We start from the raw sequence: 144,179 nt of genomic DNA, 5'->3' as shown, positions 1-144,179 counted from the left end.
ACTTTGGTTCTCAAGTCTCAATTCACCTAGCTATTCACAACTTCCAAAGTTTTAAGAGGCTAGTAACGTGGACTCTTTTGGGTTCTTGCACCATAGAGAGTGAAAAGGTGGACTTACAAGACACATGCCCCAAAGCTCTCAATACCTTTTAGAGGCTGAAAGGTGGAGTTGCAACAGTATTCTCCCTAGCCCTTTTTGAGTCTTACACGAAAACGGTGAAGATGAATAGCTAAGAGAAGTTGCAGGTGATCTTCTCACAGATTTCCCTAGCCCTTTTAGAGTCTTACATGAAAACGGTGAAGATGAATAGCTAAGAGGATTTACAGATTTTTTTTTCATTTTTTAGGAAAGAAATTTGCAGGTGATCTTCTCATAGATTTCGGTTCAACGACAGAGAGAGATGTGTAATCGAGTGAGAGAGCAAGCAGTCCTTAAACTGATGTTGGTTGAATGAGAGAGAGAGAGAGAGAGAGAGAGAGAGAGAGAGAGAGAGAGAGAGAGAGAGAAAGAGATATGAAATTCCATGGAGAGCAGGGAGTAATTGCGCGGGAACATTAACAGTGGAGATGGCTTTTCCCGCCCTTTAAACCATTGTTGTTGCCTATAAATAGCATTGCAAGCCTCCTTCTCCTGTGCCGTAGTTGAAACTTCTTAGTGAGTAGTTGTTTTTAATGGAGTTCATCTGTCGATTTCCTTAGTTATCTCATCTTTTTTTTTTTTAAAACCAAATCAAGGTGTCGATTTCCTTAGTTATGCAGCTGCCTAGTTATCTCTTTAATGGCCTCTGCTTAAAGCCATCTCCTGAGTAGTTGTCTTTAATGGAGTTCAACTGTCGATTTCTTTAATTATGGATGTGGGTCTTTAATGGAGTTCATCTGTCGATTTCCTAAGTTATTTCATCTTTTTTTTTTTATTTCTTTTTTTAAAAAAAAAAAAAACTATGGAATGTTATATACAGAAACAGAGACTGATTTGTTGGCATGAAATGTTACATATGCCATCTCCTCATCTGTTTTTTTTTTTTTGTTTTAACCATGGAATGTTACATATGGAAACAGAGACTGATTTTGTTGGCATGGAATGTTACATATGCCATCTCCTCATCTCTTGTTTTTTTTTTTTTAACCATGGAATGTTATTTCAAAATGGAGTTGTGTTTCATTGTAGTTCTGGGCTTAAAATAGAGACTGATTTGATCTTCTAATTAGTGGTTCTCAATTTCAAATTTATTTGTGATTTTTCTCCTTCTTTTTTTTTTTACCACATTAGTTATTTCTTAAATACGTTCTTCTAATTATTGGTTCTCTAATTTACAAATTAATTTGTTTCTCATATCAATGTCAAGAATTAGAAGTCTATTGGGTGTTCGTCGTCAAGCACGAATGGAGCGGGAGTTTGGTAGGTGGAGGGGGAGGGGGAGGGGGAGGAGACCCCCATCTCTCCTATTGATAACTACATACCAAAGGTGGCGCAATTACATGCAAAATCATCTTGCTGAGCAGATTCCAGCCCCACTGGCTGAAGGCATCATCAGGGTTGGAGATACCCGTGAGAATCCCATCTTCATCTTAGCTGATGATGATATTCCTGTTATTGTTCTCTCATCTGATGATGAATCCAATAGTTAGTTCTGGTTCTAGTTCTATTGGTTTTTCAGTGGTCTTTTGTGGAGGTTCCTAGTTCTGGTTCTATTGGTTTGAAGTGATCTTTTTTTGGGTTCTACAATTGACATCAACATAATTTTTTAGGGGTTCAACATGGTTTGAGTCAATGTCTTTTTTTTTTTTTGGGTGACTTGAGTCCATGTATCAATGACAGTTGAAAATTTTGATGATGTTTAATGAATATTTACCTTTTGTTATGGTTGCTTAGCCATGTTCATGATCGGATCACTTTGTTGGGTATGCATTGAGAGTTTTTTAATATGCTCAAAAAGTCATGTTAATCTTTAATATGGTAACAGTTTAATTTTGCTTCTTGTTAATGAATGAGATAGTGGTATGGAGCTAGTCTTTGTTAAAGGAAGGGCTGGGGTCGGGTAGGGGTTGGAATATCATTTTGGTTGGTAGAAGTTTTATGGAGTTATTTAGTGATTATCCACATAAAGAGAGATTAAAGGGCTATGGTACCAAGTACATTTGGATGTAATATTACATTTGCAATTGGAGTTATGTGTGCATGATTTCAGACACCATAAATTTGTCATCATTAATTAAAAATTTATAAATGTACCTACACTGATAGTGAATCTTATGTGGATATTCTAGTCATATCTACGATCAGTAGGAAATCCCATCTACAATGATTTAGTTGGGGCTATCTGATTTGGCTCATATAGTTGGTGACCCACAATTCATTACCTAAAAAACTGGTAGGCTGAACTCCCCATGCTGAGCAGGCTACGCAAAGGTTTCCTTTGCATATGTGATGCAACAGTACAGCTCTCCAGGGTATTTCTCACCAATGTCTTACTCTATCTTTTGCTTTGGATGGATTAAATAAGCTAGGGACACCGACAATATTTACCATATTCGTTAATCTCTCATTCTTCATATACTACTCAGTTATTTGTCTTGTTTTTCGCTATACAGAGTCTTATGAAAAGAGCTAGTTTCTTCATGTCAGCTAGTAATCCACTGCTCCAAGCAGGGTTCAGGTTATTAGTTTATGAAGAGAGCTAGTTTCTTTATATACTACATTACTTTTTTCATGTATACAACCCAACGGAAACTAAAATCAAAATAATGGACAAAGCTACAGTGATAAACTCTGTCCAAATCATTTTTTTTAGGGGGGGAGGGGGAGGAGGTTTGATTCATATTCATGTGGGGGGGGGGGGTGCTAGCTCTGTACAATTCCTGATGGTGCCAACTCCAGTAATTCTCTTTGTTGAAGAATCTAATTGACTCTAGTTCTAGTTCAAGCATCGAGGATGTGGCATCTCCATACTTATCCCTATTCCTTCCGTGCTAGTTTATTGAATACCTGAATCAGGTGAAACTGCTCTCTTGACATTTACTTCAAGTTTTAGTTTACATTCTTAAATTTCCTTCTCTAATTAGTACCTTAGTAAATAGAAAATAGAAAAACCCTAAGCTTTAAACCGAAAGACCTGAAATCATAATTGGAAAAATTACCAGGAGTTGCCTGGTCTCAAAGTTTTCTTCCCCCCACTTGCGCCGAAGTTGAAAAATTACCCCAAGTTTTCTGAGCTTAAATTGATTAACTTAATTTTTATAATAGAAGATGCAGATAATTCAAAGAAGTGAGCTTATTTTAGTAGAAATAAACCTCGAGTTGGGTTCTATACATGTTGGGCCTTTGGTCCAAAGTGTCAAGTCTTGATACGATATGATCGATATGTGTTGACATTGGCTATGTTGATACAATACAGAACTGATACACAAAAATATTTATGTACATAACTATATCGAACCGATACACTCAATACACAGGCTATGAAAACCCAAAAATCTCAGTTTATGAAAGAAAACTTCTTCGTACTCTAAATGTTTTGCGCAACCCTTAGTGGATACAATTCATTATAAAAATATATACAAATAAAATGCAAATGAATCCAGATGAATGCTAACTTGTATCTTTTAAGTATTAGTAGGGATTCAAAAGTAAACCTGGCAACTGTATTGTGACTATGACAAATAAAATGTAATTGACAAATTACATTTTTTTCTTTTGGTTACTAATCTGTGGTTCTTTTTTTTTTTTTTTTTTTTTTTTTTTTTGAAGAAGGGCATGTGTAAGTATGAATCAGAAAACATAAAACTAGATGTTCTGGCATGAAGCAAGTATCAACCTTGCTTCCTTAATCGTCAGTTAATCACTCTTTTGTCAACACTTGGTGTGAGAGATCATATTTTTCAAGAGAACCAAAAATAGGCTGTAGACGAATTGGATGCTATTCTAACTGATTCATTGAGGGCACAGGAAACACTTGAGCTGATGTCTCTAGGTGAAAACAGTAATATTCTCAAGGAAATGTTGATGTGTGGTTATGAGCCTCATGCTGAACCAATCCTTTCGGTGATGTGTCAAGCCAAACCCTGTTCCATGCTTTCTGAATCAAGATTGACCTTCTGTCTACCAGCCATTAAGTCCTTTTCCCGATTCTAAGGCTTCCATGGGTGCTTTCCCACCCAGTCTTCTTTCTCTGGTTGTTAAATGCATAGTCATACCTGGCTGAGTAAAGAAAATGAAAATCATATAGTATTTCAATGCCCAAGAAATAGATCAAAACAAATAGAATGTCTGTTCAAGGATGTTAACAATGATGGAAGAAATTACCTTCCTTTGAGGTGACACTGTTGTCATCCACTCATCACTTTTCTGAGGTGGTTTGGTTACTTCTAGAAGTTCATCATCACCATGCATAGATATACCTGCCAAAATTACAAAGTTTTATTTAATATTATGACAGCACCCATTTTCATATCTTGAGAAGCATGACCCTGTTTCACATTCTAAAGCCTGAAGATAAATAAAAAGTCTAAGTCAATGACACCAAAGAATGAGGAATACACAGTTATACAATTACTTCTCTAATGAATAAAAAGGCACCTAAGTCAATGACATTAAAGAATGAGGATAAATTATTTTTCTATAATATGGCTTAACCCTCCAATAGGATGTCTCTGTTCTTCATCAAAGAAAGGTGGAAAAAAAAAAAAAAAAAAAAAAAAGGTTTCTTGCTTTTGGTGTATTGATTTACTCTCTTCTACATTTCTTCTTCGTCTTCTTCTTCTTCTTCTTCTGAAAGCATAAACAATCCTCCAGTTCAATGTTTGGCTGATACAAAGAGAGCAAAGAAAAAATGAGTACTTTTATTCAAGGGGAGCTCCACCTCTATCAAAATCTAGAAAAGATGATTAACAATGTACTACCATTCAACCAAGTAGTGGATCATAGTACTCTCATTCAATACTTGGAAGTTCTGCAACACAAACAATTGATTGTTATGCTACTAAGATAAATATATATATATATAAACAAAACATATTATCCAAAAAAAATATATTACCATTTAAATCTAATTGCATCGGCAAACACAATTATTGCCTATTGGTATCTCCAGTAGGCGCGCATTCACCTATAAAAGATATTATATAAATAAGATACACTCTATACTTAATAAACAACAACATTCAATTATAAAATCAATTTCAATCAAAACACACCATTACCATAGGACATCTCATGACATTGTGCCTTGTACTATTGTAAAACGAATAATGGTAAACCCTTCTCTCGAGTTCTGGCCTAAAATAAGATGTCCTCTGTCTCCCTCGGTTAATAGAAGGTTGTAATCGACCAGATACACGTTGACCCCCTTGTGGAACAAAATTGTCAGTCAAATTGCTTGCAATCTCAACACCTCTTGTAGACCATCATTCAACACTCTATGAGCAACATTATACCTCTCTTGAGATAGAGATCCTTCACTTGCTAACCGGTGGGCAATGTCATGAAGAATCCACACAGGTTGTTGGGGTTGTCGTTTAGATGAGCCTTCGTCAAGTCCAGACTCAATATAACGGGCACCTTTGATCCATCTAAGCATAATATAATGATGAGGAATTTGGGATCTGTCCGTTATCACATAAATCTTAAGGATATGCTTGCAAAGTATCCCTTTCTGCTCAAACATCTTACAGTCACAAATAGTGATTTCATCCTCTTGGTTATCCAACACATAGTTCACATGTATCTCTCGATCCCCATCTCTTGAACAAACCTTGTACCTCATAACAGTGATTTTATCATCGCATTGACTTGCCTCAAGACCAAAACATGCAAACCACTCTACTGAGAAAACCTTGAACACCTTTTTCGTATAAACATTACTTGCTTGATGCTCGATTTTATGACCTGTCGAACAAGATGGGGTTGAGGTAATGCAAGTGATATCTGCCTTGGCTTCTTCATCTCATCGTTTTTTAATAGTCTCTTCATATTATGTTACAAATTCATTGATGGGGGCTGATGGTGTAAAAAAGCCCTTGAAGTAGTTATTGATTGACTCTCCTCTTTGTGCCATACTCATACCAGCAAAAAAGATGTCAATATAATAACAAGGCACCCAATGTTGGCATATTCTAAAGTGCTTCTTAAGCCACTTATGATCCTCCAAATTATATCTTTGTATCATATTATCCCATATCTCCTCAAAGTCAAAGGGTGTCTTAGAATCATTAATACAACTTCTATACACTGCCTTCAAGTCCGGATATCTCTTGTACAGTGGCCTCATGTGATTGATCCTATGCTTCTCCAATTGCCATCCACAAAGTCGATGGCCAGTCAATGGAAAAACTTGCTTAATTGCTTTCATTATTCCCGGGTCTTCATCTGTCAAGATCGCCTTCGGGTGGATATTAAGCATAGCTTGAAGCCATGTTTTAAATAACCATATAAAAGATTCTTTCGTCTCATCGGCTATTAGACCACAACCAAACAATGTAGATTGCATGTGGTGATTAACACCAGTGAAAGGAGCAAATGGGAACTTATACTTATTTTTTTTGTAAGTTGTGTCAAACACAATTACGTCACCAAAATTCTTATACTGTTTTCGAGCACGACTATCCACCCAAAAAATCCCTGTTAACTGTTGGCCCTCGTTAACACGGACTGCATAAAAGAATCCTGCATCTGAGGTCCTCTTGTTGTCTAAGTAGTTGATTGCTTGTTGACAATCAACCCCTACACAATTCCTTCTCTCGGACCTCAACAGATTCCTACATAAATCATCACTTACACCAGCATGTTGCGTTCCACCAACATATTCTTTTAGAGCTGTCACTATTTGGGATTATCTTAACCCGTACTTACGGAGCCGTTGTATAAGTTCAGTTGTACTTCTATCATTTTTCTTGTGTGATCTAAGTCTAAATGACTCATTCTTATCCACTAATGGGTGATTGTGCTCCTTTTCATACATATCCACTGTCCACACCCCATTATTGAACTTGATCCTCATTAAAGCCTTACAATTAGTTTTCTTTATTGCACGAGGCTTGTAATCCATTCGCCCCCTTTTGTCATTTAAAGATTTTTCACCTTGATTTGAATATACATAGTATCTTGATATGGCATGATTATCAACTCTTGAGTGCAACGTCCTATATTTTCAGATTGAAAAACCCATCTCCTTTGCATATTTGTTATAATGGTTATATGCTTCATCATCAACCTGAAATTGCATACCAACAAAAGGCTCCAAATCATTAATGATACTTCTCACTTGTGAACTGTTTCATCCAAACCCAAATCCTCCAAGCATTCTTCCTCATTAAACTCATCAACTAAATCATTCTCAGAAGATGTGGTGTAAGAGTCACTCTCATTACTTTGGAAAGAATTGTTTTCTTCATCTTCCATACTAATATTACCATTATGACTATCATTTTCTTCTTGACTTGAGGTGCTATCACTATCCATCTCATCATTAAATACATCACTAGAACCAGTTTCATTTTGATCCATTATATTGTTTTCACCCTCAATAAATGCATTATATAAACCTTCTAACTGATCAGTGTCCATTTCAACACTACAAAGTACTTATCCTGCAATGTGCATGTTACCATTTGTAAAAACATGAAGAGAAGAACATATTTTCAGAAAAAAAAATATAACGTTGAACTACTAAGTTTTACAATAGAAACTCCTTATTTTCCAACACAGTTTAAACTAATATACCCTAATTAACAGCAGAATAAGAACTGTAAGGTCAACTACAAATAAAAAACTACAACAACTAAGCTATAAATATTCAAATAAAACAATCTCAGGAAATGAACTACATTTCTAACCTGAATTTCATCATGGAAAAAAGAAAAAAAGAAAAAAAACTGTGACCTCATTGACATGAAAAATAAGAATTTAAATCATGGAAACGAGTGCTTCTGTTTCTCTATTGTTTCCTTCTGTTGGGTTTTGTCAGGTTTGCTTAGATGCAGCAAGAGTTGCAGTCTTAGATGGGCTACTTACCTAATACCATCATCCAAAATGTCCATATAAACCAACAAAGATTGTCCCAATGCAACCATCCACAGAACATAGTGGGTTTTTATCAAAGGATTTAGGAAGATTAAGGCAAGCCCATATCAAATGGTGCATAAAGAAGATGAAAAATTCTCTACAATGGCATGCTTTGGATGGTGAAAAAAAGAGACTTATTTAAATGTTTAAACATGTTTTTTAAGAGGATGTCTTCTTTGTATCTCTGAGGATCAGATTTTCTTAATCTTATCTGAAAGAATTGGTCAACTTACTATATGCTACATCTCATTGTCTAGACAATGAAATGCTAGGGTATTGAAAATTTACATAACCCAAACGAAGAGGGGATTGAAACTCCAGCAAGAAAGATGAAGAATGGAAAAGAGATCCTTTATGCAAAGATGGTAATATGGAGCCATAGAATAGTTAATAGGAATGACTATGAAGCCACAAAACAGGGTTTATGAGCAGACTCCAAGAACAACTGAATAAATTATAGAAAAAGAATAAGAAAACTAATACAATCAGAAGATCTCTAACAAGAATAAATCAGTCAATCGCTAACAAGAATGTCGAAAGAGATAATGAAATGCAAGGTATGAATAGGAAAAATAGTCAAAATGGGTAAAGAAAAAAAAAAAAAAACTCACTGAGTTCACGAATCTCACTGCAGGGCAAGAGAGGTTCGCAGCATGGTCTCACTGGCAGACTGAGAGAGATTCGCAGAAAATGGTTCTGGTTCTCGGAATAGACCGGCAAGGCGAGAGAGGTTCACAGCAGGATCTCTCCGATGGGAACTCCGGCAGAGGAGTGGCTCGTCGCACTGCAGATCCTTGCGCTCACAACGGCAATGTCTCCTCCAAATCTAATGCCATTAGGGTTTTCAGATTGGTGAAGCAGAGAAAGGGTAAGGGATTTGGGGGATCGTGTGTGGAAAAGAAGATGAATACTTGGTGAAGCAGAGGAAGGGAAAGGGATTTGGGGGATCGTGTGTGGAAAAGAAGCTGAATCAGATTTGGGGAATCGTGTTTGAAAGAGATGAAAAGTTCACCGGCTATGTGGGTAAAGAATAGGTAATGTGCTTTTATAAAATGAACGTTCCAGATTAGATGATGGTAGTTCAACTGCTTAGATTGATGGAGCACTGCTAACATTACTTTATAATGGCAGTGCTCAAGCGCTGCTACCACTCGCCCTTTTTTTTTTAAGAATGCTACCTGGCACAGGGCAGCAGACCCCAAAAAATGTAAAACCCACAATAAAATTAACTGCTCCATTTCCCCAAGTGCCTCTAACAGAGGTGGGGTGGACCTCACCCGGGTAGTGTGGTGGGTACTGGGTAGGGTGGTCATTTTTGTTCCCCCCTATTTGAGGAACTTGGGGAAATGGAGCAGCCTAAGAAATGGAGCCAATAATGATCCCACTTCGTCTTCCTTCGACTCTCTTTGGCATAGTTTGTATTTATATTCTGACCTATTTATGAATAATCAATAATGATAATAAGTTATGGGCTATAAACAATAATGGTTTGGTTACTACTAGACATATAGATTACGTAATGAAAAATAGCTTTGGTATACTTAATTGAAGAATATATTATGTATATAATATAATATATGTTAGGGGTGTTAATCGGTCGGTTTCAGTGTGAGAATGAGTAAGTCCAAAACATGATCCAACAAGGGTGCACTGATTTCGGTTTGATTTTGGATTCGTATGGGTTTGTTTTTGGGTTGCCTTGTATATTTAAAAGTGTGAAGAAAAAGTGTATTTTTAATGAATTTCAAGCTGATATTGGTTTCTTACTGGGTAACATTGGTTTCAATCCAATTTTTTAAGTTCGGTTCGATGTCTTATTGGCTTCAAACACCCGGTTTGGTTTCGATTTCAGAAAACCCCAATCCGAAACATGATCCAAAACTCATATTGGTTAGGTAGGTTCACCTTGGTTTTGGTCGGTTCGGCTGGATTTTGTCGTTTCGAGCTAGGTTTTGACACCCCTAATATGTTGAAACTTGAAAGAGGGTGGGGGGAGTGGTGGGGGTAGGAGAGAAAAAAACATGTTGTTCTAATTTTCGTTAATTTTGCTGATTTACCCCTACTTAAGTAATAATTCTGCACATGTTCATGAATGGTGCCTGCTAAATAAATATTAATAGTTTATGGTGATAAATCATAAACAGCTCAACAGCTCAAGAGCTGTTTATGAATTTATGTTTATATTGATTTATAAATCATACCAAACACATCTATTTATATTTATGTGTCAAATAAACATAAATTTAAACTATACCAAAGATAGCCTTCATCAACTTCTATCCCATTTTCGACTCATCATTTCCAAGTCCTTACCCCTTTTCCTGCAACCCCAACCTCACTCATGCTCCTTATCCCTTACTTTTCGATTGCAGGCAACATTCAAACTCAGCTTCTGTTTCAAATCTCTGTCCATCTTTGAGTTCATGTGTTAGTGTAGTCATGGGATCATCTCTTGGGTTCACAAGAATTGGAAAGATCAAAGTTGAAATCTTTGATCACCTCCATGGTTACCCATGGGAAACCAATTATAAACCAATTAGGGTTTGGTATAAAAATTTTACCAAACCATCTCTTTTCTTGTCCCATGAAATTTATGGGAAATAAAGAAAAGAAACACATCTCTTTTCCATCCCATAGAAAGAGAGAAACGAATGCGTAGCGGAAAGAGATCGATTCGGGTTTCTTTCCCATCCCATGGTTAGTAAATAATTAATTAAAACTTAATGCATAAAATAAACATCAAGATCTCCTAATATGTAGAGCCTCAAGTGTTGCTCCTCCAGACAATGGTTCTTCCCCTAACGAGCACTTCAAGAAAGCCCTAACTTGAATCTTTTTCATGTAATAGAAGATCCTCAAGCCAAACCAGAATTTCTTCTCCAAGAACAGGATCCAATCAAGTAGAACCTAGGGTTTCCAAAACCCTAACAAACTTCACCACTCAAGAGAGCAAGGGAGCAAGGGAGAAGAGAGAGAGGGGCGAATTTTCCAGTAGGGGGGCAGAAAATTCGTCCAAAGCAACTATTATGTTCGTCCCCCTTTATGGTGTATTTAAATAGATCACACTCCCAGTGAGAGTCTGGCATTCTCTCTCCTATTTGACTTAAAACCCTGGTGGGCTTCTAATTAGTGAATAAACAGAATCTAAAAGAGAAATAAAATAATTAAAGTTTTAATCTATAATGGGCCTTTAATTAAAATAGCGTTAAACTCATTTAAGATTAAACAAATTAATTATCAATTAACAAATCCTAGAAATACCCCTGCATAACAATTATGCACCAACCCTCCACTAAACAACACCATCATCATTCCATGGTACATGTCCATATCAGAGCATCTGTGTGATCGGAATCCGCAAAACACGATTAAATCATTTAATCAAAACATAAATATAATATACCATTTTATGTAAAAATATATTTTGTAAAACCATTTACAAAATGTTACAGGATCTCAATTCTTATTCGACCATCCACAGACTTACTCCCTTTGATGTTCCTCAATCGAGCAGTGGAGACCATGTTGAGTGACTCTTTCACTCACATGATATTTACGCATTCCTAGAACACCAATTTTAGTTCTCTTGAACCTCAGTCATTGGTGAACCAAAGAATACGTTCACATCATGCAGTGATAAGGCCCTCTTAGGTACTGGATCTCAGTGACACATGTCTATCCCAAACCTAGGTGAGTGGGTTTGGGTGTGAATTATTTAGGGAATGTTTTTGTGCTATATTATGATGTGTATGTCATTTTCCATGCATAACTTCATACTTGCATTGTACAACTACATTTGTGATTATGCGAATGTTGATTTATGTTTATGCGTTGCGAATGTGGCTTATTAATGCCTTCATCATGTTTTATAATTGGTCTGTCATGTGCCTTGTCGTGCTAGTACCCGAGTGATATATGGTATGGGACGTTGATGCACCTAGAATACCTCTTGATATAATAATATCATATAGTATCATATGGTTAGTGCTATCATGTATTATAATTGGCATGTCATGCGACGTGTCGTGCTGGTACCCGGGTACTAGATGGTATGGGACGTTGATGCACCCAGAATACCTCTCGACACGATAGTTTCATATAGTATTGCGGTTAGGGTTATGTTCCCCTTACTACGACTTTACCAATAGGGGTTCAGGTATTGGATAACCAAGGCCCCCTGTGTGCCTGAGGAGCTGTATGAGGCCAGGTCAGGGATGACCATTGGTTATCAGGGTCTGCTACCACTGGATGGTCTGTGTGCGTGTGCCATGATCGATGCGGGTTCCAAAGCAATGACTGGGGTTACATTGAGGTGATAAGATAAGTCATCCGTGATGCTGCCCGAGTTGTTGTAATACCATTTACCCAGTGACTTAGATTGTTTGCTAGGTGGCTAATATTGCAAATTAATTCGTGTATCATGGACTACGTGTTTTTGGTTGTGTGCTCACCATCCACTGCAGCGAGATCTTGGGGGTAGTTTAGGATGTTGGTAAGCATCCTAGTCATATCAAAACTCTAGGGTGGGGTTGGGATGTGACAGCCACAACCACCAACTCCATCACTTCCTCCACCACTACCTCCAACACCTCCACCGCCACCTCCACCACCTCCATCGCCACCACCACTACATCCACCTCCATCAGCACCACCACCACCGCCTCTACCACTGTAACTACCACCTCCACCTCCACCACCACCACCACCACCAGCCCCTCCGCTATCATCACTACTATTATACCCGTACCTGAGATCCTAATTATTTATTTTTATCATTGTGATGTATAGATGGTGCTGCCATGTATGCCGGCGAGCTGTTCGTGATGGTTGTCAAGCCCAGTCACAAGATCATTGACATGACACAGGTTTACCCGTCGAGGAAAGATTCCTCAACAGGGAGTGGGGGAAATTCGTCGATGATGATTTCACCGATTATCCTCCTAGTACAAGTCCCAAGAGCAAAGAGTACCTAAAGGCATACCCTATGTCATGCCATATCGACACTTCATCTCACGACAAGGTTAGCATTGAAATGAGGAAGCTCTTTGACACACCGTGACGGTCGAGTTACTAACCTTAGGTATACTTGTGCATCCTCCCCTCTATGACCTTGAAGTGCGGACGAAGGTCAGGTGACATTTCTGTGGTTGTTCAACCTTTTTAACTGGAACGGTTCCACGAATGGACCCACTACTGATGAGTCCGTCCAAGAATCCATTCGAGCTATTTGATGTGTATGCTGAGTTATCACTGTGGGCCCCACATGCCAGTGTCTTGGACACCATGGAAAGGTCCCTGGACATGGTGGACCCTACCCTTAACCTTCCTTACATTGTTGGACCTTGTATGTGGGCCCATAAGGCCCAACCCTATCTTTAATTAGAAACTTGTTTAGAAGGAACCACCCAAACAGGCCCTAAGTGGGCCACTTGCTATAAATAAGACTTGGGGGCCATTTATTGGCCATTACTACCCCAACCAACCCAAGAACCGTGGAGGCAAGGAGGAGAAGAGAAGAAAAGAAGGAAGAAGAGAGAAAGAAGGGGGAGGAGGCCTTGCCACTTGGAGGGGCCATCATTGGCTCACCTTTGCCTAGGTAAGAACTCTCAATCTCTCTCTCCCTCCTCTCTACTTAAAGGGATCAATGGCATTTATTGGGTTTGGTTAGACCAAGGGTTTCCTTTGGAAACCCAAAGTATACCTTGAGCTCTTAATGACTCTAGTGTGAGCTAACCCTCATCACTTCAAACTCTATTGACCCTTCCTCATGTAGGGTTAAAGATTGAGCTCTTGAACCTTAGGACCAAATCTTGGGGTTAAAGTCCTTGAGCCTCTTATGGTTCTTGCTTAGCAAATACACTAACTAGGCCTTAGTGTATCTTTGGCATTAGTTTTCACATCCTTAAGGCCCTAAGTTTAACCTAGACCTAGAATGGTAAAATGATTCTATTTAAATTCCGAGGCAAATGAGTTGGACATGGATGCATGACCTAAGGGACCTTAGGACAGCCTTCCCCTAGCCTTTAAGGTCTTAGAACCCAAAGAAATGAATCAGGGAAGCTCAGACCTTCAAAAATTGGGTTTTACCCTGAATGGATTCACCAACCGACCCAGGCATCGGGCCTTCGTTTGAGAGTCCATTCAGCCTATTAAGGTTTAAAAATCTGAAAATTGCCTGAACAGATTCACCAATGGACCCAAGGTCCTTCCTTCGTTCGAGACTCTGTTCAGCCCATTTTACCCTTTCCTTTTGGTTTTATTTTTCTTGTGAACGGATTCAACAACGGATCCCTTGGGAGTGCCTCCGTTCGAGTTCTTTTATGCTGTTCTGAATGACAGGTCTTGGAGACTCTTTGTGGGACCCACCTACAATTTATAACGTTATGTTCATGTAACCCTAGGCTACCTAAACACTATAGGGAATGTGTACTAAGGCGATCCTTATCAAACCCTATGAACGATATGCAAATCATTGTTGAGTGGGTTTGGGTTTTTTTTTTTGGATAAGTAAATTATATTAAAAAAAAGAAAAAGGAAAAAATAAATATACAAAAAAATAGGAAGCCACCTAGAACCTCTTTAAAATATGCTTAAAGAGGGAAATGGGAGACCCCTAACTAAAACGGGATAGGCCTCGTATCAACCAAAGTGCCAAAAATAAGGAAGTTTCAACCGATAGTAGATATAGAAATCAGCATCCCCCTTAACCAATTTACAAAGTTCCTCCGGGAAGTCAACCGGTTGGAGAATAGTCTCCACATCACCTATAGGTAAGGAGGCAATATAATCTGCTGGTTGATTCTCCTCCCTCCACACATACTTATATTCCACCGAAGAAAGAGAGGCACTCAAATTGTGGATTTTGCTCTTCAACCACTATAATGCCCAAGGACCTTTAATCTTTCCATTTAGCAAGTCCACAGCCAATTTGGAATCTGACCGAATGGATACGTCATAGAAACGTTTTTTAATACATAAAGTCATACCCCGGAAGATAGTGTACAACTCCATAGAAAGGATTGATCTATCTACACCCGCACCTGCAAAAGCAATAATGGGAGACCCATAGCATCACAAATTAGCCCTCCATAAGTTGCCTTTTCTTGGGATAGAGAACTATCACAATGCAAAGCAAACATAGACTGAAGAGGTCGAAACCATGAACATGCCTTCGAAACAGTAGGAATCCAATGCACATTAGTTCCCCAATTATCAACAAGAAATTGATTTCTAGGGGTGTAAGTCCCAGTAAGAGAAATGGAGGTACACCTAGAAAGCACATCTTCTTTAATTGCAGCAACAACTTGGGCTTGCTTATTTTTATTTATACATGTATCATGTTACTTACATCATTACAAGCATGACAACATAATTGTATTTTATTCTTACATGATTGATGAGATAATGATGTGGATTATATTGGGTTACGGTGTCTAGAAATACCGGCATCGGAACCCCAGGATTATGTGAATTTCTATTGTATGCCATTCTTACCTGTATACACCGTGTTGTGTTGGTACCCGAGTGTTATATGGAATGGGAAGTTGATACATCTGAAATACCTCTCGACACGATAGGATTCATGTAGTATATCTGTGGTTAGGTTTTGTTCGCTATACTACGACCCTTACCAGCAGGGGTTTAGGTGTTGGGTAACCAGGGCCCCTGGCGATTGTGGAGAGTGTGAGAGGCCAAACTAGGGGTAGTCATTGGTTATCGGGGTCTGCCTTTGGGTGGTATGAGGCTATAGTTGGCACGGGCCCCAAGGTAATAACTGACATTTTTCTGTGGCAAGAATGGAAGGACCCATAGTGTCTCCCGAGTTATTGCAATAGCATACATCTTTGACTTAGAGTTGTGTGATAGGTGGCAATATATTAATAATATTATGCACCATGGACTATTTGTGATATTTGTGTGTATGTGCATCCCCATCCCCTCACTGGCTCATTGGAGCTAACCCCCTTTGTGTACACTCTTTTAGATGTTGTTGCAGGTGATGTCTATCTTGCTGGACTCAAGGTTCAGACTTCGAAGTATGATGATATTGGTGCTAAGGACCTAGAGGCTGTGATTGAGGAGCACGGCGATGGATGTCCTTGTGACGATTGCGCCTACGGGCGGGTATTGATGTTGGGACTTGTTCCCTCTTTTTAATTTTTTTGGGGCTTTGCGCCTTTGTATAAATATTGTCTGTTATAATATATATTTTTGAGTAGTTATATGATGGTTAGTCGGATAATTGTTAACTTATGATGTATCACCTAGACGATTGAACATATTGTAACTGCTATTACTAATGCTTCCGCTTATATTCTGATCAATGTGAAATGTTATATTTCCTTTCTTTGCACTCTGATATTATTATGTTTTAATATTAGTTTATTGACTGTGCATATGGACACTGTATCTGTGATCCTGGTGGCTTTCTGGGATGATGTGTGTCGTCGTAGTCACACCCTTTATTGTAATATATTCCTTATCGGAATAGGGGTGTGACAGCATGGTATCAGAGCATGATTCTCTGCACCAACCACAGTCTAACGGAGACTTCCGATTTACTCTACACAATTAGGGTCTGATTTAAAAGCTTTTTAAAGAATAATTGGATTATGTGCAAATTTAGGAAGAAGACTAGCTAGGGTGAAACCCGATAACAATAGCAAATAATAGGGACAATAGTGAAAGGAAAAGACTTTATATGATATATATATATATATATATATATATATATGCTTCATATAATTTCAGCTGTTCGTAAATAACCCGCCACTGGAGGTAAATACATCATGCTTGGGAAATCAAAAGAAAAATTACAAAATTACATCTGAACATATATATTAAGTTCTTACATCGGCTGAGATTTGAAAAGCTGAAATAACAACAATACTAATATAATAAAAAGATAACTCTGGATGCTATGGAGCCTAGTCCTCCATCACATCGTTGTTGTCCTCCTCCTCATCATTGCCTTCATAATACAAGTAGGCATTGATGTTGTGGATATCCTTCTCCATCCTCTCAAAGCGTCTGTCATACCAGGCAAACTGCCCCTGGATACTGGCAAACCCTTGCACCATGTCTGTTTTGAGCTAGGCCATGTTAGTGGTCAGCTGGGACACAATAGTACCCAACTTTCCTATGGCAGCCAGGACATCACTCATATCCATGCTACTAGAAGGGTCAACTGAGGTAGAAGCACCTCCCCTATGCAGTCCGGGCTGGAATCCCTCATCCAGATCCTCCTCCTCCTCCTTATGGGCCTCCTCAGGAATCACTGGCTCACCATCACTGTATACATCTGAGTCAAATCCCATCCTCGAGGTGGTATCGAAGTTGAAGGCCTCCTCAGTAGTAGTTACCTGCTCCTCGCCAGTGAAGTCAACTCTGAAGTGGGTGAAGATCTGGGTCAAAAGCCTTCAGTATGGCAAGGATACCCTACGTTGGGGAGAAGTCATGACTTAAGCCATGGTCATGATAATGGCATATGGAAGACACAACTCCTCACCACTGTAGAGGGTGTGTGCCAAGTAAGCCACAAAAATAGATGGCACTGTGCTATGCCCCGCCTTGGGCAGTAGGTTGGTCTGCATCAAGCAACTCAGAACTCTCTAGGACGGGCTGAACTCAGTCTTCATTCATCCTAATGCGATGGTGATTGTTGGTGAGTGTCTCATAAAGCTCTCTGTAACCCAAGGGGGATATCAGACTGTTAGGATCCTTTGCCAGTGCCATGTAGATCCTATCCCCTCCTGAGGGAACCAATGATGTTCCCCAACTCCACCTCGTGAAATGTGATAAGTGCCCCTTTCACCAAGGTTGTGAGTCGGCGACGTACTGAGCCCTCATGTGTGATGACCATGTTGGCGTAGAAATGCCTCACCAACTTAGGATAACAATATATAGAGGTGGCCAACATAGAAGTCCACCCGAATGCTTCAAATCTCTCTTCCACCCTGAAGGCCCTAAGGTCATGCAATACTACACCCCTGCCCAACAAGACCGGTCTGTCATGGAAGTAACCATGATACAGGTCATCCACCTCTGCTGATATAAACCAGTGGGCATCATAGTCAACTGGTGGAGGTGGAGGGGCTGGAGCATTCCTTTGTCCTCTAACCACTTTAGTTGTCTATCTGCACACAAGAAACAAGGAAATGTTTGAGATTAAATTGAGCAAAACATGAAACATCAATAATTAAATTGGAATAACAAGTTATAATGAATGAATCAAAAGTCCAAAGACCTATCACACTACTTGTTTCTAAAACACAGCAAATAGGAAGGTTAATTCCCCAACATAGTGCTAATGAAAGGAGATTTTCACTCCCTTAATAAGGCTAAGCAATGTACTTGAGTAAAATGGAATGTAAACAAAGCGAAAGACCATTCAAAAAATTATTATATAAACTTTCCCACCTAACCAAGGAGAATTTGAAAGGAACCTAACCTAAGAGTAGGGTGTAATTGCAAACATTAATCTAAAAAAAGCATACTTAGATGTAAAATAACTAACAAATACATTTATTGGTTAATGGGAAAATCTTAAAAGAAGAACCACTAATACACATGTTCCATTGTTTTCCCCAAAACAGGGTAGAAACTTCAACCCAAAAGTGGGGTTACTCCCAAACCTTGATCTAGAAATCATATACATAATCCAAATCATGCATAAATGTACTTAACACATAAAACATAAGAAGTAGTTAGGGAAAATGGAAACATTCATGCCACAAAGCAGTTTTCCCAAAAAACAACTACATTTTTTGGGGGATTAGGGTTTGGTTCATCCAAACCCTTACACAAACAGTGATTCGTGGTTTTAGTTAGAGAGATGCATACTTGATTAACACTAATGGAGCTAAACAATCATACCCTTAACACCCTTTCATACCCCTTAAGCACAGCAAGAGAAAAGAAGAGAATGAACAAAAACCTAGAACTAAGAACAATGAAAACAGAGTAAGGAAGAGAAGAATCATACCTAGAAGGGTTTAAAAGTGTGGAATGGTTGAGTTGAAACCTCCCCAGGGCTAAGATTTAGAGTGGAAGCACGAACGAATGCACTCCTCTCTTTTGGCTCTGAGCTCCATTCAAAACAAGAGGGAAAAGTGATTTTGAAAACTTGCGGACTGTGTATTTTATATAATTCTGCAAATAGATTAATGAATGGACCCAGGCATTGGGCCTCCGTTCAGTATAATGGTTGAGCTTTTTTGGTTTGAACGGATTCACCTATGGACCCAGGGTCCTGCCTCCGTTCGAGAATTTGTTCGGCCCATTTTATTCCTTCCTTTCGGCTTTATCCTCTCTGTAATTGGATCCACCAACGGATCCATATAATGCGAACCCATTCGAGGTTCCGTTCCAAACTGAAAGGTTGAACTGTGATCGGATTCACGAATAGACTCACTGCATGTGCTTCCGTTCAAAAATCCGTTCGCATTGAAAATGGATTTTTAACTGTTTTTCTTCAATCAGAGTATCTTCAATGATTATTATTCCTCCTTCCATGCTTTCCCTCCTTGGTTTTATGTAATATTGTGCATGTACAATTCCTCATGAAGGATTTCTCTTGACGTTCTTTTAAGCCTTGATTGTACTAACCATATATGATAATGTTAACCTCAAACATGTACCCACCATGGGTAACACTTAGTCAAATAGGAACCATTCCCCTCCTTAGGAAGATGCCAAAGATTCCTCGAACACGGCTTTACTAGTACCTCCACCGATTAGCAATAATGCGAACATTGCCGCGTTGTGGGGAAATATGATCCGGTCCATGCAACAGGGGCATAGAGATGCGCAACAAGAACAAGGCTTGTTTATGCAAAACATGATTGCCCAACTTCGAGATATTTCTAGGGAAAGGTAACAAGTGCCCCCTCCAGTGCAAGTGGCTCCTCCACCACCAGCACATGTAGCTGCCGCTGCACCTGGTACTCCACCTCCGGCTCCTGTTGTTACCGGAACTCCTTTGGTACAAGTGGTGCCAATACCTCCTCCCCCTACTCCAGAAGCTCCTCAAGTCCAGGTTGTAGCACCGGCTTGGGCCGATGCCTCCAAATTGTCCGAGAAATTCCAGAAGCATCGCCCTCCAACCTTCTACAAGTTAGCTTATGACTCCTTGTTCTCGGCAACTTGGATCAGGGATCTAGAAAGGATCTTCGAGGTCCTTCAATGCAGCGACTTGGACAAGATAAGATGTGTGGTGTTCCAACTACGAGGCGACGCCGACACTTAGTGGAGCGCCTCCAAAGAGAACTTTAGGGCCAAGTACCCTAATTCTACTTGGGCACAGTTCACTGAGGCCTTTCTTGAGAATTACTTCCCTCAGAACCTTTGTGACAAGAAGGAAGCTAAGTTCTCGACCCTGAGTCAAGGGTTTAAATTGATCCTTGAGTACCAACAGGCATTCGAGGATCTTTTCAATTTTTTCCCAGTGCATATGAAGCTCGAGAATGTCAAAGCGAGAAGATTTGAGAAGGGACTGAGGCCCAGTATTAGTATGTCTACTGTGCTGCATGAGTACCCTACTTATGCCCAGGTGGTTCAAGCCACCAAAGTTATAGAAGATCAGCATAGGGAGAACAGCAGGGCCATACAAGCTGGCAAGAGGCCCATGGGTTCTTCTAGCTTCAAGGGGCCCAACAAAGTACAACAGACCTGATGCGGCCCAGGCACCCAAGATAGCTTCAGTACCTCATTATGGCACTTAGACCCTTACGTGCTATAATTGCAATGACCTGGCACATGATTAGGGATTTCCCACGTCCCTGTTAGGGAGGTTCTATGCTACTCTTCCTCCCAAGGCTCCCCAAACACAGGCAGCTGGTCGTGCTCTCTCTACCCCAACTGTCAACCAGGCCCAAGGGCATGTCTACTCTATCACCAATGAGGAAGCCCATGCTGATCCGAGTGTCATCACAGGTATCGCACTCAATCCTTAAAGTGGTGCATGTATGTAGGTTTTATTGTTGTAATTGGTTATTTTGGTGTCTGTCAGGCATGATTTTTGTTTGTTCATAACCAGCTTATATGTTGTTTGATTCGGGGGCGTCACACTCTTTTGTATCCCCATATTTTGCCAAGAAAATGCCAATCAAATTGAAGCAAATGGTTCAGAACCTTATTGTTAGCACGCCAATGGGTAGCAAGGTCGAACTCAGTTTAATATATGATACTTGCCCTATATGTGTATGTGATCGTGGGCTAGCAGCAAGTTTGATAGTACTGGATATGAGGGATTTTGACGTGATCTTGGGTATGGATTGGCTATCTGCTTATGGTGCCAATCTAATCTGTGTAGAGAGGAAGATCCTATTCAAACTGGAAGGTGTAGAATTTGCATTCAAGGGTATTAAACAGGAGAAGCCCAAGAAAGCCATCATCTCTGCCCTTCAAGTCCAGAAGCTATTGGATGAAGGATGTCAGTGTAACATGGCCTCTGTGGTAGACATTGAAGCGAAGGTTAGACCACTGGGAGAAATAAATGTGGTGAGGGATTTTTTGAATGTCTTTTCGAAAGATCTAACATGGTTGCCATCGGATCGTGAGACGGAGTTCATGATAGACTTGATACCGGGTGCAGCCCCAGTGTCTAAGGCTCTCGACAGGATGGCACTAATTGAGTTGAAGGAGCTACAAGAACAACTTCGAGACCTATTGAAGAAGGGCTTGATTAGACTTAGTGTATCTCCATGGGGTGCACCTGTCTTGTTTGTGAAGAAGAAGGACGGTAGTATGAGGATGTGCATTAACTACCATGAGCTCAACAAGTTGACAATCAAGAATCGATATCCTTTGCCCAGGATCAATGACTTGTTCGACCAACTACAAGGTGCCAAGGTATTCTCCAAGATTGATCTCCGGTCGAGGTACCGTCAACTAAAGATCAGGGATAGTGATATTAGCAAGACAACCTTCATATCTCACGTTGGTCACTTTGAATTCTTGGTCATGTCCTTCGGGTTGACCAATGCCCCGGCAGCCTTCATGGAGTTCATGAACCAGGTGTTCCATGATGTCCAAGATAAGTATGTCATCGTCTTCATTGATGACATCCTAATCTACTCCAAGAGTGAAGAAGAGCATGCAGACCATCTCCGCCTAGTATTGCAGCGTTTGAGTGAGAAATAATTGTATGCCAAGTTCAGTAAATGTGAATTTTGGCTGCAACAAGTGGCATTCCTAGGACACCTTGTCTCTGCCAAGGGTATTGAAGTTGACCCTGGCAAGGTGAATTCAGTAGTTGATTGGGAGACACCCAAGAATGTAGCAGACAATCACAGTTTCTTGGGCCTAGCTGGTTACTACAAAAGGTCAATCGAGAACTTCTCAAGGATTTCAGCTCCTATGGATCGACTAACCTGAAAGGGAGTGAAGTTTGAATGGTCTGATGATTGTGAGAAGAGCTTCCAAGAGTTGAAGCAGAGGTTAATTTATGCTCCAGTACTCACCATTCCTAATGGTACTGGAGGGATGGTAGTCTACAATGACGCATCCAAGATGGGTTTCGGGTGTGTTCTGATGCAAGATGGGAAGGTAGTGGCCTATGCTTCTCAGCAGTTAAACGATTAAGAGAAAAATTACCCAACCCATGACCTAGAGCTTGTAGCTGTGGTTTTTGCTCTGAAAATTTGGAGACACTATTTGTATTGTGAGAAGAGCGAGATCTACAGTGATGACAAGAGTCTCAAGTACTTCTTCACACAGAAGGAGCTCAACATGAGACAAAGGTGATGGTTGGAGCTGATGAAGGATTATGACTGCACCATCCATTACCATCCGAGTAAGTCAAATGTAGTAGCGGATGCATTGAGCTGGAAATCCCAGACCTTGTCTTTAGAATCATTGGCTGTCAGCGAAGAACTTGTTGAGGAAGCAAGGATGATGGACTTGGAATTACTGGTAGAGGGCGTTACCCTATCTTTGGCAGCCTTATTAGTACAGTCAACACTTGTGGAAAGGATCCAGTTAGCCCAAGCTTCCGACGAAGAATCACAAGGATCATCAAAGCTATTTGGGAAGACACACAACGAGATCTAGACTTCACATTGACTGAGGATGGTGTCCTCATGTTTAGAGATCGGCTATGTGATACTAATGATGCACAATTGAAGAAGGGGATTCTAACAGAAGCCCATAACTCTCCTTGTTCAATCCATCCAGGCAGTGTAAAGATGTACAGAGATCTGAAAGGGCACTACTGATGGAGTGGAATGAAGAGAGATGTGGCTGAGTTTGTGGCAAGGTGTCTCACTTGTCAGCAGGTGAAGGCGGATAGGCAGCAACCCCATTGTCTTTTATAGTTATTGTCCATCTCGGAGTGGAAGTGGGAGCATGTTACTATGGACTTCATCACCGGGTTACCCCGTACACCTAGAGGTGTCGATCTATATGGGTTATTGATGATAGATTGACGAAGACAGCTCACTTCATCCTAATGAAGATCACCTACTCGATGGATAAGCTGGCTCGTTTATACATTGATAATATAGTCTGCTTGCACGAAGTTCTAGTTAGTATCATCTCTGTCCATGATCCCATATTTACATCCAAGTTCTGGGGTGGTTTCCAGAAGGCCATGGATACATTGCTGAGCTTTAACACAGCCTTCCACCCTCAGACAGAAGGACAGTGGGAGAGGACCATACAGACCCTAGAAGACATGCTTTGAGCCTGTGCCATTAACATGCAAGGCCGTTGGGATGAGCACATCTCGCTTATCGAGTTTTCTTATAATAATAGTTACCAAGCTACCATTGGTATGGCACCGTTTAAAGCTCAATATGGGAAGAAGTGTTGAACACCTTTGTACTGGGATGAGGTAGGTGAACGGCGTATCCTTGGTCCGGAATTGATCCAAGCAACCTATGAGAAAGTGGATCTGATTTGTGAGCGAATCAAGGCAGCCTAGTCCAGACAGAAGGGTTATGCAGACCTGAGGAGGAAGGATTTAGAGTTCACTGTCGAGGACAAAGTATTTCTCAAGGTGTCACCCACCAAAGGGGTGATGCGATTCAGCAAGAAGGGCAAGCTGAGTCTGAGGTTTTTTGGACCTTATAAGATTCTTGCATGGATCGGGCCGGTGGCTTATCAGTTAGCACTTCCTCCATCCTTAGAGGGTGTGGAGGGTGTGCATGACATATTCCATGTTTCCATGTTGCGGAAGCACGTTCATGACCCGAGCCATGTTTTATCACAAGAACCACTAGAGCTCGCAACTAATATGACCTACAAAGGAGCAGCCTGAGAAGATTCTGGACAACAAGATTGTTCACGGTACGTCAAATTTTGAGGACGAAATTTCTTGTAAGGTGGGGAGAATGTTATGCCCATACCCAAGATCCTAATTATTTATATTATCCTTGTGACGTGTAGACGGTGCTGCCATGTATGCCGGTGTGCTATTCGCGATGGTTGTCAAGCCCAGTCACAAGATCATTGACTATGACACGGGTTTGCCCGTCGAAGAAATATTCCTCAACCAAGAGTGGGGAAAATTCGTCAATGATGACTTCACTGACTATCCTCCTAGTACAAGTCCCAAGAGCGAGGAGTTCTGGAAGGCACACCCTATGTCGTGCCATACCGACACTTCGTTTCACGACGAGGTTAGCATTGAAGTGAAGAAGCTCTTCGGGATCATGGAGGACACACCGTGATGGTCACAGGGTAAGTTACTAACCTTGGGTATACTTGTGCATCCTCCCCTCTATGACCTTGAAGTGCGGGCCAAGGCCCGGTGACATTTTTGTGGCTATTCAACCTTTTTAACTAGAACGGATTCACGAACAGACCCACTACTGATGAGTCCGTTCAAGCTGTTTGATGTATATGCTGAGTTATCATTGTGGGCCCCACATGCCCGTGTCTTAGACACCATGGCAAGGTCCTCGGACATGGTGGACCCCACCCTTAACCTTCCTTACATTGTTGGACCTTGTATGTGGGCCCACAAGGCCCAAACCTGTCTTTAATTAAAAACTTGTTTAGAAGGAACCAGCCAAATTAGCCCTAAGTGGGCCAGTTGCTATAAATATGACTTGGGGCCATTTATTGGCCATTACTACCCCAACCAACCCAAGAACCGTGGAAGCAAGGAGTACAAGAGAAGAAAAGAAGGAAGAAGAGGGAAAGAGAAGAAGGGAGAAAGAAAGGGGAGAAGGCCTTGCCACTTGGAGGGGCCATCATTGGCTCACCTTTGCCTAGGTAAGAACTCTTAATCTCTCTCTCCCTCCTCTCTATTTAAAGGGATTAATAGCATTTATTGGGTTTGGTTAGACCTAGGGTTTCCTTTGGAAACCCACAAAGTATACCTTGAGCTCTTAATGACTCTAGTGTGAGCTAACCCTCATCACTTCAAACACTATTGACCCTTCCTCATGTAGGGTTAAAGATTGACCTCTTGAACCCTAGGACCGAATCTTGGGGTTAAAGTCCTTGAGCTACTTATGGTTCTTGCTTATCAAAGATGATAACTAGGCCTTAGTGTATCTTTGGCATTAGTTTTCACATCCTTAAGGCCCTAAGTTTAACCTAGACCTAGAATGGTAAAATGACTCTATTTTAAATTCCAAGGCAATGAGTTGGACATGGATGCATGACCTAAGGGACCTTAGGACAGCCTTCCCCTAGCCTTTAAGGCCTTAGAACCCAAAGAAATGAATCGGGGAAGCTCAGACCTTCAAAATCTGGGTTTTACCCTGAACGGATTCACTAACGGACCCAAGCATCGGGCCTCTGTTCGAGAATCCATTTAGCCTATTAAGATTTAAAATTTTGAAAATTGCCATGAACGGATTCACCAACGGGCCCAGGGTCCTGCCTCCATTCGAGAATCTGTTAAGCCCATTTTACCCTTTCCTTTCGATTTTATTTTTCCTATGAACGGATTCACTAACGGATCCACTGGGAGTGCCTCCGTTCGAGAATCCGTTCGAGTTCTTTTGTGTTGTTCTGAATGACAGGTCTTAGAGACTCTTTGTGGGACCCATCTATACTTAATAACACTATGTTCACACAACCCTAGGCTACCTAAACACTACAGGGAACGTGTACTAAGGCGATTCTTATCAAATCCTACGAACGATACGCGAATCATTGGTGAGTGGGTTTGGGTGACTGTTTGGGTTTGCTTATTGTTATCTATACATGTATCATGTTACTTGCTTCGTTACAAGCATGACTGAATAATTGCGTTTTATTCTTACTTGATTGATGAGATAATGATGTGGACTGTATTGGGTTATGGTGCCGGGAAGTACCGACATCGAAACCCCAGGATTATGTGAATTTCTTTTGCATGCCATTCTTACCTGTAAGCGCCGTGTTGTGCTAGTACTCGGGTGTTAGATGGAATGGGAAGTTGATACACCTGGAATACCTCTCAACACGATAGGATTCATGTATTATATCTGTGGTTAGGTTCTGTTCCCTATGCTACGACCCTTACCAACAGGGGTTTAGGTGTTGGGTAACCAGGGCACCTGCCGCCTGTGGAGAGTGTGAGAGGCCAGGCCAGGGGTAGTCATTAGGTATTGGGGTCTGCCTCTGGGTGGTATGAGGCTACAACCGATGCGGGTCCTAAGGTAATAACTGAGGTTTCCCTGTGGCGAGAATGGAAGGACCCACAGTGTCTCTTGAGTTATTGTAGTAGCATACACCTTTAACTTAGAATTGTGTGATAGGTGGCAATAGGTTAATAATATCATGCACCATGGATTATTTGTGATATTTGTGTGTATGTGCATCCCCATCCCCTCATTGGCTCAGTGGAGCTAACCCCTTTTGTGTACATTCTTTTAGATGCTGTTGCAAGCGATGTCTATCTTGCTGGACTCAAGGTTCAGACCTCAGAGTATGATGATATTGGTGCCGAGGACCTAGAGGCTCTGATTGAGGAGCACGACAATGGATGTCCTTGTGATGATTGTGCTTACGGGGTCCGTATTGATGTTGGTACTTGTTCCCTCCTTTTGATTCTTTCGGGGCTTCGCGTCCTTGTATAAACATTGTCTGTTATACAGTATATTTTTGAGTAGTTATATGATGGTTAGTCGGATATCTGTTAACTTATGATGTATCACCTAGACGATTGAACACATTGTAACTGCTATTACTAACGTTTCCGCTTATATTCTGATCAATGTGAAATGTTATGTTTCCTTTCTCCACACTATGATATTATTATGTTTTTATATTGGTTTATTGGCAATGCGTCGGAACACTATATCTGTGATCCTGGTGGCTTACTGGGATGACATGTGTCGTCATAGTCATACCCTTTATTATAATATATTTTTTATCAGAATAGGGGCATGACAGCCACCAACTCCACCACCGCCGCCACCACCACCACCACCTCCACCACTGCCGCTGCCACCCCCTCCACCACACTACCACCGCCACCACTACCTCCACCTTCACTGCCACCACCACCACCACAAAATAGAAGAAATTATTCTCTTAATATGCAATCCATACATGTTTCTTTTGTTTTTTATATCTAGTGGCAGAAACAAATTTTTTTTTCCAGTTTTACCATACAACATTTGTTGGTACATAATTTCTTCAAAATCACATAAATACAAAAACTTGTTTTGACTCAGAAATAATATTTTGGAACAGAAACATTGCCATACAAAAGTAACTTTTCCATTGAAACCTCAGTGATGAAGAAGGTGATTCCGTTGTTGCGGGAACAGACGAAAAAATCGGGAACCATTTGTGAACAGGATAAAAGAGTGAATCTTTCCTTGCACCAAATTAGGAAAATAAAAGAATTTTAAGTTCCCCAACTTACTATCGTGAAGGGTAAAATTTTCAAGAGAAGGGCTAAATCTATGTGAAGGCTTCATGACATCGAAGTTACCAGCATAGTTCGAGATCTCCTTTTTTTGGGAGGTTGAGTCAAGTTGTCATACGAGTTAAAAAAGTGCAAAATCTCGACCCAAAGCCCTTTATATGAGTGCCAGATCTTGAGATCTAGGGGAGACCTCGGTGGGAAATCTTGGTATACAGACACCTATCTCTTGGTATACGTACACTTTTTCATGCCAGAAGTCAGGACTGACACTTATTTATGCCTAATATCATTTAAGTAAATGAACATTTACTTACGATATTATTCATAAATAAGCAAATACCCTCCTATTTAAATCCAATAAAAATAGTTAAAAAATCAAATTCCAAAAGAAAAAAAAGTCAACCCCCCCAGTTCAAGAACAAAAACTGGATTTTCGACGATAGATGCAATTTTCAACTTTCTAATGCTGGGGTTTTTTTCAAATCTAAAAATTCCATAAATCTAAATATGGTAAAACATTGCTAAAAATCAAAAGTACGGTAAAATATTCATTTGTTTTGATGTCCAAAAAAATATTTTCATTCAGAGCAATTTTGACAACATTCAAGCACACCAAATTAAGTTTGACCGGTACATAACTCCTTCAATATAAATCAGATTTAAGCAATCTTGGACTTGTTGAAAATCTGATTTGTATTGAAGGAGTTATGTACCGGTCAAACTTAAATAGGTGTGCATGAATGCTGTCAAAATCGCTTTGAATGAAAATATTTTTTTGGACATCAAAACAAATGAATATTTTATCATACTTTTTTATTTTTACTAATGTTTTACCATATTTAGATTTATGAAATTTTTAGATTTGAGAAAAACCCCAACATTAGAAAATTAAAAATTGCATCTACCGTCGAAAATCTAATTTTTGTTCTTGAACTGGGGGTAGACTTTTTTTCCTTTTGAAATTTAATTTTTTAACAATTTTTATGGATTCAAATAGTTGGGGGGGGGGTATTTGCTTATTTATGAATAATATCTTAAGAAATGAAATACAAATACAAAAACATTTACTTAAATGATATTAGGCATAAATAAGTGTCTGTCCTGGTTTCTAGCATAAATGCCTGTCCTGATTTCACACTAACTGAAACTCCTATTTGGACTTTGTTTTTGCAAAATCTGATAGTGTCATTGTGTTTAAATGACCTAAAATAGACTGAGTACCAAGTTTCAGACCTAAACTATATCTAAAACCCACCGAAACCAGGTTTCGAGTTCAAAAAAACCAAAAATGCACCAACTCAACCAAAATCTTGGTTTTTCACAGGGTCAAATCGGGGTCGAGTTCTGAGTTTTAGTACCTTGGTTACAGGTAAACCTCCTTCTCCCCTCTGTTAATAATTGAATGGTCATCTTTACCGGTGGGTAGATCCCACCACACGGCTAACACTGTAACCGTGCTCCCAGCTGTGATACTTTCTTTGATTTGAAAACTACTAGTAAGGAAACCGACTGTCTTCAACTTGAGGTAGACGAAACATTGGTAATCTTTAGAGAATTTAATCCTCAAGTATCAACTTTATCACACCAGAACACATTAATTCTACATAATGATCTCAAGTTCAATCCCATGAGGCCAATCTCTCTCTCTCTCTCTCCCTCGTTCCCTCTTCGTGCGTGCATGCGTGTGTAAACCATTTGAATTATGGTTATAGGTATGACCTGAACATAATGAGCCAAGTCAACAATGCTTCATTGGGATACTATTCCCTAAAAAAGGAGGGAAGTTCTCGCAAGTGGAAACACTCCCAACCTTACCCAACCTACTTCAGTTGTTGGGATGTTTAGATTTAAAGGTGGAACTTCACAAATTCAACAATAACAGGTAACTGTAGAGTTACCCCATTAACAACCCCCCCCCCCCCTCCACAAAAAAAAAAGAAAAAAAAAGAAAGAAATAGAGCTAAAGGATTAACAATAATGTAAACCAACAAACTGAATGCATTCAGGTTCATTTACCAGTAGAATGTAGTATAGAAAAAAATTAATTCAAAAAAAGAGAGAATGAAAGAAATCTGAGATAAAATCCTTGATAATAAACAAAGGCAAAACTTGAAATGCTGTTAACACTGCAAACTATACATTGAATAAGTTAATTCACTACTTGCATCACACCCACAACCACACCGCCGCTCTTGGAAGGCCAAAAAGTACTACACATTATATGATAAGGAAAAGGAGGAGAATGACCACCACTAATACGAAAATCACCAGTACCCACCAACACTGTTTACAAAAATAGAGACAAGCAAAGAAGGATGAGAAACAAAGATTAGTACAGAAATTACTAAAAGAATACAAATCAAAATAGAATCCAGAACTTCAGGAAGAAATCTTAACATGCATTATGCTAAAAGAACTCATACATACCAATTTTGTGCATTTGTCATGTAGATTTGAGGTTTTGAATTGACAAAGCAAATTAGTTTCTTAATGTGTCCTCAATCATTTCCTTTCTTTTTCGTCTAGTTTCTAATAAGTATGCACTATGCCTTTCACTTTTCTTCCCTTCTTTTCTATTTAAATAAGGAGAAATTTATAAAAGAACCAAAGCTACTGAAAAAGCTTCTTGAAAGGATGCACATGTTGGTTAATATTTTTCTGTAATTTGCCTATACTTCTGATTGTTGCATTTTGCTTTGTATGTTTGTGTATATATATAGGTGAACTGGATTGATAGATTTCATTTTCCCATTCCCCCCCCCCCCCAACCCACCCACCATTAATCCTTCTTTGTAAGTTAAAAATTCATTAAATATTAGAGAGAAAAAAGTCTCCTATACAACAGTAGCAGTTTCACCAAAGGAGATGATCAATAGACTAAGCTGTAGAGTACCCAAAATATTAAAAAACAATAAGGACTAGACCAAGTTCTAAAGAAAGATTGTCTAGGAACTTTCTTTTACTATTTTCCTTACATCTTACACATTATGTATCTGTTTCCACAAAGTGTTCATTTATTACAAGGGTCCATTAACATATGCATGTGCAAGGTGTATACATGGTGTAACCAGGCATTGCTAATGCTGACTTTCTATTCCACACTCTTTTCACCTATTCTTACTTATCACAACTATCTTGTAGTTATCAGCAAGAACATAACAGCATCTTATAGTGCAGAGAGCGAACTTGCTCAGAAATAAGGCGATCCAGTACAAGATACTATATTACATTTAACACTTACCCATGATGATCTAGATTTGACATTCTTGTGAGCCTTCGAAAGTTGCACTTTAGCTTGCGTTGTTGCAGCAGATGAAGCTTCAATGTTTGATTGAATGTCATCTGTTCCAAGGATATACAGCATCACAAAGAACAAATAGGATAAGAATAGGCTTTTTGTTTTGCGAGCGGGGGGGGGGGGGGTGGGCACTAGGCAGTGGGGTAGGGTTTGTAAGAAGTTCACAAAAAAAATTACTTCAAGGAACTTTCTGTGCCTTACCTATCACCACTCCTTGCTCATGAACTAGAACAGCAAGGTCCCGAAATATCTCATTTGCTTGTCCAATTTCTTGTTGTATATCTTTAATTCCCTGCTCCCTCTCCTCTATTATAGCCTCATTGAATGCAACCTCATTACCCAGCAGTAGTACCTCTTGTCTGCACTAATCAGAATCTCAGCTCGAAGAGCAATTGATCATAAGAAGGATTTCATTCCAAACCGTCCAAAGCTAGAAGAGCATGCAGGTACAAAATGGTGTTCAATAGACTCCAAATTGGTATGCAGATCCAGGGACGATGAAGATAACACTAAAGGAAGTCCTGATGTAAATATGATAGAAAATATCTAATTTATATTATGTTTGGATGCAGAAAAGATAAAATTGTGCCCTACAAAAGAAGCCATTATGTTGCTCATAAGGCTCCCAATATTTGTCCATGGAGCACGTAAATAGAATGAAGAAGGTATATATAAGAAAATTTCCTATTTGTGTTGCATTTCCAAGACTTCCATTCCAGTTCAGAACCATTGACTCATTGAGAATAATTGTAAGAATTATTACCAAGTCTTTATTCCAATGTTCTGAAACCAGGCCCATCGCTTGACCTGTTTTGAGTTCTGGGTGGGTGGCTACTGTGATGACACGTGGGTCAGCCACACTATCAAATAGTTCTTAGTTTTAAGGAATTACATTAAGATTTGTGTGTAGACACCCTTTTGTATGAACTGCTAATATAATGCTTCCGCTGTGTTTACATGTGAGACTAGATTTAATTTGCTTGATTTATATGAATGAACGTGACCTTATGGGTCGGCGCTCGTGAGGGCAGTGCCTAATACCCTACCCGAGTTTGGGACTTTACAGAACAAGTGGTGGTTTGTATTGATGATACTAAACAAAAAGCACTTGCTGATTTATTGAAGAAAAGTGACCTATTGAATTCATCCTACTGCATCAGAGTCTTGATGAGAAAGGACCACACGTTGTTGATTTTATATTTGCGCAACATATATCCTCTCTGTTGGGTTGAACAAGAAGGTTGGTGTTGATCATGTTATGAGGATACTTCAACACTTTAAAAATTGAGGACGGGTTTTTTCCAACACCGGGGGAAATGATGCAATTGCATTGGAGTGGTTGGATCAATGTCATCCCATATGGAGGCCTGTGGAAGCTTAGGAGGCCCATAAAGTGCTGGTGGCAGTCCTATGAACTGAAAGTGCTTTGGGTAATTATATTATACATTGAGCCTTTTATTTTCTTGGGTTCAAATGTGAAGGGCCTAATTCATAAGCACATAAGGTGGGGGTAAAGTTAGTATACGGAATTAGTAGTTAAGTGTAGAGTTTGAGTTAGATTAGGATGCTTAATAGCTTTTAAGAGTTCTGTTTTGAGTCTATTTACTTTAAGAAGGTATAAGAGAGTGATTACGAGTCTTTTTATGAGTCAATTTAAGAATTTTAGAAGGTCTTTGTATATGTAATACACATATCAATTGAGAATGTTTTGAGTAAAGATTATGAGTTTTTATAAGAGTTTTGGAGCTGTTGAGCTTGGCATATGGGATGGGTATCTCAGGCCTGATTTCTTCTCTTTTACTCTTCTTCTTCTCCATTGATTACAAGTTAGTTTCTACAATTCTCTTCTCTCTTCATATAAATTTCTAGTTCTGATTCTATTCTTAGCATAAAATCATATATTTTATAGTTTCTTGAATTCCTACTCAAACTAGGAATTTTCTGAAATTTCAATTCTAACCATTGGATTTCAATTCTGCTTCCATGCTTGGCAATTGGTTTCTATTATGAACCATCTTACGGTTTCAAAATTAAAACTTGAAACTGGTTTCCTATTTTCCTAATACGAGTTCGATTTTGATTTAAACGATTTTTAAGTTCTGTTTTCCAAGTTTGAAATCAGATTTTTGACTATCATTAGGCTTGATATTTGACACTGACGATTCTCAGATTTGGGGTTTCCTTCTTCAAGTAGGAATTTTCAAATCCCAAGGATCTGAACATTGGATCTAGCTTGATTTCTCTAATATTATATTCATCCATCCAATTAGAGCCTTCAACCAGAATTTTGGCTGAATCTGAACCCTTGATTCTCTGTTACTAGAATTCTTTGGAAATCTACCAGAATTTTGGCTGAATCTGAACCCTTGATTCTCTGTTACTAGAATTCTTTGGAAATCTGGTTCCATTCCTTACTTGTGATACTGTCACAAGCTGATCCCCACTAGATCTCACTGGTTCGGGACTGCATTAAAAGGATTTTCATTTTTGGAGCCGAGCTAACTAACCAGCAAATATTCTTTCTCCATATCGTACCAACTCCCTAAATGAGACTTTGTTGTCTTCCCTTACTTCCCTGATCCAATTTCTTGAGCTCGAAATGGAATGTGCAGAATAATGCCTAAAGATCCATATCAGAACCGGACTTCCTGGTAGTACTGGTCCTGATCAGAATGGATAGGCCAATCCTTAAAACCATGAAGTAAACACTAGAATATAATTTGCTTGTTTACCCACCAAAAACTAAATAAATGTGGGCGAGAGAGAAAAAGAGGGGAAAAGGACAATCCTATCTCTTTGCTTCCTTTTTCTAGTAACAGGAGATCCAATCTCATGTATCCACTCTATTTGTCCAAGTCTTAAGAATAAATACCACAACAAATTCATCTAAGTGAACATTCTATAAGCCCTAAATTAAATTGTCAAATAAGTGATCTAAGTTGACTCAATTCAATCAAATCCCTGGTAAACTCAATTAGGATATTGGTACAAACAACAAGACATATTCTCAAAATATCTTAACCATGGGGAATCAACACAGTTATTGAATAAGTGGAGACAGTAATTCCTAGAGCTGGAGGCAAGTGTTCGGTTTCCCTCTCTAAATCTTAGAACATATACATGTATATAGTGAATAGCTTTGTTATACTAAATCTGTTTGCAACTCAAAATTATAGATAAAAGTGTAATAAGGTCATAATCAGATATATAGGATGAAAATATAAACTGTGGCATAAAGAACTTGCCTCCTCTGTTCACTTAGAAAAGGTTGACTTTCATGATCCCTATCAGAAGCTTCATTTTCAGCAGAAGAGGAACTGTTTGCAAAAGCATGATAAGAACTGCGTAAGTAACAGAAAATATACAGATTCATATCAAAAGTACACTGATAAGTAAACCTAAAATTGTTGGGAATTAAACATTAATGGATGTATGCCTTGTCAGTGAAGAAGTTGGTTGGATAGAAGGCGCATAAGCTGACTCACGCTCTGCGGCAAGCTGTTGGGCTTTCTGGAAATCTTGCAAGGTAGCTTGAAAATCTCTTGCAAGCTTAGCATCTTCTACTTTCTTCCTTGGCTGAGAGATTTCACCAAAAAACATTTTAGCCAAAACAGTTAACTGGGAAGACATTTTTCACTCCAAAGTACAAATCAGGAGGTCACTAAAATAAGATGCCATTTATGTAAATTAAAAAATGTACCAATGTTCAGCTGGATAAAGGTTTGAATACAATCCATAGATCACAGAATAGATTTTCAAGTTGATTAGCAGGTACCAAGTTTCAAACATTTGCAAGCAAAGTGAAATAAACTACTTGATAGTCTCAAAAATTGTGTGAACAGATACCATCTAAAAATAACTCTACGATGTAGTGAATCATTTTCCTAAAAATAAGAACCAGCAAATTTGTCATAAATTAAATTATGAAGTTCAAAAGTTTTCTTTCAGATGGTTTGACTCGAATGGTAATAATGCAGAAGAAAGGCCCCTAATTGACACTAAATAAAACATTTACCAAACAACTCTTTCTAAAAAGTTACATGGTGCACTGAATTAGAATATATGCACCAGAGTTATCCAAGGGAAAAAGCCTTCCCTCATAACATGGAAATATGAAATATAAAGGCTGTTGGTATGCATTCCAAGTCAATTTTGCATTTTTGGATGATAAAAATAGTTGTTTTTATTGTACGGGAATGCAAAATCGACCTAGAATGCATACCAAACACAGTCAAAATGTACAGAAAGCATCATCTCCTAATAGTGGCCCACTTTCCTCTTCTTTCAGATCGTCAAGTGCGGAAACTAATGCAATCCTGGGTTCCGACATCATTAAATTTGGATCACTAGGGGCTTAGAAGTGACAAATAACTCAAATTCAATGAGTAGTGGCAGTTCCATAAATAGTCAGAACAGTTTAGGACCATACTGGAAGGAACAAAGGACCTTGGGACAGAGGAGTAAATAAAGTTAAGGGAAAATGACTTTTCTAGAATTTCAAATTAGAATAGGGTAAAGTAGAATCAGTCTGTAAAATGAGGGGCTTTTGAGCGATTGACAACTCTGTCCTTGTAATTTCCCAAACTAGTCATCTTCTTCTTCTTCCTGATAGAACTCAAGTCAATAACCCAAACTTAGTTCGATGGAGAGAATTATCTCCTATAAGATAAATCGAACTAAAATTCTGGGATTAGTTACCTAACTCAACGCCCTATGAATCCGACCAACAAGCACATGTTTCAGCAATCTGAAAATTAAATAATTTTCCACAAAAAAAAAAAAAAAAACCAGGAGGAAGTTCTTTAGGCAGTCATGGTTGCAGGTGTTGATCTAATAATAGAGGAAGATTCTGGGGATGAGGACCTAGGTTTTGAGTCACGCAAGGAAGGTTAACCTGTGGCCAAGATCTCGAGCTAAACCGATTAAGGATGGCGAGACAGCAGATCAGTGTTGTGCATTATTTCTAACAGCAAAAAAAGGGTGAAAACAGTAACATAAAAAAGAAAGCAATGAAGAAGTTGTTTAAGAAGAGGAAACGAACATATAACCATAGTTGTCAAGGCGTCGCTTAGGCGTCCAGGTGCCTTAGTCACCTTGTGTCTGGCCCCTCTCCAACGCCTCGGGTTGCCTAGACACCGTGACAATTATGCATATAACAGAAACTCAATAAAGAGTGTGTATATGAGAACGATAAAACAAGGATAGGAAAGTAGTACTCAAGACCAGTAACCAGCAGGTAAACCCAATCATCAAATTTGATTCATTCCAATCCCATCGTGGGTCCATCTCATATAATAAAGAAGCAAAAACTCCTAAACAAACTCTAAAACTGAAATAGAGTTCAAAGTTAATTTGGACTCACTCCTACGTAGCTAAGATAGCAACTAACAGATTTAAAAGATAGAAAATAGAAACTGAAATTAAAATTAGAAATAAGGGGCAGTATAAGAAAGTAATTGAAATATCAAGTCCAGATTTGGTACCTATAGGGAAATAGCAAGTCAAACTCAAAATAGAACATAAAATAGATTTACTAAGGACGACACAAATAGCAAGTGAATCAGAATTAGAAACTAGTAGAAAAAATAGAAAGTAATGGTAGAAGTGGTGTAGTAACAGCATCAAGAGACAAGCAATGTACCACCAATACAACTTGTGATCGATGAGAGAAGAAGATGGTAATATCAACACTAGAACCTGATCTAGAAAATTGATTGAATGAAGGATATGAACTAGGCTTCCCACCTAGAACTTGACCAGCATCTCACCAGTCCAATTTGGCATCCACCAAGGTTGTCATTGCATCTCACAGCAAAGAGCCATAGTTTTGGTCAAAATTGTTGGTACTGGGTATGATCTCCTTACCCTTTATTTATAACTTCAAGGAAATAAGAAAAATAGGAAACTTTATGTATGGTAGGGAGAATTTCTTACAACTTGGCTTCTTCAAAATAGGAATTATTCTAGAACTATAACAAAATAGAAACTTAATCATGTGTAAGACTTAAATTCCTAATATTGGGCTTATAGAATTGGCCCATTACAATAGTAAACCCAAAAATATTAAGCCGATGGACTATATAACCCATTGGATATTCAAAATTAAACATATTAGTCCATCCTTGGTCCAGTTTGATGGTCTAGTTTGCTACTGGCCTTCTTGTTCTTTTGAACTGCATCAACTCTCCCCACCTTGAAAAAAACTCATCCACAAGTTTTGTAGTGATGCTGAATCAAATCCACACGATCATCCTTAAATCAGAGGTAGAATTCAGCAACCCTCAATATTGTCCCGTACTCCCGTCAACATAGTGGCTCTGGTGTCCCTCCATAGCTCTGATAACAAATAATGGGGTATTCTAATCACCTAAGGTATTAGGGCTAGAAAACCTCAAGTAATCCAAGATCGTAAGGATTAGAGACTCAAAATTGAAAACACAAATTTGCAACTTTCCAAATAGCACCCTTGATTTACGAACGCATAAAATAGCAAGTTGCTAAAATTAGTAACTATCAAGATAGCAACTAACAGATTTAAAAGGTAAAAATAGATCTGAAATTAAAATTAGAAACAAGGGGCAGAATTAGAAAGTAACTGAAATAGAAAATCCAGATTTAGTAACTACTAGGAAATATCAAGTAGGAAACAAGAAATAGCAAGTCAAACTCAAAATATATATAGAATAGATTTACTGACTAAGGAGGACAGAAATAGCAAGTGAATCAGAATTAGAAACTAGTTGAAAATTGAAAGTAATGGCAGAAAAGGGCATACCCAGTGCACGAGGCAACTGCCATTGCGGGGCCTGGGGAGGGTCATAACGTATGCAGCCTTACCCCCGCTTCGCAGAGAGGCTGTTTCTAGACTTGAACCCGCGACCAGTTGGTCCCAATGGAGCAACCTTACCGATGCGCCAAGGTTTTCCCTCACAATATCAACACTAGAACCAGGTCTAGAAACTAGATTGAATGAATAAGGGAAATGATAGGAGGATACAAACTAGGCTTCCCACCTAGAACTTGACCAGTATCTCACCAGTCCAACTTGGCATCCCACCAAGGTTGCCATAGCATCTCACGGCAAATCACAACAAAGAGCTAGCATTTTATCAAAATCGTTGATAGGGGGTATGTCCCCCTACTCTTTATCTATAACTTCATGGAAATAAGCAAAATAGGAAGTCGTATGTATGGTAGGGAGAATCCCTTACAACTTAAGTGTTCTTCAAAATAGAAACCAACTAAATCCCGTATAGGACTTAAATCCCTAATAATTGGGGCTTATAGAATTGGCTCAATACAATAGTAAACCCAAAAAATATTAAGCCAATGACCCAAATAACCCATTGGACACTCAAAATTAATCATATTAGTCTATTCTTGGTCCAATTTGATGGCTAGTTTGCTGTTGGCCTTCGTGTTCTTTTGAACTGCATCATAAAGTTAAGGGAAAAGGAGTTTTCTGGAATTTCAAATTAGAATGGGATAAAGTCGAATCACTTTCTAAAATGAGGGGCTTTTAGGCCTGATTTGGAATGATTTCTATTTCAATTTCATGGGATGATTTCTATTTTGAAACATTGTTTGGTTTGTTTTTTGTACCTTATTTCAGTGAAATAGAAATCAGATGGAATAGAAATTCTGAAATAGTTTTGAAGCTGTTTCAATTTTGAAATTGAAATTGAATTCACTTTTGCTCTTAATGAGCACATGGTTAATTTGATGAGCAAAGCAGTAATTTCTTATTAAAAATAAAACACTACCCATCTTATTCTCCCAATGGTCTCCCACCACTCTACCACCACCACCTCCCCCACCCCCTTCCCAACCCTGACACCGGCCCACCACCACTACCCTCTTCCAAAGAAATATAGAGAATCTATTCTCAGAAATAGAACTACCAAATAGATTTCTTATTCTTGAAATATTTCAGAATTGATGCAACCAAAATTATTTCAATTTCTTGACCAAAAATCTATTTGTTGACTATTTCATGAAATCAAGCTGAAATTGAAATAGAAACCATACCAAATCTGGCCTTGAAATAATTAAGGACAATTTTGTCCTTGTAATTGCCACACTAGTCATTCTGCTTCTTCTTCCCGATAGAACTCAAGGTGATAACCCAAACAGTTGAAAAGAGAGGGTTGAGAAGAATAGATTGGCTTGTCAAAATGACAGAGGCCACTACTTTAGTTATAACTTGAGAATATTACAAAAAAGGAATGATTTACTAAATCTCAATCTAGCACATTTAACATGTGTGTAATGAGCCTAGACACTAAAATGAATCTGGTTACATTACACACAACAACAAAAGAAACAAACCAACAACTGAACTAGTTAGGGAACCGGTCTACACTTCAACAATCCCCCTCAAGTTGGTGCATAGATATCTCGCATGCCCAACTTGGAAACAATAGGATGGAAGGATTTGACTGATAAGCCTTTAATGAACACATCGGCCAGTTGGTTGGTTCTCAGTAGTAACAAACAGAGTGCAAATCAGACTATCTTCTCTTTGAAGAAGTGTCGATCAATCTCAACATGTTTTGTTCTATCATGCTGAACAGGGTTATGAGCTATACTGATTATACCTTCATTTCATAGTAAAGTCTCATAGGCTCTTCTGGTGCTATTCTTAGATCCTGGAGAAGTTTCTTCAACCAAATGAGTTCGCAAACCCCCTGTGCCATTACCCTGTATTCTGCCATAGCACTGGATTTGGAAACCATGGATTGTTTCTTGCTCCTCCAAGTAACCAAATTCCCTCCAAGAAGTGTACAGTAGCCTGAAGTGGATCTTCGGTCATCAATAGAACCAGCCTAGTTAGCATTAGTAAAGGATTCCAATTTTAAACTTCCATTGTTTGAGAAAAGGATTCCTTCCCTTAGAGCTAACTTTAAATACCGAAGAGTTTTGTCTACTGCTTCAAGGTGAGCTATCTTCGGATCATGAAAAAACCGACTAACAATTCCCACAGCATAGGCAATGTCTAGTCTCTTGTGGGAGAGATAGAAAAGCCTTCCTACAAGACACTGATATCTCCCTTTGTGTACAGAGCCACCACCTGAGCTGCTTAGTTGGTGAATAACTTCAATGGGTGAATCAGCAGGTTTATATCTAAACATCCATGTTTCTTGAAGAAGGTCTAAGACATACTTTCTTTGAGATAATGAAGAACCCTTTATTTGATCGGGCTACTTCAATCCCCAAGAAGCATTTGAGATGTCCCAAATCCTTACTTTCGAATTCAGCTGCCAACCGGGTCTTTAAGGATGAAATTCCTACCTCGCCATCACCGGTGATCACTATGTCATCCCACATACACAATGAAGCTTGACTTTTTCGTCCTTGTGTTTGACAAACAAGGTGTGACCAGTATTACTTTGCTTGTAGCCAAACTTGACCATTGCTTTTTGAAACTTGCCAACCCAAACACGAGGAGACTGTTTCAGGCCATAGAGAGACTTTCTAAGTCGAAAGACCTTGCCAACTGTAGTAGATGAGTCAAAGCCAAGAGTGTCACACCCCATCCGGACTAACCCGGATTATGTGACTGAATGTCCACAAATACTCCCAAAACTACCAGGATCTCAGTTCTGTGGCCTACCTCACAGTTACAAGTCATAATGATCAATAAAGAAATTTGAGAATGCAACGGAAGATCAAAATACTATTATAAATGTCAGTAACAGAGTACTAAATGATAACATAAGTATTTACTTAATCATACTGTTGATCTAAGCTTTACAATCATTCTTATATATATACATAATATCCAAAAAGATTAACTTACATAAAAAGGAAACTTCATAAGTCGGTCAAAATATAAACCAGCACCTAGCAACTTCAAGTAGTAGCCACTAAGGTATAACTATCATCATCACATGTATCTCCTTGCCCATCCTGCTCAACATCACTAATGTTTGCTCCTTACTTGACAACGAATTGAGATGAAGGATCCACATCCACCATCATCACGCCAGCTACCATATCTAAAATAAAGGTATACCGAGGGATGAGCTCCAATGAGCCCAGTAAGGGGAAACATGCAAACAGATGCATATAGTCTATGATGCATGTCTGAAGTCGAATCATGCAACTAACAACAGCTCTAGGTCTTATGAGGTTATATGCTACAGTAACAGGTATGATATTCTCAGTTCCAGAATCACACATCGAACCCCAAGAATACCACTCTGCTACGGTAGAGACCTGCCAGTACCGGAATCATACATCGGTCCCCAGCAAACCCCCAATGTTAACCCTACTGAACATCCCATTCCGGAAGCACACATCGGACCTAGGAGACAACAAATGGCATTCCGGAATCATCCCTTCGGACCTGCCACAGGTTATCCAACACCTCACCCCTGTTGACAAGGGTCGTAACATAGGGTTTATGATATCCTAGCCAGATGAACTTTCTAACATGTATGTTATGCAGTTCCATAGTAAATAAAATATCAAACCAGCTCCAACATCATCTCTCAATCTCATACATCATACTATCTCATTCTATCATTCATAATATTATGCATATCAGCATATACATTATGGAATGCAACCTATTATCATACATACATCTAATGCATAAAAGATAAGCTAAAAACTACATGATCATAACTCTGATATAGTGAATGTGCAGATGCAACAAGCATAATATAGGAAAAACAAATAAGAAACACACTTAAATTAAAGTCAATTCCCACTCACTTTGAGTTAGATGATTATCCAACTAAAAGAAGATCCAACTCAAAAATAAACCTCACCAAAAGAAGATTATAACCTAATTTTATAGCACATAACATGAATTAGGTTATGGAATAAACCCAAGGTAAAGCCCAAACCATTTAGGGCCAAAATATAGCCAGCAGAGGGGGACCGGATGCACTCTAGCCCAGGGACCGGTTGATCGGTTGGATGGCTAATAGTCCATCCGGTGGCTGTAACAGTGTACGGATTTGAGGATTATTTTCATGGATCTTGCCATGTATAGACTCCAAATCCCAAATTGGCTTAGGGGAGTGAAAGATTACACCATTTGGGTTGAATCAACCCAAATGCATGTAAGGTTTAGAGCTTTTAGAATCATTTCCCCAAATTTCTAGGTTTTGGGTTTGATTGGGTTACAAACCCAGCTGAAACCAAAAGAAGAGAATGATAGGGTAGATCAGAATGGCTTGCAACCAACCTGAATGGGATTCAACAGGAGGAGGTAGTAACAGCCCAACCGATCAACTGTTCTCCAGACCTCTCTCCAAAGCCAAGTTCTCCAAGTTTTCTCCCTTTCCCCTTCTTCTTCTCCAGAGCAAAATCAGATTTGGTTTGAGATAGAAATGAGGTTCTAAAGCTAAGTCTTCCTTATATAAGTCATACTAGGGTCCATTTGGTTTAGGCCTTATAAGAATTAGTTTGGTGAAATAGTTTCTTCAAACTATTTAAAAGGTAATTAACACAAGAAAGACTTATAGTTAAGTCTTGGGAATGATATCCCGCTACATAAATGAGAGCCCGGCCGTGATGGTATGTGGCAACTCAACCCAGATCAAGCATGTGGGTCCCACAGGGGAAAAATTACATTTCAGCCAATATTACACAAACAAGACATTAGTTTTATATAGCATTACTAACGGGGTCTTAACTATGATCTGGCCTAAGAGATTGATAGGTTTTGCATATGCTCCACTCAGCACTTATCGCATGCAAAACTTATATGCGAGGTCCTGTCCAGTTCCTCAAGTCCCAAGATAGTTGTATCAGTTGATTCTTCGGGATCCACCATTGGTGAACAGGGGGATTGGTCTAAATCCTCAACCGATAAGGCCCACAACATTGAGGCATACATAGTTGCTGAACCAGAACCTGAAATCATACAATTTTACTTAGACCTGGTTTAGGGGTGGGTTTTACAAGGAAGGATGTCCATGTAAACTTCCTCTTCAAGGTCGCCATTAAGGAAGGCATTCTTCACATCTAGTTGTTGGAGATTCCATCCTAGGTTTGCGGCACAAGACAACAGGGCTCGAACAACGATCATTTTTGTAACTGGGGCAAAAGTCTGTCGATAGTCAATGCCATAAGTTTGAGTGAATCCTTTGGCAACTAATCTCGCCTTGTACCAGGCCATAGTTCCATCTGTATTTTGTTTCACAGTGAACACCCACTTCTGCCCAACTGGTTTCTTTCCCTTAGGACAGGGAACAAGCTCCCAAGTATCATTTTTCTTCAAGGCCTGCATTTTGTCTACTATATCAGTCTTCCATTTTGGGTCCGACATAGATTCTTTCCAGCCCTGTGGGATAGAAACAGAGGATAATGAAGAAACAAAAGCCTGATAGGTGGGAGACAAAGACTCATAGGAAACAAAATTAGAAATGGGGCATTGAGTGCACGATCTAACTCCTTTTCTGACAACAATAGGGCGATCATCAATAGATGAAGAAGGAGAAAGGTTACCTGATGTGTGTTCAAGAGCCGGCTCAGGAGGTGCAGGAGGATGGTAAGGTGGGAGCAGGAGCAACTTCCTCTTGGCGACGAGAACGAAAATAAACATAGGTAATAAGTTCTTTTCCACCAGTTACCTAAGCACTCTCCCTCGGAAGAGGAATGGCATTAATGACAAAAGGAGGCATCTCTTCCTGAAGATTCCTCTCCCCCTGAAAAGATGGTGGATAGAATGCCTCATCTTCATGAAAGATGACATCCATGGTAACAAACGGCTTCCTGGAAGGAGGGTGATAGCAGTAGTACCCTTTTGCAATGTAGAGCAGCCAAGGAAAATGCATCGGAAAGCTCAAGGGTCCAACTTGGAACAAGTAGGAGAGGAGTTGTGAGCAAAGCAAACACAACTAAAGACTCTGGGAGGAAGATGGGAAGCAAGAGCAAGGTCAGGAAACTAACTGGAGTTTTGAAGTCCAAAGCAACAGAGGGGACCCTGTTAATGAGAAAGGCAGCAGTCAAAACGGCATCCCCTCAATAAAACTGTGGGACATTGATAGTAAACATAAGAGATCGAGCAACCTCAAGGAGATGTCGGTTCTTTCTATCAGGGATACTGTTTTGTTCTGATGTCTGAACACAGGAAGTTTGTGAAAGAATCCCATGATCATCAAGATACTTAAGAAAGGGACCATCTATATACTTTGTCCCATTATCACTGCGCAGCACGAACCTGGGCATTAAACTGGGTCCGAACCATATTATGGAAAGATTGAAAACAAGAAAAGGCTTCAGATTTTATCCGCAAGAGATATACCCAGGTTAAACGATTGCAATTATCAGTAAAGGTAATAAACGAGTGCAATTATCAATAAAGGTAATATACCTTGGTTAAACGAGTGACATTATCAATAAAGGTAATAAACCAACAATATCCACCCCAAGCAACAGTACGGAAGGTTAAACGAGTGCAATTATCAATAAAGGTAATATAGAGGTAATATACCCAGGTTAAACGAGTGCAATTAATAAAGGTAATAAACCAACGATATCCACCCCGAGCAACATTACGGGAAGGTCCCCACAAGTCAGAATGTATAAGAGAAAAAGGATTAAAGGAATACTACTTTTATTGTCAGTTTGTCACTAGGTGGATAAGGGATGGATTTTTATCGCCTCCAATTTTGACGCCCTCCAAATCCTCTAATTTTCCCTCCCGATGGTCTACACGTTTCGTTTTTAAATCCAACGGATGATTTTGAATTTCAAACCCTTATCCCAAAAAACAATTCATTCCCTTCTCTCTCGTCTCTCTACTCCTCCCGAAATCCGTTTTCTCTCACAGCGGCGAAGTGGTTGATGGTCTGCAACCTCTGGCGAAGATTTTCTCTGTGCCGCTACCACTCCTCCTAGTCTTAGACGTGAAGACTAAGGTTCTCTCACACGCGAACCAGGTTTCTCTCACACCAGCGGAGGATCTTTGCAAAAACACACTGTTGGAGCTCTTCGCCGGAGGACCTATCTGTCAGAACTTGAGGTGATAAAAATCCCTAGGGGTACGACTTTGTAAGATCGCTAGAGAATTCTACTTTGTTCGTTCAAGTGATTGAAAGCTAAAGATGGTATTCAGAATTCTTTCTGTGGTTTTTTTTTTTGCTTTCTCTGGTTCCAATTTCGTGATTGTTTTTCTGTGTTTCTTCGCAGTTGTTCTTCTCATACTTCAAGGATTTAGTGTGAAAAGAAGTTACAGTGGAACTGAAGAATTATCTCGCTATAAGAGGAACTCTTCATTCCGTCGATCAGTACCTCAATATAAAGCTCGAGAACACAAGGGTTGTCGATCAAGACAAGTATCCTCATATGGTATCTTTTCTTCTGGTTTCTCCTTGGTTCTGTTTTTATTTTTTCTGGTCACTAGGTTCTGATTGAACATAGCTGGGTTATTTTTTCAAAAAATGTGGGAAAGAGCACAAAAAGAGTAGTTGAATGAAACCCTATTCTGGAAATTTGGGGTTTGAGTCTCTGGGTTTCGTAAGATTGGGATTAAGGCTTCAGGGTTCAATGGATTTGAATTATGAGGCACTCAAGACCTTAGTCCTTAAATTTACTCCAGAATCTTATGAGAGAAGAAAGCACGTCAAGGAACTGGTTGGCTGCTGAGGATGATATTGCTTGAATTGTAATGAAGTTCTAGTCTAGGGATAAATAAATGTTACATAATGGGTTCACTTGATTAAGATTTTCATGGTGCACCACCTCCTCATCACTCGTAATATGGAAAACCATGCAAATTCCTTGGATGGTAAGTTTCTTAACAACAACACTATTTACTAAACAATACAAGCTCTACCCTTATCTGATTCAAATTTTACCCTTTAACATGAAATTTAGGATGTGTGACTGAGTACTTCAAGGAGATAAACAGCGATGATAATGTTGACAATGATGATAAAGCCAATAAAACTTTATTAGGATACATGCGTCTCAAATTCAAAAGGAGCAGAAGACTCTTTTGTAAGTAATTTTCTCTTCCTTTCTCTTCTTTCCTAAAATTTAATTTTCTTAATTCCTATCACTTATGAGTTATTATTCCTTTTTTATAGGCCAATTTTGCTAGATGGGAACCTGCTCATGGTAACTTCAACTTTTCTCATCCATGGAAACAATACCTCAAAACAGGAGCATCAATGCGCAACTGTGCCTGCTGCATAGAAGCTCTTAATGGTTGCATTAATTCAGAAGTTCAGGTATATATATACTAATAGCTCTTAAGAACCCAAATCTCAATTTATGGTGTGGCCTCACTACAACTCTTTAATTAGTCTTTAAAACACTAATAAATAATTGTTTTGGATCAGCCCATATTTGAATCAGATAAGGGTAGAGCTTGTATATTGCTTGAATTCATCCTGCCACTTTGTTTTATTGTTTTCCTTCCCTCACACCTAATATGGATTTGCTGGAACCCTTTTTTACTTTCTTTTCACTGGTAAGTTAGATGGGTTGGGTATGTTCATCATGGCCTTGTGAAACTAATTTCAGCCCATTTCAATTCCAGAATACAATCAGAAAAAATTTACTCTACAAGTAATGTTTGAAGGATCCAGACAAAGAAGATAGATCACAGAGCAGATGGGTAACAGAGCAAAGGACAACAAGAAAATATAAGAGCAATGATCTGCTGCTGCAACTACTGTATACATAAGAACAAGGAGATAACTCTCTAAACAATAAATAATCAATGGTAAAACAGACTATTAAGAAAAAGGGCAAAAAAAAGTGGACTCATGATAGAGAAAATTCCAAAACAGTGTTCCACCATTACGTTTTAAGAACAGAATGACCACTTCTTGCCTGTACCTCAATGAGAGATTAATCTCTTAATACACTCGATAAACACGCTTCTTGGATTAAGTTCAAGAAAGCTGCTAAACCCTTGAAGAAAAAACAACATAAGAATCAGACCAACAAACAAGTAACGGTGAAAATGCAGTTTTGGGTTATTGGTTAATGGCAAAAGGATGTGATTTAGAATGACCATCGTGAAGCAACAGACAGAGAGAGAGAGAGGGTCAAACCTGACTTCCGCTGGGTCCTCCACTCCTCCGGCAAAGTGAAAAGTGAGACAGCGAGATAGCAGAGGTCCTACCGGCAAGGCGAGATTCTCGAACCTGGAGAGGCCTAGCGAGGTTGCAGATCCAGAGAGGAGAGAGAGCAGTCCAGTTTTGAACTCCGATGCAGAGGTTTTCGCCGAGAAATACGATCCGAGAAGAACTTCTCCGAGAGGAAACCGCACACAGGTTGCAGATCTAGAGAGGAGAGAGAAATGGTCCTATTTTGAACTCCGGCAGGCTCTCGTCCCTCTCGCACACAGGTTGCAGAGGTAGAGAGGAGAGAGAGAATAGCGGAAAGAGAAGACAATGTCAATGAAAAGTGATTTTTGGGAAAAGCAAAAAGGTTATTTTGAAATGGACCATAGGATCAACTATGGCCACGTAGCGACCATCGGGAGAGGAATTGGAGGAATTGGAGGATGTCAGAATTGAAGGAGATAAAAATCCAGGGATACGAGCGTGATTAGCTAGTTCACATACATCACAAAGAAAACTTCCTTGTAAACAATGTTTTATTAAAGAAGGAAACAAACGGTTCAAAATAGGAAAAGAAGGGCATCCCAAACGATGGTGCCACTTATGTAACTGCTGAAGATGACTGTCAGCCTGAAGAATGTGTGCAGAGACTGGAGGAGGTGTTGTAGGATGAACAGGATCCAAGTAATAAAGGACATCTCTCACCTCACCATATCCTATCGTTGCCCCTGTCACTAGATCCTGAAAGACACAATGAGTAGAGAAAAAATGAACACAGCAGTTTAAACCAACAGTAAGACGGTAAATGGAAAGTAAATTCGCACACAGGTTAGGAACGTGGAGAACAGACCGAAGGGATATGGCAGGAGAACAGGGAACAGTTCCTTTACCAGAAATGGCAGAGGGGGATCCATCAGCAACTCGGACCTTGTCTTTATCTGAACAATGGGTATATGTACTAAACATATCCAAAGAGCTGGTCATGTGGTCCAAGTCTCCGGAATCCAGTAGCCAGAAGGGACTAGGCTGGGACGAAGCAAAGAATATACCTGACTGGGCAAGTGTGAAGCTGAGGTGGAAGATGTCGTAGAAGGAGCAGCAGTATCCATCTGAGCCATCATACGTTGGAGAGCCACTAACTGTTCTAAGGGTGAGGAAGTAGGGGCTACTGATGAAGATCTGTCACTAGCATCAGCCACTTGAGCTTGAGAGTGTGTGGTTCCCTGTTCCCACCACGTCCCCCTCCCTTGGGACGTCCATGAAGTTTCCAACAGGTTTCCTTGGTGAGACGTAGACGGCCATAATAGTCACACTTAACCAGCTCTTTACCAGAACCAGACGGTTTGATCCCATCAGGCTGAGGAGTAGAGGCAAGAGTAGAGCAGACAGGATTGTTAGTCGCCATCATAAGGGACTGATGATGTTCTTCATGCTGAACCAAATTGTATGCCTAAAGTAGTGTAGGAAACTTGTCCCGGCTAAGAACCTGGACACGGATCTGATCGTACTCCAAGTTCAGTCCAGTAAAGAAGTCATACATGCGTTCCATGTCGCGCTCAGTCTAGAATGTGAGGGCATCTGTGGGGTCAATCATGGAAACTGGATGGTAGAAGTCCAGCTGCTGCCACAAGTTATTAAGGGCAGAGTAATAGGCAGGGAGTGAGAACTCCTTCTGCGTAGTTTCCCGAACCTGTCGACGCAACTCATAGATCTGTGCACAGTTGTTCGATTGTGCATAGGTGTTGCGGACAGCATCCCATAATTCCTTTGCCGAGTTTAAGAGAACAAAACTGGGACTTATGGTAGGTTCCAAGGAATTTATTAAAAATGACATGACAAGTGCATCACGAGCCATCCATGTAGTAGCAGCCCCAGTGTCCGATGGTTTGGGAGTATCACCAGTCAAGTATCCCAATAGGTCATTGCCCCGAATAGTAAGCATACAAGCTCGGGACCAAATGAAGTAAGTGGAACCATTCAACTTAGTTGGTCCAATTGGGAGAGTACGGCTGTGGCCAGGGGTGCCCAGACAACCCACCACACCACCTTCTACTCCTCTCGTAGAGGTTGCTGAACTTTCCATAATAAAAGAGAGAGAGAAACTCACTGGATGAGAAGATAATGATCCATGTAGCAATATAGAGGACCAATAGTCCCCAAAGCAGCAAATTAAGGAGTCAGCAACAAGAAAATATTGATAGGAAGCAGCAAATAGCATCCAGTAGCGGTCAAATATAGGGCAGATGTCCAGAGAGGACCGGCAAAGGCCTAGGAGCGACTGGGAGAAGCTGTCGGGAGCAGGCAGGGCCTGGCAAAGGCCAGCGAGAGGCAGATAGGGCCTGGCAGGCCTGTTGAAGGCCTGTTGGAGGCCGGCAGAGGCAGACGAAGGCTTGTGGGGCTTGGCAGGGCCTGGTGCAGGCCGGCGGTGGCAGGCGAAGGCTTGGCAGGCCTGGAGTAGGCCGGCGGAGGGAGGCGAAGGCCTGGAGGGCCTGGTGGTGGTGTGTGAAGGTGGACAGGGGCATTGGGTCCTGTGTGACGATGAAAAGGGGGACCTGGAGTCCTTGTGCGACACTGGAGTGGGGCTTGGAAGCCCTGCCTGGCAGCAACAAAGGGACTGGAACCCTACATGATGGAGAAGAAGGGGCTAAGAAACCCTGCGAGACGTTGGAGAGGGGCTTGGAAGCCCTGCGTGGAAGCAGCAAAGGCCCTGGAGCCCTGCGCGATGGAGAAGAAGGGGCTGAGAAGCCCTGCAAGATGTGGTGGCGGCACTGGGATCCCTGGCAGAGGTCCAGCGGTAATCAAAGGTGGGCTTGGAGCCCTAATAAAGGAAGGAAGAGGCCGGAGACCCTGGTAGTGAGTGGCAGTGGTTGTTGACGACATTGCCGGTCAGTAGGTCAGCAAGTCAGTGGTGGCAGCACGATTAGTTGACCATGCTCAGCCTTGGGAGGCCGAAGCCTCAGATTCGTGGGGCCAAACTCTTCTTAGCAAGAAAGAATAAAAAAATATCCAAAAAGTATTGGTCTCTGATACAAAGTTGAAAAGAGAGGGTTTGAGAAGAATAGATTGGCTTGTCAAGATGACAGAGGTCACCACTTTATTTATAACTTGAAAATATTACTAAAAAGGAATGATATATTCAATCCCAATCTAGCACATTTAACATGTGTGTAATGAACCTAGACACTACAATGAATCTGGTTACATTACACACATTAACAAAAGAACCAAACCAACAATCGAACAAGTTAGGGAACCGATCTACAATTCAACACAAACCTAGGTAGATGGAGAGAACTCTCTCCTATGAAGATCAATTGAACTGAAAATCTGGGATTAGGTGCCTAACCAAGGTTCAAAACTCGTTTCATTTTGCCGTTTTGGTCAGACCGAGATGAGCACCAAAATTTTGGCGAAATTTCGCCGAAACAGTGTATTTCTCCCATGAGTTCCGCTTGGCAATTTCGAGGGGCAAACGGCCCAAATGACAGAAATTTCGACCAAACAAAGCATTTTTCAGACAGAAATGAGCGCAATGAGCAAAATTTCAAATTTCGAACTATGTGTCTAACTCAAAGTCCCATTGAACCCGATCAACAAGCACATGATTCAGCAATCTGAAAATTAAATATTTTTTTAGAAATAGAACCAGGTGGAAGTACTTTAGGCAGCCATGGTTGCAGGTATCAATCTAACAACAGAGGAGGAATCTGGGGATGAGGACCTAGGTTTTGGGTCACCCAAGGAAGGGTAACCCTTGAGCCATACCGAATAAGGATGGCGAGTCAGCAGATTGGTCGATTCTGTTGTGTGCTATCGCTAACAGCAAAAAGGGTGGAAACAGTGGCAGCAAACATATAACAGAAACTTATGGAGTAATTCATATCTGAGAAGATAGTACCTAAAAGGAGAGAAGCTTGGACTGAACAAGGATGGAAAAGAGAGAAACAAGTACTCACGACCAATAAACAGCAGGTAAACCCAATCATCAAATTCAATTCATTCCAACCCCATCGTGGGTTACAATCTTATATAATATAGAAGCAAAAAACTCCTAAACAAACTCTAAAGTTTATATAAAGTTCAAAGTTACTTTCGTCTCTCAATCCTACGTAACTAACAAAGAGATCATGTTAATAAAAAGAAATGCAAACGAACAAAAAATAACCCCCACCTAACCCTACATGTAACTGCATCAGAAACACTCAACACGTCAAATAGCCCAAGCATCCCCAGCTGAGATGTGGCCACATATTGTTGCCTCTTAGTATCAGAGATGGATACCGTAGCACATAGGAGATTCTTCCATCTCTATCCGCATATGCTGCTCTGATTCTCATTTTCTGGGACTCCTCTCGAGTCAACACCACCACCCCCAAAAGTAAAGATTCCAACTATGATGAAGAGGGAGCTCTCTTCTTTTCATACTTGTTATCTTTCTCTCTCTTCTTCTCCCTCCAAGGAGGGAGAGCAGAACAAGGCAAGTAGAGTCTGTGTCTGCATGACATGAATAAGTAGAGATGGTGATGAAGATGAAAAAGATAAAATTGGAGATGGTGACTACTGAATCTGACAGGGATCATGGAGAGGGCTGATGAGTCATTGTTGGCTGGTGTGTACAAGGAGGTTGGGAAGCCCTACACACCATGGTATAAAATCTCGCGATATTTCGTAAATCTCGACATGTCCGACATACGAAACACTTCCGAAACCAAAAAATACAATATCTCGTCAATATATCGTGAGATATCGACGATATATCGTGGATCTCACTATATATCGCGAGATATTGAAAAAGTGACAAATAGTGTCACACTAAAGGCCCCTTTTATACCATATTTCGCAGCTCTTGGTCGATATTTCGACCGAGAGCTGCTGAAAATCTATTTTTCTCTCTTCTTCCTCATTTTTTGCTTTTCTTCCTCCCTTCCAAGCCTCATCCAAGCATTGTTGAAGCTCCTTGTCGCCGAAAAGACGTCGGAGGGTCATCTAAGCTCATCATCCAAGCCTATTTTCATTATTTAAGGTAAATTCTATTTCTCTAAAACTATTTTTTTTAAAAATACTTTGTACAAATGTTGTTGGATGTTGATGATATTAATATATGTTAGACACCGGAGGCCGATCTACCTCACAAAGGTCAAATTTTTTTCCCATATGTATTTTTTTTTTCTAGTTTTAAAAATTCATTTTCCTACAACTAAAATAGGAAATAATTAGGGGTAATATGACTTAGATGGTAATGAATTAAATATATGTTAGACACCAATGGCCGATCTACGGCTTCACAGTGTCGGATTTATTTTTCTGCTCTTAAATAATTCTTTTAATTTTCAGAAATTAAGAAAAATATATAAAAAATAAAAATAAAAAGAAATAAATAAGGAAAAATATGAGTTTTAAGTTTAAAAAATAATGAAAAAATATGAAAGTTATTTCTATATGTTTTGAGATGCATTACATGTATATTATGTTTACTAATTTTTGGTTTTGTTGTGTTAGGTCAATACTTATATTAACATTACATATAAAAAATTGGTTTTAATTATGTGAAAAATATAAGGGTTAGGGGGAAAATATTAAATAACTATACAAGTGTATTAGTAATCTAAAAATGTCAATTGAAGTGCATCTACATTAAGTTTTTTAATTATTTGTGTTACTTACATTGCAGTAAACAAGTATCATTATGGCGGATCGTGATAGACAACGTGCGAAGGGCAAGCAAAAGGTGGGGGAAAGTAGTCAACAAAGGGGGCGGAGGGAACAAAGAGAACAGAGGGAACAAGAGAGACCAGCCAACCAGCACAGGGGTGACATTGCATGGTTATATGGTACTCCCATTGATGGGGATAAGAGAAAATCTATATGTAACTATTGTCACATGCAATTTATGGGAGGTGGGTCCAGTAGACTTAAACAACATCTGACTGGAGGATCTAAAGATGTTGTAGGTTGTCATATGGTCCCTACTGAAGTAGCCAGGGAGATTGGTGATAGTTTGAGGGGAAGAAATAAGAGGAAGGCTGACAAGCAAAGGATAAGAGAACAACTTGAGGATACAGTGAGGAGTTCGATGAGAGGAGGAAGACGATACAATGATGATGATGATGATGATGATGACATTACAGTACTTGATGACATAAAACAGCAGAGGAGGCTAGGGATTTTAGGCGGACTGTTTGAAGGAGTAGAGTAAGTTTTCAAGATGATCAGCAGAGACAAAGAGTAGGGGGTAGTGGAGGAGCTGGCAGTTCTGGAGGTCCTAGAACTTTGAATCCTTTTAAAAGATCACAAAGTGTGAGGGCAGCCCCAACACCTCTACCAGTACCAGTACCAGTACCACCATCAACATCTGATCCTAAATTGTATAAGAAGAAAGGAAGCAGTCAACCCAGAATCAAAGGAGTATGGAAGGGCTTGGGTTGGAAACTCAACTTATTGATGCTGTGAAACAAGTAGTGAAGAAGTTGGAGCCAGATGGTGCACTACAAGCAATTTGCAACAATGAGGTGAGTTCATTTGGAAACTCAACTTATTGATGCTTTCAAATAAGTAGTGAAGAAATACTTACTAATTTTCCACATGGGTGTAGATCAAGGTATTTAGGGATGCATTGGGAAGTTTTGGAACTGAGGCTGCGATAAAAGGCAGAGCACGTGGTGATGCTGGTAATTCTTTTAAGTTTTAAATTACATATGTATTGAAATTTGAAAGTTGAAAGTTGAAACAACATTTGACACATGTCTTTTTTGTTGTAAACTTGTAATGCAGCTGAATGGTGGGTGTTGTATGGGGAATCGGCGAAAACTTAAGAAGAATAGCAATTAAAGTCCTCGCCCAAACATGTTCGCATCCGTGAGAGGAACCTGAGTACCTTTGCACTCATCCACTCCAAGAGGCGCAACAGATTGGGGTCTCAACGCTTATCCGACATGGTGTATGTGCACTACAACTTGAGGCTGAAACTGCAACACATACGCATGGGACATGAGGGACAGAGGGACACCATTGATCTAGCTGACATCTTTCAAGTTGACTCAGACGATGAGGACCCTATTGTGGATTGGGTGAGGGATAGAGGTGAGCCAGTGTTGGATGAGGAGGGAGGTAGGCCCGACCCCATGATAGCTTCTGAGATTGGTGCCGATGTGGGCGAGTATATGGGTCGACGAGGGTCGATACATGCAAGGGAAGCCTCACCCATACCATTCCAGCCCACTGGTGGCAATGTTGCTGATGATGAAGACTGGTCTAAGTCCTTAAATGATGATGATGGTGATGATGGTGATGCTGGTGGTGGTGATGGTGATGTTGGTGGTGGTAATGCTGGTGGTGGTGATGTTGGTGGTGGTGATGCTGGTGAAGAATTTGACGGCATGCGAGAGCGTTATGTGGTAGGCCAGGAGGCCCAGGATACGACACCTGTAGAGCCACTCCGATTCACTGGAGAGACACAGTTTGATCATGCCACACAAGATACGGACCACGGAGCACGTGCCCCCGCACCCCCACCCTCGAGAGGCCCCCTACATACATACAACAAGAAGCATAGGGTCGACAAACACAGTTGCAACCTGATCACATGGACATTGATAACCTATCTAGCTCTGTTGGTGGTTTGAGTATGGGTGATAGGGAGGGAGGACCGACTGGACATTGGCGTGCCCCATCTTTTGACGCACATACCACTCCATTGGCATCGGATTATGGTGCATCACAACCTTACGGTGGATATGGATATGGATCATCATCATATGGGCAGTTTAGTGGGGTAGGGGACTATGACTACCAGTCCCAGTCCCAGTCCCAGGGACATACTGGATCATCTTTTATAAATAACATCTTTGCATACCCTAGCGGACCTAGCTACCAACCTCACCAACCATACATGCAGCCAATGACATCGCCTCTTGCGCCGGCGCCAACATCATATCACAGTGGATCATCTTCTTCACGGACTGGATCGATTGGTAACCCTAGTTTATATCCTAGGATAGGTTACCTACAGTATGTTGATGATTCCATTTACGTGACACTTGTGGATGACTACACTAGTTTCTTCTCCGATTCTATACCGTGGTCCACATATGTCCTTCAAACAAAGAGCAATGGACGTCGACTCCAGCGAGGCATGAGTGGGATTGATCCAGAGAGGCACAGCAACTACTATTAGCAGTTTAGCACTTGTAATTTGTAACTTAAGTTGTGATTTCATTAATCTATGTGTATTTAACTATTTATACATTAGGGTCGGCGACCGTATGTCAATCAAGGGTGCAAGCCCAAAACACCAATTTGAATTCACATTTTTACAATTTTATGGTTTAAATGTGTTTATTAAGCTTAAATAAGGCTGTCCATGAAGTTTCAGGCCTAGATATGGCCAAATACCCCCCGAGATGGACCCCCGAAATATTGCAGAAAAAATGCAATATTTCGGTCATATTTCGCGATATCTCGGATATTTCGGATATCTTGGTAGGCCCGAGATACCGATATATCGCGAGATATAGTACTATGCTCCACACCGATCTAATGGGGTTGGGCTCCCTCACCCTTTTCCGATCCATTGTGCAGTCGCCGTGCTATCCGCTGGCCGCCTACCTTGCTATTAACCATAACAGAGCCCACGTCATCACCCTGGTGCCTTCCCCTGGGGCCCCACCATCTTCCTCATTGCCTTCTCCTCTGCCTTCTTTGAGGTGCTGCTTCCCCATACACATTCTTTCAAAGATGTGAGCTGCTATTGTTTCATTACTTTACTGATTTTACGGATCGTCAATTGAACCATGTCTCCCACACTGACATGATTGTAATTTTGGCATTAGATTTCCATGAATTGATTCTCCTTGTTTCTGATCCCCAATTCATTTTATTTCTTACAATTTCTATTCCTCTTAATCCAAAACAGCCGCAAATCTCTGCACTTCATAATCCATTACATGGATCAACAATTGTACCCATGTCTCCAAACTTCATGACTGTAACCGTGACTTACTTCAATGAGTGAATTGCTAAGGGCGAGGGTGGGGGAGATGATAGTGATGAGAGAGATGGGAAGGATGGGTTCTTGCTTTTTTTTTAAGGGGGGTCTTTCAAATGTGTTCCCGGAACAGAGAAATAGTTTCACTTTTGTTTCTCTGTTTCTCAAATTTTGTGTCACAAATGCCTAGTTCATTCTGCAAAAACAGAAAAACAAACTGGCATTACCAAACGTGTTTCTGTTCTATTATTGTTCCCGAGGAACAAAAGAACAGCAGAAACAATATGCGTAAACATGACCAAATGCAACCTTAAGATCTGTTTGGTAATGTTTCTATTATTAAGAAATATTTCTAAGTCAGAATAGTGTTTTTTTTTTCTTCTATTACTTTGGACTACTTTTGTAGGAACGAAACATGTTTGGTACCATTTAGAAAAAAATAAATATATATTTGAATCATTGAATCAGAAAAGTGTTTGGTAACATGGAAATACTTCTCTCTTTCCTCCTCTTCTCTCTTCCATCTAGATAAAGCCCCAATTTTTTGATTCCTTGCAAAGGCAAGTCCTATACTGCATTGGATGGAGCTAGCACTCAAAAACCCTCATCATATTCACACATATCCTGTCTTCTACAACACCCTTGAGAAAATCAGGGCACGTATACAGCTGCAGTGATACTTCCGGTGAGTGGTCTCACCAGGGTGAACAAAGGGTAATCGGTCCAGTCATGGGAGTAGGCACGGGAATGGGGGAACTGCCAAGTTGAGGGGTGGAGCGGGGACGAGGGAGTTGCAAAATTTGGGAAGTGAAAAATTTTCCCATCTTTTACTTCAAGATAAATAGATGCATCATTTAAGGGTTTTAGACATAACATAAGAGGAGAAAACAAAATCCAATCTTAGGTCCTACTATGACACCTCTATAGAGACTTTACCAGCAAAACATAAAGGCATGCTCACATCACCTTCAAAATAATATATCCAATATAATCAACTGATTATGGAAAAAAAAAAACAGAAAATTTTGTCTAGTAGCCAAGCTTGGTTGCATTTAGGCTATAACAAATCAGAAATTGGGGGAGTGAACAGAGGAGGCGTGGGGTGGGGGCGGGAGTGGGGGAGTTACAGGAGTTGGGGATGGAGTAGGGCAAGCTGACAGAGGTGGGGGAGAGGGGATTATGAGAGAAGAGAGAGATTGGGAGAGGGGGAGGGGGAGGTTGTGGGGGAGAGTTGGGACGGTGGAGTAGTTGTGGGAGCTCGAAGGTGGGGTGGGGCAGGCCCACAAGGATGGTGGAGAGGAAGGAGATGAGAGAAAAGGGAGAAGGGAGGAAGAGGGTGAAATGAAAGAGATGACAGAGATAGGAGAGGGGATGAGAGAAAAAAGGGAGAAGGGGGGAAGAGGGGAGAGATGGGAAGTTTTTTTTTTTTTTTTTTCTCCAATTTTGTTGAAACATAAAAGCAAAATTTTCTGCCTCTGCATTTCTCAACATTTGTGTTTCAACGGTCTGGTTCATTACAAAAGAACAGCAAAACGAATTGGCATTACCAAACATATTTCTGTTATAATATTGTTCTTAAGAAACAAGAACACACAGAAATATTTCAAAATAACGTCATCAAACAGACTCTTAGTGCCCACAGAGATTTTACAATTCCATACTTTCCATGATGGTGCAACTTCTGAACAAATTAGTATGTTGCACCCTCTCTTCTACACCGTAAAGACTTCAAACTTTATAGAACATATTCAATTATAATTACTTGCAATTACTGAGAGAAACCCACAATGTTCTTATAAGCATGGAAAGCCCATCTCTATTTTCACAAATCCTATTCTACATAAATCTATTAAATAGTCAAAATCAATAACCCCACCTTTGGTTCCACCTAAAATTTGCCCTTTAACCTGTTCTAACTTATTCCACTCAAAACCCACTTGAAATAACAACGCAATATCAATATTTAGCTACATCTGTATCATTTCTACCGACCAAACATAAAAGCTTTACTTCTTATTTAATTTCTTCAGTATATTCATAGTTAGCAAAAAAGACCCAACGTTACAGATATAAATCACTGGTAATCCTAGCTCTTTGCAGATTAAGTCCCTTAGACCATTGCAAATATTCAGACACAACTGAAAAACCCACTGGACTAGGTCATTGAACGAACTCATATGCTTCAAGAAGTGTCCAAAAATAAGCCCCCAAGTTCCCAATTATTCTACTCAATGTACGTGAACAAGACCTAATTCTGCCAAAGTAGTATTAATTGGAAAAAAAAAAAAACACTAAGCTATATAACATACATTAACATTACTAGCATGATCTGAATCGCTAAGTGATTTGAGCTTAGCAGAAGTCTCCTTCACTAACTGCCCGATCCGTTGCCTTGAATTGTGCCTGTGGAGCAGATGAAAGTGAATCATCACTTCAAAATCAGTAGAGATCACTTCAGAAAAAGAATGCCCAGAAGAGAGAGAGAGAGAGAGAGAGGTTCACTGACAGCTTCTGACGGTGATCAGGAGTGTCCTTCGAGGTTCCAATGGCGTCAACAAGTCGCCGGAAGCCGGCGACGGCCGTGTTGATCTGGAATATTCCAGCGGCCACGGTCTGAGAAGGGTTCTGAGAGGAACTCCGGCCGACGGACGAGGTTTTGCCGTCATTTTGTAGATCTTGGAAGCTCATGTGCACTGTGTGGACGTGGCAATAGAAATGACCAAAGTTGAAGAAAGATCTCTAGGACAGAAAAAGCCGACCTTTTTTTATGGGGGCGTGGGGTGGGACTCGGAAGCGAGCGCTTCGAATGTTCGTTATTGGGTCATATTAGGTGAAGTAGTTGGGGTGAAGTGGTGAAGGATAAGATTTCACCCTCCCTGACCTCCTTGCAAAAGGTGCATGGCAGACATGCAAAAAGGAAGAGATGACGAAAGCATATAAATTTTTTTTTGAACAACAAGAGCATATAATCTTAGGAAGAGAAAAGTCCTCTAGACTGCCCACCTAGGAAAGCATTCCTCCATAATCCACCCACTTTTCCTATATATGGTGATATGGTAATTTTAACAATTTGGATAGATAGGATGTGATCTAGATTCACCACTAGATTCACCATGTTATAAATACTATTTTGGGGCTATGGGTGAAGTCCCCAAAGGTCTAGATCAGTTTACACACAAAACAACATCTCTGGGAGTTGCACTAGGCGTTTGGGTGCAACTCCCAATGCATCATCCAGAAAATCGTCCAGCACGGAATTTTTGAACATCTATTGGAATTTCTCTACAGATTTCTTTCCAAAATGACTTGGGATGCTTCCCAGAGGTTAGTAATACATGTAATTAGGTCATTATGATAGGCTTACATGGTTGTAATCATAGTTTGCCTTTTTGGGTGATGGGTTGAGTTCAAGCATACAAGGTTCAAGCAAAGCAAAGCCAAGATCGGTCTCATAGAATCCTAATTCCTATAAAACAGTATAGGAGTAGCTATGATAACATAATACAGTGGTAATCCTAAGTCATAATATAAGAAACACATCATGCATGTAAGGATCCATGACCCTATCCTTCTATTCATGCTTTATGTAAATGGTTTGGCATAAAACTTAGCTATATTCATGGCTGAAACTTGAAGTCTATGCATCTACAGCTTGCTATGGTATACATGAAGGGTAAAACATGTAGAGGAAAGCATGCATGCAAGGATCCATGTCTATCTAAGTATTTTACATAGTAAAACATCATTGTACAAGGTAGGGCATGGCTACAAGGCTAGACTTGGTGATTTTCTTACAAGGTACAAAAATGAACCACAGTAGGGGGGTTGGTTGGGCTCTAAGAAGTTACCTCTAAGCTTGGGGAAGAATTCGGCCAAAGGATCCTAGGCTTCTCTCCTTCTCTCCTTCTTTCCTTCTTCTTCTCCTTCCTTCCCTCTCTCTTCTTTCTTTCCACGAATTGAAAAGTAGGAAGCAAATCCTATGGTTGGCCCATCTATTTATAGGCCAAGGGTAACTAAGGCCTGTTTGGTCAGGGCTGCCCCAAAAAAAAATGCATTTTTCCCTAGCTTCTTTATATTTAAAGCTATGTAGGTGGGGCCCACATGGTTCCAAGGCAAGGGGATGGTTCCTATATGCCCCAGGGGATGTTTTGAAAGAGTTCCAAAGCAATGCACATGGTTCCCACAAGAATGAAAAATACAGGTTTCAGTAGCTCTGGGACTTACACTGGGCATTTGGGTGTATCACCCAGTGCATCGCCCAAAGAATTCTGTTTTTGCTATTCTTGCTGTTTTTACTTGGATTGAAACGAAATTTTCGTTCACTTAAAGACATAATTGGACTGTGGTTTCTTCTAACAAAATGAAGTTCTATGAGTCTAGTTTCTAAGAAAATTAGAATAAAAGATAATGAGGTTCGAATGATGGAGTTATATTATTTTTATTAAACAGGGGTCAATCTACCAAAACAGAAGGATTCGATTTTGACAGCAACTTGAAGTGAAATTTTAACTAACTTTGAGATATAACTGGGCAATGGTTACTTCTAAGAAAATGCAACTCTATGGGTCTAGTTTCTAACAAAATTGGAATCAAAGCAAATGAAGTTTGGATGATGGAGTTATACCATTTTAACCAAGCTGGGGTCAATCTGCCAAAGTAGCAGAATTTGATATTTGAGTTGGGATTCAACATGCATGTATGAAATTGAGTTCTCATCATCAAATCAAACATGCAAGTTGATGTTTGATCTGTAAATTCTTTAACTCAAACGTTCAAGGTGATGAGGGTCAATATTAGTTTAACCTAGAACTAGGATTAGGTCCTATGTATACATGCATAGAGTCTTTGGTCCTTTGCAAATACCGCATGACCTTCTTGGCAGCCGTCCAGTGAGCTAAGCCGGCATTGGATTGGAATCTACCCAATACACCTACTGCAAATGCTACGTCAGGACGAGTACAAACATGTGCATACATCAAACTCCCTACTATTGAAGCATAGGGAATGTTTGTCATGGAACCTTTCTCAACTTCATTTTTGGGACATTGCTCCTTATTCAATTTGTCACCTTTGTTGATAGGCACATCTCCAGCTGAACACCTGTTGAGAACTCGTTCAATGTATGTTTTTTGAGATAATCCCAGAAGTCCTCGCTTTCTGTCATGAACAATATCAATGCCAAGGAAAAATTTACTTTCACCCATGTCTTTCATCTCAAATTTTTTAGACAGAAAACACTTCGTTTCGAGAAGCAAAGCCATGTCACTGCTAGCAAGGAGAATATCATCAAGATAGAGCACCAGAAATATGAATGTACTCCCACTGACCTTCTAATAAATGCAGTGATCCATGACATTTTCAACAAACCCCAAAGATGTAACAACATCATTGAACTTTAAGTACCACTACCTTGAAGCCTGTTTCAAACCATATATTGACTTCTTGAGCTTGCAAACCATGCTCTCTTTCCTCTTATATTCAAAACCCTCTGGTTGAAGCATATAGACATCCTCATCCAAGTTTTCATTTAGGAAAGCTATTTTAACGTCCATCTGATGCAGCTCCAAGTTATAATGTGCCACGTGCCATAACAATCCTAACAGAATCTTTTGATGACACCGGAGAGAAAGTCTCCTTGAAGTCAATTCCTTCCTTCTGTGTAAACCCTTTTGCTACCAGTCTTGCTTTGTAGCGTTCAACATTTCCTTTAGAATCTTTCTTGGTTTTGAAGCATATAGACATCCTCATCCAAGTTTCCATTTAGGAAAGCTATTTTAGCGTCCATCTAATGCAGCTCCAAGTTATAATGTGCCACATGCCATAACAATCCTAACGGAGTCTTTTGATGACACCGGAGAGAAGGTCTCCTTGAAGTCAATTCCTTCCTTCTGTGTAAACCCTTTTACTACCAGTCTTGCTTTGTAGCATTCAACATTTCCTTTAGAATCTTTCTTGGTTTTGTAAATTTGCAGCCTATGGCTTTACAAGCTTTTGGTATTTCAACCAACTCCCAGACATCATTGTTACTTATGAGGATCTGTTCTCAGAACCGCGTGTTCCCTGGCACTTGGTTCAGATGGGGTTTGGGTTATACTCCTCGATTGGAGACAGAAAAGGAATGCGTCTTCTGAATGGTTATGATTTATAAGGGGATGGTGGTCATACAATTAAATGAAATGGAGTCGCCACCTAGGATTAGGGCCTAGGACCCATTGGTGTAGCCCTGTGAAGGGCAACGAGACTTCGTTTGATCTGGTCAGAGATTCGGGGTAAGTGGTCAGGTTATGAGAGTGGGAAGGTGTTAGGCACCCACTTCGCCCGGGTAAACCGGTCTTTCTACGAGATACTGGTTTTTGAATATTCTCCCTTAATGAATGTCCTATACCAACATGCAAGGCTAAAATGATGCACAAACTGCTTAATTAAAATTAAACTAATTTATACTAAATACTATACACTACGCAAGAATGCTTAAAGGACTACATTGTGCTGAAATAAAATATTAACGATAGAAATGTATACCTGTACGCTTTAAACCAATGCAATTATGAAAAGTACAGTATGGACAGCGTCCCACGGCTCAAGTGGAGACAAACGACTGATTTTATCCTTTATCGGACAGAGTAACGGCTCATGATGAATGAGTTGAACTCTGTCAGATAGAGTAATAGTGTCGGGCATTGAGGTGGACTCTGTCGGACATAGGGGTGTCAATAATACCCGACTGGCCCGAACCCGCCTGAACCCGCCCTGAGCCCGGCCCGGACCTGACCCTGATCTGCCAGCCCGAAGGGGCGGGTTAGGGTTGAGATTTTGGCTGACCCTGGCAAGGTCGGGTCGGGTTCGGGATAAGACCCCGGGCTTAGCCCGACCCGGCCCGGACCCGACCCTACCCTGTATTAGTTATAAACATATATATTTATAATAATATATAATATTATAAATAAAAATACAAAAATGCCCATAAGAGATAACCTAGTAAACCCTAATCGGCTAATCCCATATTCCCTATTTCCCTTTTCATTTTTCAATCTTCAGCTCTTCACTCTTCATCAGCCGCCGCTCGACGCTAGCTTGCTGCCTTCCTCTTCCTTTGTTCCTCCTTCCCGGCAGCGATTCACTTGACGATCAAGGCATCAAGGTATGTTCATCTTCCTCTGCTGTTTCCCTTTCCATCTTCCTCTACTGTGCCCCTTCCCCTGCATCTCGCTCTTCTCCCAAGGGTTATCTCTTGAATCGTGCTGTAGATTCAAGAGAATACTGACGACGATGCGGTGAATGTTCTTGTTGCCATGACGGTGACTTTGGAGTTTGTAGTGTTGATGAAGATGAGGAGGAGAAGGAGGAAGAGTAGGCTGAGCAGCAGGTGATCAAATTCGATTGGAATTCTTTCTCCAAGTTGCTCTGTCGGGTTTCCTTGTCAGAAGCCAAGATGTACGCTAAAATATCTTACTTGGGGAACTTGGCTTTTTCCATACCCCAAATCAAGGTATAACCCTATTGGCAAATCCATTCCTGCTCAATTGCCTGTTCATTGATTTTGTTATGACCCATAATTTTCTCCATTACCGGTTTCATTTGCTGAGAATTGAGCTTTTGGAGATGATAATTTTGTGTTGTAAAAGACTACAAATCGAGGAACCCCTCCTAAGCTTTTGTTTTTTTTTTAATACACTTTACTTCCATTGTCCGGTATGGTGTATCTGCATATGAGAATCGATGTGTTTAGTGCGACAGTGCGACTTGTTCATATGCATATTTTACATGCTTGCTACCTGTCTAAAATGGATGCTTCAGTACGTAAAGATTAGGCTTAAAGCCATTAACTATTTTATTAGGGAGTATTTTAATGTAGTTGTGGGTTCCTCAAAATAGATCAAAGCAATTGTAAATGAAGCAACTTATCTTAGAATGCTACCTTTGTGCCTAAAAGGAAGATCTGGAAATCAGGGTCAAGACAGGGTCAATCAGGGCCAACCCGACCCTATCAGGGTCAATCAGGGTCGGATCGGGTTAGGAAAAACCCTGACAGGGTCGGGTCAGGGTTGAGGGTTTCTTGGCCCTGCCAGGGTTGGGTCAGGGTTTAGGTTAAGGCCTCTAGGGTCAGGGTCAGGGTTTAGGCAGGCCCGGCCCAACCCGACCCATTGACACCCCTAGTCGGACAGAGTAGTGGCATCGGGTATTGAAATGGGAAACTACTTCAGCAGAGTAACTGCGTCGGGTAGTGAAATGGGAAACTACTTCAGCAGAGTAACGGCATCGGGTAGTGAAATGGGAAACTACTTCGGCAGAGTAACGGTGTCGGGTAGTTATGGGAGTGGGACACTCGCCTCTCGGGCAGAATAACTAGGCCATAAGGACTTTTCTAGGATTGGGTGCGAAGGAGGGTTAGAAACTCGGGCTTAGGTTGACAGACTTCGGACAGAGGGACTAGGCTTAGCTCGAAAGCTAGGAGTTGGAGGGGGAACCTCGGGACAAGGAAAGCAGGGCTTTGGGAAGGGAAACGGGTAGAGATTTGGAGCCTAGGAGCTCCCCCTCTCTTGGGAACTTGGAATATGGAAATGAGGGTGGAGGGGTATTTATAGGAAAAACCCTGTCTAGCGGTGCTACAGTGAAATTTGCAGCGCCACCAGGCAAAAAAATCATATTTTGGGTTCCCCGCGGTGCCGCAAGGCGATTTTCCCAACAGGGTGCGGCACTGTTGTGCGACGCTGCCATGCAGTGCTTCACCGTGCTGCAGCGCTGCTGGGATATTTTTTAGGGTTTTGTATTTTTTGATCCTTCATAAAATTTTCTATCGGGGGCTCCGCCCCCCCCCCCCATACCCCTGTTAGGGGGGCTGCCTGCACCCCTACAACCCCCACGGACCATCGTGGTCGGGGAAGGTGAGCAATACCTCCTTCAGCAGTAAGTAAAAGGGTCTTATAAATTGTTTTTAGGGATATGGAGGGGTGATATGGCTCGTGTACGGGGGAAAAAGTCCTTTGGGGGATGTCGTCAGTCGTTCGTGTTCGATTGTCATCATTGCCGGGGGTGGTGACAAAATTCAAAGTCTACATTACTCATGGATAACAATTCATCCTCCATAGCTTCTATCCACTTAAAAGAATTCTTGTTGTTAATGGTTTGTTCAAAACTAACTGGATCGTCTTCATCTCCTATGTCAAAATCAAATTCATTCAGATAAACAATATAGTCTGAATGAGTGGCTCACCTTCGAGCCCTAACCGGTCTTGCTGGTCTTTCTGGTGGTAATGCTACCTCAATCTTAACTGTAGGAACATCTGACAAAACTGTGTCAACAGTCACATTGTCACCAATAGCCTCAACATTAGGCTCTGGTAAATTATCTCCAGTCATCAAGGGTAGCTCAGCAGAACGAACTATCTCAACTGGAAGCTCAACTCTCTCTTCCTCAAACACAAGATTGTGTGCCTCAGAAGTTTCAACATCATCTTCAATGAATTTAGCAGCATTAGTCTCAACTAGTCTGGTGCCTGAGTAGGGCCAATAAAACCTGAAGCCTTTTGACCTCTCAGGGTATCCCACAAAATAACAACTGACAGTTTTGGGATCAAACACCTTTTCATTTGGGTTGACCAATTTTTCTTCCGCCCTACAACCCCAAACATACAAGTATCTAAGGTTGGGCTTCCTACCAGTCCAAAGCTCATATGGGATTTTGGAAACCGACCTTGTTACCTGGTTAAGAATATAAGTGGCAGTCTTAAGTCCCTCACCCCATAATGATTGTGGTAGACCACTATTACTGATCATACTCCGCACTATGTCTTTTAAAGTACGATTTCTTCTTTCTGCAACACCATTTTGTTGTGGTGTCCCAGGCATAGAATATTGACAAGATATCCTATGCACTTGTAGGTATTTGGCAAATGGTCCTAGGTATTGATCTGTATCACCATGCTTCCTATAGTACTCACCACCTCTGTCAGACCTGACAACTTTGATTTTCTTAAAAAGAAAATTCTCCACTTCAACTTTAAAGGTTATGAAAACATCTAGGGCATTGGATTTTTTTGAAATAATGTACACATATCCATAATGAGAAAAGTCATCAATAAAGGTAATAAAGTATCGACGACCCCCAAGGGTAGGTGTAGGGAAAGACCCATAAATGTCTGATTGAATGAGCTCCAATAATTCCTTACTTCGGACTGCCTTTTTCTTTCTAGACTTTGTCATTTTTCCCTTCATGCAATCCACACACACACACGCATGTCATGTGAATCAAGTTCAGTCAAGATGCCGTCCTTCACAAGTCTATCTATCCTCTCCTTGGAGATATGCCCCAACCGTTTGTGTCATAAGGTGTAAGATTTTTCATTGATAATAGGGCGCTTAGTGCCAACATTCATCACCCATGAAGATTCATGATTCAATTTATAATGCTCATCAACTAAGCATCCATTACCAATAATACTAGAGCCATGAGATAAGGTAAAACCATCTTTATTGAAATTAAATGAACAACCATCTCTAGTAAGAGTTGAAACAGAAATCAAATTTCTCCTCATGGAGGAAACATAAACTGTATTATTCAAATTAATAAAAATGTCTGAACTTAAGTAAATTCTAACTACTCCAATGGCTTCAACTTCTACTCGCTCTCCATTGCCAACGAATACGTGCATCTCATCCTTGATTGGTACCCTCTTGTTTATTATCCCCTGCAAGGAATGAGTGACATGTATTGAGGATTCAAATTCAATCCACCAAGAATTCATAGGAGCATCAATAGCAAAAGATTCAAAACAAACAAGTGATAAATCAATACCAGAATTTTTCTTCTTCTGTAACCACCCTTGTAAATGAAATAGTCCTTCTTGTAGTGTCCCTTATTGTGGCACCAAAAACACTATATATTGTCTATGTCCTTCTTATCTGTGGAACCCTGAGCATTCTGAGATGCCTTGGATTGTTGAGAGTCCCTTGTCTTGTCATAAGGCTTGAATCTCCCTTTCTTGGTAAACTTCTTGTCCCTTCTAATTGGTTCATCACTAGATCCCCTATAAAAAATTGCATTTTCACTCTCAACTTTGTTCTATTTTAGCTTTCTCTCCTCCTGGATGCAAATGGAGATAAGCTCATCTAAGCTCCACTTGTCTCTCAGTGCAGTATAGGTAGATTGGAGAACCTTGTACGAACCAGGAAGGGTATGTAGTGCAATATACACAACAAGCTCATCACTAATTTTGATGTCAAGATCCCCCCAACTTGGCAACAATAGTAGTTAAGCTCAAGATGTATTCCCTAATGGTGCCACTTTCATCATAATGAGCATTCATTAGTTTACTCATTAAGCTACTCGATTCAGCCTTTGTGTTAAGTTTAAACCTAGCCTTTATAGCATTCAGGAACTCTACAGTGGTATCTTTGACTTCTACATTCCCATGTATGGTCTCAGGAACTGTCTTTTTCACAACCAATATGCACTTTCTATTTGCATTATTTCATTTCTCAAACTTGGCCTTTTCCTCAGTGGTGCTACTATCAGTGAGAGGACTAGGTTTAGGCTCCCTAAGTGCCAAGTCTAAGTCTAGGAGACCCAAATGCAACTTCAAATCTTTCATCCATTTCTGAAAGTTATCCCCAGTAAGAACTGGGATAAAAGACAAATAACTGGAAGAAATAGCCATCCTACAAGGACAATAATCAACACAATGCATGCTAGTTTAAAACATAAACCATAAAATCAATGCAAGCAATAACAGCAATGTGTTTTAAATAAGAGTTATAATTTCTACTGTATCCTTATCCTTTGGGATAAGAATTTACTGGTCTTCTTATTTCTTTGCATTGACTGTGAAGATAACACCAACTTTTGAAAGTTCAATCACTTTTGGGCAAAATAACCCCTAAGTCAATGTCCCTTCTTTTATATGTGCAAACACCACAAACTTGATGACATTACCTTTGGGAAAATGCCATCTTTATTAATGAAAAGAACACCAATTTTTGAAAATTCAATAACCTCTGGGCAAAAGAATCCCTAAGTCAGTGTCCCTTCGTATACATGTGCATATGCTTATACTTGATGATATTATCTTTGGAAAAATGCTATCTTTACTGTTAGGGAACGACACAATCGAACCGAATGTACCACTTTGGTGGATTCCACTCAATCCTATCATGTTTTTCCTTATTGGAGATTTGTATATATAGGTATATGCATGGAAACATACACTTCAATGTGTTTCTCAGATATTAGAAACAAAATAGGGCATAATATTGCACTGCACGTTTACAAAATTAGAACATTTAAAATTTTTCCATAACAAAGCGAAGTAAAATTGGAACAAAACTCATACTACAATAATCCCAAAACAGTTCTGGAACATATTTTTGTTCTGGAACAAAAATTTGTTTCAAAATAGAAATAAAAACAAAAATCTGTTTCAAAATAGAAATAGTTCTAATTCATTTTGTTTCATAACAAAAACAGAAACAATAAAAACTGAAATAAACAAATAAACCAAACCAAACTGATTTCTTATTTTATTTATTTTTTTGGTTTCTGGTCAACGCCAGAGTTACTGCTGCCGACCTCCGGATTTCGACGGATCTCCGATCGGGTCAACGACAATCCGATGAGTCAAAATAATCGGGTCATGGGTCGGGTATCCAAGTCGACCTGAGGACCTGAACCAGTTTGGGTTTTAATCGGCTTGACTCTATTTGGTTTCCTTGGGTCTGGTTTGGTCTGGCTTAGTCCGATTTAATCTAACCACTTAACCATTTGTGGTTTATCTTTTAACTTTTAATTTTTTGTTTTTTTTTTTTTTTTGTCTTTTTTGTTTTTTTTATTGTTAGAGGATTAGGAAATATGAGGGAATCCCCAAAATCACGCAAAGCACAATGGAAAACACCAAACTTCGCAAAACTGAAACCACTAAAAACGGAATTAACCCTTTTAGGGTTCTGCCGCAAAGAGAAAACTGCTAACGGCGGCGAAAGTAGGGGGTGGTACCCAAAAAATCAGGAAGGTTTGGGATGTGCTGATGATCAGTCATAAGGTGTCAAACGCCGTGAAAATCCGGCGAAACTTGCACCGCACAGCCAAAACTGCCACTGGTTTTGTTTTGTTTTGTTTTGTTTTTTTAAGTTAAATAAGCAAATGGATGGTCAAATCCTCTCCAAATTCAGTCACTTTTGCAGTGGGAAAACCTCCCTTCACGATGAATTGCTGAACCATGAAATCCATGGCCGAAGTCTATTCTTTTTTCTTTTGATTATCAAATTGATTGACACGGCTGTATCCCACTTACTCAAAATAAATAACCATCTTAATACAATAAAATATTCTTTTTACCAAAGAAGACATAAAACAAAATAGGAAAGAACTCCTTTTAACTACGTAACAAGCTGAATCCCAAGGCAGTTAACACATTTTATTTTTAGTACTTTTATTCAAGACAACTAGTGTTAACTTCCTTTCGTGATTCTACTCGCAGAGTTGTAGCGATAAATTGTAGAACATCGCAAGCAGCAAGTAGCATGAACGCAGCGAAAATGCTTTCACCGTGGGCATGCATCGTGATGAGAACATTTATGTGTAAAATCTTAGGGCATAAAGCATACATTTTATCACATTGGACAGAGTTACTTCGGTGCTTTCTTGTGCTTTTCAGGTTTTACGTGAATTCTTGTGACAATGGAGCAAAAGATGCTAAGAATAACCGGAAGCACCCAGGAGTCGAAAAAATCAAGTTTGGATTGAGCACTGAAAGAATCACACCAATCAATCAAATTTGAATGTGATTACAGTGGGCCCCTTAGCATAATTTTGAAGTGTTAATAGTATGGATGCATAGCCCGTCGAGTCAGCTTCGCAAAGGTTCAAACAACACTTGATTTCGAATTGAAACGAAGAAGTTACGGCCGTTTCCATAGACAGGGGTTTATTTGTAATTATTGATAGTTGATCGAAGACAAAATAAAGTGAAAGTTCGGATTTTAGGGGCCTTAGAGCAATTATTAGAAGTTATCTTTCTGTAAGCCGAAAGATTCCATTTGGAAGGCTCTGGAGCAGTCTAACTTCAACTTGAGATATCTTGGGCTCCCGAATTCCAAATTGGACGAAATTTAGGTCTATTTTGGATGATTTTTCGTAAGGAATACAAAAGTGAGGCCCATATAAGCATCCCATGCTCCATATTTTTTGAAGGACAGATTTGATATTTCATTAATTGTGAGTGGAATCCTAATCATCACCCTTGCTCTCTCTCTCCTCCAACTTTTCAAGAGCACTTTTGGAATTCTATTTGGGATAGGTTTTTTTTGAAAGATATTCTTTCATTTATGGAAGGTTGAAAGGTCAAAGATGCCTTGATCTCATTGTTTGGAGAAGATATCTACAAAGAAAAGGAAGCATAAGTTAGAATTAGAAAGTTACTTTTTAATAAATAGAAGGTTTATGTATCTAGGATTCTTTTCTTTCCCTCTTTCTATTTTTTTCTTTTTTCTTGGGATTCAAGGCAATGTAAAGGAGGAAGGAGAAGAGAATATTCTCTTTTCTTAGGGAATATTTCTCCTACACTTCCCTCTTCTCTCTTCTTCTCTCTTCCCCCTATAAATACTCCTTGCCCTTTGGGTTGTAAGAAGTTAGTTTTTTAGTTCAGTTTTTAGTTAGTTTCTAGTTCAATTTTAATTCAGTTTTTAGTGTAATTTTTAGTTCAATTCACTTAGTGAAATTTCTTCTCTTCTTTTCCTTCTAAATTGTGATTTTTGGCTTTCTAATTTTTTGTTTTGATTTCATAAGATTAGTTCTTTCAAGTTCTTAGTTTTGATTTCATAAGTCTAGTTTAATGGTTGTAATAGCTTTAGTTTAAAGTTTCCTAGTCTAAGTTCCTATGTTGATGACAAGACTTGGAGATTTAGAAGAGGAAGCCATGGTAAGTTTATTCAAGTATTCATGCAAGCAAGTTCAATCCAGTTTAAGCACATCAAGGTATTTCATTCTCTAAACCCTTAATCTCATTCTCCCTCTCCTCTATCTCTCTCTATCTGCTTCTTCTTCTCCCTCTATTTCTTTTATTTTTTTTATATATGGTTGTGGTTTGTGGATGCACTTTTATTCCCTTATTCCTTTTTATGTGGTTATTATGTGTGGCTGTATTTTTATTCCTTTCAATTTGTGTTAGTTTGATAGGTTAGATGCTCATGTGTTAGGACGCCAATTTAATCCCTTAATTTTGTTAGATGCTTAGGAGTAGGTTGCATTAATTTTCATTAATTTAATTTAAGACTTTAATTTGGTTCACTTTGCATAACTTTTAAGTTAGTTAAATAGAGTGACTTATATCTCCTCGTGTTGGACCTGTAGCTGATATTGACCCGTACACTTGCGGTATTATTTTAACTCAAACACATCGTCTTCGGTTGCCCATGAATTTTTTTTTTAATAATAAAATAAATCAATATAAATAACATACTTCAATTGATTCCAGCCTTATATGGGTTGCTTTGATGCCAAATGTAAAACCTATATTGGGGTTTATCATATAAATCCTAAACCATATCCGCACTAGAACACGAATCAATATATGTCGGTGAATGGATGCGTACCTTACACTGTAGTATGTTGGAGACGAATTGGTGTAGTTCCCAATGAACTTCTCCTCCCTGATTCTGGATCTTCCAAAGCACCTCAGACCTCCTTGTTTGCTCTCTAACTGCTGTGGTAAAGTGGAGAAGGAATGAATGAATGCTATGGGGACCCAGAATAGAGTATATATAATAATACTATCCTGACCTTAAACCCTAAACCACAATGGGTTGGGCTAGCATATCCCTAAACTTGAGAGTGAGCCGAACCAGTCTGTGTAACTTAATTCCCACCAACTAATCAATCAAAATAATTAATTTAGCCCAAAATCTAACAGGCAGCTCATGATCTTTATTAAATAATAATCATATAAACAAAAGGGGAAATGGTAGTTTAACTTTTAGAAAATTTTGTCCCCTAGTCAACTACCAATGCCCCTTTCACCTTGATTATATCCAATATCAATTTCAAACATGATACTTAATCATGGGTACCATTCACAAAATGGAAACCCACAAACTCACCTTACTCTCATGGCAACCTGCATTGTACTCTCATGGCCCATAAAAACAAAGTTATATATAATTTTCCATCACCTAATAGTACTCTGTTATATGACCCGTAAGTATTGAAACAGAGATGAGAGAGAAATATTGAGAGTGCAACTCATGTGGTAGCCAAGGCTTCATTATGCAATTCATATCAATTACAACCAACAAACAACAATCAATCAAGATATCAATGAAAGAAAGAAAAAAAAATTAACATAAACAATGGGAACAAGAACCACAAGTACTAATAATTCTCTCTCTCTCTCTCTCTCTCTCTCTCTGTTATCCCTTCCTCTCATCACTATAATAGAAAGCCCAAGCAAATCAATCCAAACCCAACCACCAAGCCCAGCCCCACATTCCTACTGTTGGAACTTGACTTACTGTTGGCATCTGATGGCGCTGCCTATGGCTCTCCACCAGTACATGATATCTTCAACTTAAAAAATTAAAAACATGGTTTCCCCAGTGTTATCTAGAACTAGTTTTTGCAACCACAATTTCAAGAAAACCTGCCTATCACATGTACATCATTCTGATGTGGGAGATACAATATAATACCTTATATAAGTATATGTATACATGTGTGTTATACCCAAATATAACCGTCCAATCAGTCCATGACATGTAAGTGGGTCACTACGGCCCCGAGGCTCAGTGGGTCACATCCACGACCCGAACCAGTAAGGGACTGGGCAAAAGTGGCCCCACACACCATGTAGGTGTAAAGCAAACCTTCCTTAGGTCCATCTCTTCAGATATGGAAACTACTAAAATAGAAGCAAGAAAGAGAAAAAGAGAGATCACACCCTCTCAAAGATATTCTCATCAAGAATAGAAACTACCATAACGGGACTCTCTCTCTCTCTAGAGCTACTAGGCTCATCACCAACTCTATATATACTCAGGTATAACCCCTTGCAAATCATCTTCACTATTCTCAATTGTTGCTAAAAAGATCTGACTTAGGCATCAGAGAGTCCCCTGTTGGTGAAAACCGGCTCTCTGGTGTCCATCTTGTTCTCTTGTGCAGGTCTGAGCTTAGGAGGATTCTTGGTGGAGATTTCTTGACGCAACAGTTTGGCACCGTCTGTGGGAACGATCGTTGGACATCTAACCCACTTGAACACTCTGCCTGAACATGGCAAAATTAACCCGTGCTACTCATAGCACGAGGAGGAATTCGCCGCCACTAGAAACCTCCCGCAGAGGAAAAATAAGGGGACGAGGAGGAAAATCTCAACCTTCCTGGGAGAAAACATCCAACACACATTCTCGTCATCATCGGGAAAGCACTCCACTACCAGTAGCACCACCGAAAATAGTGCCTCTAGACCCAACTGGAGAAAATAGGCTACTCAAGGAATAGCTATTGCCACCGCCCCCGACACCCCAGTTCTAGGACCCCAACGCACCGATCATAAATGCCTAATTCAGAGACCTACAGCTTACCAATGAACTAGTTAGGGGAATGGTCTGACAACAGGTGACAACGACATTGCCCCCATCGCCACCGGACTTTGTACCACCACCTAGAGCACAAGCCTTGCCAGAGAAGACAAACCAGGACCGGTCACGACGCTCGACCATGCTCGAAAGAGCAGAAAGTCACACGGGATCATCCCACCCTTGTCGGCACGAATAGATCACTGTTCCTACAGCAGAGGCTGGGCGCTCTCTCGGAAAGGCATGAGAAAAGCTGCACGATCACGGCACACCCATTCGGATCACCTCCAAGAGGACCAAAACCTACTATAGTGAAAGGAGCCCCAACTGGTCCAGGAGTTACACCTGTCAGTCTGTACGAAGCAAGGTGCGGGTAACTGAAAGGTGTCCACAAATGATCGAGAGGAGAGAAACGAACCAAACCCGTCAGACCATCGGAGGACTTCCTCCTAGGCCGAACGGAGTTCGAAGGCGAGACTTGAGCAAGTCTCCAAACACCTAGACCAAGGCTGGGAGACATGCCTAGCCCTTACCCATCCAGCGGCCCACAAAGCAACAAGGAGCGAAGCGCGAAGTCAGAACGATTTCAAAAAGAAACTCAAGGAGATTGACAAAAAGATGAAGAGCCTAGACAGTGGGTCTGCTGCAAAGGTGACGCTCATTCCGAGGGGCCATCCCTACTCGGAGGCAATCATGAACGCGAAACTCCCCTCAGGCTTCAAACCTCCAAGCTTGGACAGGTACGATGGCAAGACGGATCCACACGATCACATTAGCTACGTCAACACCATGATGACGATATACAGAGGATCGGAGGCAAGAATCTGTGCGCGTTCCCCAGCTCTCTCAAAGGGGCAGCAATAGCTGGGTTCTCAAGACTAAATCAGGATCGATAAATACTCTGGCGGAGTTGTACACCACCTTCATTGCCTGGTTTCAGAGTAGCATCAAGCAGAGGAAGATAATAACCAACTTGCTCGCAGTAAAACAATGAAGCGATGAGTCCGTCCGAGAGTACCTCACAAGATTCATATAAGAGTCACTCGATATCAAGGATCTGGATGAAGCCATGGCTTACAACGCCTTGTACGAAGGGGTCTCTGACCATGACCTGGTCATGTCTATGGCCTTGGATCCCCCAACCAACATGGGAGAATTGATGGAGTGATGCAACCAGTTTGCCAACATGAAGGATATGCTGAAGGCCTGGAAGGCAACCGAGCAAAAGGCCCCAGAACAGAGGAAGAGATCCTCTCATGACCGAGAAGACCAGAGAGAAAAAGATAAAAAGCCTAGAGCAGAATGCCATATGGATCGAGATCCCAACCCAAAATACACTCCCTTGAACGCCACTAGGACCAATATTCTCATGCAAATACAAGACCAAGGACTCCTTTGGCCCCCCAGGCCAATGATCTCATGGCCTAAGGACCGGAACCAAAAGAAGAATTATCGTTATCATAAGGACACTAGGCACGACACTGAGAACTGCCGCCAACTGAAGAGAGAAATTGAGGACCTGATAAAGATGGGGCAGCTACACCGTTATGTGAAAAGTGAAGAAAGAGATAGAAGAAACAATGAAAGAGAAGGCCCAAGGGAAGACAACTTCGACTGGCAAGAGGGAAGACGATGTAGGATCAAGGGAGCACGCCAGGAAGAATGGTCTCTGAACCCCCTAAGGAACGATCGATGGGGACGAACAGTGGAAGGTATTCAACCCACTGGCCCAACCATTCTCACCATCTTCGGGGGGCTAAGCCAGGAATCAAGAAGAAAAGCGAAGGCCCACACCAGGTTTATGGGAATCGTGGAAGCCGGAAGAAAGAAAGTAAAGACCGCCCCCATAATCTCCTTCTACCACAGCGACATGGAGGGAATCAGTTGGCCGCATGATGATATGATCGTAATTAAGGCCATCGTAGGGAACAAAGAGATGCATCGAATTCTCGTTGATACGACCCCTACAAGCAACTGGGCCTGCTAGATGATGAGCTCCAATACAAAGGGACGTCACCGTATAGTTTTTTTGGAGCGTCAACACCCATAGAAGAGTCAGTCAGACTAACCATCATGATTGGAAAGAGCCTGTGCACCACCATGATACTGGTTGACTTTATGGTGGTAAAGGTGGCATCAGCTTTCAACACCATCCTAGGGAGTACATGCCTCAACAAAATGGGAGCTATAGTGTCAACGAAGCATCTCAAAATGAAGTTCCCCACAGAGAAAGGAATTGGAGAATGCCGCACGGAGCAAAAAAAGGTCTCAGGAATGCTAAGTCACCTTCGTCAAGCAAGAAAAGGGAAACTACCGAGGAGTAGCACTATCGGTAGAAATACATGATCATCGGGACAAAATGAAGGATCGTAGAGGGGAACCCAGGGAAGATCTCACAGAGATATGCCTTGACGAGGTAAATCCCCCCCCCACACGGTTAAGATAGGTACCTTATTGGGAGAAGATCAACGAGAGAAGTTGATCACCATTTTAAGAAGGAACGTGGACGTATTCTCCTGGTCAACAAATGATATGCCAGGCATCCCCAGGCACATCACAGAACATGCAATGCACGTTGATCCTACTCGCAAGCCTGTATAGCAGAAGAGAAGGAACTTCACAATTGACAGACAAGTGGCCATAAGAGAAGAAGTAGATAAGCTCAAGTAATCTAGATTCATCAGGGAGGAGCGATTCCCCACTTGGCTAGCAAAAGTTGTAATGGTCCCCAAATCGAACAGCAAATGGAGGATGTACGTTGACTACACCGACCTCAATAAAGCCTGCCCAAAGGATGAGTACCCACTCCCACATATTGATCTCTTGATAGACGCAACCGTGGGTCATGAAATGCTAAGTTTCATGGATGCCTATTCAGGTTACAATCAAATCTTCATGAAAAAGGGAGACGAGTCCTACATGGCATTCAGGATCGATAAGAAAAACTACTGCTACTTGATGATGTCGTTTGGTTTAAAGAACGCTGGGGCCACTTACCAAAGAATGGTAAATAAAATGTTCAAACATCAAATAGGGAGAAATATGGAGGTTTATGTAGATGATATGCTCGTAAAAAGCGTCAAGGCCAAACATCGCGTTATAGGCCTTGATGAAGTCTTCCAAGTCCTCCGAGCAAACCAGATGAAGCTTAATCCTGCCAAGTGTGCCTTTGGGTCATCTCAGGGAAGTTCTTAGGATATATGGTGTCACACCCCGAATCCACCCCCTGGGAGGATTCGATGGCTGACCCGAATACCTGATGTATTCGGAGACCACCAAGATCCAGATGCAATAAATACACATCACAAGCATAACACAATTTCAAGATAACACGTGTTACATTGATCAGAGTGCAGGAAAAGTAATTATTTACAAGTCCTTTATACATATTATTTACATTAAAGTTCCAACTGCTCGATATTCCCAAGTTCACGACCATTGAGCTAACATACAATTATTCTAAAATATAAACAGTAGAAACTTTTCCACCGGAAAGGGGTAGTATTTAGCAAAATAAAACATAAAGATAACGCCACATCATCAGTCCTTGTTCTCCAAGGACACCCTAATCATCTGCATGATTAGGGTCACAATCCTCCGGCTCTACACCGACACGTTCATAGTGGTCATCAGCCTCTGCCTTGAAGTAATGCTTCCTACTACTATCACATCCAACTGCAAGATAATCTAAAAGAAAATATTCTATGAGGGTAAGCTCCACCGAGCCCCGTGAATGAAAAATAAACCATGCATGCAGATGCAACACAAACATGATCCTATATGTATGAGGTTCAGTTTTTATTATTTAATCCACCTAACAACAAACCTAAGTCCAGGTAAGAAGGTACTACTACAATCCCAATACATGTATCCCTGGTGCGGGCTTCTAACCCCTTCCCGTGATACATCCATTGAGTTATCAGAAAAACCAGTCGACTTCGGCATCCCTTCCCAAGGTTAGCCAGACCAGCCTTCAATGTTACCACTGTGCTACCACTAGCCCTATTGACTGATGGGACAATTGACACCACCTGTCCTAATGACCCGATGAGTCTACTGACTGAGCAATGCCCCTTCGGGACATTAGCCTCACACATTTGTGGTATCCAACACCTTAACTCCTGTTGGCAAGGGTTCGTAGTACGGGTGATGTTGATCCCTAGATAAATGCCATTTTATATGAACATAGTATGAAGTGTACAGTGCTCCTGCATCCCATACTATGGCACACCATACCTTTCATTTTCAAGCCGACTACGACATCTATTCTAACAATCACATGCAAGCATGCCAACAATAATATCATACCTCAATAATTTCCATTTAAATCTCATAACAATAATAAAAAATAAGAATGAGAAATAACGTAATCAATTACCATATTATAGCACAACAGTTGTATTACACCTACATGTATGACATATTCCCACTCACTTTGATTACTTTCGTTCGCTTAGCTAGATTGGTTCTCGAGTTGGCTGTCGATAGGTTCAAAGATCGAGAAGCTATGTCCTATGATTATTAAACCAATACATGTGTGTTAGAAAGTGCCTAAGGTCATGTGGAGTCCTAGGGTTACCTTGGAGTGAGGTTAGGTATGGTCTAGGACGTGTTCACGAGTGAAACAACATCTCAGGTTGATGAGCCAGTCAACCGGGACATCGACCTGAGATGGCAGTGTTCTAAAAATTGAAATAATTATTCTTTGGTTGATGAACCAGTCAACTGGGACCCCAACCTGAGATGGTAGTGTTTTAAAAACTGAATTTGTATTCTCTGGTTGATGACCCAATTGACTAGGACATCGACCAGAGATGCACAACAGACCCAAAAATGCAGAAAATAGAATTTCTAATGGGGGTTTTGGGCTGAATCTACATTCAATTGATCATGGACATTGTTGCGTGATCATTACTATGAACGGGACCATCTAAAGCCAAGGTCAGGCTTACCTTGAAGTTGGAATCAAGAAATGGGTTTACTCAATTCCCTCTCAAGAAAGAAATTAAAAGAATCCATAGGTTTAGGAGAAGATTAGGCAATAGAGGGGTTTAGGGGGAACAATTTGATGAGGAAGGTAGATGGGTTTCATGGAATCTAACATAATTAGGTTGAAGAGAAGATGAGGGGGGTGAAGATATTACCTTAGGTTAGCAACCCCTTGTTCTTCCTTTCTTTTTCTTCTCCTTCTTCTCCTTCTTTTCTTTTCTTTTCTCTCCTCTCTCAATCGGCCTCTCTTTCTTTTCTTCTTCTCCTTCTCTTCTTTTCCTTTGTTTTGGTTCAAAAGATTAAAATTGTGTAAGTGGGTAGGTGGGGTTTAGATAAAGTCCTTGATTATTTAAATTTTAATATAAGTCGGTTTCTTAAGTTTGATAAGGTTTTGATTATTTAATTCTTAATATGAGTTGGTTACTTAAGGTTTGATAATGTTTGATTATTTAAACCTTAATAAGAGTCAGTTAAATTAGATTGGTTTTAGTTTTACTTTCTTTCTTAAGTATATACATGTGTCATTAGCTTACTTTGATAGGTGTCATTAGCTTAATTTGATAGGTGTCATTAGCTTAATAGGTGTCATTAACTTAATTTGATAGGTGTCATTAGCTTAATTTAATAGGTGTCATTAACTAAATTCTCACATAATCTAATCTCAATACTAATTCCTTAATTTTGTCTTTTCTTGTGGGATTTTGTCTCTTTATGCATTGAGCCAATCCTGACGTAGATATTTGGATTTTATGGGCCCCATGGGTCCTAGAATGTTGAGGAAAACATTCCAATCCATTATTCGGGGTGCGGCAGTGAGATCCCCGACCCAAAACACTGAGCCCTGCGCCTCTAGGATCAAAATCCGCGATGGTATGATTCTCTGGTTGATGCAGCAATCAACTAGTACATTAACCTAAGAATCTAGTTTTTTTGTTTTCTCCGTGTCGGAACATCCAAAAGTCAAAACGTTCCGGAAGTGGACCCACATGGAAATATTTATAATACCAAAAAACACCTAATACGAGGTTGGGGTTCCTTACCACGAGTTGTACATCTGCACGTGGATTTCACAATCGCACGGGGGAGGTATCTGTCATTTTACCGACAAGCGACGGGTTACCACCGGGATTCCTTCTTCATCTTCTACCCGTTCAAACATCAAATCAATACTCCGTAATGCACACGATGCCACGACTTCGGGTTTTGGATCTATATTCAGATTCGGGTTTGAGTTAATTTTTTTTTCCAGGCCGTAACATATGGTCTCAAAAAGAGGGATTGAAGCTAACCTAGCTAAAGTGCAAGCCTTAAGGGATATGGAAGCTCCCTGCATGGTCAGGGAAGTGGAGAAGCTGAACGGATGGATAACGGCCCTGACAAGATTCATGTCCCACGCAGGAGACAAGTGCCTACAATTCTTCAAGAGTCTCAAAAACCTGAGAAACCCTAAGGACTTCACCTAGACCGAAGAATGCCAGAAAGCTTTCAAAGAATTAAAGATATACCTGGAAAAACCACCCTTGCTGATAAGACCAAAGCCGAACGATGTGCTACTATTATATCTGGCAACATCTGTACTGGCAGTAAGCGCAATACTGTTGAAAGATAAGAGAAGCAACAACAGCCCATCTACTATGTCAGTTACGTACGACTGGAAGAGGAAATGACGTACTGAGAGGTCGAGAAACTTGCCCTAGCCTCAGTCATAGCCGCAAGGAAACCTCCAAGCACATAGTATCACGGTCTTAAAGGACCAACCCCTAAAGAAGATTCTGCACAAGCCCAATACGTCCTAATGACTTGTAACTTGGGCAGTTGAGCTCAGTGAATACAACGTAAAGTTCAAGCCTCGTGCGGTAATCAAGGGACTGGTACTTGCTGACTTCATCGTGGAATGCACCCGTGTGGAAAGCGAGCCAGAGGAGGAAGTGAGCCTGTGGGAGCGTAACCAAGCTCCAAGGACTTTGTCTGTAGATGGGTCGAGCAGGTCAACAAGGGGAGGAGCGGGGCTCATTTTGACAAGCCCTAAAGGATTCAAGATACAATATGCTTTAAGGTTCAACTTCCCAGTATCAAACAATGAGGTAGAATATGAGGCCTTATTGGCTGGGATACGTGTGGCCCGTTCAGTGCAAGTAAAAAAAGTCACGATTTGAGATGACTCACAGTTGGTGGTGAATCAGTGTTAGAGTTAAAATAAAACCGCAAGCGTACGGGTCAATCGTAGCTACAGGTCGAACACGAGGAGATATACGCCACTCTATTTAACTAACTTAAAAGTAATGCAAAGTGAATCAAATTAAAGTGTTAAATTAAACTAACGAAAATCAATGCATCCTAACTCTTAAGCATCTAACAAAATTAAGGGATTAAATCGGCGTCCTAACACATGAGCATCTAACCTATCAAACTAAAGCGAATTGAAAGGAATAAAAATGCAGCCACACATACTAACCATATAAAAAGAAATAAGGGAATAAAAATGCATCCACAAACCACAACCTTATAAAATTAAAATAAAAGAAATAGAGGGAGAAGAAGAAGAAGATAGAGAGAGATAGAGGAGATGGAGAATGAGATTGAGAGTTTAGATAGTAAAACCTGGATGTTCTTGCATGAATGTAATTGTCCTTGGGCAGTGGTAGACTGACTATGGGCTTGCACTACAGCTCCTTTCTAACCCATAATCCTTTCTTGGGCTGAAAAGAATAATCAACTGTACGGTGGGCTAGACGAATGCGTACTTGCGTTTCGTCACGTCCAACTTGCTCCAAATTTAGTCCTCTTTACAGCCATAGAAGGAAAAATGGCAACTTTACATGTAACTTGGGACATGCAGCTCCCGATAGTCCAGAATAGCCCAAAACCTAAAAAACACAAGAAAGCACTAAAGTAACTCTATCCAATGTGGTAAAATGTATGCTTTATGCCCTAAGATTTCACACATAAATGTGCTCATCATATTCCCCCACACTTGAACGTTACTTGTCCTCAAGTAAAGCAAAAAGAAAAACTAACCTAAAATGCAGAAAATCCTAACTCACTTTCGTAGGAATCACGGTTGCACTTAGCATGTGCAACAAGCCTTTAAACCCCTAGATTACCCCTAGTGGGCGAGTTGTGTCTCGTGGGTGTTTGTAGTGAATATACACCCAAAATTCAATAAATAAAAAAGAATGATGTAAATTTTTCTTATGGCATAAGTAAGATAGTGCACACAATCTCAAAGAAATACTCAACTAAAGATCAAGGAGCCAAAGGGTTCCCCCACACTTGAATTTTATCACCCCACATCAATTCAAGCAACTAGCATATATCAAGATTAAGGGATCTCCTCTTATCTTCTAAACACTACTCACCTTCAAGTAAACTCCCCATGGTATCGATGGAACCAAAGACTTAGGCATTGAGTATTGTTGACCATACTTTCTTTTTTTCCAGGCATTAAGGCAAAAGTTTTTTTCCTTTTCTTTTTCCACAAACTCTATTTCTACTCCACTACTGTTCCCTGAATGACATGGTGGAGCATACACTAGACACCCAAATACTTGGTAGCTTCGCTTTTTGCATGTATCTATGAAGACTTTGAGACATTGATGCAAGAGTTTTTTTTTGAGTTTCCTTCCAAGGAATTTCGATCAAGTCACCTTGCTTCATGAGGCACAGTGCCCTGTCTAGTCCTAAGGAATTCCACTTTCGTTTCTTTCTCTTTTATTTCTTTTTTTTTTTCATTTTTTTACTTCTTCCATTCACTTTCACTTTCATGCCTTGCCTTGCCACAAACAAATTGGACTCAACTACTAGCCAAAAGATCAAAGGGTCCAAAAACACATAGAGGAATCTAACCATCAAATGAAATAGCACTCATATTTTTAAACTCAATCCCCATCACTGGATACAAATCAACTACCATCCTTGAAAAGGGATTTTTTATTACTACGCATGCTAGGGAACCTAATTCCCTCTTTCTCTCGCTTTGCAATCAAAGAGACTTATGCACATAACCAAACTATCGCCACAATCAAAATTCACAAATAAAGTCCAACACAAACCCCCCCACACTTAAGTTATGCAGTGTTCGCAATGCATGCAGAAAAGAAAGAATAAGGACAAGGGAGAGGATACATACCAGGATATCAGTGGTCAAGGTAAAGAGGCTCATGGAGATCCATGACCGCTTCCTCAACTGGAGTAGGCATCTCTATATATGGCTTCAAATGTTGGCCATTTACCTTGAAAGTAGCTCCTGTACTTGGATTGAGGACTTCAACAGCCCCATGAGGATAGACAGTTTGAACTATATAGGGGCCATCCCATCTAGAGCGTAACTTACCTAGAAAGATGTGCAAACAAGAATTGTACAACAAAACTTTCTGGCTTACCTCAAAAGTTTTTCTCAAAATGTGCCTATCATGGAAAGCCTTGGTTTTTGCCTTATAAATCCAGGCATTCTCATATGCCTCATTCCTATGCTCTTCCAACTCAGATAGTTGGAGTTTCCTATGGGCACCTGCAGTGGGTAAGTTAAAGTTAAGCTTCTTGATAGCCCAAAAGACCTTGTGCCCAATTTCTACAGGTAAGTGACATGCCTTTCCATACACCAGACGGTACAAAGATTGACCAAGATCAATCTTGAAAGCTGTCCTATGGGCCCACAAAGCATCTAACAACCGGTTAGACCAATCCTTGCGGTTCGGGTTGATGGTTTTCTCAAGAATTTGTTTTATTTGCGGATTTGAAACCTCAACCTAGCCACTAGTCTGGGGATGGTAGGGTGTGGCTAACTTGTGAATGACACAATATTTTCTCATGAGGGTCTTAAAAGGTTGATTACAAAAATGCTTGCCCCGATCACTAATGATAGCCTGGGGAATACCAAAATGGGAGAAGATGTTCTCCTTCAGAAATTTCACAATCACCTTGTGGTCATTAGTCTTATAAGCAATAGCTTCAATCCATGTGGACACATAGTCCACAGCAAGTAATATGTACAGGTTACCAAAAGAGTTTGCGAAAGGCCCCATGAAATCAATGCCCCATACATCAAACACCTCAACCACCAGAATTGGGTTGAGGGGCATCATATTTCTCCTAGAAAGACCTCCTAAAGATTGGCATGAAGAACATGCCTTGCAATAAGTAAAAACGTCTTTAAATAGACTAGGCCAATAAAATCCACACTGTAAAACCTTGGTCGCCGTCTTATTGGGCCCAAAGTGGCCTCCACAAGCCTGATCATGGCAAAAAGATAAGACAGATTGTTGTTCATGATCAGGAACACATCTTCGGATTACTTGATCCGGACAAGTCTTAAAAAGATAAGGATTGTCCCAGAAGAAATATTTAACCTGTGAAAAGAAACGATTCTTATCTTGGATGGACCAATGTGCAAGTGTCACACCCGTAACCAGAAAATTGACAATGTCAGCAAACCAAGGTTCACTAGACACTGCCATCAGATACTCATCAGAAAAATTCTCGTTGACTAGAGAATCAACAGTCAAGGAATTAGGCAGCCGGGATAAATGGTCTGCAACCAAATTTTCACACCCTTTCTTATCCCTAATTTCAAGATCAAATTCTTACAACAAAAGGACCCACCTAATGAGGCGAGCCTTGGCATCTTTCTTCTGCACAAGATATTTGATAATTGCATGGTTAGTGTAAACAATGACATGTGATCCAACCAAGTAGGGCCTAAATTTCTCTAAAGCAAACACAACAATTAAAAATTCTTTCTCTGTGGTTGTATAATTAAGCTGTGCATCATCAAGAGTCCTACTAGCATAATAAATCACATGGGGCAAGTTGCTGATTCTTTGCCCAAGAACAGCCCCTATAGCAAAATCAGAGGCATCACACATAAGCTCAAATGACACTGTCCATTTTGGAGCTTGCATAATGGGGGCTAAGGTCAATGCTCTTTTCAATTGCTCAAAACTCTTATGACACTCAGGAGAAAAATCAAATGGGCAATCCTTTGCTTAAAGGGAAGTGAGAGGTCTAGCTATCTGGCTAAAACCCTTGATGAATCTTCTGTAAAAACCTGCATGGCCAAGAAAAGATCTAATGTCCTTCACACTCTTGGGTGGTAAATTGGCAATGAGGTCCACCTTAGATCTATCAACCTTAATCCCCTCTTTGGACACAATGTGACCAAGAACTATGCCTTGCTTCACCATGAAGTGGCACTTCTCCTAATTCAAGACCAAGTTCTTTTCTATGCATCTTTTGAGAACCAAAGAGAGATGATGCAAGCAATTAGAAAAGGTAGAGCCGTGAATAAAAAAATCATCCATAAACACCTCTAAGAAGTGCTCTACCATATCAGAAAAGATACTCATTATGCACCTTTGGAATGTAGCAGGGGCATTGCAAAGCCCAAAAGGCATACGTCGGTAAGCAAAAGCTCCATAAGGGTATGTGAAAGTGGTCTTATGTTGGTCCTCTAGAGCAATAGGGATTTGGTTATAGCCTGCATAACCATCAAGAAAATAATAATATTCATGGTCAGCTAGTCTCTCTAACATCTGATCAATAAAAGACAAGGGAAAGTGGTCCTTTCATGTTGCCACATTCAATTTCCTATAGTCAATGCACACTCTCCACCCCATTTGGATACGGGTTGGAATCAATTCATTATTGACATTCTCAACTACAGTGACTCCTCCTTTCTTAGGCACAATCTGCACAGGACTCACCCATTGGCTATCAGAAATAGGATAAATGATGCCATGATCCAAGCACTTTAGGATCTCTTTCTTGATTGTCTCTTTTATCACAGGATTAACCCTCCTTTGGGGTTCCCTAGAAGGTTTGGGACTCTCCATCAGATGGATATGATATTGAACAATGTAGGGGCTAATACTTTTAATGTCAGACATGGTCCAACCTATAGCTTCCTTGTGGTCCTTTAGAAGCTTAATCAACTCTTCTTCCTGAATAGAAGTCAAATCAGAAGTAATAATAACAGGAAGAGTGTGATCTTGCCCTAGGAAGGCATACTTGAGGTTGGAGGGCAATGCCTTCAACTCTAATGTGGGGGGCTCAATAATAAAGGGTTTGGGAATGGAGGTGGATAGGGGTCCAAGGGTCTCCAAAGGTGGTTGGATGCTCCAGACCTCAGATAAGGGGGTATCATCAACACCCTCTAATTCCTGCATACATTCTTGAAATCCCGAATCAAAATTAATCTCAAAGAACATATCAATATCATCAGGAAACCTTGAAGCATATGGACCTCTTCATCCATATCAGGCTGCTTACCCAACCTAAACACATTGAAGTCAACAGAAGTATTGCCAAAAGATAATTTTATGAGATCATTCCTGCAATTGATTAAAGCATTACTAGTAGCTAGGAATTGCCTACCCAAGATGATAGGGATTTGGTCCTTGAAGTTGGCAGTAGGTTGGGTATCTAAAACAATAAAATTCACAGGAAAAATAAATTTTCCAACCTTCAATAGGACATCCTCAATCATTCCCTTAGAAATTTTAACCGACCGATCTACAAGCTGAAGAGTGATTTTGGTGGGTTTCAGTTCTCCCAATCCTAGTTGTTGGTAGACATGAAAGGGTAAGAGGTTCACACTTGCACCAAGGTCTAATAAAGCATGATCAATAGTGGTATTGCCTATAGTGCAAGAGATGGTGGGGCTTCCAGGATCCTTATGCTTGGCTACTACTGGCTGTGAGATGAGAGAACTAATGTTAGCAGCCAAGAATGCCTTTTTGGACACATTGGTGGTCCGTTTTTGGGTGTATAAGTCTTTGAGGACTTTAGCATAAGTGGGGATCTGGGCAATAACATCCAACAAGGGGATATTCACCTGAACCTGTTTAAAAACATCCAAAATTTTTTCCACAGAAGGAGACTTCTTGCTAACCAACCTTTTTGGGAAAGGGGCAGGTGGGGTATAAACTCTTTCAGGGGTGGTCTCTTTTACTTTCTCAACAGAATCATTTTTGGTTTCCTTAACCAAATCATCTGGAATTTCTTCAGGTTCATCAGACGAACTTGGAACAGTAGGCACTACAACGACTTCTACAGAAGGGGGAGAGTCAACAGGAGTATGAGATGGTAAAGACTGAGGTGTACTAGCCTATTGATACTCACGACCACTCCTTAAAGCATATACAGCATTAACCTGGCTGGAGGGCCCTTGAAGCTGTTGGCCTTGTACGTCATTGAGTGGAGGAGCTTGGGTACCTTGTTGAATATGAACCTGATGCCTAGGATTTGGTTCAGGTTGGCTAGGTAACTTCCTTATTTCCCTCTCATGTAAAATTGTGACAAGCTAGGTGAGTTGCTTTTCCATAATGGTCATTCTTTTCTCAATCTCACCTATTCTTGGTGCCTCTCCTATATTGATGAACCCTGGGGGTGGCTGATAGGGTGCAAGGAGAGGAGGCCTAGCAGAATTCACAGAAGGTCCTAGATGAGGACGAGGGGAAAAGGGGTTAGGAGACATTCCTTGGCTTTGTGGTGCATAGTTGGGCCTTTGGACACCAAGCTGGCCTTGATGGTTAAAGTTGGATGGGCCTGCTTGGTTTCCTTGATTTCAGGAGAAATTGGGATGATTTCTCCATCATAGATTGTAAGTATTACTATATGGGTTATTTTGGTAGAGAACACTTACATTCTCAGTGCTGGAATTGCCCACCAAGGTGTTGGGGCATTCCTCCAAAATATGTCCAGGTGTTTGGCACCAACTGCATATTATCACTTGGTTGACCTGGTTAACCGGTAAAGAATCTTTAAGAACTATCCTTTTTATGAGGCTGTCAAGTTTGGCCTCCTTGGCTGGCATACCCTCAATGAAATACCCCTTAGTGGTCCTTTCAGTCTCTTGGGAAGATTCCCATTCCCTAGTCTTATCAGCCAAGTTGGTTAAGAATGTCCATGCATCATTTTCCTCAAAAAAAGAAGTAAAGCCTGTAGGACACATGGACTCTACAAGTTGCTTGGTCTGATAATCAATACCCTCATAAATAATTTGGCATAGCTGCCACAAGCCAAAACTATGGTGAGGGCATTCTAAGAGGAGGTCCTTGAATCTTTCCATGAATTTAGAAAAGGACTCTTGTGGTTTCTACCTGAATTGGAGGATGTCACTCTTAAGCTTATTGGTCTTGTGAAGAGGGAAGAATTTTCTCAAAAAGACAATGGTGAACTCATCCCATGTATTAATGGAGTTTGTTGACAGTCCATAGAGCCACTTCTTAGCCTGATCTTTTAGGGCAAAGGGTATAAACCTAAGCCTAACTGCATCATCAGTCAAATTCTGGACCTTATTAGAACACAGACCTCCTCAAATTTCCTAAGGAAAAAAAGCATCTTCATTGGCCATCCCATGGAAGTGGGGTAGCATGCTAATGAAGTTGGTCTTGAGTTTATAATTGTTTCCTGTAACAAGTGGCAAGTTGATGCAAAAAGGCTGTGCAGCCCTAGTAGGGTAAAATCTATCCTTAAGAGTCTTGGGTTGTTGGTCACCCATGGTCAACGGTGGGGTTAAGGGTAGTGGAGAAGGTGGTATTCTAATAAGACGATTAGATGAATCACGAGTCCATACCGTAGCCACCTAAACAGATATGAGGTCTCCTTTAGAAAAATTAAAGAAAAAAGTAAAAGACTTTAGAAAAAAGTACTAAAAATAAGAGAGAGCCCAAGGTAGACAGTGCATCTATCCCTTAAGAACCGAAACAATGGTTCCAAAGCTGTAAGGATGCCATATAGGTTGACAGCAAGGGAACCCATATAGTCTTCTATAGCAACCTACGGTCGACTCCAAATGAATTCTGATGTAGAGTGGAAGTCTACTATACGTTTATGTTTTCAATGCTCTCACTATGTCGCTTTCCTGTTATCTAGAGTGGTCACCTCTAAAGATAAGTCACATGCCAATCCACCCAACTAAGTCAAGATGTAGCGTCATAGGTAACTTAATCCTATGAGGGACACCAAAAGATGAAAGGTTGAAGCATATGAAGGACTTTAGATTGGGCGCACACTATTTGAAACAGAAGAGAAACAAGAAGAAGTTTTCAAAAACCAATTTTTTTTCTCCAGAAAAAGAAGAGAAAATAATAAACTAAAACACTTCGAACTACTTAAAAATCAGATAAATAAAATGGACAATAATCTCCCCGGCAGCGGCGCCAAAAACTTGTGAGAGTTAAAATAAAACAGTAAGCGAACGGGTCAATCGTAGCTACGGGTCGAACTCGAGGAGATATACGCCACTCTATTTAACTAACTTAAAAGTAATGCAAAGTGAACCAAATTAAAGTGTTAAATTAAACTAATTAAACTAACGAAAATCAATGCTTCCTAACTCATAAGCATCTAACAAAATTAAGGGATTAAATCGGCGTCTTAACATATGAGCATCTAACCTATCAAACTAAAGCGAATTGAAAGGAATAAAAATGCATCCACACATACTAACCATATAAAAAGAAATAAGGGAATAAAAATGCATCAACAAACCGCAACCATATAAAATTAAAATAAAAGAAATAGAGGGAGAAGAAGAAGAAGATAGAGAGAGATAGAGGAGATGGAGAATGAGATTGAGAGTTTAGATAGTAAAACCTGGATGTGCTTGCATGAATGTAATTGAAAAGCTTGAATACTTGCATAAACTTACCATGACCTCCTCTTCTAAATCTTCAACTCTTGTCATCAACTTAAGAACTTAGACTAGAAGGTTTAAAACCTAAACTAAAATTAAGAAATTACAACCCAATTGAAGACTTAAATTGAAATTAAAGCATAAACTAAACCTATTATAACCATTAAATGAAAATTAAAAAAAACAAACTAGAACTTAGAAAAGCCAAAAATTACAAATTAGAAGGAGAAGAAGAGAAGAAATTTTACTAAGTGAATGAGCCATTTTTACAAGAAAGGTAAGGGGTATTTATAGGGGAAGGGGAGAAGAAATAAGAGAAGAGAGGAGAAGAGAGAAGAGGGAAATGAAGGAGAAATATTCCAAAGAAAAGAGAATATTCTCTTCTCCTTCCTCCTTTACATTGCCTTGGCTCCTAAGAAAAAGAAAAAGAAATAGAAAGAGGGAGAGGAGAATATTGTTTACATAAGCCTTCTATTTCTAGAAAAGCAAATTTCTAATTCTAACTTGTGCTTCCTTTTCTTTGTAGATATCTTCTCCAAGCAATAAAATCAAGGCATCTTTGATTTTTCAACCTTCCATAGATGAGAAAATATCTTTCAAAATAAATCTATCCCAAGTGAAATTTCAGGAATGCCCTTGAAAAGTTAGAGGAGAGAGAGAGAGTGATGACTAGGATTCCACTCAACCAACTAATAAAATCCCCAATGTGTCCTCTAAAAATCGTGGGGCATTAAATGTAGCCTAATAAAAATTGTGGATACCTTGTGGGCCTTTAAAAAATATGGAATCTAGTGGCAGTGTGGGTCCCTCCATGTGGGTAGCCGTCCTTCTCTCTCTTCAAGAATGTAAAATTACCAAAATGGCCATGTACTTGCGGTAGATCTCCACCATTGCTTAGAAATATCTTCTATAATGTCAAAAATATCCTTGGACAGTGGTAGACTGACTATGGGCTTGCACTACAGCTCCTTTCTGACCCATTATCCTTTCTTGGGATGAAAAGAATAATCAACTGTAAGGTGGGCTAGACGAATGCGTACTTACGTTCCATCACATCCAACTTGCTCCAAATTTAGTCTTCTTTACAGCCATGGAAGGAAAAATGACAACTTTACATGTAACTTGGGACATGCAGCTCTCGATAGTCCAGAATAGCCCAAAACCTGAAAAACACAAGAAAGCATCAAAGTAACTCTGTCCAATGTAGTAAAATGTATGCTTTATGCCCTAAGATTTCACACATAAATGTGCTCATCAGATTCCCCCACATTTGAACATTACTTGTCCTCAAGTAAAGCAAAAAGAAAAACTAACCTAAAATGCAGAAAATCCTAACTCACTTTCGTAAGAATCACGGTTGCACATAGCATGTGCAACATGCCTTTATATATATTGGGATCAGTTCATACTTAAAAAGTTTTCCATTTTTCTTTTAAAAACTCATTACTCATTTATCTTTTTTTTTCCTAGCTCGGCTAGGTGAGATAGTCGAGCCATTCCCTTGATGATACTGCCGGACAATGCCAATACATAAAGAAATCTGTTCAGAGAGCAAAAGGAGAGAGAGGGATTCGAACCCTCGATAGTTTTGAATAAAAAATTATATCGATTTTCAAGACCGAAGCTATCTGTTGGATTTATGTTTCCATCAAACCCGATTTGGTCCGGTTCAATCCGATTTTACTTTGTATTGAGCCTTTATACATTTTGGTTTAATATTATCACATACGATATAAACTTTTTGAGAATTATGTGTCCATAAGTTTTACTTAAAATGGTAGTCACGATTAGGGTTTGGGTTGGGCACCCTTATCATATGGTCGTCGCATTGGGTATACCTAGACATGTAATGTCAGGGTACAAATGCGAGTACTCACATGATCAATGTGTTTATTGGCGAAGAATCTACTTTTTCGATTCTCTCATGTATTACTACCAGATGTAGGAAGGGATAGACATGTGTCACCGACACCCTTTACCTGAGGGAACCCTATCGTTGCAAAGTGTGATCGCATTCTTTGGTTCATCAATGACTGGACTAAAGCGACTCAAAGCCAGTATTCTGGGAATACGCAAACACTTTGTGAGTGAAGGAGTTACTCAACATGGTCACTGCTGCCAGATTGGGGAACACCAAGATTGAAGTTGTCTGTGTATGGTCGGATCGGAATCTGGATCCAGTGCCGTTTTGGAAATGGTTTTTGCAAAACCTATTTTACATAAAATAATAGATTATATGTAGTTATTTGAAAAAAGTGTTTTATCGTGTTTTGTGGGACCCAATCAGATGCACAAACACTCGTATATGGACATGTACTATGGAATGGGGTTTGGCAGTACAAGTGTATATGCCCTAGATTCCATAATGATGGTGTTGATTAGTGGGGGGGGGGGTTATACATGATAATTTATTATCATGCAGGGAGTTATTTAGAATTTGCTAAAATAATTGGTTCTTTATTTAATTAATGGATATGGTGCTAATTATAATTATCCATAAATTAAATAAAATAATTAATTATATCATTCCCTATTAGATTATGCTTCTTCACCAATTAGAAGCACTTTGAGTTTAAACAAAACTGCCAAACAAGGAGAGAGAGAGTCTGACTCTCACTGGGATTTTATTTTCCCATCTAGGATTTTTTAAAACCCTAGCATTATATAAAGAAGCCAAAAACGCAGAGGGGGCAGTGCTCCACGTTTTTCACTGCCCTCCCCCCCTTCTTGGATGTTTTTGGCCTCCCCTCTCTCTCTTATGATCTCTTCTTCTCCTTCTTTTTGCTCTCTACTTTGTTTGAGAGTTAGGGTTTTGGAAACCCAGATCTGCTTGAAGAACTGAAGAGCATCTAGGATTGGCTTGAAGAACCTTGGTTGCACCATTGGAGATTCAAATTTGTTTGCTTGGAGTGCTCATCGGAGGAAGAACCATTGCCTATTGGAGGAGCAACACTTGAGGCTCATCAGGTTAGCAATTCTATGTTAATTCCTATTGTTCTAATTATTGATTATTCATAGGATGTGAAAGTAACCCAAATCGATTATTTTTCGATGCGCATTCGGGTATGGGATGGATCCCGGATGGAATAGAGATGAATTTTCCATCTCTTTTGGGTTCAATAATTCCATGGGACTCAAAAGAGAAGGACAGAGCATTGGTTTATCAGACCAAACCCTGATTGGGATGCAGCAGGGTTCCCATGGGAAACCCTAAAATTAAAATAGGGCGCCCATGGGCAAGCATGGGTTAACCCAGGAGGTGCAATACCCTAATTGGTTTATAATTGGTTCCCCAGGGGAACCATGACATAATCACAGGACTGTAGTTTGACCTACAGTGTGGTATCAGAGCCACCTTTCTCACCCATGGATATCATATAATTAGTGTTTTAATGTAATTATCATGTATGGGATGCAAGTTGCCAAATTCTTGATTGAGTTTATGGAAGATGCACATGGGTGGTTATATGGTTGTTGTAACAACCTTCCCATTTGCACATGAGTAGTTACAAGGTTGTTAGAATCTAGCAATTTGCCCATGTGGTTGGTTATAATGACCGTGGATTTGATTGATTGTATTATTCCAATTATTAAAAAAATGTATCCATAAAAAAGGGAAGAGAAATTTTATTTAATTAATTTTTTTTTGAGGGATGTCGGGATGGAGCGCACGCTGCCAACCATCCCCACATGAATGCCCCTGCCCATGCCACCAGCCCGCGGCTAGCAAGGAGTAGGCTGTTGCCTGTGGCCTATGGCTTGTGCACCTGGCACGTGCGGCAGCCACCTGTAGCAAGCCACATGCAGCACCATGCATGCGCGCGCCCTGCGTGCAGCCCGTGGCTTGTGCCCTTTTGCCCTTGTGGTTTTGAGCAAAATTTTTCTGCAATGTTTTCCCTCCTAGTTTTTATAAAAAAAAAAAAAAGGGTTTTACAGAAACAGAATTTTTATTATTATGGAGGAAGAAGATGGGTGAAGAGATTTTTCTCTCCAACCACTTGGAATTAAAATGAGATGTTAATTGGTAATGGGCTTTGATACATGTTATCACATGTGATGTGGTGGTTCAATAATTGAAGAAATCCAGTGTTATGTTTGCTTACTTTAATAATGACCATGTTATAATATGATGTGGTCATGGGATTGGCTTTCTAATAAAATGGATGGTAATTTGATGTATGTGATGCATTGGGATTATGGGTGGATGTGATGCTTCTCTCTCTTTCTCTCTTTCCCCCTTTCTTTTTTATAAACAAATGTACTCCACCCCATGGGCAGCCCAAAATGATGGGTTGGTTTCTCCATGCAGGGTTTCTTTATTATGGAAAGGAAAGTGTATAGAATATTTTTCCTAGGTTTCCATTGTAATTTTAGAAGAGTTAGGACTCCCAGGGCATGTTGATGATGATCCACATGTGGCATTCAAAGCTTATGGAGATGTAAGTCACCTACTTTGAAGACGTGATCGGGCGGAGGAGATGATTGAGGCGTGGCATCCATGGCTTGATTGATGCACCCATAATTAAAAGAAAGTTATTAGTGAGGGTTCTTTAATTTTTTCTGATAAAAATGCCGCCATCCCATAATCACTTTTAATTGATGTTGATTAATTATGTTATTTGATTCCATCCATGATATATATGTGAGAGTTGCTTAATCCCTCTTTAATAATAATACATGTATGATATGGACTAGTCTAAGTTAGTAGACATGTCCATGGCCTCCTATTGAAGATAAATGTAGAGATTGTGTGATATGACCCCGCATACGTCGACAGGACATTTTCAGGCTCGTTATCACATGGTTATCTATATTTACCTCTATCTAGATACGTTAGGAGATGGATAGTAAGAGGGCACTGCGACAGTGGGCCATCTTTCATGATTCCATGATTCTAACTAATGCAATAGGCAAATGCATGACTTGGGTATATGTTAGCCGACAGGATCTGGGCATGACACCCAAGTGGCAAAAAATATTGGAGGCCCATGAGGCGGACAGCTTAGTCCACACTACCACGGTGTGTATAATGACTCCCGACAGGTTAAGTTATGCATGCAAGGGTTGTAGGTATCCAATTCATTTTTTGGATCATAAAGGAGACCTAAATCATGAAAGACCATTGATGTGTATGCTCAGTTTTTTTTTTTATCAATGGATATTAATATGCATGTGTTTTTACTTATACATGTGTTGATTATTACTCAATGGCTGTCGTTAATTCCAACCTGTTAACACTCATTAGGGAATACAAATTAAATGATACAAATTATGTTGATTGGTATCGGAGCATTAAATTGCTCCTGACTGCAGAATGACTATACACAGTTCTTGGTGAACAAATTCCTCCTCAACCCGACTCGAATGATTTTGAGGCATATGAAGGGATGCAAGATTTCCTCAAGAGGGACTCCAAGGCATTACTTTATATCCTAGGATCATTGGAAAAATTAGTTTTGGACTCAGTCAAGGATATACGCACCTCAGGCAGTAAAATGAATAAGCTTGCTGAATTGTTCAACAGGCAGCTGACATATGCACACTCTGATGTAGTGGGTCAGATCCATAACTGCAAGATGTCCCAGGGGACGCCAATGATGGACTATGTCATGAAAATGATTAATCTATTTGAGAAACTCCGAATCCATGGGGACTAATTTTGGTCTGCGATACAAGACTGATGTGATCTTGGCATCACTCACTTCTGCCTATGCACCCTTTAAGATGTCTTACAAGATGTCAGATAAGGAGATGGAGTTCACCGAGCTTGCTAATACATTGGTAAAGGCGTAAGCTTCCTTGAAAAGGACAAGACTGAGGTCAATGCAGCTGATATGAAGCCTTCTTCAAATGGGAAGAAGAAGAAAAAGGGAAATAAGGTTAAGCCCCTGAAACCCAAGGGTGGGAAGTCTGGCAATAAAGCTAAAGGCAAGTGCTTCTATTGCAAGAAGGAGGGTCACTGGAAAAGGAACTGTCGTGCATTCCTGGCTACTGTGAAAGACAAAAAGTCAGATGATACTGAAGCTACTAAAGAAGGTTCATGTGATATTTACGTTCTTTATGAGTTAATTTTTCTTTTGAATCGACCAATTCTTGGTTGGTGGATGGTGGTTTCACTGTTCACATTTGCAATGATTTGTAGGGGTTTAAGGAGATAAGGAATCTAGAAAGAAATGAGGTGCATCTTCGGATGGGCACTAGAGCTGAAACCATGGTGATGGCTGTGGGAACTTATATTTTAAATTTTAGTTCAGTTACTTTGGTTTTAAAGGATTGTTACTATGTACCCTCTTTTAAGAGGAAGATTATTTCAGTTTCAAAACTCGTTTTGAATGGGTATAGTTTTCCTTTAATTCTAAATTAATTATTCGTTTTAATAATTCTTTTGTGGCATCTGGATATATACAAAGTGAATTATAATTTCAAGATTACCCTATTAGAACGAATGTTGTTTTGAATGTTGATTTGAAATGGAAAGTAGCTCCAATGAACTCAACATATCTATGGCATCTAAGATTAGGTCACATTAATTAGGACCAAATCAGTAGATTGGTAAGGGATGGGCCCTTAGAGTGTTCGAGGGTGGGACCATTCCCTACCTGTGAGTCATGCCTTCAAGGCAAAATGACTAAGAAATCCTTTAGCAATAAAGGTACTAGAGCCACAGATCTGTTAGACTTAATACATACTGATGTGTGTGGGCTCATAAATATACAAGCATGGTATGGGTATGAGTATTTTATAATTTTCACAGATGATTACTCTAGATATGGTTATATATACTTGATGCGTAGAAAATTGAAAGCCCTTGATAAATTCAAAGAGTTCCAAGCCGAGGTTGAAAGATAGCTCGATAAACGCGTCAAGTCCTTACGATCAGATCATGGAGGGGAGTATCTATTAGATGAATTTAAATAATATCTCATATCGCAAGGGATAGTTAGTTAACTAAATAATCCACGAACATCACAACAAAATGGTGTATCTGAACGATGCTATCGAACTCTATTGGATATGATCCGAACGATGCTCACTTATAGTGAGCTACCTCTCTCGTTCTGGGGGTACGCTTTAGAAATAACTATTTATATCTTGAATAGGGTTCCATCCAAGTCTGTAGCTAAGACATCCTTTGAGTTGTGGAAAGGGCGTATGCCAAACATTCAACACCTTAGGGTATGGGATTGCATAGCACGTGTGCAAAAGCAACAAACAGATAAGTTGGAATCCAGGACTTCAAGATGCTTTTTCCTAGGCTACCCCAAAGGCACGATAGGTTACTATTTTTATGACTCGGTTGACCAAAAGGCCATTGTAAGTAAACATGTCACATCTCTGGAGGAAGAAATGTTGACCAAGAGGTCCAAACCTGTAGTCATTAAAGAGTTATTGGATAACTCAGGAACTTCACTTCCAGAAGTGAGACCAATTGACATACCCGCTGAAATACCAATACCTCAAGAACCTCAATGTAGTGGGAGGACTATTAGACCACTCACCAGGCTTACTCTTCTAACTGAAAAAGAACAAACATTGGAAGAGTTCCACATGGTGTCGGTTGAGTCGGATGATGATCCGATAACATACTTTGAGGCTCTTAAGGATGTTGATGCCACTAGGTGGCTGGAGGCAATGCGCTCTGAAATCAATTCGATGCATTCCAACAAGGTCTGGACTCTGGTCGATCCACCACTTGGCGTTAAGCCGATAGGATGTAAATAGATCTTCAAGAGGAAGAAGGGCACGGATGGAAAGGTTGAAAGATTCAAAGCGAGACTAGTGGCAAAGTGCTATACCCAGAAAGAGGGTATAGACTATGAGGAAATCTTTTCACCAGTGGCGATGATGAAATCCATAAGGATTTTATTGGCTATCGCCACACACTTTGATTATGAGATCTGGTAGATGGATGTGCAAACTGTATTTCTGTATGAATTTTTTCAAGAAGAAATCTACATGCATCAGCCATAGGGATTCTCTTCCTTAGAGGAAGAAAGAAAAGTGTGCAAATTGCAGAGGCCCATTTATGGACTGAAGCAGGCTTCCAGAAACTGGAACATCAGGTTTGATCAATCAATCAAATCTTTTGGTTTTGATCAAAACATGGATGAACCATGCGTTTACAAGAAGATCAGTGGGAGTGCAGTATGTTTTCTTGTTTTATACGTAGATGACATATTACTGCTGGGTAACAATGTGGGGTTTCTTTCATCAGTGAAACAGTGGTTGTCCACAACGTTCTCGATGAAGACCTTGGTGAAGCTAGCTATATCCTTGGGATCAAACTCGTGAGAGATCACCAGAAAAGGATGCTAGGCTTGTTACAGGCTATCTATATTGACAAGGTTTGGGCCAGATTTAGCATGGAGAACTCCAAAAGGGGAAGTGTCCCTTTTCAACATGGAGTCAGTCTTTCCAGATCTCAATGTCCTCAGTCTCAGACAGACATTGAAGAGATGAAGAGGATTCCCTATGCCTCTACAGGAAGGAGTCTTATGTACTCTATGTTATGTACGAGGCCAAACATTTACTATGCAGCAGGTATCGTAAGTCGTTACCAGTCTAACTCTGGACGAGAGCATTGGAGTGTTGTCAAGAATGTCCTTAAGTACTTGAGAAGGACTAAGGACTATTTCTTGGTTTTTGGATTTGATCAGTTGTCAGTTTTGGGTTAGACAAACTCAGATTTCCAAATTGACAGGGATGATGAAAAATCCATGTCTGGGATGGTGTATCTAATGGGTAGAGGTGTCATTGTGTGGTAAAGTGCAAAACAGAAATCTACAGCCGATTCCACTATCGAAGCAGAATACCTTGCAGCTTGCGATGCAGCGAAAGAAGGTGTTTGGCTGAGAAAATTCCTATCAGATTTGGAGGTAGTCCCTAACCTTGTCAAGGGCCCTATTCTCCTGTTATGTGACAACATAGGGGCCATTGTACAAGCTAAGGACCCTAGAGCTCATCAGAGGAACATGCAAGTGTAGTGGAAGTATCACCTCATTAGAGAGATTATCTAGTAGGGCGACATGAGTATCTCCATAGTGGACACAACTGAAAATGTGTCAGATGCCTTGACAAAGGGTTTGTCTCCTAGAGTGTTTGAAAAACACATGGAGGGCATGGGTTTAAAATGTATGGGAAATTGGCTTTGATGTACAAGTGGGAGATTGTTGGATTCATGTGTCCATCAAACCCGGTTCGGTCCGGTTTAATCTGGTTTTACTTTGTATTGAACCTTTATATATTTTAGTTTAATATTATCACATGCGATATAAACTTTTTGAGCATTATGTGTCCGTAATTTTTACTTAAAATGATAGTCACGACTAGGGTTTGGGCTGGGCACCCTTATCATATGGTCGTCGCATTGGGTATGCTTAAACATGTGATGTCAGGGTACGAATGCAAGTACTCACATGATCGATGTGTGTATTGGCGAAGAATCTACTTTGTTGATTCTCTCATGTATTACTGCCAGATGTAGGAAGGGATAGACATGTGTCACCGACACCCTTTACCTGACGGAACCCTGTCGTTGCAAAGTGTGCTTGCATTCTTTGGTTCATCAATGACTGAGACTCAAGTGAGTCAAAGCCGGTGTTCTGGGAATATGAGAACACTTGGTGAGTGAAGGAGGTACTCAACATGGTCACCACTGCCCGATTGGGGAACACCAAGATTGAGGTTGTCTGTGTATGGTCGGATCGGAATCTGGATCCAGTGCCATTTTGGAAATGATTTTTGCAAAACCTATTTTACATAAAATAATAGATTATCTGCAGTTATTTGAATAAAGTGTTTTATCGTGTTTTGCGGGACCCGATCAGATGCACAGACACTCTTATATGGACATGTACTATGGAATGGGGTTTGGCAGTACAAGTGTACATGCCCTAGATTCCATAATGATGGTGTTGATTAGTGGGAGGGTTGTACATGATAATTTATTATCATGTAGGGAGTTATTTGGAATTTGCTAAAATAATTGGTTCTTTATTTAATTAATGGATATGATGCTAATTGTAATTATCCATAAATTGAATAATGTAATTAATTATATCATTCCCTATTAGATTCTACTTCTTCACCAATTAGAAGCACTTTGAGGTTAAACAGAACTACCAAACAAGGAGAGAGAGAGAGAGTCTGACTCTCATTGGGATTTTATTTTCTCATCTAGGATTTTTTAAAACCCTAGCATTATATAAAGAAGCCAAAAACGCAGAGGGGGCAATGCTCCACGTTTTTCACTGCCCCCCCCTTCTTAGATGTTTTTGGCCTCTCCTCTTTCTCTTGTGATATCTTCTTCTCCTTCTTCTTGCTCTCTACTTTGTTTGAGAGTTGGGGTTTTGGAAACCCAGATCTTCTTGAATAACTGAAGAGCATCTAGGATTGGCTTGAAGAACCTTGGCTGCACCATTGGAGGTTCAGATCTGTTTGCTTGGAGTGCTCATCGGAGGAAGAACAATTGTCTATTGGAGGAGCAACACTTGAGGCTCATCAGGTTAGCAATTCTATGTTAATTCCTGTTGTTCTAATTATTGATTATTCATGGGATTTGAAAGTAACCCGAATCGATTATTTTTCACTGCGCATTCGGGTATGGGATGGATCCCTCTTTCCATGGGATGGAATATAGATGAATTTTTCATCTCTTTTGGGTTCCATAATTCCATGGGACACAAAAGAGAAGGACAGGGCATTGGTTTATCAAACCAAACCCTGATTGGGATGCACCAGGGTTCCCATGGGCGACCATGGGAAACCCTAAAATTAAAATAGGGCGCCCATGGGCAAGCATAGGTTAACTCAGGAGGTGCAATACCCTAATTGGTTTATAATTGTTTTCCCAGGGGAACCATGACATAATCCCAGGGCCGTAGTTTGACCTACATTATCAACCACCCAGCCATCTCTCCGAAAGACAATCTCTGTTTTATTTTTATTCTTCCAAATATAACATGGCATATGAGTGAATACCATCATTATCTCTAGAAACATCCCCTAGACAAGGAGATCTCATTTAACAGCCGACATGGTAACAATGAAAATGGCCCCTTCCTTAGTGAGATTATATGAGCAAATGCCCGAACCAAAATATGTCATTGCTATGGGAGCTTGTACTATTACGGGAGGGATGTTTAGTACCGATTCTTATAGTACTGTTCGGGGAGTCGATAAGCTAATTCCCGTGGATGTCTATTTTTCGGGCTGTCCACCTAAACTAGAAGCAGTTTTTGATGCTATAACAAAACTTCGTAAGAAGGTATCTAGAGAAATCTATAAAGATAGAATTGGGCCTCAACAGAAGAATCGATGTTTTACTACCAATCACAAGCTTCATCTTGGACGCAGTATTCATACTGGAAATTAGCATGTGTTTATGTTAATTTAATAAAGAAATTTTTTATTTCTTTCTCATTGAATGAGATCTCAATTCCAGCTACGGTTTCATTAGCTATCTTACAACTAGAATCCCTCTTTTTTTCGATCTGGTTCCCCCACCACCGCAAACCCCAGCTAGATTCAGGCATGATACACTTTTTAGTTATTGGGAGGACCCAAGTACTCTCTTTCGGATCTGTGAAACAACTCTCAGAGATCTTTTTCCATTTTGGAAGATACAAGAGCGAAACAATCAACCTATTGATATTGGAAGACCCAAAAGATTCTTCCAATGTATCATTTCTGGGTCCAATGGAATTCATAGGTATAGGAAGAAGCCCCATCAAATGGAGATTTTTTCTTTCGATCATATTTTGATTGTTAATATGAAATAGAAGGACCGCTACTACAAGCAGTACTACACCTTTGATCGTGAAATATCGATTGCTTGTTGAACCCCAAATTGGATACGTAATTATTGAAATAATTGTTGGAGACTCAAATGATGGATATGCAAGCATGATAATTTATATGCTGTTCTATATCTCCATGAATCTAGAAACTTTTGCTCGCATTGTATCATTTGGTCTACGTACCGAAACTGATAACATTCGAGATTATGCAGGATTATACACGAAAGATCCTTTTTTGGCTCTAAGCATTTACTTAGGGGGTGGTGCAGGGGGGACGATTTCAAAGTGGACTTTCCATTCATTAGATAGAGAAGATCGCCAAGATTCGTGATCCGCTGCCGATCTTATTCCAATTCCAATAACTCAAACTCGGACCGTGGAGATCAAAATATTGAACCTAAAAATAAAAAGAGGAATTCTATATTCTGAACTATTCTGATATATGTTATATGTGATAAATCCATATTTATTAGATTAGACTTGTTACTAGTATGAAGGAATTCAAGTGATTTCGATACGCATATATATGATCAACCAACATTTCTCGAATTTGAAAAAGAGTCAGAAGAAATGGTTTGATCCACTTATTTCTTGAACCGAAAGATCCACGGATAAGTAAGGTTCCGTAGGCTTGGTAGGCTCGATACTTGGTATTGGTTGTAGTCTTAGCTCTTCCTTCCCTACTGCCGTACAAGTTTCGATTCATAAGGGATACTCCCTGTAGGTGAATTCCAGTTAGGGAGGCTTGTCGACCTATTGATTGCAGCTTTCTCCAAACCTCCGGAAAAGCATAAAAAAAAGGCTCAAATAGTACGATCCCTCCGTCACCCCAGAATGAAAGGGGTGATCTCGTAGTTCTTGCTCTGTGAAGATGTGTTGTTAGGTGCTCCATACTCCCATTGAGGCCGAACCTAAACCTGTGCTCGAGAGGTAGTTGTCCATATATTGATAAGGGAAGTCCTCCTTTGCCACTCCACTAGTGGCTCGGCTTGGTCTTGCTCCCTTCGCCTGCCTATGGTATCGGCTTGGCTTCGTCCTAGAAGCGACTGCTTCCGCCTCTGATGGCATGAGTGATAGCTCATGACTAGTATATGGAGCAATCAAACTACTGTGCCCCTAACAGAGTCAAGGCAACAGTGCTCTATGAGCGCTCTCTCCCAGTGGTCGAGATGATCTATGAACACCCCCGGTGGTCGAGCTGCCTCCGTGTGCCCTTTATTAGTAAAGGGCAAGCACTTGGGCGGAGTAAAGCTGATCGTAGAGAATCATTGCGCTAATGCGTGTGCTGTAGTTTTTCAGCTAGCCTCCGAGCTTGAAAGCCTACGTTTGTCAGTTTAATAGCAACGAGCTCCGCTTTCAGAAGCAAGCTAGAGTAGAGCACTAGCCTATCACATCTTGAAGCTCTGCGCTCTAGAGCATTTTTAAAGGCGGCTATGCTACTAGCACGCTAGACTTTTCCCCAGGCTACTAGTTGTAGCGTGCGTACCCTTCTTCTGTTCTACGAATCTACAGATCTCAAAACCAGTATCGATAAGAATTCTAGTTCTTACTATTCATATGCTAGGGTATGAATATACCATACCAATTCATTATGTATTACAATCATGAACTTGAAAGTACTGGAGATTCCTAGGGGCATACCATTAGAGAAGCTTCCTCGACCGCAAACCACCACAGAAATCACCCAAGAAAGAAGAGAACGCTATAGAAACTGGAAAAGAAGAAATCAAAAAGGAAAAAAGACTTGAACCAAAGAAGGGAACCAAAGATATATGAGCATGGCTCATTAAATGCGCCACAAAAGTGGCGCCCGCGAAATGAACCGATGTATGCTTAAAATGACAAGATTCAAAAATTTGAAAAGAAAATCCTTCACTCCTTCACATCGATCGGCGCGCCCAATGACGTGGAAAACCCCCATAGGCCCAACCAAGACCCTCAAAACCCCTCATGATGGCTCCGACGGCAACTGAAGCGACAAGAACCATAACTCTAAGACACCTGGACTGACAAATTGGAGCCTAGCCCAAACCTTAGGCCAGGCAGTCACGTCACAAAAGGGAATTTGACAGACACCTTGCTTCACAACTACAGATACGCAAGGGAAAAACTGCTCGGATGAAGGAATATTGAAAGGACTATCCCACCGTGCGGTCTGAAAAAGGACACCCAAAAAAGACATCAAGCCGTTTGGATAAGGACAAAAGTGCCAGGAACCGTACGGTACTACATTTCTTACCCCAACAAATCTTCGTAGGTTTGTTGGATTGGGGGGCTTATGTTATACCCAAATATAACCGTCCAATCAGGCCATGACACGTAAGCTGGTCACTATGGCCCTGAGGCCCAGTGGGCCACGTCCACGACCCGAACTAGTAAGGGATTGGCCAAAAGTGGCCCCGCACACCACATAGGTGTAAAACAAACCTTCCTTAGGTCCATCTCTTTAGATATGGAACCTACTGAAATAGAAGCAAGAAAGAGAAAAAGAGAGATCACACTCTCTCATCGATATTCTCACCAAGAATAGAAGCTGTCATAACGGGACTCTCTATCTCTCTAGAGCTACTAGGCTCATCACCAACTCTATATATACTCAGGTATAACCCCTTGCAAATCATCTTCACTATTCTCAATTGTTGCTAAAAGAGATTTGACTTAGGCATCGAAGAGTCCCCTGCTGGTGAAAACCGGCTCTCTGGTGTCCATCTTGTTCTCTTGTGCAGGTCTAAGCTCAATAGGACTCTTGGTGGAGATTTCTTGACGCAACAATGTGTACAGTTGATGATTTGTGCTTTACTATTCTTGTTTCTTTCTTTTCTCGCAGTTGAAATTAATTCTAAATAAAGTGCTGAAAATAACATTCTTATGAAAATCTTAGATACAACTCATGAGGCACAGGATGCTTCAAAGCATGCTCTTGCAAAGAAGGCCGTGGGACTTGTTAAATCTAGAATGGTGGTTGATCTGGGCACAGGAAGCACGTAATCACTTGCAATTGAAGAGCTTGGTAGACTACTTAGTCAAGGGAAGGTGAGATGATATCAAATTATCCAACATAGAAAATGCAATAATATTTACATCTATAACATATTAGCCTAGAATCTAGCAAACTCCCAACTTCTAAACGTGAAATGATATGCTAAATGCTATGTCTAAAATTCTAAAGCCAGAAATAATCAAGAGTTGAAACTCAAAAGGTAAATATAGAGTGAAGGGACTAGAATGGGAAGGGAGAAAAAAAAAGGGAAAAGATTATTCATCCACAGAGAGGGAGTAAAATGAAAAAAATACTTACATTAGGAACACTAGAACGATGGTCTTGCTCTGAGTTTTTGAAAGAAGAGGAGAAGAGCTCTGAGTTCGATTGTAAAGCCAGAAATAATTAAGAGCTGAAACTCAAAAGGTAAATATAGAGTGAGGGGGTTGGAAGGGGATGGGAGAAGAAAAAAGGAAAAAAATTATTCATCCACAGAGAGGGAGTAAAATGATAAAAAATACTTACATTTGGAACACCATAACGCGGTGGTCTTGCTCTGCATTATCGAAAGAAGCGGAGAAGATCTCTGAGTTCGATGGTGGTGCTTCCTGAGTGTTGCTCTGAGTTTTCGGAAGAAGAGGAGAAGAGCTTCCTGAGTGTTGCTTTGAGTTTTTTGAAAGAAGAGAAGAATATTGGGGGGTTTTTCTTTTCCTAAATGTTTTGAAACTAGTTTGGTTTAAGGGTTGATGGGTTTGGTTTGAGTAAGTGTTGGGGTTTAAGGTGGTTCAAACAGGTCATGGGTGATTTTCAAAAAAATTGAATTTTTTCAAGAGGAGCCGTTGGATGGTCATAAAGACAAATGATGCTCGCAGAAAGCATGGAAGTAGGATGGAAGTACAGCCGCTAGAAGTAGGGGTGTGACATTTATTGTTTGATAATCTTGAGATACTAAAGAACCCAGATCAATTATTTCACTGCAGATTCAAATATGTGATGATTTCCTTTCTTCATAAAACTAAAGAAAGAGATAGATTTATTAATTTTTATCGAACCAGATTTGTACCCTTTAAGTATTGATGCCAGTCCCACTAATAAGCAATAAGTGCCCAGCGCTTACAGTTAGACATACAACAATAATTACAAAACGTATCATTTTAATTTTGTATTTACATAATTTCCCTTCCAATCAGACACAAACCTATAAGATTGGGTTGGAATGGATCGGATCGAATGATGAACTTTTTTATAAAAAATCACCTTTGATCCAAGATTTTAAGTCAGGATCGACTGGCTCTTATCCGGTTGATATTGACTAATAACACACATATTCATTCCCTCAAAGATTGGGCTTTCTCCTATCCACTTTATGACTCGGAAATTTAAATCCTTCCCTTGATTACATCGCCAAGCAAAGTGCAATCCCATCCCCATTCACATGGAAGCAAAAGTGTTGCCCGCTTCCCCATGTTTGTTTTGCGGCGCCTTCAACTGGAAGTGATTCATTATTATTGGATAAACTTGATAAGCTTTCAAATTCCAATCGAATCTCAGGCGCCCTTTTTTCTTTATTCACTCTGATTTGATTTATAAAGTCTCTCAAAGATAAGTACACAAAAAAGCACAATATTTTTTCACAACCAATTAAGTGCCTGATTCATAACGTAAAGCTTTTAAGCCCTTGTTAACTTCTTTTCTTTGCATTAAATCAAATCCTTTAACTTTAGTTCTTTTCAAGATTCAAGTTAATAAGACATGTTAAGTCAAGTCATTTAACATTCATCGATTCATACACTAAATCGAATCCGATTAAATATATAATAAACTATCACGTTTCCATAACCGTTGTCCCGGCAACAGAATAATTAACAGTTGACAGTTTCTTTCCCTTTTACCGTCCCTTTAGAATGATAGATTAGAATGCACGACAGGAATGTAACTGCCATGAGAGATTCTCTTCATCACCACTCGTGGTGTCTCCATCATCACCGACCCTTTCTATTCTAGCTGCTAAAATCCATGAGAACTTTCCGACATTTCCTACCATTTAAAGAGTAAAGACTCACTGTATTCTTATTATAAATATAAACACTTCGTTTACCTTAACATCCTTAACTAGTGTAGCTCAATTGCATTGGACAAGAAGGAAGGAGGAGCTTCAACTCTAGAATAAGATGCTCTACATTCTCTTCATTTTCCTCTTAAGCTTTCTTTCTTCTCTTACAAATGCAACCCTTAACCTTACTCTTCTTCCTCATGAGCACCCAGACCCTGAAGCAATTGTTCAAGAGGTGCAATGGAAGGTTAAGGAGTACCTCTCAAGAAAGCAGCTTATGAGTATCCATGAGAAGGATCAGACAATTGTTTGTCCCACCGGAAACCCCGTCGACGACTGCTGGCGGTGTGATCCAAATTGGGCATCTAATCGGCAGCATTTGGCCGATTGTGGCATTGGTTTTGGCCGTGATGCACTGGGCGGCAAGGGTGGCGCAACCTACATTGTTACCGACTCTTCTGATGCTTTGAAGCCAGGCACGTTCCGGTATGGTGTGTCTTTAAATCAGCCCCTTTGGATCATCTTCTCCGGCGATATGACTATAAAGCTTAAAGATAAGCTCTTGATGAGTAGCTTCATGACCGTGGATGGCCGTGGTGCTAATGTTCATATCGTCGGCGCTGGGTGTCTCATCATAGAACAAGTTAGAAATGTGATTATCCATAACATCCACATCCATGACTGTGTTCCGGCGAAATCGGACGGTGATGGGATCACCATTAAAGAATCAAGTAGGATTTGGGTCGACCATTGCACCCTCTCCAGTTGTACTGATGGTCTCATCGACGTTACCCACGGCTCTACTGGCATCACTATATCAAATAACCATTTCTCCCATCATGATAAGGTAATGTGTGTTTTTTCATAAATGCGAAAGTTTTCCTTCACTGTGCGGTGAAGGAATCGTAAAGTCATGAGTGACTGCCGATTTCCGTCCCTCCATAATACTATTTTCCACTGGAACCCTATACCCTATGGATGTCAACCGAAGCCATCAGTCAACGGATTTGGTTGAAGGATAACTCGGGTCTTTCTTGTTTGTGATTGGGGGTGCAAGTTTGGCCCCGTAAGCCCGGACCTGTCTTGAGCCCGAATGGGTTGAGATATCTAGGCCTTGAGGTCAGGTTAGGATTGGAAATTTTTAACCCTGACTCAGGATCGGGTCGGGTTAGGGTTGAGGTCTCAAGCTAAGTCTGGCCCGATCCGACTCGATCCAAAACTGACCCAGCCCAAGCCTGTTTTAAGTTATACTATAAAATATATATTGATATAATATACATTATAAACTTTACATGTCACCCACATTTTGTTATATAATATATTACATTATATATGAACATAACAAGTGATATAATACATTTAATTATAATATTATTTTACGTAAATTTGATAATTTTTTCTCCAGTCCAGTCCAATTCATGCATCTCCCTTCCCCCTCCCCAATATTAAGACCAATCAGGGTCATCCCGGCCCGATCCTGAGGCCGGGTCAGGGTTGGATCTGGCCAGGACTAAACTAAGGGAACTTAGGGTTAGGCTAGAGTTTTATAAAGCCCGACCCAATCCGACCTGTTGCAGCCCTATTTGTGATGATTCAAAAATGCTAATTCTTCAACTTTTTCATTATTTGATAATTTGTTTTAGTGGACACCATACTAGGCAATTAAGCTGTCTTAAATTTAGTAAACATGTTATCCACTTCATCATTTAGTCCTTACCAAAAAAAAACAAAAACTTCATCATTTAGTCATGGCTAGATAATCAAACCAATTAATTTGCAAATCATTGTCAATATGATTCTTTCGAAATCATTTGAAGGAGTAATATTTTTACCAAAAGAAAAAGTGTAAATCTGTCTAAGGTTGTTTTAAGAGTCAGTTCCAGTTTATTTTTATTTTTTATTTAAAACTAAAAAAATGTAAATACATAATAAACCAAGGTTATAAATATCAGTATACGTATCGGTATTGGATCGTTTGATCTGTATTGATTTTGCACCTTGCCAATCATAATATTGTGTTGATACGATACAGATATGGGGTAAATTGGTCCAAAAAATCTATTTTTAATAGAGGATTAGAGGCAAATTTGTCCGATACAGCCGATCTTTGCTGATACTGTATTGAATTCTGAGTTGACCGATACCTATTCTGATACTATGCACTAAAACCATGTAATAAACTATATAGCTGATTTGTACCACCAAATTTTACACGCAAACTAAGATGACCCCAATCCCCTCTTATCTTTGAGAACTCAAACAACTATGACCATGGGAGTGTCCCAAAAAATTTTTTAATAAAAAAAATCCTTATTTTTTAAGGAATGCAGTTTTCTGTCTGGGAGTGTGGCTTACATTAGCACTCTCATGTGTCTATCTCTCTCCTCCTCAAAACAAGGGGACAGAGGTGTCTTTTATGGAGAAGAGAGAGAAAGACTCATGAGAGTGCTATTGTAGACCACATTCCCGGACAGAGATCTTTTTCCCTTTTTTTTAAATTAGGGAAGCAATTTTTTTATCCATGAGTGTGGCCTACGCCATCACTCCCCATGTGTCTATCTCTCTCTTCCTTAAAACAAGGAGGCAGAGTTGTCTTTTCATATGTGGAGGAGAGAGATAGGGATAAAATTTGGTGCTATGCCCATAGCAGGAATGTTCCTGCTACAAGGCTAGCAGCCAAGGAAATGGGATCTTAAGGGGTATTTGTGTAGCAGCAAAATTTCGTTCGAGAGATAGACTCATGGGAGTGCTGGCGTAGGCCACACTCCCGGATAGAGTTCTTTTTTCCTTTTAATTTTTATGCGAATAGAAGTGTAAAAAATGAGACCAATTGGTCATTTGGACCAATGGGATCGAACCGAACGGCCCAATTCCTTATCGGTTTGATAGTGGTTTTAGATTTAGAAACCGTTAAAAAGCCTGAAACCGACTAGAGGGACTGATAAAATAACCGAAACCGACTAGAGGGACTGATAAGATAACCGAAACCGACCGTTTGAACAGAAACCTATAAAAAAATATATATATATATATATATATATATATTTTTTTTTTTTTACATTTTCTTCCTTTTTTATACATGAAAAAATGAGACCAGACCGATGACAGACTATTGAAAGAAACTGATAACGGACCAAACTGACCAGACAAATAGCTATCAGTTCCGCATATGTTGTTTTTTTAAACAGAACAACTTATTGGTCTGGTTTTGATCTGAACCAATATATGCCAAAAAAAAATCTACTGAACCGGATCGAACCAAACTTTTTTTTTTTTATGGGAGAATCGAACCAAGCATTTGATACCCCTAGTGAGAATAAAGTAATTTTCAAAAACTTCCGGTTGAACGTGAGCCATTTTCCTTGTTCGTTGTTAGGTAGAAATCTACAGATCTATCACATAATCCATCTATCCATCCATTCATCCATCCATGTACTGCCAGTTGGGCAGTCGTGAAGTGTTATGTGTCCATACAAATATCAAGTGTGTAGCAGGATCCCTAACCAAACAAACTAAAGACTTTGAATAATGTGATTATTGAGTGTTAATTATTATGTAATAACATTAATTAATATTTCCAAATAGGTGATGCTTCTGGGACACAGTGATGACTTTGTTGCGGACTCAGGGATGCAAGTGACAGTGGCATTGAACCATTTTGGTGAGGGGTTAGAGCAGAGGATGCCGAGGTGCAGGCATGGTTACTTCCATGTTGTCAATAACGATTACACTGAATGGGGAATGTATGCCGTCGGCGGGAGCACAAACCCAACGATAAACAGTCAGGGGAACCGGTACATAGCACCGGCGAACCCGAATGCAAAAGAGGTGACAAGAAGATTGGACACAGTGGGGAAGAGTGAGTGGCTGAAGTGGGATTGGAGGTCTGAGGGGGACATGTTGGTTAATGGGGCTTTCTTTGTGCCTTCAGGGGATGGAGCTGGGGTTAAGTATGCATTAGCATCTAGTACTGAACCCAAGTCTCCTATGATGATTGACCAGTTGACCATGAATGCCGGCGTAATATCGGGTCCCACTGTTCCAACTCCTATTGGTGGCAGTAGACCTGTGTCTGATCCGGGTACCGGTACTGGTACTGGTACTGGTGTAGGAGCATCTACGGGTTTGGACACGGGCTCGGGTACGGGTTGGGGACCATTTGTTGGTGGAGGAACGGTTTATGGCAGCAGTTTTGCACCATTGCCACCCTCCGTTTTCTTATATTTTGTAGTGGTTATATTGTGTCATCTTTGTGTTTGCAACCCATAATTCTTTGATTTTTTCAAAGGGTTTTCAGGTATAGTAAATATGTATGGACCATTTTTATCTAGTATTTATTTGTGATGGTTAATTTTTCTGTTAAAAAAAAAAGAAATTATTGTGTAAACATTGGGGTTGGAAGTAACGTTCTGTTTTCTTATGTGAATAACACACGAAATCGTGTACAGCACAGAAAATGTAACGCTTCGAATTGTGTATGACACGTAAAAACATATGTTAAAAAATAAAACGAGTACATACAGAAGAGATAAGAGATTTACGTGGTTCGGTAAAATCATCTACGTCTATGGAATGAGATTCAATCTTCAAAAAAGAATGAAGAGAAGAGAAATAGTACAACTTTTACGATTTGATACCCAAATCCAAGACCCTAGCTTGTACACCTTAATTTCTCTCATCTTTCATTCACTCTTTGATCCTCAGTTGGTCCTTGTACCCATGTTCTACCCCTTTGGACTCTCACTTGGATTCTCACTATCTTCTTTGGTAACCACCTTTCTCCTTTTATAGAACTCATCTTCCACCCTTGGAAAACTCCACTCTCTTATAGATTTTACCTCCTGGGAAGACTCCACCTCTTCTTACAGACTCTACTACTTAGTGTAAGAAATTTCTAAGGTTATTTTATAGGCGTAATTAATTATTGGGTCAAGTTCTTTAGATAGGATCTTAATACATGGGCTGGTTCAAGCATGTCACCCGGTTTAATGAGATGGGTCAACCCAAGCCCATTATGGAAGTGGATTTGGGTTTTGGGATAGTATTATAAGCACTATTAAGGAGGATCCCTGCAGTCACGTCATTCACTTTCTCTTTTCTCCCACAAGAAAGAGTATTCTATAGGTGAAGAACGGGAGATTGCAGAAGATCCCTTTAAAACTTGATTCGTCAAGGGTTGCTAGAGGAGATTGCTTGAGAATTATTTTTATAGTTCTTCATGTTGCAAGGTACATTACAACTTCCCTCTTTTTATCTCCATTAATGATGTATTTTAGAGATTGATATTGGCATTCCAGTAGAGTTTTACATTATTCAAACCCTAATTCTTACAATTGGCATCAGAGACATCCCATATGAATCTAGAATCAACAAAGTTAAGGTAGATATGGATCGATCTTGATCTTGAAAGAGATCAAGGTTTTTCCCCAAAAATTTTCCCAAAAAAAAATTTGGAACCCTACACATTTCCATCGCTGACGGAATTTTTGACCAGTAAAATTTCTTTTTGATGTCACCATAGTGACACTCTCGGCAAGACGAACAAAACGGCTGGTGGATCACTGCCGGCCGGTGATGGACACGCCCTCACGCACCGCCCGACCGAAGAGTAGATCTCACTTGCCCAAGTTATTTTAAAAAAAGGTTTTGGGTTTCGTGCAGGTCACGGTTGACCCGACCAAAATAACCCAACCAGGGCAAAGGTAACTTGACTTGAGACCCGAAATTGTGACCCAAATTTTTTTGACCAGTTCATTGACCATTGTCTGGTTTGGTTCAATTGGATCGGTCCGGTTTGGCATGTTTGAACCATAATTCAACCCGCTTTTGACCAGCGCGTGTGATATCATGCGCCGCCTTTGATCGGCACATGAGAGGGCGTGGAAGCTCCGTTGGGGGCATTCTTTGGCTCGTTGACTTCTTCTCTTTGAGACCTACGTCATAGTGCTCTCGGTTGGTCTGAACAGTCCCTCCAAGGCATGATTTTCGATGTTTTGTGTCTTTTCAGTATGGGGTTGACTCTTTATGTTTGGATTTGAATTTTGATTTAATTCTGATCATTTATGGGGACTTAAACTTGCCAAAACCTTCTATGTGCATGTCATCATTACACCAGAACACTGTTAAAATTGTTTGAATTTGTGTAATGAATATTTTTCCACTATCTGGTTGCAAAAACTATTTTTTTTATGGAAATTGTATGGGTATAAGATGTTGACCACCAAAGTGGCACACCAATTTTCTCTGTAGTTCTACCTTGGCAGCAAAGTTAGTGACTTTTGCCCAAAGGTGATGCTATCCAAGTTTAAAGGAAAATGTGAATGCACACACGTATGAGAATGAATGATAATCTAAGGGTTTTATATGCCCAAAGGTGATAGGATTCTTAAATTATCATTTCTTTCATGGTAAATATGGATTTATGAAAGGATCAATGCATCTTATGCCCCAAAGGGTAAAGATGTAGTCCAATTGTGACTTTCATGTGGTTTTTATTGCTAGTATTTTATATTGTCTCCTATGCTGGCTAATTTACTCATATTTTGGTGTGTTTAGATCATACTTAAGTTATGCTCCCATAGACTTTGTATGTGTATTCATTTGGGTTATACTATCTCTAGGATGTCTATTCAGGGTAGTCTTTTCTCCACTGTTCCTATCCTATCTAGGGACAATTATAAGAAATGGAAAGAGGACATGGATGTGACACTTTGTTTGATGGAGTTGGGCTTAGCTTTTAAAGAGCCTAAGCCCATAGTTACTGCCTCCAACACCACAGATGAGAAACAAAAGTTGAAAAAATGGGAAACAACTCACAAGAAGTGCATCACTCCGATGAAAAAATCTATCCTTGAGACTATGAAGGATAGTATGGAAAAGATGGACACTGCCACAGAATATCTTGCGGCCATTAAGGAAGTTTTTGAGGTTTTCTAGAAGACTGAGAATGGAAAATTGATAAATCAGATTCTCTCAGCTAAGTTTGATGGCAATGGAAGTGTGAGGAAGCATATTCTGAAGATAGCTTCCATTGCAAAGAAGTTAAAGGATCTTGGGATTGATCTGGATAATGATTTTCTAGTCTTACTCTAAATTCCCTCCTAGAGCAATTTGAGACATTGAAGACTACCTATACTGCTTTGGGAGAAAAATGGACCATGAAAGAGCTGGTCTCCATTTGCACACAAGAAGAAAATAACAAAAAGGGCAAGAAAAAAATTGAGAGTACAAATGATACTACTTCTAAGGGTGGTTTTAGAGCTTACAAAAACAAGAAAAGGTTTAGCAAGAAAGACAGGTTCAGGCCTTATGACAGGGCAAACTAGGACAAAACACTTCAGTGGGATCAACCTAATGCAGGTCAAAAGGATATGAGTAGTCTGGAATGTTTCTGGTGTCATAAGAAGGGGCACATGAAGAAAGACTATAGGGCCTGATAGTCTTGGTTGGCAAAGAAGAAGGATTCTGGTACTCACTTGTCTCTTGTTTGTGTTGAATCCTTTAATGTTGATGCCCTAATGGATTCATGGTGGATTGATTTGGGTCATCTATTCATGCCACTCATTCCTTGCAGAGGTTCATCAGAGGGAGGATACCAAGCAAGGATGAGGTGGCGGTGTTTGTAGGCAATGGAGTGGAGGTTGCTGTTGAAGCCATAGGAGTAGTTAGAATTTATTTATCTGATGTATTATTTTTGGATTTAGAAGACATTATGTATGTTCCCTCCATGAGGAGGAATTTGATTTCTACCTCTAAACTTTCAAGAGTTGGATATTGTTTTAATTTTAATAAAGATGGCTTCAATTTAATGTATAATTCTATTGTGGCTGACAATGGTAGTTTTGTTGATGGGCTTTATAAATTGAACTGTGATTCCCAAGTAATTTTGAATGTTAGTTTCAAGCGCCCTATGCTAGATGAGTGCTCTTCTATGTTATGGCATAGGCGCTTGGGTCATATTCTGTACAGAGGATAGAGAGACTTGGCAGAGATGAGATTCTTGGACCATTAGACTTCCAAGACTTACATGATTGTGTGGACTGCATGAAAGGGAAGATGAAGGCAGCTCATAGTAGTGATTTACTTGAGTTAGTACATACAGATATTAGTGGTTCATTCCTTACTCTTTCACTGGATGGTCAGTGGTATTTCATTACTTTCATTGATGATTTCTCATGTTATGGGTATCTCTATCTCATTTTTGAGAAGTCAAATTCTTTGGATGCCTTTATGATTTACAAAGCATAGGTGGAAAATTTTCTTTTAAAGAAAATTAAGACAGTGAGGTCTGATAGAGGTGGAGAGTATTATGGCAAGTATGGAGTTTCTTCCTAATTTCTTGGGCCCTTTGCTAAGTACTTACAAGAGCTGGTTAATATTGCCCAGTATTCTATGCTAGGTACACCACAACAGAATGGGGTTGTAGAAAGAATGAACCATGCTCTGAAAGTCATGATGAGAAACATGATTGGTAAAACCAATTTTCCAAAGTCTCTTTGGGGGGAAGCAACCAATACAACTGTTTATATTCTAAATTGAGTACCTAGTAAGTCAGTTGCAAAGACCCCTTTTGAACTTTGGACTGACAGAAAACCTAGTCTCAATCACTTGCATGTCTAGGATTGCAAAGCTGAAGCAAGATTATATAACCCACATGAGAGGGTATTGGACTCCAGAACAGTTAGCTGCTTCTTTATGGGATATCCTGAGAGGTCCAAGGGTTACAGATTCTACTGCCTTAGTTCAATAAACAAAATTGTTGAAACCAATCATGCCAAGTTTATTGAGAATGGTGATGAGCTTCCTAAGCCTTGCAATCTGGATTTTGATGAAGACCGCACAGTTACTTTTGATGTAGTTCCTAGTACCATCCTTCAGCTATCTACTACTACTGTTGATGAGGTTGCATTCGACCTGTTGAGGAGGTGATTATTGAGCCAGTGGCACCTGCTGAGCCAGCAGCACCTGCTGACCATAGTTATCAAGGCGGCAAGGCGACACGACATTTGAGGGCCTTCCTAAGCACCTTGGCGATAGGGCGGACGCAAGGCGTCGCCTTGGCGAACAAGGCATTCTAGTGTTCTTTTTTTTATATAACCATTTTATTTGGCACAAATAGCATATATTAAAAATTATATAATTCTACTTCTTTGGCTCTTTGCTAAATAAATATTAAAGAGTCAAACCAATGCTAGATATTCATAAAAAAAGAAAAAACAATGTTCATCATATTATCATAGTAATATAGCATATAAATATGAAACAACATTATAAATTAGTAAATATAAAGAATAAAGGGCTGGTAAAAGTAAAATATGTAAGTATTTATTATACTTACCTCTATGATGCCAAAACGAATGCCTAGGCACTATGGTCATCCACTATATTTCTACTCATGTGACCCTGTCAGTCAATAGTCGATACTCAATACATAAATAAAGTGTAAGAACTAAGAAGTATCTAAAGTAAGAATCGATAAGCCAAATTTAATGGAAAAGAAATAACCTAGGGTGATCTGAATTCTGAATCATTCCAAAAATCATCAATGAAAAAAAAAAAAACATAAAATAACCTAAAATAGTAAGATGCCAAAATTAAGTAAGCTTTAAAGCTTAAACATTCAAATACTTATAGTGAAAAAAAGTCTAAAAAAAACCATCCAAATTCTAATACAAATTGTTCAATCTTCAATAAAGTACTTCACTACTTCAAATTTCAATCCCATTTAAGTATATTTAAATCTTCTTCTTCTTCCTCCTGTTGCTGGCCTGCAGAATCACTTTCTATACCATAATCATCCTCAACATTTTCATCATCACGCACATCATCTTCCTCCAACTCCAACTCTAGTTCTTCATTTGAAGACTCCTCAGTCCTCCCCCTACCACACTGTGAATAAGAGACAATGGCTGGAGCCGCTCCACTGGTTGATGGTCCAGACCTCTTTGGTCTATTGGGGCCATTAAATGATGAAGATGCCTTAGTTACTGTTGATACAGTTCTCCAAGTGAGATCATCCTTAGGAACTAATTCATCATCTGATTCGCCAGTCATCCACTCACTACTCCAATCTAGCTCATCAAGCACTAGTGGATTATAATTTCTGCATTGTTCTTTTCTTTCTTGGAATCTTAGTTGAAGACGGCGGTTGTACTGGATGTAGACACGATCATTAAAACGTTGATGCTCTAACCTATTCCTTTTCTTGGTTTCAATCTGAAGAACAATTAACAATATGAAAATATCACTTTTTATTCTTTAAGCCATTCTTTCATAAATCCACACAAAAAATAAAAAGTAAAAATAAAACAAAATTAACTATGCTCCAATTGCGCTCACAATCAGAAGATGAACAACAAAGACCAAGTAAGTACCTTGCAAGCTTTGTAAGCTCAGGTGTAGAGCTTCCATGTTTTTCCCACCAAATGACTTGCTGCATCAAGAAATCGTCGAGCGGTCCTGTGAGTGCCATCACCTGCAAGTGAACCAATGGGTCAATAGAGAGAACCAATGTAGTTTCGGCCTATGGCTCTCCGATGCCAAAGTTAGATCTCCTGAGCAAACAGATGAATAGTAATTATTCAATATAAGTTTAGATGTCCCCTCTAAGGGTGGTGTACCTTTCCTTTTATAGTGGAGTATGATGATATGGAGAGTCCCAGTCTGATGGCGAGTGTGCCATTGAGTGGATAGAGGCCCTGGGTAGTAGGGCTCTACCCCCGTAGGAGGGAGTGTCCTGGTGGTATCAAGATCCTTGGCGGATAGATACTCACGTGTGGTGATAACATCATTAGTGCTTAAATCCGTCTGGGTGATGAGACTTCTAAGTGGTGGCCCAGAGTCCTGGTGGTGGCATAAGTCTATAATGACACGATTGGGTCATAGACGAGCGGCCTCGGTGTCCGTGTACATCAAGTCTGCGTCCATGATGCCGATCCTGGGTGAGAGGCACGCCTGGGTGAGGACGCGCCTGGGTGCAGGCCGGCCTGGGTAAGGCCGCGCCTGGGTGAGGCTACGCCTGGGTGCTGGCCGGGCCCGGGTGGGACCCCCGATTGATTCTCCTTGGTTCTGGAGCGGGTCGCTTTATGACACGTAGTAGCCGCTGACTGGTTCGATGAATCTTGGATGTATCATTTGCCCCCCACTCTCTTGAGATAGGATGTCCAAGAGAGTAGATGCCTTTATATAGTGAAGGGTCCATTGTGAATGAACTTTCTTTGTGGGGCTTGCCTGTAAATCTGTTAGTGAGGTAAGAGAGGTTGGGGGTTCAAACCTTTCCTCCTACACTTTTCCCTTTTCTTTTTTTGCTTTGTTTCTTGTAGATATATGACCTTCTTCTTCACTTTCTATTTTTCCTCATCATTTCTCTTTTTTACTTTTTGTCTCCCACTTTTTGCTCTTCTTGAATTTCTCCTTTGCATTGCACTTTTGTCTTTTGTCCTCTTTTTGGTGCCCACCATGTGCTTGTCCTTGGGTCACCTAGACTAGTGTCCACTTTTTGGTTTTCCTTCCTCTAGTTTTGGGTCCCTGTGCATGCCTTGTGCTCATTTAATGCCTTGCTTACTTGGAGGGCTTGAGTGGTGCTTGGCTTGGGTGCCTTGCACTTGGTGGTCTCTGTCACTTGATCGTGCCCATGGTGTGGTCGGGTCGTCGTGTGCTTGCTCCCCCGTGTGATCGCCTTCCCCCTAAAGTAAGTTCAACCCCCTCTTTTTTTTTTTTTGATGCAGGGCCGCGTCTAGGTGAGGCCGCGCCTATGGGTGTGGCTGCGCCTATGGGTGTGAGGCCGCGCTTGGGGTGGCCGCACCTGCGGGTGTGGCCGCGCCTATGGGTGTGAGGCAGCGCCTGTAGGTGTGAGGCCACGCCTAGGGTGGCCGTGCTTGCTGGCATGAGGCCGCGCCTGGGGTGGCCGCGCCTGCGGGTGAGGCCGTGCCTGCGGGTGAGGCCACACCTACGGGTGTGAGGCCGCCCCTGCTGGTGTGAGGCCGCGCCTAGGGTGGCCGCGCTTGGGGTGGCCTTGCTTGCGGGAGTGAGGCCGCGCCTTGTGAGCGTGAGGCCGAGCCTGGGTGGCCGCGCTTGGGGTGGCAGCGCCTACAGGTGCGATGGACCCTCATGCTTCTCCACTCTCCTTCTTCTTGTCTGTGATGGATCTGCTATTTTTGTAGGTGGTCTTCATTTCATTTTTCTTGCTTGCTTTTTGTCTGGGAGATCGCTTTCTCGAGTAAGTAGTCTATTCTTCTCTTGTCATTCATGTCATCTCCTAATGACCCTAGCCCTGCTTCGATCGGGGTTGGATCTTCAGAGGAGCATTCCCCAAGATCGCCTTCTTCTGTGTGTACTCTATCCTTTGTACCTTCCCCCAGTGCTAGTGATAGGGGTGTGGGACCTTCTAGTATCTCTGGTCTTGGTAGGGATCGTAACTTCTGGGGTGGCGTCATCAGTCGCCGGTCCTGCTGATATGTTGGGTCATGTTGCTAGTATCTTGTCCCCTTCCGACTTGGTCTCCCTCTATGAGGAGTTCCACATTCCCGCTGAGGTCGTGTTATATATTCCCGAACCTGGAGAGTATGCCTTCTCTCACCGTGCAGATTAGATCTATCTCTACCGTGCCTTTTTCCTCCAGGGCCTTCGCCTTCCTATCCCTCGCTTTGTAGAGTTGGTGCTAGAGCATTGGCACCTCACCCCTGGGCAGGTGTTGCCCAATTCTTGGAGGGTGATCCTGGGCTTCTATGTATTTTTTTCCCGCATGGGGCGTGCCACCACTATTCCCCTGTTCTCCCACTTTTATCTGTTGAAGAAGGAGAATCATGGATGTTATCACTTTGCTCACCGCGTGCTCAAGGGGCCCTATGCCTCTTTGGAGCTTCTCACAGGGATCACTAGCAACGTGAAGTATTGGAGGGATCGCTTCTTTTTTGCCATGGTCCCCCGATGCCCACTACGGACTGTTAGGGAAGTCATTGACCTCAAGAGGGTCAACCGGGGGCTTGAGCTAAGTGATTTTGAGGGTGACTCCCTCAAGCAGTGCCTGGGTTGCGATCCATTCCACATCCAGGAGTTGGACTCAGAGGCCTTCCTGTCCCTTTGGAAGCTGAGTCCTGGTAAGAGCACTGTCTTTTGTACTTGATTGGCATGCTTGTATTTTAATATGTATGTCCTCTGACTGGTTGGGCGGTCTTGGGTTGATGTTGTCATGTAGTGGATACGCGTCCGGATTTTAGTTTGCTCCGTGGTAATCTGCAGAAGAAGGCCGCTTCTCAGGGTGGTTCATCTGCTAGAGTAACAGATGTTGGTGGTTCTTCCGCGCCTGTAGCTGTTGGGGCAGAGCGGAAGGGTGGTCCAGGACATGCACATGTGACGAGCTTTATTGTGCGTGTCCTCCTTCCCCGTACTTCTCCTAATGATGATGGTGTTTCGGGCTCTGTGCCTCCGCCTCCTACTGTCGCCCCCTCCGGGTCTTCTGCATTGCCCCTCTTCAAGGGGAAAGGGGTGAGTTCCTCTGGTGGTACTGCCATTGATCTTCCCGCTATGGATGAGTCCCTGGTGATCACCTTGGGCCGAGGGTTCGACCTTGGCTAGGTCCGGCGTGTCACGGGAATAGGTGGACAAGGGGAGGCTTCCTACCACGAGAGTAGCCTTGCAGAGGCTTAGTGACGCGTGGCTGGCCCAGACTCTACCATGATATGGCTTCAGTGAGTTATTCCTTTCGGTTTCATCACGTTCACTGCTTCTCTTATACTTAGAGTGTTTACCGCTTGTCATGCTGATTGTAGGTCCATCACCGTCTTGCTGAGGCGGTGCTTCGACTAGAGGGTCACGCTTCTCGTGAGGTGCAGATACAACGCACCATGCGTGATGTGGAGAGGGAGCTCTAGGGACATATCGATGCTCGTGAGAGGGCCGAGGCCCGCGCACAGAGGGCATCGGAGGAGCTCGCGGTGGCGTCCGGGAAGCTCCTGGAGGTGTCTGAGGAGCCTAGAGTGACCTCTGTCGGTGCAGCAGAGAGTTCGGCTAGGGTTCTTGCCTTGGAGGAGGAGCTTCATGCGTTGAGGGGGAGTCATGAGGCAAAGCTGGCATTTGCAGGCGAGCGAGCTGTGGCTAAGTTCCAGGCATCCCTGACGTTCTCGGCTTTGTATCAGGCGCAGCTTCAGCCCACATATGAGAGAGGGATCCAGGACTTAGCCGCTTGTGTCCTAGAGGTGACCCCTGATTATGACTTCTCCGTCTTGGGGTTCTCTGAGTTTGCTGTGGTGCTTCCTAGTATTGCAGTGGTGGCGAGCGTTCCAATGCCAAAGGTGGAGACTGTCCTGCCTGAGGGGGGTGCTGCTGTGTGCCTTCTCGAGGTGGACCTGCTGTCTCCTACCGGGTCGGAGGTGACCCACCCCTCTGTGGTCCCTTGACCCTATGGCAGTATCGAACTTATAGACATCTTGAACCTTTTCTTTTTGATTTTGAGTTGTAACTATTATGACTTCTCTATGTGATCGTTGTTGCTTTTCTTTGATTGCATTATCTCTTGGTGGTTGATTGCGCATTGGTGCCCTATGAATCTTGACTGTCATGGGACTTTGGTAGTGGCGTTGCACCTTAGTGGTCATTGAACCTTGGTGGCATTGCGCCTTGGTGATCGTCGGACCTTGGTGGCCTTGCTCCTGGGTGGTCATCGGACCTTGGTGGCATTGCGCCTTGGTGGTCATCGGACCTTGGTGTCATTGTGCCTTGGTGGTCATCGGACCTTGGTGGCATTGCGCCTTGGTGGTCATAGGACCTTGGGCCGGGGTGGCCAACGGGCCTTGGTGGTCAGCGGATTTTGGTCATCGGACCTTGCGCCTTGGTGATCTGCGGACCTTGCACTGGGGTGGCCAACGGGCCTTGGTGGCATTATGCCTTGGTGGTCAGCGGACCTTTGGTCATCGGACCTTGTGCCGGGGTGGCCTATGGGCCTTTGTGGCATTATGCCTTGGTGATCAATGGAGCTTGCGCTTTGGTGGTCAGTGGACCTTTGGTCATCGGACCTTGCGCCGGGTGGCCTACAGGCCTTGGTGGCATTATGCCTTGGTGGTCAACGGACCTTGCGCTTTGGTGGTCAGTGAACCTTGCACCTGGTGGCCTGCGGGGCTTGGTGGTCAACGAACCTTGCGCTTTGGTGGTCATTGGACCTTGCGCCGGGGTGGCCTACGGGCCTTGGTGACATTATGCCTTGATGGTTAACGGACCTTCCGCTTTGGTGGTCAGTGGACCATTGGTCGCCAGACCTTGCGCCGGGGTGGCCAATGGGCCTTGGTGGCATTATGCCTTGGTGGTCAATGGACCTTACGCTTTGATGGTCAGCGGACCTTTGGTCATCGAACCTTGCGCCGGGGTGGCCTACGAACCTTGGTGCTTTGGTGGTAGTCGATCAGTAGGTAGGAGTAGATGAACGTATCCCAATCACCAAATATCTTCTATAAATCTCAGAATAAAGTTTCAAATTGCCCTTGAAAATCATAACCATGGTTGGCTGCCTACTCTGCTACTGCTACTATTATTGCTACTACTCTTGGTGATGCTTCTTGGGTACTTCTACTAGTAGTATTTCTTTAGGTGTTCAGGGTTCCACGTGCGGTCTACCTTCTTGCCCCCTGGAGTCTTCAAGCGGTAGGTCCCTGGACGTATCTGCTTGGAGACTATGTAAGGCCCTTCCCAGTTGGCTGATAGCTTCCCTGCCTTCTATGGCTGTGATGCACTTGCCCTCTTTAGGACTAGATCTCCCTGGTGGAATAGCCTTTCCTTAACCCCGCGTTAGATGCACTGGCGATGACGTTGTTGGTAGGCGACATTCCTTAGGAGTGCTCTCTCACGGACCTCATCTATAAAGTCTAGGTTCGCCCGTAGTCCGTCGATATAGGTATGTTCGTTGAAGTGCAGAACCCTATGGGACATGGCGCAGTCCTCTACTGGCGCCAATGCTTCAATGCCATATACTAGGCGAAATGGGCTCTCCTATGGGTGTCAGTACTGTAGTTCGGTACGCCCACAGAACCCTTGGTAGCTCTTCGACCCATTTTCCTTTGGCTCCCTCTAGCCTTTTCTTGACTCCTTCCAGCAGTGTTCTGTTGGTGACCTCCACTTGACCATTGGCCTGTGGGTATGCTACCGATACAGGCCGATAGTCGACGTTGTAGCTTTGATAGAATGCTTGGAATTTGGGGTTGTTGAATTGTTTGCCGTTGTCTGAGACGAGGGTCTGTGGTACCCCAAACCTGTAGAAGACGTCATCGCGTACGAACTTCTCCATCTCTGGGTCTGTTATCTTGGTCAAGGGTTTAGCTTCGACCCACTTGGTAAAGTAATCAATCGCGATGACCAGGTACTTTCTGTTTCCCGGTGCTGCGGTGAAGTTTCCTAGGATGTCCATCCTCCATATGGCAAAGGATATGGGGTTGAGGATTGATGTCAACTTGGTGGTGGGTAGATGGGGTATTGGGGCGAACAACTGACATTGTTCGTACTTTTTGGCATATTGTATGGCCTCCTCTTGCATTCGTGGCCAGTACAGTCCCTGGCGGAGGATTTTGTAGGCTAGGGCTCGTCCCCCCATGTGGCTTCCACATATCCCCTCATGGACTTCTGCTAGGGCGTACTCTGCCCCCTTGGGTCCTATGCACCGGAGTAGTGGTGCTGTTGCCCCCCACTTATACAGTACCCCATCTAGGATGGTGTACTTTGCAGCTCTCATCCTGATCTTCCTTGCCTCGACCTTATCTTCTGGTAAGATGTCGTTAATGGGGTAGTTGAGTATGGGGTCCATCCAGCTAGGTCCCTCCTCGATTTCATTAACCTGCTTTTCCTTATATGTTGGCTCATGCAGGATCTCAACATAGACTGCACTAGCCAAATTTTAGAGTTCATCATTGGCTAGCCTGGATAGGGCGTCGGCGGTGGTGTTCTCGTCCCTGGGAACTCGAACCATCTCGAACTTCATGAAACCCTCGATCAATGCTTGAGCACGTGCTAGATATGATGCCATCCTATCATCTTTCGCCTCATACTCTCCATTCACTTGATTCACCACCAGCTAGGAGTCGCTCTGGGTGGATAGGTGTGTGACTTGGATGGCCTTGGCCACCCGGAGTCCAGCTAGTAGTGCTTCGTATTCTGCTTCATTGTTGGATGCTTGGAAGGTGAATTGGAGATCATATTGGATACAGAATCCTTCGGGGCTGGTTAATATGAGGCCAGCACCGCTTCCTACTGCGTTACTCGACCCGTCCATGAACATGTCCCACGATCCGCGATCCTTCTCCTCAGGTTCCCCTATCTCTGGCTCGATCTCAGATAGGGTACACTCTGTAATGAAATCTGCTAGGGCTTGACCTTTGATGGCTGTCCTTGGTTGGAACCTGATATCATGCTCACTTAACTCCACTGCCCATGCTATCAATCGTCCGGAGACGTCTGGCTTGTGGAGTATCTTCTTCAGAGGTAGGTTTATGAGGACTGTGATGGTATGGGCTTGGAAGTATGGTCGTAGCTTCCTAGCTGCGATTACCAATGCATAGGCTACCTTCTCGATCCTGGTGTACTTGGTCTCTGCATCGATCAGAACATGATTGACATAGTAGATGGGCCTCTGGACTTTGTCCTCTTCCTTCAGTAGTACTGCGTTGACTGCGACAGGGGTGGCGGCCAGGTAGAGTTGTAATTCTTTGTTAGGTTCTGGTCGTCCAAGCAACGGTGGGCTCTCTAGGTACTCCTTCAATTCTTCGAACGCCTTCTGACACTCATCTGTCCATGTGAAGTCTTTAGGGCTTCGGAGGTTCTTCAATGTTTTGAAGAATGGTAGGCACTTGTCACCTGCCCGTGACACGAACCTTGAAAGGGCGGCGACCCTTCCATTCAACCTCTGCACTTCCCTGACTGTTCGAGGATGTGCCATCTCTTGGATGGCCATGATCTTGGATGGGTTGGCTTCTATTCCGCGTACTGAGACCATGAACCCTAGAAATTTTCCTGACGTTACACCGAAGGCGCACTTTACAGGGTTTAGCTTCATTTGGTTCCTCCTCAGTACTGTGAATGCTTCCTCTAGGTCGGTCAGGTGTTGGTTGGCGTGGATGCTTTTCACGACTATGTCATCCACATATACCTCCATGTTGTGCCCGATCTGTTCCTCGAACATCTTGTTAACCATCCTCTGATAGATGGCCCCTACATTCTTCAACCTGAACGACATGACATGGTAGCAGTAGTTCTCCTTGTCTGTCCGAAATGCGGTGTAGGACTCATCACCCTCATGTATGAGGATCTGGTTGTACCTGGAGTAGGCATCCATGAAACTCAGCATCTCATGGCCAACGGTGGCGTCGATCAGTAGGTCGATCCTGGGCAGTGGGTACTCATCTTTTGGGCATGCCTTGTTCAGGTCGGTGTAGTCGACACACATCCTCCACTTCCCATTGGGCTTTGGTACCATGACCACATTTACGAGCCAGGTTGGGAACTTCTCCTTTCTGATGAACCCTGATTGGATCAACTTCTCAACCTCTTCCTTGATTGCTGCTTATCGATCGAGGGTGAAGTTACGCCGCTTCTGTTGGATGGGCTTCCTGGTTGGGTCGACATGTAGTCGATGCTCTGCTATTGAACGTGGTATTCCAGGCATGTCAGAGGTCGACCATGCAAAGACATCCATATTCACTTGGAGGAGGTGTCCAAGTCCTTTCTGTTCCTTGCTTAGTAGCGAGCCAACCTGTACGACCTTGGAGAGGTCGTCCCTGCTGAGGGGCCATGGGATGAGGTCTTCCACTGGTCTTCCTCTTCTCTCTGTCAGTTCATCCCTCTGGTCACTGACCATGTTCTCTAGGCAGAGTGCCATTCCACAGGTGTTACCATTATTCTTCTTCATGAAGGTGGCGTAGCACTCCCTTGCTTTCTTCTGATCTCCTCGGACTTCGCCTACCCCATTTTCGGTGGGAAACTTCATCTTTAGGTGGAGAGGTGATATGACTCCTCTAAGGGCTATTAGAGATGGTCGCCCTAGGAGGCCATTGAAGGACACCACGGACTTGACAACCATGAAGTTCACCATGATACTCACTTGTCGAGGGTGTACCCCGAAGGTGATGGGTAGTTCTATGGTACCTCTAATGGAGGCGATGGCACCTGAGAATCTATGGAGGTAAGTGGGTTCTGGTTTGAGCTAATCATCCCTGAACCCGAACTGTCGATAGGCATCCAAGGAGAGTACTTCTACAGATGCCCCTATGTCTATCAGTACCTTGTGTACAGGTCGGTTGGCTACCTCCACCTATACTACCAGGGCATCCTCATGTGGGAAGCTTAGTCCTTCCAGGTCTTCATCCGAGAAGGAGATCACCGTCTCGGTCTTGGCTATCTTGCTTGGCTTCTCTGCCACTCCCACAAACCTGGCATGGGCTTTAGCCTTTCTAGTTGACTCTTGCCCCGGTCCTCCAAGTATGGTGAGGATAGGAGGTGCCTTGGTGCCACTAGGTTATGTTGTATCTCTTCGTTCTTCTGGGCGGTCTCTCTCTTGATCTATTCTTCTTTCTTCTCGTCTCGGTTCTACTGTGTCTCCGTCACGACCTCTGTCTCCTTGGCCTGAGCGGTTGTCATGTCTCCCCTTCACATACTTGTTCAAGCCTCCTGCTCTTACAAGTTATTCTATCTCTTTCTTCAATTGATAGCACTCCTCTGTGTCGTGCCCATTCTCTTTGTGGAAGAGATAGTACTTGTTAGGGTTACGCTTCTCTGGTCCTGCTAGTATGAGTCGTGGCCAATGGAGTAGGTCACGGTCTTGGATCTGCATGAGTATCTGGGACCTGGTGGTGTTCAGTGGTATGAACTCAGGGCTGCTTGCCCTCTCACTTCTCTCTGGGCGACAGTCAGTCCTCCCAGATGGGCGGTCGCCCTTCTCTTGTCGACGCTCTGTCCTCAACCTCTTACTTTCTTTGCGGTCATCAGGTGCTGACCTCTTGTTGTCTTGCGGCTTAGCCTCGATTATCTTCGTTCTAGCTTGTAGTACCTCGGCCTTATTTGCAAACTCATTGCACCGCTCCAGGAGCTCTTTCATAGTCCTGGTCTCATGACGTGCCAGGTCCTTGATCAGGTCCAGGTCCCTAATACCTCCTGCCAAGGCTGCATGCTGGGTCTGGTAGTCCAAGTCTCGAACCTCCAGGGACTCCTTGGTGAACCTGCAAACATACTCCCTGAGAGATTCCCCAGGGTTCTGTACCACGTTCAGTAGGTTGATGGTGGTCTTCTTTTGCTTGACACTGCTTTGGAAGCGGGTGACGAACTGTTCGCATAGTTCTACGAAAGAGCCTATAGATCTCGGTCATAGCTTGGAGAACCATGATGTGGTTGCTCCCTTGAGGAATGCAGGGAATGCCCAACAGGAGACCACGTCCGACCCACCATACAGTGTCATCATGCCATTAAAGTAGTTGATGTGGTCATTAAGGTCCGTGGTACCACTATAGAGTTCAAAGGTAGGCAGTCGGAACCTGGAAGGGAGCGTGGCTGACATGATCTCTGTCGAGAATGGGTGTTGTCCAGGTATGGAATGTGTCTCACCTTTGGTCTGCTTCTTTAACCCTTTTAGCTTCTCATCCAGGTCATGGAGTCTTCGATCAAGCTCCTCATCCCGTGTCTGTCTCTTACGCCTGGCAGGATGTTCACTGCGACCTCGTTCATGCTCTCTCCTGGAGGTCCCCTCCTGCCTTGAGTGTTGGCGGGATGGTGAATGGTCAGGTCGGGATGAACCCTGTGGCGAAGGTGAGGGGCTTTCCTCTTTGTAGGTCCAGCTTCATCGTGGTATGTGACCTTCTTCAAGTCAACCGTCGAACACAAACCTTTGGACCGATCTCTCTGGGCTAGGCACCCTCGCCTTGGGTGTTGGTGTCCTCCCATGCTCTAACCGTGGCGGGAGGTCTCTTGTTCTCCTGGGACATTGGGAAGGCTCCCTCCACTACGGAATGGGGGTTGCCCATCGCGCAGGTCTCTCTGATCCCACGTCCCTGGGAGATGATCTCCTAGGGTTTGGCTCTTGTCAAGGTACGGACTCTGCCCTTGGTGACGACGACGTCCTTCGACGGTGAGACATCGCACGCTGTGTCAAGTAGTCTCGAAAGAGTTACCATTCTTCAAGGATCTGTCGCTGCAGGTCATTGATCTGACCCGCAGTTACTGGTGCATTGGGGTCAGGTATCACCTCCACCCCCACATCGTCTGCCTCATCATTGTTGGGGTCGTTGACCACAAATTGGTCATTAAGGGGGATCTCTTCCTCCAGAGGGACATGGTCCTGGTCATTGGCTCTGCGGCGAGAGCACTCTGGGGGTGGTGATCCATTCCTCGCTACGTTGTTGGTGGAGGTAATCTTTCTTCGTGCCATTGAATGAATATGGAAGCGAGCTAATAGATGTAATGGCTAATGTCGTTCCCACAGATGGCGCCAATCTGTTACGTCAAGAAATCGTCGAGCGGTCCTACGAGTGCTATCGCTTGCAAGTGGACCAAGGGGTCAACAGAGAGAATCGGTGTGGTTCCAGCCTAGGGCTCTCCGATGCCAAAGTTAGATCTCCTGAGCAAATAGATGAATAGTGATTATTCAATATGAGTTTAGATGTCCCCTCTGAGGGTGGTGTACCTTTTCTTTTATAGTGGAGTATGATGATATGGAGAGTCCCAGTCTGATGGCGAGTGTGCCGTTGAGTGGATAGAGGCCCTGGGTAGTAGGGCTCTATCCTGATTGGTCATCTCCCCGCGGGAGGGAGTGTCCTGGTGGTATCAAGATCCTTGGTTGATAGATATTCGCATGTGGTGATAACGTCATTGGTGCTTGAATCCGTCTGGGTGACGTGACTTCTAAGTGGTGGCCCAAAGTCCTGGTGGTGGCATAAGTCTGTAGTGACACGATTGGGTCATAGACGAGCGGCCTCGGTGTCCGTGTATATCATGTTTGCGTCCACAATGCCGTGCCTGGGTGAGAGGCCGCGCCTGGGTGAGGCTGCGCCTGGGTGCTGGCCACGCCCGGGTGGGACCCCCGATTGGTTCTCCTTGGTTCTGGAGCGGGTCGCTTTGTGACACGTGGCAGCCACTGACTAGTTCGGTGAATCTTGGATGTATCATGACTATAAATGTATATAAGAAAAAATATAGATTAAATTAAAATCAACATACAAAGTACAAACAAGAGAAACAACTAAACAATATAAATTAAAAAGAGAAATAAGCAGTCCTATTCACTGATCTTGTCTTGCAAGGTTGTATTAGGTGCCATCCTTGCAAGGATATCATTAACGACATCATTTGCTTTATGCATCATGGAGTTGGCTAACTCTGAACCTGATTCCATCCTTAATTGACTTAAAGAACTTGCTTGGATTGAGGTAAAATGCAGCCAAATATATTAGTCGCTTTATCTGAATTGTCCAACGCCTATCAATAATCTTTATAACCTTCTTCCATTTTCTTTCTATGTCCTTAAAATTTAATTTATGTTATTATTTGCCTCTTCCATTGCAATATATACTTCAGGCAATGCAGGCCACTCATCCCTATTTACTATTCTCATTACTTGAAGAAGAGGCAATGATGCTCTCAAGCAATCTTGCAAGAAAGGTGTGGTAATAATTATTTCAATAATTTTCTTCCCTGCCTCTGTATATAATAAGTTAGAACACTCCCAGTGATAAAAAAAAGGAATAATCTCCTCAAAGAATCCTTATGCTTATATAAGCTCTGAAGTGTTAAAAATGAAGATGCAAATCTGGTGACTCCCTTCACTAAGTCTGCTCCTCTTGTTTGTTCCTCTATAGCTTCAAGAAGGAGAGTATGCCTATAGTTGAAGTTAGTAATTTCTCTCCCCTTTCAATATCTTAGAGTTGTATGCTTTTTTATTGCCTATCTCCTCCATCATAAGGTCTAGGCAATGAGCTGCACGTGGAGTCCAATACAACTTCTTTCTTTTCTCCATTAATAACTTACCAACAACAACATAATTGAAAGCATTATCGGTCAGTACTTGAATCACATTTTCCTCTCCAATCTCCTCAATCTTACTATCAAGGAACTCAAATAACATTTTTGCATCTTGTGTTTGACTTGATGCATCCACAGACTAAAAAAAAAAAAGTCCCCTCCATACAGCTGACAAGAAAATTAATTAAGTGCCTTCCTTTCCTGTCTGTCCATCCATCAGACATCAGAGTGCACCCATTCTTCCAATAGATTTTATGTTTCTTTTTCATTTCATCAACTTTCTCCTTCTTAGACTTCAATAGAGTACCCTATAATCATGAAATGATGGGGGCTTGAAACCTGGCCCATACTGTCCAATTGCCTCAACCAACCCCTCAAAACTCCTGAGCTTCAACGCATTGAGTGGAACGCCGCTTTCATAAGCCCATCTTGCAAAGTAAGAACAAAGTGTCTCTCTTTCCTCCTCTGATCTTATACGGTTCTCCATTGTAGTCTGATAGGGACCTTTACCCCATCTCTCTGCAACCATCTCTTCAAGAGTCTGCCTCTTGACATGAGCCATGGGACCCCTTGTTGTTTGACTATGGTCTGAATGACAACTTTTTTTTTTTTTGAAGTTGTTCCAGAGTTTAGGTCTCCCTATGGAAGCAAGAAGATATCAGGTCAATCAATCCGTCAGCGCCAACCCTATACACCCCAAGACAATCACCTCTCACTAGGAGCAGCCGTATTGCAGAAGGCCTAAGCACATCAACAGCCACCAAAAACAATAATCCAATGGACAATACCACTCTCCAACTCTCCATCTCATTTATGAGCCTCCCATGATGCTCATAAGATAAGGGACCTCTACGTTCTATAGGGGACCTCACATTATTCAAATAGCAGTCATAGGAACATCTCCTTGTGTTCCTTGGAAAACCAAAAGGAAAAAATTATCTTGAGTTCACAACTATTGGAAAGTCTGGGTTGCCCTAGGGCACCCTATTTAAATTTTGGGGTTATCCAAGGTCTCCCATGGGAACCCTACTATGACCCAATTAGGGTTTAGTATGAATAACCAAAGCCCTATCCTTCTCTTTCTTGTCCCATAAAATTATGGGTACTAAAAGAGAAAGAAATCTCATTTCTTTTCCATCCCATACCCGACTGCGCAGTGGAAAGAGATCGATTCGGGTTTCTTTCACATCCCATGATTATCATATAATTAAAAACACAAGAGGAATTAACAGGAAATTGCTAACCTTTTGACCCTCAAGTGTTGCTCCTCCAATAGACTGTGGTTCTTCCTCCAACGAGCACAACAGGTAAACAGATCTAAACCTCCAATGGTGCAGTCCAGGTTCTCCAAGTCAATCCAAGAGTCTCTTCAGATCTTCAAGCATAGTTCTGGGTTTCCAAAACCCTAACTCTCAAAACTAAAGGGCAAGAAGGAGAGAGAAGAGATGAAAAGAGAAAGAGAGAGAGAGAACCAAATTCATCCAAGGGGGAGGGGAGCCAAAATTTGCCCAAGGCAGGGAAAAATGTGGGCTGCCCCCTCCCCTTGGTGTGTTTAAATAATAGGGTTTCTAAAACCTTGCTTGGATGATTCCTAGTGAGAGTATGATACTCTCTCTCCTCATTGACTTGAACCTGTTTAAACCTGATGGGCTTCTAATTGGTGAAGAAGCAGAATCTAATAGGGAATAGTTAATTAATTATTTATTTAATATTTAATAGATAAATAAAATAGCACCATATCCAATAAATTAAATAAACAATTAATTATACAGCAAATTCCATTTATACCTTCACATAATAATTAATTATTATATACCAACCCACCACTAATAACATCACCATTATGGAATCTAAGGCATGTACACATGTACTGCCAAACCCCATTCCATAGAACATGTCCGTATGAGAGCGTCTGTGTACGTGATTGGATCCCGTAAAACATGATAAAATATTTTCAAATAAAACTACATATAATCTATCATTTTATGTAAAATAGGTTTTGCAAAAACCATTTCTAAAACGACAATGGATCCAGATTCTGATCCAACCGTTCACAAAGAATCTCTATCTTGATGTTCCCTAATCAGGCAGTGGTGACCATGTTGAGTAACTCTCTCACTCACGAAATGTTTGCGCATTCCCTGAACACCGGGTTTGATTCTCTTGAATCTTAGTGATTGATGATCCAAAGAATGCAGTCACATTTTGCAGTGATGAGATCCTCTCAGGTACAGGGTCTCGGTGACACATGTCTATCCCATCCTACATCTGGCCATAATACATGAGGGAATTGACAAAGTAGATTCTTCACCAATGGACATCATTATGCGCACTCACATTCGTACCCTGACATCAACATGTCTAGGCATACCGGTGCCTAGCCCAAACCCTAGTCATGACTACCATTTTAAGTAAAACTTAAGGACACATAATGCTAAAAAAAGTTTATATCATATGTGATGATATTAAAACATGTATAGAAGGTTCAATACAAATTAAATCAGACTGAACCGAACTGAACCGGGTTTGATGGACTCATAAATCCAATAATATCCCACTTGTACATCAAAGCCAATTCCCCATACATTTTAAACCCATGCCCTCCATGTGTTTTTCAAACACTCAAGGAGACAAACCCTTTGTCATGGCATCAGACATATTTTTAATAGTGTCAACTTTGGAGATACGTCACCCAGCTAGATAATCTCTCATCTCTCTGATGAGGTGATACTTTCGCTACACGTGCTTGTTTATCTGATGAGCCCTAGCCTCCTTAGCTTGTGCAACGGCCCCTTTATTGTTACATAATAGGGGAATTGGGCCCTTAACAAGCTCAGGACAACCTCCAAATCTGATAAGAACTTCTTTAGCCAAACACCTTCTTTTATTTCATAACAAGCTGCAAAGTATTCTGCTTCGGTAGTGGAATCGACTGTAGATTTTTGTTTTGTACTTCGCCATACAATGACACCTCTACCCATTAGATATACTATCTCAAACGTGAATTTTTTGTCATCTTTATCAATTTAGAAATCTTAGACTGTGTAACCTAGAACTAACAACTAATCAGATCTAAAAACTAAGAAATAACCTTAGTCCTTCTCAGGTACTTGAGGATATTCTTGACAGCAGTCCAATGCTCTCGTTCAAGATTAGACTGGTAATGACTCACAATACCTACTGCATAGCAAATGTCCGGCCTCATACACAACATAGCATATATAAGAGTCCCTACTATAGAGGCATAGAAAATCCTCTTCATCTCTTCAATAACTGTCTGAGAATAAGGACATTGAGATTTGGAAAGACTAACTCCATGTCGGAAAGGTACACTTTCTCGTTTGGCGTTCTCCATATTATATTTGGTCAGGACTTTGTCTATATAGGTAGCTTATTACAAGCCTAATATCCTTTTCTGGCGATCTCTTACGAGTTTGATCCCAAAGATATAACTGGCTTCACCAACGGCTTTCATAAAAAAAGTAGTGGACATCCACTTAACTGATGAAAGAAACCCTACATTGTTACCAATGAGCAATATGTCATCTACGTATAAAACAAGAAAATATACTACACTCTCACTGATCTTCTTGTAAATGTATGGCTCATCCATATTTTGATCAAAACCTGACTTGATTGATTGATCAAATTTGATGTTCCAGATTCTGGAAGCCTGCTTCAGTCCATAGATGGACCTCTGCAATTTGCATACTTTTCTTTCTTCCTCCAAGGAAGAGAACCCCTCTGGCTATTGCATGTAAATTTCTTCTTGAAGAATTTCATTCAGGAATGCAGTCTGCACATCCATCTGCCAGATCTCATAATCATAGTATGCTATGATTGCTAATAAAATCCTAATGGATTTCATCATCGCCACTGGGGAAAAGGTTTCCTCATAATCTATACCCTCTTATTGGGTGTACCCTTTTTGCCACCAGTCTCACTTTGAATCGTTTAACCTTTCCATCGACGCCCTTCTTCCTCTTGAAGATCCATTTACATCCAATTGGTTTGACACCAAATGGTGGATCAACTAGAGTCCAGACCTTGTTGGAATGCATCGAATCCATTTCAGAGCACATTGCTTCTAGCCACCTAGTAGCATCAACATCCTTAAGAGCCTCTGAGTATGTCATCGGATCATCATCCAATTCAACTGATACAATGTCAAACTCTTTCACTGTTTTCTCTTCTTCGATGAGAATAGTAAATCTAGTGGGTGGTCTAATAGTCCTCCCACTGTGTCGAGGTTTTTGAGGTGTTTGATTCTCAGTGGGTATGTCGATTGGTCTCACTTCTAGAAGTGAAGTTTCTGAGTTATCCAACAACTCTTCAATAACTACAGGTTCAGATTTTTTGGTCAACATCTCTTCCTCCGAAAATGTAACATGTTTGCTAACATTAACCTTTTGGTCAACCGGGTCTTAAAAATAGTAACAAATCGTGCCTTTAGGATAACTTAAGAAATTGCACCTTGAAGTCTTACATTCCAATTTGTCTATTTGTTGCTTTCGTACATGTGTTATACAACCTCATACCCTAAGTTGTTGTATGCTAGGCTTACGTCCTTTCCACAACTCAAAGGGTGTCATAGTTACAGACTTAGTTGGAACCCTATTCAAGATATAGATAGTTGTTTCTAAGGTAAATCCCCAAAAAGAAAGAAGTAGTTCACTATAAGTGAGCATCGTTCAGACCATATCCAATAGAGTCTGATTGCATTGTCCTGATACACCATTTTGTTGTGGTGTTCTTGGATTAGTTAATTGATTAACTATCCCTTATGAAGTGAGATATTCCCTAAATTCATTCGACAGATACTCTCCTCCACGATTTGATCGTAAGGACTTGATGCGTTTATCCAACTGTCTTTCAATCTCAGCTTGAAATTCTTTGAATTTATCAAAGGCTTCCAATTTCTACGCATAAAGTAGATATAACTATATCTAGAGTAATCATTGGTGAATGTTATGAAATACTCAAATCCATACCTCGCTTGTATATTTATGGGTCCACACACATCAGTATGTATCAACTCTAACAGATCTGTGGCCCTAGTTCCTTTATTTCTAAAGAGTTTCTTGGTCATTTTTCCCTGAAGGCATGACTCATAGGTAGGAAATGGTTCAACCTTTCTCTAAAGGCCCATCCCTTATCAATCTATTAATGCGGTCCATGTTAATGTGACCTAATCTTAGATATCACAGATATGTTGAGTTCATTGGAGGTGCTTTACGTTTCAAATCAACATTTGAAACTACATTCGTTCTAATAGGGCAATCTAGGGAATATAAATCATTTTGTAAATATCTAGATGTCACAAAGGAATTATCAAAATGAATAACCAATTTAGTATTAAAGGAAAAACTATATCCGCCCAAAACAAGTTTTGAAACCGAAATGATCTTCCTCTTAAAAGAGGTTACATAGTAACAATCATTTAAAACTAAATCAAAAGAACTAAAATTTAAAGTAAAAGTTCCTACAGCCATCGCCATGGCCTCAGCTCCAGTGCCCACCCGAAAATGTACCTCATTTCTTTTCAGTTTTCTTATCTCCTTGAACCCCTGCAATACATTGCAAATGTGAACAGTGGAACCACTATCCACCAACGAAGAATTGATTGGTTCAAAAGACAAATTAGACTCATAAAGAAAGTTTACATCACATATACTTTCTTTAGCAGTCTCTATATCATCTAGCTTCTTGTCTTTCACAGTGGCCAGAGATGCACGACAGTTTCTTTTACAGTGACCCTCCTTCTTGCTATAGAAGTACTTGCCTTTACCTTTCTTATTACTAGGCTTCCCACCCTTGGGTTTTAGGGTTTTGCCCTTACTTCCCTTTTTCTTCTTCTTCCCATTTGAAGAAGGCTTCACATCAGTAGCATGGAACTCAGCCTTATCCATTTCCAAGGTAGTTTTCACTTCTACCAATGCATTAGTAAGCTCGGTGTGCTCCATCTCCTTATCTGACATTTTATATGACATTCGAAAAAGAGCAAAGGTAGAAGGCAGTGATGACAAGATCACATTAGTCTTGTACTTTAGGTCAAACTAAGTCCCCATAGATTCTAGTTTTTCAAACAGATCTATCAATTTCATGACATGATCCATTATAGGAGTCCCCTGGGACATCTTGGAGTTATGGATCTGACTCACTACTTTTGGATGTAACGTTTATGTGTCCATCAAACCTAATTTAATTTGATTAAATTAATTAATTAAATTTTATTTAATTATGTGCTTGTCATAATTGTATATTGCATCTGGCCAGTTCAAACCATTTTGTTCAGAACTACGAATGGATTTTGGCAATTTGTTCTATGGTTGCTATCTTTTACTTTTATACAATAGTGATTGGACCAAAATGTAAATATAAGCACATTTCGTGTTGAACATGATCCACGGGGATTCCTGAATTATTGCTATATTTTACTTTTATACAATAGTGATTGGACCAAAATGTAAATATAAGCACATTTCATGTTGAACATGATCCACAGGGATTGCTGAATTATTCACCGTCAAGTTGTAGTTGCATAGTTGCAACGGGAATCTTCGGTAGTTATTTTCTTTGTACTTGAGAGACACTTGCCATTTTATTTATGTTCTGTACATTTGTGGTGTGTCAATGGTTGATGTCTACCGAAAGGACTGACTATATATCGGCCGCTCGGTGTGCACAATGAAAATAGTTATGGATGTGATGCTCAATAAAGTTTTCACTACCCGTAAAGGACGAACACCAAAAAGAGAGTGAACAGATTTGATTGTGCCAAATCCAAGGCCTTGGTATTTTGTAAAGTGTTTGCAAGAGTATTTTATTTTATTAATATTAAATTAAATATATTTTAGAAAAGAGTTTTCAAAGAGTTTTATGGCCAATCAAAGTCCTCTATACTCGTGATAAATTATAATAGACTGGAATTGTGGTGGTGACATTTATTCCATGGTTGCAATAGCCCATTATAGGTGTTAGTAATGTAGAGAAAAAATGTAATAAAATTACCTACCGCAAGGGATTTTTCAAGTTACACCCTGGTAGGATCATATTTTACTGTGATTTTAGATAAGTTTTGTCCTTATATGTAATTTAGGATGATCTTATGGGCTAACCTTTAGGATCACACCATTTGGTTAGATCTGTAACGTAGGTTTGTCACCTCCTAAATTATTAGGTCTCTATATATATAAAGAGACCTAAGGCCAATGATGATTGATGATGATAGAGAAAAATCATTAGAATAATTTTAACAAAATTGTGAGAGAGCTTAGAGAGAGAAAAAGAGAGTCTTCTTCTTCCTCAAGCACTATTGGCCATTGGAGGTAAAGCAATCTTAGGAGATCTTCTTCAAGTGTTGCATTCCTTTGGAGGAACACACCATTTGAGTGTTCTAGGTGACCTTACTCTCCCCTTGAGGTTAGTACATTAATGTGTTTATTGAGATCCTTGCATACTTATATAATTTTGTGATTGCATGAGTATCCCATCGCTTCCGCCGCCACTAACAATTGGCTTCAGAGCATAGGTTCTTCATTAAACACATGTCAAAATCAACTTACAATATTCTTCTTCTTCTTCTTCTTCTTCCAATATTGTGTTTTGAGTTTTTTGAATTTTGAGTATTGTACACAAAATTTGAAGTTGACAATATATGAAACGAAGGAAAAGAGGCCACACCAGTCGGCAGCTGCGGCAAGCAGGCACGACCTGCCAGCCGCGCTTTCTGGCTAGCTTCTCAGCAAGTGTGGGGCAGGCAGTCATGCATAGGCGCATCCCTGCGCGCCGCGTGGCTGCAGGTCACGGCCAGTGCGTGCTCAAGCAGCGGCCTGCTGCCGTGTGCCGCGTGGCCAGCGGCCCTTGCATCTCAAAAAAAAAAAAAAAAAAAAAAAAAGGGTCCATGGGGGTTGGGGAAGATGATGATTTTTGAAATTTTTTATGTGTGCATGTGATGTAGATTTAAAAATTTCATCTTCTTCATGTCAAATTCCATCTTGTAAGCTCCATTAATGAAGTTCTAGTTGAAGCTATTTTAATGGAGATTGCTTGAAGATGCTCTAATTGTGTTTTGAATACAGTAGGACTTTTAACAAAGTTTTCTAATTAGATTAGGAAAGTTGGATTTGTGAGCAAGATTGCCTAATTAGATTAGGAAACTTGTATTTGAATTAATTTTCTATTTTGGATAGGAATCTAAATCTAATTAAGTTGCTCACAATATAATGAGAATTTAAAAGGAGTGGGATTCTGATTTTCTATTTGGAATCAAACTCTAACTATTTTCTCTAATGAATGAAAATTGATTTTAAATAGGAATCCTAACTTGATTAGGAAAGTCCAAATAAATTGACCCATTGGATCCACTTTATTAATTTATGGGTTGGACCCATGGGATCCACACGGTTCGGCCTTGGGCTGAACCAAGGGTCGACCCACATGGGTTTGACCCATGGGCCGGTCCATGTGGATCGGACCACTTGGGTCGACCCATGGGCCGACCCAAATTATAAATAAAAAAAAATATTTTGAATGAAATATATGCAAATTTTATTTTTTTAATTTAAGGTTCCACTTGATGCGATTAATTGAGAATTGATTGGACATCGAGTTTTATGAGAACCGAAATGCATTTTCATTCTAGCATCGTTTAATTAAAGAAATTTCAGAATAGTTCTTTAAATTATGTAATTAAACAAGTATGTGAGAAATTATAATTTTTCCCTCATTGCATTTTGTTATGAGATAATATAGAGAATGCAATGCTTTCTTGAGTACATGCCTACCTATCATGTATAGATTGCATATCCAAGTGTTGGGTATTACAGTTGATACTTGAATCATTTTTAATGAGTTAAAAGTGGGATTATGAGATTCATGTGGTACTAGTACTTTGATTTTGAGCAATTGATCTAACCATTTGTTTTGTAGCATGGAATGGTCATGAGATTAAGTATGTGATGATTGTTTTATATTTATGTCACTTCTTAATTTCTCCCCCCCATTCTAAATAGTTGTATCCTTCTTGGGTAGCCCTATAATTGGAGGGTTAGTTTCCCAAGGTTTTCTAAATGGTTGTAAAATTTAATCTTTATTTTAAATTCACGAGATGTAATTTAATTTTAAAGTCCAATGAATGTAACCGCTTGAAGACATGAGATGATCTTTGAGATGAAAGAAGAGGAACGTGACTTCAAGGAAGACAAAGTTTCGAGTGGGAGCTTCTCAGGTTTCAAGGGGTTGAAGACCTTCGAGAATCCCATGACCATACCATATTATTGTTTACTTTATTTGCTTTATATGGTTTGCGATATGTTAGTACATAGGGTAATATTTGCTTGTGCGCATTACTATATGCATGTGATGTATGATGGTTAGGAGTAACATGGTTAATGTGTAATAATATTAAAATTACCTTATTGCCCTCGACTAAGTAATAGTGTAGGAATCTTTAACAGTTAGAATCCCGTGGCCTCCTATCACGATGAAAGAATGGACTATTCATAGACCACTTTGGGAACTTCGAACGGCTAACTTTAGTGATTAGTGGATAAGTAGCATCCTCCCATCTCCGGCGTGATAGAAACAATCATAGTAAATAGGTATAGCTTGAGTGTCAGTATTACCTAAGAGCCATGAATTGTTTTGAGGAGATAGGTATCTACTTAACTTGAGTATGCAGTGAACTCTGAAAGGCTAAGCTGTCACTCAGGTGGCCAAAGTATATTGGAGGTCAACCCTTATATTAGGGTATTGACAGCAAAGTATATACATAGTGAACTCCGAAAGGCTAAGCTATGCATAATAAAGGCTTAGAAGACTCCAATTTACATTTTCGACTAAGAGGGATGTTGATTTTGTGAGTTACCATTGGAATGTGATGCATGTTTCCTTAATTATTTCGATGGTATGGTTGATAATTAATTGCTTGTACGTTATTTGTAGACCCTAACTGCCATCAATATGACCAACAACGCCACCCTCAATTCCTTACTTAATGACAATAGACTAACCGGGACTAATTACCCCAAGGGGAAGCAAAGCTTATACTCTTTCTGAAGGCAGAGAAGATCCGCCATGTCATTTCTACTAATGGACCTCCCTTACCCCACACCACTGAAGGTAATGACTATGTGGCTTGGGAGACCTTCAAAGAGAAGGATGCTCTAGCCACCACCTATATTCTTAGCTCCATTGATAAGAACCTCTAAAGCTCATGTGATGACCTGGAATCGGCCAAGGATGTGATGGAACACTTAGAGCAGAATTTTGGCAAGCAAGATCATTTTGCACGCCAACAAATCTCCTCAGCGCTGTTCTCTACAAAGATGCATGACAGTACCACAATCCAAGATCATATGCTGAAGCTTACCAAGCTCTTCTCTGGATTGGAGAATAAGGGTACTCTATTTGAGTTGGACTTCAAGATAGAGATTATCTTTACCTCACTTCCTGACACCTATAGCTCCTTTATCATGAACTTCCACATAAATAAAGTAGTGGTTAACCACGTCTCTGAGCTTACTAACATGCTTATAGAAGCAGAAAGTATGCTTAAGAAAAATAAGGTTGTTTCTTTTGTTATTGAGAAGAGTTCTCAGGGTTTAAAGAACAAGAAAAAGAAGAGGACTAAGAAAAGTAAGAAAGGCAAGTCAACCGGTGTGAAAGAGGGAGGAGTGCAAAAGAAAAAGGCCAAAGCTGACAAAGGAAAGTGTTTCCATTGTGGCAAGACTGGACATTGGAAGAAAAATTGCCAAGAGTACCTAGCTTCCTTGAAGAAGGACAAGCCATAGACAGGTATTTTTGAATCTTTTGTTGTTTCTGAATCTCTTATATTGGTTGGACCAACTAACATGTGATGTGTGGACTCTGGGTCCACCGCACACATTTGTAATAAGTTGTAGGGATTTCAGAAGAGCAGAAGGACAAGAAGGAATGAGATCACCCTCAAAGTTGGAATTGGAGATGAAGCTGAAGTAGTAGCTGTAGGAACATTTTTCATTTATTTTAACAATGTTGGTTATTTGAAACTTAATAATTGTTATTACGTACTTGGATTTGTAGGAATATGATTTCAGTTTCAAGACTTATTGATGATGGTTATAAGGTTTCATTTGATAATGATATAATCATTACTCTTTAGGGCAAATTTATTGCCTCTGGTTTTAAATTGAATGGCTTTTACTTTCTCAATTCTGTCTTGAATGAATCCGGTGATTCCAGCATGAATGTTAATGTAATGAAAAGAAAGTACTCTCCAGATAATCAAACATATTTATCGTATCTTAGACTAGGCCACATAGGGATAAACAGGATAAACAGGTTAGTTAAGGATGGACCTCTTGAAAGTCTAGAGGCTCTGCCATTTCCAACCTGTGAATCATGTCTACAAGGTAAAATGGCCAAATTACCTTTTCCTAAGAAAGGAGGAAGAGCCAATGGAATGTTAGATTTAATCCACTCAGACGTTTATGGACCACTGAATATCACTGCTAGGTAGGGATATCAGTACTTCGTCACTTTCACTAATGACTATTCACGTTATGGCTATGTTTATCTAATGCATCACAAATCGGAAACCTTTGAAAAGTTCAAAGAGTTCCAAGTTGAGGTTGAGAACCAATTAGATAGGCGTATTAAATGCCTCAGATCCGAGGAGCTGAATACTTATCCGACAAATTCTTGGACCAATTACAAGATAAGGGGATCTTATCATAGCTGATGGCACTAGGCACACCACAACAAAATGGTATGCCAAAGCATAGAAACAAAACTCTGTTGGACATGGTTTGATCCATGCTCACCTATTCTCAGCTGCACTTGTCATTTTGGGGATATGCATTGGAAACGGCTATATACATTCTAAACAGGGTTCCAAGCAAGTCTGTGCCCAAGACACCATATGAGTTGTGGACAGGGCACAAGCCTAGTCTACGACACTTTAAGGTATGGGGTTGTGTTTCACATGTGAAACGATAGCATGCAGACAAACTTGAACCCATGACTGATAGATGCCATTTCCTAGGCTACCCTAGAGCAACTGTGGGTTACAATTTCTATAACCTAACAGAGAAAAATGTGTTTATAAGTAAACACGCCATATTTCTTGAGGATGACCAAATTGCACCCAGAACTGAGCCAGTTGTAATTCAAGAGTTGGATAACATGGATACTCAGATGGTCCCTACACCACCACCCGTTGAAACTTCACCACCGGTGATGAATCCTATAGAGTCTGGGCACAGTGGGAGAACAATCAGGGCTCCTGACTGTTTGGTTTTCTTTAGCAAGGAATCAAACAAAGTAGAAGAGTTCTACATGGTCGCCGATACTTCAGATACGGATCCCTGCACCTACCAAGAGGCTATAGGAGATGTGGATGCAACTAGATGGTTAGATGCTATGAAAGCCGAAATGGACTCCATGTACTCCAATGGCATTTGGACTCTAGTGGATCCATCTGAAGGCATTAAGCCTATAAGATGCAAATGGATCTACAAGAAGAAGAAAGGTGCCAATGGAAGCGTGGAGAGATATAAGGCAAGGTTGGTAGCCAACGGCTATACCCAAAGAGAAGGCATAGACTATGAGGAGACCTTCTCTACAGTCGCAATGTTAAAATCCATTCGGATTTTACTTGCCATAGTGGCACACTTCAATTATGAGATTTGGTAGATGGATGTCCAGATAGCCTTCCTGAATGGACGTCATGATGAGGACATTTACATGTCTCAGCCAGAGGGGTTCATTTTCCATGGGGAAGAGAACAAAGTGTACAAATTGTTGAAGTCAATCTATGGACTTAAACAAGCATCTAGAAGCTGGAACATCAAGTTTGATCAAACAATCAAAGAGTTTGGTTTTGATCAGAACGTTGATGAGCCATGTGTCTGTAAGAAATTCAGTGGGAGTTTGGTCTATTTCCTTATCCTGTATGTAGATGACATACCTCTCATTGGGAATGATGTTGGAATGCTCATTTCTATTAAGAAATGGCTTTCCACTAACTTCTCATTGAAAGACTTGGGTGATGCCACGTATATACTAGGCATCAAGATAGTCAGAGATAGGAAACACAAAATTTTAGGTCTATCCCAAGCTAATTACATAGACACAGTTTTGGAGAGGTTTAGAATGAAAGATTCTAAAAGAGGAAACGTTCCCTTTAGACATAGCATAGCATTTTCTAAGTTATAATGTCCACAGACCCCTGAGGACATAGAAACTATGAAAGGGGTTCCATATGCTTTGGCCGTTGGAAGCCTCATGTATGCAATGCTATATACCAGACCAGATATTTATCATGCAGTTGGTATGGTTAGTCGATTCCAATCAAACCCTGGACAGGAACATTGGACAGCTTTTAAGTGCATCATGAAGTACTGGAGAAGAACACAGGATTATTTCCTTGTTTATGGTGCAGATAAGTTATCAGTAGTAGGGTACACAGACCCAGATTTCCAGTCAAATAAAGATGACCAAAAATTGGCATCTGACATGATATTTATACTAAGAGGAGGGATTGTCATATGGAAGAGTGCAAAGCAGAAGTCACCGACGGATTCCACAACTGAGGCTAAATACTTAGCAGCTTGTGAAGCAGCTAAGGAAGGGGTATGGCTGAGAAAATTTCTCGCCGACATGGAGGTAGTACCTGACCTCATTAAAGACTCTATGACTTTGTTATGTGATAACAGAGGAACAATTACTCAAGCTAAGGAACTAAGAGCAAATTAGAAGAATAAGCACGTGGAGCGCAAGTATCATCTCATTCGAGAAATAATACAAAGAGGGGACGTATCGATTGCCAAAGTTGATTTTACAGATAATTTGTCCGACCCCTTAACCAAGGGTCTTACTCCAGTAGTATTTAATAGACATGTTGAGAACATGAGGATAAAACCTATTGGACATTGGGTTTAATGTACAAGTGGGAGATTGTTGAATGTAATGTTTATGTGTCCATCAAACCCAATTTAATTTAATTAAATTAATTAATTTTGTTTTATTTAATTATGTGCTTGTCATAATTGTATATTGCATCTGCCCAATTCAAACCGTTTTGTTCACAACTACAGATGGATTTGGGTAATCTGGTCTATGGTTGCTATATTTTACATTCGTACAATAGTGATTGGACCAAAATGTAAATATAGTCACATTTCGTGTTGAACATGATCCACGGGAATTCCCGAATTATTCACCGTCAAGTTGTAGTTGCAATGGGAATCTCCGGTAGTTATTTTCTCTGTACTTGAGAGACACTTGCCATTTTATTTATATTCTGTACATTTGTGGTGTGTCAATGGTTGATGTCTACCGAAAAGATTGACCATATATCGGCCGCTCGGTTTGCACAATGTAAATAGTTATAGATCTAATGCTCAATAAAGTTTTCACTACCTGTAAAGGGAGAACACCAAAAAGAGAGTGAATGGATTTGTCAAATCCAAGGCCTTGGTATTTTGTAAAGTGTTTGCAAAGAGTATTTTAGTTTATTAATATTAAATTAAATGTATTTTAGAAAAGAGTTTTTAAAGAGTTTTATGGCCAATCAAAGTCCTCCATATTCTCGTGATAAATTATAATGGACCGGAATTATGGCGGTGACATTTATTTCATGGTTGCAATGACCCATTATAGGTGTTAGTAGTGTGGGAAGAAAATATAATAAAATTACCTACCGCAAGGGGTTTTTCAGGTTACGCCCTGGTAGGATCATCCTTTACTGTGATTTTGGATAAGTTTTATCCTTATATGTAATTTAGGATAATCGTATGGGCTACCCTTTAGGATCACACCACTTGGTTAGATTTGGACCACAGGTTTGCCACCTCCTCAATTATGTCTCTATATATATTAAAAGACCTAAGGCCAAGGATGATTGAGAAAAAATCATTAGAACAATTTGCACAAAATTGTGAGAGAGCTTAGAGAGAGAAAAAGAGAGTCTTCTTCTTCCTCAAGCACTATTGGCCATTGGAGGTAAAGCAAG

General features: G+C 40.8%; 6 protein-coding genes and 2 long non-coding RNA genes across 9 annotated transcripts; 3 read left to right on the top strand and 5 right to left on the bottom strand.

Moving 5' to 3' along the window:
- Positions 1–5,365: 5,365 nt before the first annotated feature.
- LOC122655295 (protein FAR1-RELATED SEQUENCE 12-like) lies at positions 5,366–7,560 on the bottom strand. The gene is made up of 4 exons (XM_043849499.1): positions 7,259–7,560; positions 6,837–7,136; positions 6,061–6,752; positions 5,366–5,883 (listed from the first exon to the last, which is right to left on the bottom strand). Exons 1-4 carry the CDS (start codon positions 7,558–7,560, stop codon positions 5,366–5,368), a joined length of 1,812 nt encoding a protein of 603 aa, XP_043705434.1.
- A 5,016-nt stretch (positions 7,561–12,576) lies between these two features.
- Positions 12,577–17,138, bottom strand: LOC122655294 (protein FAM98B-like). Its single transcript, XM_043849498.1, has 4 exons — positions 17,001–17,138; positions 16,911–16,930; positions 12,930–12,998; positions 12,577–12,805 (listed from the first exon to the last, which is right to left on the bottom strand). The coding sequence occupies exons 1-4, from the start codon at positions 17,136–17,138 to the stop codon at positions 12,577–12,579; spliced, it is 456 nt and encodes a 151-aa protein (XP_043705433.1).
- A 12,548-nt stretch (positions 17,139–29,686) lies between these two features.
- LOC122657027 lies at positions 29,687–43,933 on the top strand. The gene is made up of 3 exons (XR_006332207.1): positions 29,687–29,759; positions 31,791–31,803; positions 43,923–43,933. It is a non-coding gene; the product is annotated as an uncharacterized LOC122657027 (long non-coding RNA).
- Positions 29,856–58,945, bottom strand: LOC122657026 (syntaxin-22-like). Of its 2 annotated transcripts, none has more exons than XM_043851763.1 (7): positions 58,693–58,945; positions 58,496–58,589; positions 34,606–34,745; positions 34,415–34,510; positions 31,371–31,528; positions 31,113–31,213; positions 29,856–30,154 (listed from the first exon to the last, which is right to left on the bottom strand). In XM_043851763.1, exons 1-7 carry the CDS (start codon positions 58,872–58,874, stop codon positions 30,089–30,091), a joined length of 837 nt encoding a protein of 278 aa, XP_043707698.1. In that variant the 5' UTR covers positions 58,875–58,945; the 3' UTR covers positions 29,856–30,088. The 2 variants fall into 2 exon arrangements, with proteins under 2 accessions (XP_043707698.1, XP_043707699.1); XM_043851764.1 differs by having other exon boundaries at positions 34,415–34,486; positions 58,693–58,943.
- A 15,713-nt stretch (positions 58,946–74,658) lies between these two features.
- LOC122656543 lies at positions 74,659–101,210 on the bottom strand. Its single transcript, XR_006332122.1, has 3 exons — positions 101,017–101,210; positions 81,127–81,134; positions 74,659–74,669 (listed from the first exon to the last, which is right to left on the bottom strand). It is a non-coding gene; the product is annotated as an uncharacterized LOC122656543 (long non-coding RNA).
- Positions 101,211–106,322: 5,112 nt separating this feature from the next.
- On the top strand, positions 106,323–115,132 carry LOC122655290 (probable pectate lyase 5). The gene is made up of 4 exons (XM_043849494.1): positions 106,323–107,051; positions 109,790–110,380; positions 112,838–113,131; positions 114,824–115,132. The coding sequence occupies exons 1-4, from the start codon at positions 106,323–106,325 to the stop codon at positions 115,130–115,132; spliced, it is 1,923 nt and encodes a 640-aa protein (XP_043705429.1).
- A 786-nt stretch (positions 115,133–115,918) lies between these two features.
- LOC122655289 lies at positions 115,919–116,675 on the bottom strand. Its single transcript, XM_043849493.1, has 2 exons — positions 116,523–116,675; positions 115,919–116,419 (listed from the first exon to the last, which is right to left on the bottom strand). Exons 1-2 carry the CDS (start codon positions 116,673–116,675, stop codon positions 115,919–115,921), a joined length of 654 nt encoding a protein of 217 aa, XP_043705428.1.
- A 25,736-nt stretch (positions 116,676–142,411) lies between these two features.
- LOC122655288 (secreted RxLR effector protein 161-like) lies at positions 142,412–142,921 on the top strand. The gene has a single exon (XM_043849492.1). The coding sequence runs from the start codon at positions 142,412–142,414 to the stop codon at positions 142,919–142,921; it is 510 nt and encodes a 169-aa protein (XP_043705427.1).
- The last annotated feature ends 1,258 nt before the right edge of the window (positions 142,922–144,179 follow it).

The sequence above is a fragment of the Telopea speciosissima genome, chromosome 3, assembly GCF_018873765.1.
Source record: "Telopea speciosissima isolate NSW1024214 ecotype Mountain lineage chromosome 3, Tspe_v1, whole genome shotgun sequence".
Taxonomy (NCBI): Eukaryota; Viridiplantae; Streptophyta; class Magnoliopsida; order Proteales; family Proteaceae; genus Telopea; species Telopea speciosissima.
This window is presented reverse-complemented; position numbering and strand designations above follow the sequence as displayed.

Coding starts and splice junctions, on each gene's coding strand:
- LOC122657026 (XM_043851763.1), bottom strand. CDS start 58,874: ATGAGCTTCCAAGATCTACAAAATGACGGCAAAACCTCGTCCGTCGGC. Junction 31,529..34,414: donor TTTCTAAGTGAACAGAGGAG/GCAAGTTCTTTA, acceptor TGATTAGTGCAG/ACAAGAGGTACTACTGCTGG. Junction 31,214..31,370: donor TGAGCAAGGAGTGGTGATAG/GTAAGGCACAGA, acceptor TCCTTGGAACAG/ATGACATTCAATCAAACATT.
- LOC122655294 (XM_043849498.1), bottom strand. CDS start 17,138: ATGGTGCAAGGGTTTGCCAGTATCCAGGGGCAGTTTGCCTGGTATGAC. Junction 16,931..17,000: donor AGGAGGAGGACAACAACGAT/GTGATGGAGGAC, acceptor TTGTTATTTCAG/CTTTTCAAATCTCAGCCGAT. Junction 12,806..12,929: donor GAGGAATCTTTCCTCGACGG/GTAAACCTGTGT, acceptor TTAGGATCTCAG/GTACGGGTATAATAGTAGTG.
- LOC122655289 (XM_043849493.1), bottom strand. CDS start 116,675: ATGGCACTCACAGGACCGCTCGACGATTTCTTGATGCAGCAAGTCATT. Junction 116,420..116,522: donor GTGAGCGCAATTGGAGCATA/GTTAATTTTGTT, acceptor ATTGTTCTTCAG/ATTGAAACCAAGAAAAGGAA.
- LOC122655290 (XM_043849494.1), top strand. CDS start 106,323: ATGCTCTACATTCTCTTCATTTTCCTCTTAAGCTTTCTTTCTTCTCTT. Junction 110,381..112,837: donor CATTTGTTGGTGGAGGAACG/GTTTATGGCAGC, acceptor ATGTCTATTCAG/GGTAGTCTTTTCTCCACTGT. Junction 113,132..114,823: donor CCATTAAGGAAGTTTTTGAG/GTTTTCTAGAAG, acceptor TTGCATGTCTAG/GATTGCAAAGCTGAAGCAAG.
- LOC122655295 (XM_043849499.1), bottom strand. CDS start 7,560: ATGGACACTGATCAGTTAGAAGGTTTATATAATGCATTTATTGAGGGT. Junction 7,137..7,258: donor TTGGATGAAACAGTTCACAA/GTGAGAAGTATC, acceptor CTGAAAATATAG/GACGTTGCACTCAAGAGTTG. Junction 5,884..6,060: donor TATTGACATCTTTTTTGCTG/GTATGAGTATGG, acceptor CTTGTTCGACAG/GTCATAAAATCGAGCATCAA.
- LOC122655288 (XM_043849492.1), top strand. CDS start 142,412: ATGAAAGGGGTTCCATATGCTTTGGCCGTTGGAAGCCTCATGTATGCA.